This window comes from Colius striatus, chromosome 1 (assembly GCF_028858725.1).
Source record: "Colius striatus isolate bColStr4 chromosome 1, bColStr4.1.hap1, whole genome shotgun sequence".
NCBI classification, from domain to species: Eukaryota; Metazoa; Chordata; class Aves; order Coliiformes; family Coliidae; genus Colius; species Colius striatus.
In genome coordinates, this window is record NC_084759.1 from 22,196,011 (window position 1) to 22,340,189 (window position 144,179).

The 144,179-nt window shown below is 40.5% G+C and overlaps 2 protein-coding genes across 4 annotated transcripts in view; one reads left to right on the forward strand and one right to left on the reverse strand.

Annotated features, from left to right (window-relative positions):
* Positions 1–8,634, reverse strand: part of HSPH1 (heat shock protein family H (Hsp110) member 1) — a 21,924-nt gene extending 13,290 nt beyond the window's left edge. For 2 of the 3 annotated variants that reach the window (XM_061993468.1, XM_061993461.1), the window contains exons 1-5: positions 8,386–8,633; positions 7,547–7,604; positions 4,631–4,771; positions 2,490–2,612; positions 1,206–1,305 (exon numbers count right to left, since the gene is read on the reverse strand). In XM_061993468.1, the coding sequence (XP_061849452.1) occupies positions 1,206–1,305; positions 2,490–2,612; positions 4,631–4,771; positions 7,547–7,604; positions 8,386–8,492 (529 nt within the window). In that variant the 5' untranslated portion in view covers positions 8,493–8,633. Of the gene's footprint in view, positions 1–1,205; positions 1,306–2,489; positions 2,613–4,630; positions 4,772–7,546; positions 7,605–8,385 lie in introns of all 3 variants that reach the window. The other variant, XM_061993454.1, reaches the window with a different exon arrangement.
* A 23,951-nt stretch (positions 8,635–32,585) lies between these two features.
* Positions 32,586–97,171, forward strand: B3GLCT (beta 3-glucosyltransferase). The gene is made up of 15 exons (XM_062020435.1): positions 32,586–32,790; positions 41,275–41,336; positions 43,690–43,729; positions 50,782–50,891; positions 64,973–65,049; positions 70,632–70,743; positions 75,817–75,953; positions 77,225–77,288; positions 80,243–80,374; positions 81,303–81,372; positions 86,304–86,417; positions 87,629–87,728; positions 88,584–88,703; positions 91,634–91,778; positions 95,498–97,171. Exons 1-15 carry the CDS (start codon positions 32,703–32,705, stop codon positions 95,663–95,665), a joined length of 1,539 nt encoding a protein of 512 aa, XP_061876419.1. The 5' UTR covers positions 32,586–32,702; the 3' UTR covers positions 95,666–97,171.
* Positions 97,172–144,179: the final 47,008 nt, after the last annotated feature.

The window sequence follows — 144,179 nt, forward strand, 5'->3', positions numbered from 1 at the left end:
TCTTACATTTAAAATATTAGGAAGAACTTAACTAGTACTCATTAGCTTACAAGGTAAAGAAAGAAAGAGAAATGTTATGTGCTACACAGTAAAGAAACTCTGTTGTGCTGCTAAGGGGACGAAAGAGCTATCTGTTTTTCTGGTTACTGTTCATCCCAATGGCAAAGCTTCCAAAGATCCTTGCTAAGGATCCTGAAAAGATCAAGGTTCTTGCTTGGCCAAAGACTGAAGTAATGTTTTCTGCCAGACAAACAAAAAGGATGTGACAATGCCTTTTCTGACAAAGCCTTTAGTGTACTTCTGTCACACCATCAGGAGAGATTATCTCTGAATCAGATATGAAGGATTACTTTTGCTTCAAATACAGAAAAGCGTTGCAAAGGTACTCTTTTGATTGCTAAGGTCAGAAAACACCTTTTTTGGTAGTTTTAAACTTTTTTTTTTATTTTTGGATACAAAATCTCTTCATAAACATTTTGAAGATGTAACACAAAAGTTAAAAACAGAGAGTTGGCTATTTGTATTTCCTCCTTCTCTCTCCACAGTCACCCTAGATATGTACAAGCCCTGTAACTCAGAAAGATCCAGATGTATGAGACAAAGCATACCTATTGAGGGGGCCACACTTACCCAGCTCAAGAATTAACACTAGCACCAGTTCTCTGTAGCACTCTTGACTATATAAACAAAGAATTAAGCTAAAGCAACACGACAGAAAAATGCACTTACAGTTTTTGCAATGATACTGTCAGATTTGCTCTTCATAGGTGCAAATACATAATGTTCAATGTAAAGTTCATATTATCAATGAGTGTGTTTCTTAAAACCACAAACAGACTGAGAAAAGTATTGGAAATTATGAAGTGCTGATACTTAATCAAGGAACTTCCTTTAAGGATGTCTAAATCCTGCAACTGTGCATGTTTCTTACACAAAATCTAGACAGTAAACTAAATGGACAAGTAGTCCAGGCACACGTCGTGACTTCTAAGAACTCAGCGAGACAACTATCACTAAAAACTTCATCTCTTCTACTTTTTCCACACAGAAGACATTAAAGGACTGTAAATTAAGACAAAAACAAGTTTTTATAATATATCTCATGTCTGATTTTTCAAGTCTGACTTGTTGCTTTTTTAGCATAAACTAAATGTACATTGTACCACACATTACAGTTACAGAAACTGCAGTTTTATCCTACTTACCTGCTGTCATATCATTCATTAATCTAAGACAATTCAAACCAACAATCTGAGCTGCATCCAGAAGGGATCTCCTTTCAGCATCTGTGAAAAATGATGGAACCTGAAGAAAACAGGTGACAATGGCAAGTTATTCCCAGAAAATGAGACATCATACTGATTATTTATAGGTATTCATTAAAAAAAAAAAAATCTATCTATTCTTCCTCTTCAAGGAATACAGTTGCTCACTGCAAGTCTTTTAACATGCAACTACTGTACTGAACCAAGACTTTAATTATTCTATTCCATCAAGCTGAGAAGGCATTAAACGAGCATCAGCTAGTTTACATGAGCACACACTAGCAAGAAACAAATTAGTTATTTGTATACAAATGCTAAATTACTGGTGCAAAACACAAAACTGGGTATCATGGAGACAGAGATATGGAATAACCTTAACCAGAATTATCACATATACTCCTGTACAAGAAAGTAAAGAAGGAGAAGTAAAGTACAGCAACACAGAGGTGAGAGATGCAAATTCGTAAGGAATATATATAGATACAAATAAAGATAATCTCTATTAGTCAAAATTACTTTGGGCAAGAAGCAGATAGAGATTCTGACAGAATGCTGTTGAATATTTGCTACACATCTCTAGCACTAGTGTTGGACAGTGACCACTGGTGCTCTCAGGGACAGAAACTACACCATTAGAAGACACTAACTTTCCAAGTATCTACTGGAGAACAAACTCTTCTAATAATAACAGAACTAAATATTCCTAGAAGCAACGTGAGACAGATTTGTTCAAAGAGTCATTAAGAACAGAGACAGATGTTACTCTACACTCAGGTTTTGCAATGGAATCACTGTTCTTTATCTGAGGCTATTTTCTGTGCAGTCATAAATGGAGAAAAAAAAAAAATCAACTTACTGTGAAGATGAACATAAGCAGGACAGAAACTATGGCTTTCAGCTGCCAGAGGGCCAACTTTGACAAAGGTGTCTTTACCAAGTAGTTAGTGTGCTTAGTGAGTAGAAGGGTATATATCTGGATCCCAGAAGTGTTCTGGGACTGAGTTAAGACACCTACACGGGACTGAGTTCATGAAGTGGGTCAGGGTCTAGAATATGGAAGTGGCACTGGGATTTCTACAAGTCAAAAGCCCTAAAGTAAGCCAGGATTAATCCCCTTCTAAGTGCTTACGCACTGTTCTTATTCACTCTACACGAATAGAAACAAAATGCCCTCAATAGCTGAAGTTAGAAGACATAATGTTCTTGTGCACTACAATTACTTACAGAAATAACACAGTCTGTTACTGGCTTTTTCAGGTTACTCTCTGCAGTCTCCTTTAATTTAGTCAATAACATAGCTGAAATCTGTTCCACACTGAAGATATGCTCCTCATCCATGTACATGACCTGGATAGTAGACAGGTAAAAGAATTCCATTATTTCAACTGCAGGAAAAATTACTTACATTTAACGTTTTTTGATACATTGCTGACTTCATTACCTCATTATAGAAATTTACAATTTAATTTCCCAGTTGGCTGTCTACAGAAGCAGTAATTCCATTTTCACAGACTTAAAACATCAAGAACCATATCAAGTCTATGAATAAGTGGCTAGGAAGTGATTTAAAATGCAACACAAGTCTCAAGTGTGATTAAAACTAGACATGGTCACATAGTATTATCCCAAAAAAGTAAAAATAGACATCAGTTATCAAACTGCTGCCAACTGAAAAAAGTCCAAGTCCCTTCCAACCCTCAAGATTCTGTGATTTTGTAATTACACGCTGCCTATTTTCCTCACCATTTTTATGCTTCTGCTCAAATACATGAAGTCTCCAAAAGGAAGAACTGCGCAACAACAGTTCGTTTATGCACATGAGACAAGAAAAAGCTTAAAATTAATCTCAGAAACTAGTTTATCTGTTGCTCCTTATCAAGATATTATTCTTGAATCACCATTTTTCTGTATAATAGAATAAATGGCAATGATGAAGTGAAGGAATACAAAAATTACTTGTTGCAAACAGCACTTGTCTTTTATTCACATCAGTCCAATTTGGAGAAAAATTAAGCATTTCTGTTGTAATAGAAAAATCGTTCTCTAAACATCCCAGCCTTACAGAATGCTACTTACTGAATCAATTCTTAAATAGAAAACACTAATTTATTCTCCAAACAGCCTGAAAACAACAAAGAAACACCAAGTAGCACTGTTCTTCTAACACTAGATTCTCATAAAGTAAAAGACTCATATACATGCTGTAATTTGAGGAAAACTGTGATTTCTGTTTGAATTTATCCATTAACCTCGGATGTCACAAACAGTGACTCCTCTTTTGTAAAGCTTGAGTGCTCATTCAGTCAGAATTCTTTATAACGTACAATCTCCTCTGTAATCTGTTAATTATCTAGGCCTGATATTTACTGAAGTTTTGACATACCACTTTAAGGTAAGGAAAAAAGCAGCCAACTAAATTCACAGGTCTAAGCTAGGGTCTAGAAGCAGCCTCATCTGTTACAGAATCACAGAATAGCTGGGGTTTGAAGGGACCTCTAGAGATCATCCAGTACAGCCTCTGCTAGACCAGGTTCACTTTGATTAGGTTGCAGAAGAACACATCCAAGCAGGTTTGTAAGTCTCCAGTGGAGGCTCCACATCCTCCTTGAGAAGCCTGCCCAGGGCTCCATCACTCTCACAAACAAGATGTTTTTCCTCATACTCAAGTGGAACTTCCCGTGTCCCAGCTTGTTCCTGTTACCCCTTGTCCTGTCACTGGGCACTACAGAAAAAAGACTAGTACCTTATTATACCAGCAAGTTTTTATGATCAATATTTTAATATATTTCTGCAACACAATGTTATTAACTGCACCTATTCTAGGAAAAGTTGGTGTTCTATCAGCAAACTCCTTGAAATGTAAGCAAGTGGCACAAACCAGTTTTGAACATCTGTTGCAAGTAACTTATATGAGGCAGTCCACTAAAGTCAGACATATTGCTCATTTCTAGCAACTATTCTAAAGAAGAGTTCCTACCATTTCATAAGGAATTTGTAACCACATATTTAGACTGTTGCAATCCATTCCACACAGGAGTGGCGGACAGGTTAATATTTTGAAGTCAAACCATATGACCTCATAATTACCTTAGCAGTTTTTCTGACAGGAGGTTTGAGCTGGATGTGCAATTTGCCAACAGGGAAGCTCATATTTTAGCAATTACTCACAAATGAACATTAATTTAATAGTCAACATCCACTATTTAAAGATAATGCTGTCTATTCATAAAAGAGCTCTTCTTTAACAAAAAAGTTAAAAAACAATCTTTGGGGTAATTAAATAAAACCCATATTTTCATGACTGGGTACTAAAATGTAATGTTTTAAATTTAGGTATAAAAAAAATAAATACACTGCAAAATTACCTTTACTCCAACTCCACCATTCTTCATAGGAACCAAATCATAACTCAAATTTTCTTTTTCCTTCTGAACAAAAGGATCGTTAAATGCACGGCCATGAAACCTCTTGAAGTTAGATACTGTGTTGTGAGCATGAGTGATTTGCTGTAAAAAACAAAGGATATTCAGAAATGTGCAATGCTCAGTGCTATTTTGTATGCCTCCAAGCATCAGTCAAGATTTCATACAACCTGTTTCTGTAACACTTGTAATTACTCTCTGATACTTTCTATCAGCTTTTTACTACAGAAAATTATATGAGTCAGAGACATAGATACTTACAGGCCTATAAAATATATTAGGTATTATAGTGATTATACAAGCATCTCTAAAACTTGGAAGCAATCAGGAGAGTGATAGCACAATCTATAGCACCTACTACTCTAGTCACCTTTAGACAGAATTCAAACAGTTGAAGTCAGAAGCCAGCTTCACAAGTACCTGTAATGTTTGGAAACTGGCACTCCAATCCCAGCCACCTCACCTCCAGCTGTCCATTCTAAATTCCATTCCATTTCATTAAGTGCAAACAACTTTTTTTCACAGTGAAGTTTCAGGCTGGCTAAGTCTCCTCATATATTGTAATACTTCACCAGACCAACAAGATACAGTGCATAGACAATACCAAGAAACATGCAGCCCTTTTTTGCTAACAATGTCAGGTTAAACTACAGTACCAGGTCTCCACAGAACCAACTGACCTAGAGACGCACTCTTTATCAGGAATGCAATGCAGAACAGAAATTATACAAACAGACCAGCCTAAAAGGGATATTGCAAGTATCTCAGTAGAATTAATCCTATAAAAAAGAAACTACAGAAGTGCGCTGTTCTCTTCAGAACAGATAGCAACTCAAAGGATTAGCAACACTGAGGAAGACTTCAGGCATTCACTATCCTCCAAGCAACGTATCATTTTCTTACTGTATGCCACATTTTTCCATGATGAATTGAAGAATTTGAGCTACATCTTGTATTAAAAACTATGCAACTATGACGGGTGTCCAACACAAAAGCTTCCTGACAACACAGCAGGCAATAACAGTACCCATACTGTTATACAGCAGCTTTCAGAAAGCAGTGTGTGTAGAAAGATGTCACACATCTGAATTCCCTCCTGGGAAATCATCCTGAGTTTATTCTAACAAGCAAACAGTGCTCAGCAATTATTAGTAAGAGCACAAGTTAGCACAGGCCAAAAATCATGCCAGGAACTATTCTGGTACTTCAATGCAATAAAGTATTTAGGTTCCTGTGTCCAAGATCATTTCCCGGCATGGCTTCATTTATTTATATAGCCAAAACTTCAGAGTACTTGAACGCTATATAATTCACAGCTGTACTGATGAAGAACACAGTAACAGAAATTATGACCCTGCGGTGGGCAGAGAAGCACAAATGCTCTGTTAGCTTTTACAGCCTAATTTATTCTAAGAGAACAATCTTAAGATATTTTTGGAGTAATTGGATTCCATTAGCTCTGTAGCATGTTTTAATATCTTCCTGCTTAGTCACGATTAAGAAAGATGAGAACTATGGCCTGTTAACCAATATACTGTTCTTGTATCTCCAATGCTACCAAACTTAATTAAAGGAAACAGAAATTATCTGAAAATTTACTCCAACAGTAGTTCCTCAAGTATTAAAGAGAGTGCCTCCAAGCATTACGAGCTCTGTCACATGAAGTCACCAGTCAAAACCTGAAGTTTTTTCCTTTTGTTTTGTGAGGTTTGTTTTGTTTTCATTTTTGGTGGGGGATTTTTTGTTGAGTTTTTTTGGTAGGGTTTTTCTGGCTATTTCCTTGTTGTTTTTTTTTTTCCCTAAACTTTTTTCTAATTCACTTTCAACTTCTGTCACATTTTCAGCTCCATTGACTCTAACAATACTGAAACACACTCGGAAGTACGTAAGATGCAGATCACTTCCTGTTTAGAGCAACAACTCATTTCTGCACACTGACGAACCAGACTCATTTACTACTCACAATAGTGGAAGCAACCAAATAAAGAAAAGCAAGTGCTAAAATGAAATTTAAGGAAAAAACACAAATATATTTATTACTCCTAATGTCAACCTGTAACTGAAAAGGCATGTGTGCGTGTAAACATGTAACCCACTCCTAATGCCCTGGCTGTTTAAAATTAAGGGGGGAGCTATTATAGTGGGGGGAGGAAAGTCTGCTTTGTGTTCTCTCCATGGAAACCCATTGCAGTCCTTTTACTACAGGAGAGATCTGCACACACCAGCACAAGCTGCATGCTTGGGCTCCACTGGCAGCAGTTATGCAACAACTTACCATGTAATACCTAAGGATTTAGTCAACCATTACACTGAATTATGCTAAGATTTCTCAGACTTAAGTTCTCCTACTAAACTGAAAATAGCACTTCCATGAAAAAGAGCATTTAATCTTGCAGAGCACTTGAATCAGAAGAAAACCCACCCAAACTAAAGAATTACACCTTCAAAAACAATTAAAGGTAGTAAGCTATCTAAATAGCTTTAAGAATCTGAGACAAGACTCTCTCGTCATATCTAAGAAACTATATACAGCATGTAAAATGTTTAATTCAAGTGCAAGGAAAATCCTACATAAACTATAAGGAAAAGACACCAGATGAACTTAAATTGTCAGAAAAGGAACATGTTCAAATGGAAAGCAAAAGAGAGCAGTAACATTCTAGCAAAAACATCCTGCATGTCTCTGAAGGAAGAGGCATGGCAGCATAATGCAATTTTTCTGAAATAAAAGGCCTGACAAGAAAAATGAAGTTCTTTGGTTTTAAGTACAGCAAGCAAACTCTCTTTACACCCACTGGCATTTGGACAGTTTGCACTGGCCAATATACTGATATGCACAAACACCAGGAAACAACCTACCTGGTTTTTAGCTGAGACACCAATAGCTCTGTTTTTGGATCCAAATGAAACCACCGATCTGTAAAGAACAATAGGCTAATTAACTCAGTACTGGCAACAAATGCGACTAAGGACCATCACGCCTGTATTTCCTACGACTACAAATAAAACAACAAAGTACTTGCGCTGAAGTGCCACTCTCTCAGCTTACACTAAACTCCTACAATAAGACTCTTATCCATCTTGGCACGAATCCAGGACTTCTCAGAATGGTTTATCCAAACAGTTAAACAGGGCGGCCACTATTAACAGGTGACATCCAGACTACATCCTCTACCTCTGCGTTTAGGCGCTCGTAACTTCACAACCAACTCCTGCTTTGAGCCTAACCCTTTCTACCCCTGACCTCAGACCAAAGAAGAACTGCTCTGGAGCACTTCTAAGCTGCTGAGGCAGTTCTAAAAGTCCACCTGGCCGCAGACAGCTAGAGTTCGTGTCGTTCCCGCGCCTCGTTTAGAACAGGCTACCCCGACAGACGGGGATTCACCTGCCGCCGCCGGCTCTCCCCGCCTGCCACCCCACCAGCCGAGAAGCCTGCCTCTCGCGTGCCGCCCTCTTTCCGTGGCAGTGCCCGCCGTCCCCGCTCCGGCCGCGGCTCAGCACAGGGGCCCGCAGCGGAGCGCAGCGCCGCCCGGCCCCGCGCCTCCCCGCCGCCGTACCTCTACCCCGAGCGCGCCCCGGCAGCAACACAGCAGACATCACCCACCTACCCAGGCTGCCAGCCCCGTGCCGCTCCGACCCTCCGCCGGCCTTGGACCGGCTCCCCTCCCCCTTAAGGGACCCTGCCGCCCATCACTCACGGAGTGCACCGGTCGCTGAACTCATTGGCGACCGTCTCGATGCCGCCGGCCCGCGCCACAGCGATGTAGCAGCTCTGGAAACCCAGGTCAAAGCCCACCACGGCCATAGCTCCGCCGGCAGGGGGAGGGAGCCACCCTCGCCCTGCCCCGGCTAGCTCCGGGCGCCGGCCTCCGCTGCGTCCCGCTGCTGCAGGCGCCGGCGGCAGAGGAAAGGAAAAGTGCCGGCAGCGCCGCTTTAAATATGACAATGAGGCGAAGTTTCCAGAAACTGCGGCAGCCACTCACCGGCTCCACGTGCGGCTTCCGCTTCCGCCTTCCGCGGCGTTCTCGAACGATTGCTGCCAATAGGCGCCGCCGGGGCGCCATGACGTAGGCCGTTCTCATGGCGACCGCGGACGCCGCCGAGGCCGCGGGGGCGGGACGGAGTCGGGGCGGGGAGAAGGGCGGGGCCGGGGCCGGGCCGGGGCCGGGCGGGCAGCGGCGGGGTGGGGCCGGGCAAGGCAGGAAACGCGGTGTCTCGCGCCGGGCTGTTGGTGGCCGTTAGACGGTTCCCCCGCGCGCTCCTTTTCCCTCTTCAGTTTGGCCCTCTCGAGGGGCGATGGGGTTTCTCGGCCGCCCGGGAGCGGTTGTGGGGCTGGGCGGCGCGGGCTGCTGGGGACCCGGGCTAGTTGAGGAGTTCTGCTATTGCTCTCTGGCAAGAAGTGGGGGAGAGGGGCGTTCGTGTGGGAACTGAGGTTTCGATGGAGTGTTGGGAATGGCACGTGTTCTTTCCCAGCCGTGAACCTAGGGCGAGGCAGAGGCTATGAGAGGAAGCTGTAAGGAGGCAGGTGAAGTGCAGCAGTGCTTTTGCTGTTCGAGTGTGTTACTCGGCACAGCTGTTAATGAATATGCCTGTTACTGAGTCTGTATGTGTAGGGGAACAGGAGATAAGCAGCTACCTGTGGCAGTGTCCTCATTCCTCTTAATACCCTGGCAAACCTCTCTAGAGTCTACTACATTTTTAATAGGTATTTCCCCACTGTGCTGTTGGGGTGCTCTTAGCAAAAGGAAATATAACAGCTCAGGTTATGTTACATATCTCATACTTTCCTGAAGAGGAGCTTTTTTCTCTGTGTGCAGTGCCACGATCCATTATTAAGTTTACTGTTAGCTCCTCATTGTCTAGCTCTAGGTGTTTGTTCAGAGTCCCATCCCCTGCTAGAGGCAGGCCTTAACTTGGTAAATCATAGAATCATAGAATGGTAGGGTTGGAAGGGACCTTTAGAGATCATCTAGTCCAACCCCCCTGCAGAAGCAGGGTCACCTAGATCAGGTCGCATGGGAACATGTCCAGGTGGGTCTTGAAGACCTCCAAGGAAGGAGACTCCACAACCCCTCTGGGCAGCCTGTGCCAGGGCTCCCTCACCTGAACAGTGAAATAGTTTTTTCTTATATTGAAATGGAACTTTTTGTGTTCCAGCTTCATCCCATTACCCCTTGTCCTGTTGCTAGATACCATCGAAAAAAGGGATGTCCCAACCTCCTGACACCCACCCTTTAGATATTTATAAATGTTAATAAAATCTCCCCTCAATCTCCTCCAGACTAAACAGCCCCAGTTCCCGTAGCCTTTCATCATATGAAAGATGTTCCAGTCCCCTGATCATCTTGGTGACCCTGCGCTGGACTCTCTCCAGCACTTCCCTGTCCCTCTTGAGCTGAGGAGCCCAGAACTGGACACAGGACTCCAGATGAGGCCTCACCAGGGCCGAGTAGAGGGGGAAAAGAACCTCCCTTGACCTGCTGGCCACACTCTTCTTGATGCATCCCAGGATGCCACTGGCCTTTTTGGCCACGAGGGCAAATTGCTGGCTCATATTTAGCTTAGTATCAATCAGGACACACAGGTCTCTCTCTGCAGAGCTGCTCTTCAGCAGTTTGACCCCCAGCCTGTACTGGTGTGTGGGGTTGCTCCTTCCCAGATGCAGGACTCTGCACTTGTCCTTGTTGAACCTCATGACGTTCCTCTCTGCCCATTCTCAAGCTGGTCGAGATCCCACTGAATGGCAGCACAGCCTTCTGGGGAATCAGCCAGTCCTCCCAGTTTGGTGTCATCAGAGAACTTGCTGAGGGTACACTCTGTCCTCTCATCCAGGTTGTTGATGAAGATGTTGAACAAGACTGGCCCCAGAACTGATCCCTGTGGAACTCCACTGGCCAGAGACCTCCAACTCGATTCTGTGCCACTGATCACCACCCTCTGGGCTCTGTCATTCAGCCAGCTCTCGATCCACCTCACTGTCCACTCATCCAAGCCACACTGCTTGAGCTTTCTGATGGGGATGTTGTGGGAGACAATGTCTAAAGCCTTGCTGAAGTCAAGGTAGATGACATCCGCTGCTCTCCCCTCATCTAGCCAGCCGGTTATGCACTCATAGAAGGCTATCAGGTTGGTCAAACAGGATTTCCCCTTGGTGAAGCCATGTGGACTCCCCCTGATAACCATCTTACCCTTCATATGTTCAGTGATAACATTCAGGGTGAGTTGTTCCATCACTTTTCCAGGGATGGAGGTGAGGCTGACCGGCCTGTAGTTTCCTTCCTGCCCTTTTTGAAGACTGGCGTGACATTGGCCTTTCTCCAGTCCTCAGGCACCTCACCTGTCCTCCATGATTGTTCAAAAATGATGGAGAGAGGCTTAGCAATCACATCAGCCAGCTTCCTCAGCACTCTTGGATGCATCCCATCAGGACCCATTGACTTATGAGCCTTAAGCTTGGCCAACAAGTCTTTAACCTCTTCCTCTTCCACCCAGGGCAACTCCTCTGCTGTCCTGGCCATCATATTATCCTTGCTGGACTGGGCTTCCCGAGCATTTGCCTTGGCCTTAAAGACTGAAGCAAAGAAGGCATTCAGTACTTCAGCCTGCTCTGCATCCTCAGACACCAGGGCACCCTCAGCGTTTAGCAGTGGGCCCACATTCCCCCTGGCCATCCTTCTGCTGCTGATATACTTGAAAAATGCCTTATTACTGTCCTTAACATCCCTGGCTAAATTTAATTCTAGAAGGGCTGTAGCCTTCCTAGCTGTACCCCTGCATGCCCTGGCAATGTTCCTATACTCTTCCCAAGAAGCCAGCCCCTGTTTCCACCTCTCATGGATGGCTGCTTTCTGCCTGAGTTGTCCCAGCAGATCCTTGCTCATCCATGGAGGCCTCCTACCTCCTTTTCCTCCTTTCTAGCACGTTGGGACACACTGATCCTGGGTTTGGAGGAAGTGATCCTTGAAGATTGACCAATTCTCATTGGCACTTCTGTCTTCTAGAATCATATCCCATGAGATCTGTCCAAGTAGATCTTTGAAGAGGCCAAAGTCGGCTCACCTGAAATCCAGGGTCACAGTCCTGCTTTGTGTCCTGCCTCTTCCACACAGGATCTTGAACTCTACCATCTGATGGTCACTGCAGCCGAGGTTGCCTCCAACCTTCACATCCCCAACCAGGCCCTCCTTATTTGTCAGTACCAGGTCCAACAGCACACCCCTCCTCGTTGGTTTCTCAATCATCTGCGACAGGAATTTGTTGTCAGCAATCTGTAGGAACCTCCTGGACTGCGTGTGCTTGGCTGTGTGGCTATCCCAGCAAATATCAGGGTGGTTGAAGTCCCCCATGAGGACCAGGGACTGTGATTGTGAGGCAGCTCCCAGCTGTTTGTAGAAGGCCTCATCCACATCCTCCTCCTGATCAGGTGGCCTGTAGCAAACTCCTACAACAATATCACCTGCCTTGCCCTGCCCATTAATTTTTACCCATAAGCACTCTACTCTCTCCTCATTCCCACCCAGGCACAGTTCAGTACACATTAATTGCTCTCTCACATAGAGAGCAACTCCACCTCCACGCCTTGTCAGTCTGTCTTTCCTGAACAATACATAACCCTCCATGGCTTTGCTCCAGTCATGGCAGCTGTCCCACAATGTCTCTGTGACCGCAATGAGGTCGTAGCCCCACATCCACACCCACATCTCCAGTTCCTCCTGCTTATTCCCCAGGCTGCGTGCATTGGTGTAGAGGCAGTGCAGGGGCTTACTCAAACACACAGGTTTCCTTGGGCAGGTGCAGGAGATTCCTCCCCGGTTTGGCTCTTTCTCAGGGTGGTCAGCCTTCCGTATCTCAGCCCAGTGTACAGATGAAGGGCACTTACCATTGCATTCCCTGTCCTGCCCTGTTTCCCAGCTAGAGGGCACAGCTTGTTCTGTTTTGCTTCTCCCCCCACCCCCCAAGTCCCTTAGTTTAAAGACCTCTTTATTAAATTTGCTAGTCTACTCCCAAATAATCCAGTGCCTTTACACTTCATGCATTCTGTAGGAAGATATGACAGGTACCTAGATATTGTGGGTTTGATTTTCAGTGGTACATATATTAGATGCCGCCCTTCTGGTTCTGGCTCTTAGAAAGGGTGGGGAGAGATGGCAGGATTCAGAGTCCTTGACTGTCTCTCCCTGGAAGAGGCAAAACATCAGTAGCTTATGCCAGTTCCTTTCTTAGATGCTATATTGTAACAATCTATCTCTGCTAAAGCTTTGCTTAATAGCTGAAAAACATTCAGCTCTCTGTTGGATCTTGACCTCCTTCTGAGTACATGTGGGGAGGAATTGGTCCCCTAAAATGCTTGGCCTGTTTCAGAGGGGCCACAATGCTGAAAAATCAACTGGGGCCGTTGTGTGATGAACTGAGGATGCAACTTCTAACTTGAGAGTAAGCTGACAGATTGACCAAACACTAAGGAGTGTATGTATGTTTATGAGGTTTCCAGTCTCTGCTTAACACAGTAGATATTATAACACCAAACTGGGAGGACTGGCTGATTCCCCAGAAGGCCATGCTGCCATTCAGCGGGATCTCGACCGGCTTGAGAGTTGGGCAGAGAGAAACATCATGAGGTTCAACAAGGACAAGTGCAGAGTCCTGCATCTGGGAAGGGACAACCCCATGCACCAGTACAGGCTGGGGATTGACCTGCTGGAGAGCAGCTCTGCAGAGAGAGACCTGGGAGTCCTGGCTGAGTATAAACTAAATGTGAGTGACCAATGTGCACTTGTGGCCAAGAATGCCAATGGCATCCTGGGATGCATCAAGAAGAGTGTGGCCAGCAGGTCGAGAGATGTGCTTCTCCCTCTCTACTCTGCCCTGGTGAGGCCTCATGTGGAGTCCTGTTTCCAGTTCTGGGCTCCTCAGCTCAAGAGGGACAGGGAAGTGCTGGAGAGAGTCCAGCGCAGGGCCACCAAAATGATCAGGGGACTTGAGTGTCTCACAAAGAAAGGCTGCGAGAACTGGGGCTGTTCAGTGAATAGAAGAGAAGACTGAGGGAGGATCTCATTAATATTTAAGAATATCTAAATAGTGGGTGTCAGAAAGTTGGGGCATCCCTTTTTTCGATGGTATCTAGCAACAGGACAAGGGGTAATGGGGTGAAGCTGGAACACAAAAAGTTCCATTTCAATATAAGAAAAAACTATTTCACTGTTCAGGTGAGGGAGCCCTGGCACAGGCTGCCCAGAGGGGTTGTGGACTCTCCGTCCCTGGAGGTCTTCAAGAGCTGCCTGGACATATTCCTATGCGACCTGATCTAGGTGGACCTGCTTCTGCAGGGGGATTGGACTAGATGAATTCTAAAGGTCTCTTCCAACCCCTACCATTCTATGATTCTATTCGTGATAATGCATTTCCAGTTTCAAATGGGAATGTAAACTTCTTCAAAGTGTTTAGGTGTTTAAATACATTGATTTTTGTGGGTGACACAGAAGCACTTAAAATGCTTTCGCCACCTTTGTGAGTGTCCAAAGTCCTTGCATCCTGGATAATACTTCTATAGAGACTGAAGATGAAAATCTACTGTCTTTATTACCAGTTCATCTGTGTGTCAGCTGTTGCCCTATGACAAGAAGTTGGATGCCTGATGATTGTTTAGAAAATTCTGTGTGTCAAATAATGAACATACAGCATACCCACTAGTTTAAGTATCACTGTAGATTTATAATAAAAGTAAATACCAAACTTTCCTTTTGCCTTTTCTTCTTTGCTGTAAATTGTTTGTGCTTGAATAGAAATAAGAAAAACTTGACTGTTTGCCCAGATTTGCAGCTGATCTCTAAAGGGAGAAAAACGTGTTAATTTGGAAATGACTCTGCTGGCACCACATGTTTGATGGCACAATGCAGTGGTTGAGCTATGGCTTTGGTGAACTGGGATCCCAGTATAGGAATAAAGTTTTTCTTACTTGGCCTAGAGTGGAAGCATGTATTCACAGTGACTTGCTATGTGTGAGGTGAATCTCCACTGTGTAACTGTGTGGGGTGTTGAGAGTGAGAAAGGAGTAAAGGAGGGATAAGAACTGCAGAGGGTGGTAGTAGTGGAGGGAGAGATGCTTGCTTGAGATGATTCCTAAGGCTGGGCTTGGGGCAGCTGAAACAGTGTTGAGGGCCATTCTGAAAGAGTAGCCGCTGTTGCACGTTGCCAACATTCAGTAGGTTGGAAACCCTGTGTCTGTGGATGCCATCCATGCACCACTAGGAAGTGCTCTGTAGAGGAACAAATTTTACTATTACAATTTTAATAAGAGCTTCCTGTTTCTTATCAGTGAGGAAAGCTGGCAAATACAAGATCAAAGAGGCATCAAGAAGTAGTGCAACATTGATTAGCTAAGGTTAAGACTGGTGAGGCCTGACAGTGAGAAGATTTGCTGATGCTCTGGATAGAGACATGAGGATTGGAATCATTAAAATTGATTACCAACTACTGTAGAGATGAGGTGATAAACTTTATTTTTGAAGTCTAGAAGAAAACCCTTAAAACTCTTGGTACTTTCTTGCACTGATGTGGAGACTCTGATTGTCTCTCCTTCTTGAACTAGAGACAGGAAAGGTTACATAAGGACAGTAACCATCTTGGGCTGGGGGGAACCCTGTAATGAACTTCTGCTGAGATTTGTGTTGGAAAGGTTGTGAATTTAGGAACTAAGAATAACTGGTGTGCTGCCCTTCCATGTTGTGGTCACAGCAGCCTTTACTGCATGGCCGTGTGGATAAATATGCTAGACTGACATGAAATTTCTGTTAACATTCTTGGCGTCTGTCATGTAGTCTTGGATCTTAATGCCACTGGGAAGAGGAAGGTTTTGCTGTTCCTGCTTTCTTATTGTTCAGTGGGATATTGGATTCATACACATGGATGCTCTTATTTCAATCTTTGTGTTTCCGTACTGCACCAACCATTGCAGCTTGTAATAAGACTATAATCATTGACCCATGCTTTTCAAATTTTTAAGGTTACCTTGCAAAGTTAGGATGAGTGTTGCACAGTCTACCTCAGTATTCTCTCTACTTAGGTGTTAAGTTTATAATAAATGAGAGGGTTTGGTGACAAAAAGTATCTGTGAGGATTTGCCTTTATTCCTCAGCATGCGCAGAGAGTTCAGTTATGTAGGTACCCTCATTGTGTGTGATGGTTAAAGGTTTCTTTAAACATGCCCACATTCTGACTTGGAGAAAAGAGCAATCTGGCCTTCATCAGTGCAACCAGGCTTTTAAGGAATTCTATTCATATTTGTTACTAGGTACTCTATGTGGTCACCTCTATCAGAGCATTAATAAGGGTGTTTAGAAGCTGAATCTGATGTGGGAACAGGAGTTATCTCATCTGTTAAACCAGTCCTAATGTTGGTAAACTGTCATGGGGTGTGGTGGTAGAATGACATTGGTGTCTATACAGGGATCGTTACCGTTATAAAACATGACCTAAGCGAACTAAAAAGGGCTGGATGATGTCTCTGTGAAAGGCCAGGCATCACAGAACATAGCATAGGAATCTACTGAGTACTTAGGATTTCTGTTATGTTGCTAGGTGCCCAAACACATGTGCAGGAGCTCTGCTGGGACAGTAGAGGCAGTATCCTTTGCACATAACCCTTATATTTTATTTAAAACAGAAAACAGGAAAGCCCATCCTGGCATAGGTAGGCAATATCTAAACATTGTGTTACAGGTAAATAGGTCTCAGTATAATTTCTGTGGGGACTTTATTTATGTTCTGTCTTTCCATTTGTGAGGTGAGCTGCATTCCAGCCCATGCTATTGTTCTCATCTATTTGCAGGTTGTCTCTGCCAGCTTTATTGTAGCTAGCATTCTGCAGCTGTGAGAAGTTAGCTCTTATGATAGTGCATGATGGACACAATGGTCAATCTAAGCTTCTGCATCATTTCTGTCATCATCAGAGAAGTCCTTTCACACAAACCTAATGAGATTTGGGTTCTAGGCTGTTTTAAAGGTTAAAGAGCATTTGAGATCATTGCTTATTCCAAAGCAAGACTGGTGTTCCTATGAAGTCATGGTTCTCTGGAAATATGAATTAATTCACTAGATAACTCCAGTAGTCTTACCCTTGCTGTATGATGCTGTGTGGCTTTTTCCCCCACTGATTTTCATATCACCCTGTTTCTTCTGTATGATTTTTTTCACGTATATAAACATTTTGTAAATCAAGTGAAAAAGAGAATAGTAATAAGGAAAATAATATGAAATGCTAGATACCTGTTTAGTGATATGAAGCAATAGGTAACACATTATGCATGTAAAATATCTAAGTATTTTCATTTGGCCTTCTTTTGGTTTCTTCTATATAGAAAGTGTTAATGATAATGTTGTGCAGTATTGTCATTGTTAATACTTGGATCCACATAATTATCCAGGACAAAGAAACAAAGAATTAAGGACATATGTTGGTTGTGCAAGCAATCTGAAGCATAGTAACCAGTGGGCACTGCTTTCTAATGGCTTGAAATCTGAGCTGTACTGTTCAGAAAATCCCTACCACCATGGGGAATATGCACTTTAAACAAAATGCACAGCCTCTCAAGTAAGGCAAATGTAAAAGCCTCAGCACTTTGCAAATTCTATGACTCTTCACAGCTCTAGTGGCTCTGGCCATGAATCAGTGTGCTTTTAACACTCAGCATATCATGAGTTCAAATCCCGGAGTAACCAGGGGGAGTGATGCTTTATCTTCCAGACCCTCTGAACAAGATTCTTAACCCAAAAGTAACTTTTTCATCCAGATAGAAGAGTGTTCTTTTCCTCTTTACAATGATTAATAGATCTATGTTATTATAAAACATGAACTAAAATGGAGCAATCTTTGCCTTTTTTGACATTAATGTGAATTCTTCAAAAGCTGTAATTGTACATATTTGCTTTCATTGCTGGGAAACTACCATCACAACAAAACAAAAAAACCAGGTCTGAAACTAAATAATGCAAAGGTGGAAAAGGTAAGTGAAACATTATAGTGCCAAGGTTATTGTAAACGTCTTAGTTCCACTCACTTAAGTGAAAAGATGAAAACATTTGTACATCTTAGTAGATTGTCCTACTGGAAAAAGAACTCTTACACTTTATTTTATTATTAACTTAGTAGAGCAAGGTAAGTGTACCATAAATGCTTTGAGATGCACAATTATGGAGTTGAAGAACATTCAAATAATACTAAACCTTCAGTGTTCATGAATCTCAAATACATTAACTGGAGTGATTGTGTGTGTTTATAATAACATTTTTTTTTGCCCCTGTTGCTTAGACACAAGAAGTGTTTGAATAAGAAAATGAGACAATAGGATTGTGGTGCAAAGCAGATTTATGTCGGTGACCTGCTCTACATCAGTACTGAAGTACTGAAGAGTTGAACCATTTAAGTAAATATGGAATTAGATTGCATAAACTCTCTGATGCCTAAGTGCATCTGATAAAATAAATGCACTTGTAAAAGCAACAAAATTGCATATCAAGGAGGCAGTCTGGATATTAAAAAAAAGTGCTTTTGACTGATTTGTGTCTATAAAATCAAGGGAATGGAATGTTATTTTAAAGTTGAGAAATGGAAATGGATATAAATGAAAACTGAGGAGTGGGGGGAATGGAGAAAAATAAGTTAGGTTATTACTATTTCATCTGATAGCAAACCATCTGGAAATATGCTGCCAAATGATTATGTATCATCTGTATGACTCAGTGCTAATGAGATGTGCAGGGATTATGCAAACTCCTTGTGCTTTCAACATTGGTGGAATGTTTTAAAAATAACACTTGCTGTATTAGTAAGACATGTACTTGTTAAGAGTTTCTGACAGTAATCCAAGCCATTTTTTCACTAGAAAATATCCCAAGATATCCCACTTCAAAGACTGTGCAAATTTTTACTAACAAAAAAACCCACAAAACAAAGTCTGTCTCCAAACTAATATATCAGTACTTTCTGTACAGACACTAAGAAATTAATTAATTTCTCTTTTTCACTGACTTACTGAAAATATACTGACCAAGGAGCTAGGCCTAAACAGTATGAAAAGATAAAATAACTAGGTAGAGATATATATACTACAGGTTACAGTGAGTATGCTTTCAAAGAGTGTGTAATAAAACATCTTTTTAAAGTGTGTATGCATCATACTGTGCCTATGCATACACAAATCCATCACTTGCATATTTTTTTCTAAAAAGAAATGTAGATCTATTATTTCTCTGCTTGCATTGTCAGAAAATCAACAATTGCCAGAAATGGAGTACTATAAAAGTTTCCTTTGAGTGTTTATAGCCTCTCTATAGCTATACTTTGTCATATAACAGCTAATTTGTTCTTAAAAAGAAATCTGTTAATATTTTTGTATTATTTAGGATTTTTAGAATTTAAAACTTAAAACTATCTTCATATGAAAGCTACAAAAGTCTGTTGGATGGAATATCAAATATTAAAAGTGAAAAATCAACAGGCTGAGTAATTAACAGGTCAAATTACGCCCTTCTCAAGAAGTGTCTCAAAAGTGATACATACAAAATTGTAGAAATGATTCTTTTGAAGAAATAGTATGTTTGACTAAGAAATACTATGTGTTTTCTGGAAGTTAAGGGCCTATGAAGGGAACTTTTTATTTGTTAGGTGGTCATAAGATTTGGTTTTGAATATGGTAAAAATAAAGCAGCACAAACCCATAGTTGTATAATGGACTGGCAAGAGGAAAGAGTTGAAAAACTATCAGAACATTCTGCTATAAGGATACAGGTCTACACACAAGACCACTTTTTGTGATGTGGGTGCTTCTAAATTGCTGTGTCTAGTTTGTTGTATTTACATTTCCAGATGACTTGGAGGAGTTGAATATAGCTTAAAAATCTGGCAGCATTCTTTGTTGTGTAGAAAGCATGTTCTTCAGTGTTATACAACAATAATTAAGATTTAATTGGAGACTTAGAATACCTATCAGAGCTTTTTTTTTTTTTTTTAACTTTTTAGGCAGTCACATAGTGTTCCTCTAGTAGAAAGATGAAAGCAAAATTCAAACCAAAACCATGATGTGTGCATTTAACAGTGACTCCAATGATGATTTCCTGGTAAATGTTTCCAACGTGATTAACTTGTTTGTATTCTTTATAGTTAAGAATGGTTACCTTTCTAAACAGTTAATGCCCTTTGAACAGGGGCTACATTCAGTACTCCATGGATAAAAACTGGATTGTTGTGCAAGAGGTTTCATTTTAGTAGTGTTTTAGTAAAGTCCATGCACTGCTTGGAACATGCTGAAGACTCATATGAGAGGCCCCAACTAGGTGGGCCCAAAAAATAAGAAATTAAAATAATGAGGACCTTAGAAAAATGCTGATAAATGTGTTTTGCCAGCTTATCTGGATTTACCTGGGCTATGCTAATATTTTATAGAGAATAAAAGCTGAAACAAAAGAAATATTAAATGTCTGTTTTGAGATTCTCCACATCAGTTAATCTTATGTCTAGGCCAAGCCTTGGCATTGACATTGGCTTTGTGATTGCAAATAAGCATTATATATTAATTGTTTGGATCTGGTTTGGTTTTTTTTTTTTTTATTGCCCTTGGATCAATAAAGAAAAACAATCTTATGTTTAACTTCTGGACATTGGGTGGCACCATTGCCTCACTTAAATCACCATCTCGATGCCTTTAACTTTTTTGCGTTGGCTCAGCTCCCTTTATTTCTTTTAGCATAACTATATAAAGCAGGTAAAAATTCAGAACTAGTAGTATTCTTTCTTTTCTTATTTTAGCTTTATTTTAAGTAATCTTGTTTTAAATATTATTGGATTTTTGACTAAGAACAGATGTTGCTTAGTTTAAGGAACTGTGGTTTCATTTCAAGTGCTGGTCTGCAGATCTTTTGTGAAGTGCTTGATGAAATAGAGATACTGTCATGGTTTAACCCCAGCCAGAAACTGAACACCACACAGCCACTTGCTAAACTAAAGAAAGAACTAAAAAGCAAATGTAGTCATTATGACAATAATAATGTATATTAACACTGTAATGAAAAGAAATAAAGCCCAAGGGAGGAAAAAAAAAAACCCAAAATGCCCAATGCAAGTGCTCACCACCTGCTGACTGATGGCTGAGCAGCAATCCACCCCTCCCTGCCAACTACCCTCAGTTTATATAGAATCATTGAATCAGTTTGGTTGGAAAAGACCTTTAAGATCAAGTCTAACCACTAACAGACTGCCAAGCCTATCACTAAATCACGTTCCTAATGAGACATGATGTTCTATGGTATGTCACATATGTCCCATAATGGGACAGGGGGCTATCCCTCAGGTCAGTTGGGGTCAGCTGTCTTGCCTGCATCCCCTCCTAACTCCTTGTGCCCCTACAGCCTCCTTGCTGATGGGGTGGGGTGAGAGGCAGAAAAGGCCTTGATGTTGTGCAAGCACTTCTTGGCAATAACCAAAACATTCCTGTACTATCGACATTCTTCTCAGCATAAACTCAAAATGCAGCCCTGTACCAGCTACTTTGAAAAAAATTAACTTATTCCCAGCTGAAACCAGGACAGGAGCTCTTTACAGCCAGTCTGCTTTCCTGTGCCCGTGCCCCAGCCAGCCTGCAGTGAAGCTGCACAATAATGGAAAAAGCAGGAATAGCACCTCTGTGTTCTATTGTCTTTAATAAAACTTTGGTATAAAATGTAATTAAGAACAGATTTACGTTGGTTCCACAGGAAACACATCAGATATCATTATACGCTTCTGTAAGTGCAAGATCTCTTTTAAGTTTACTTTTAAGATGTATTTAAATGGATCTTGATCTCTTTGATGGCAGGTACAAAGTCCGTTCCAAATCAAGAGATAGTTCTATGCCACTTTCAAATCTAATGTATTACCAATATAAAAACATGAGGCAAGTACCTCTTTTCTCTATTGGTATAGATTTTTTTTTCCTGGCATTCATTAACTTTATTGTATAAAGCAAAATCTAAAAATAGTAGATAACTAATAGCATTTTGCCATCAAATTAGTAAAACTGTCTGAGACTGCATTTTGAAAATTGACTGATCAGTTACACAGTGTTTACCATGGAACTGAATGAGCCACTGAAAAGGAAGGCAGTATTTTGGTTAGTTTTGAGTTTATGGATGTATTTGAGGCAAAAGTGCAGAACTGAGTTTTGCAATTGTTTCAGAAAGTCACATAGGAGAGCAACGTCAGAGTTACATAGATCAGTGTTAGGACTGACTTACTTGAGGGAAAACATTCTGATGAAAGCTGGAAGAATAACAGTGGTTTTGGGGGCTTAATAAAAAATCCATTTACATGTGTGTTGTCCAACCTAAAGATGCTACAGTTTTAGCATAAATAAAATTCTGCATAAAAGTATTTCTTATTCTTTGAAAATGCTGCCATCGAACTGAGTTATCAGAAACAGTAACAAATCCTGTGTCAATACTATTTGCTATAAACGACTTAGGAACCTGTTGTCTGAAGAGGTTTGCTCTGTTAATCCTTGTGAAGAATGTATTTACTGGGATTAGAATCAGCTACAGATTTCAAGAACAGAGTATTAGAATAATTTTCTTGGCTTATCTGTTTGTAATGCATAATCTGACCAGCTCTATCCATAATGCTCTTGAACTGATTGCAGTGCAGCTTTTAAAGTTCAAAATATTTAATTCTTCACACATTTAGACCCTCAGAAGTAAACTTGAAGTAACAGATAATTCAGTTTCAGAGCTGAAAAATGGGACAGAGGCTTTAAATATACACTACAAGAACAAGTGAGGATCAGTGATTTAATGTTAAAAGAATCCTACTTTTTTATTCTTTTTAATGGAAGAAGAAATTTGAAAAGAAAAAGGATACTATTTCTCAAAGACCGAAAAAACTAAGTAGGGACTTTCCCTAGGCCCGTGAAGGATACAGTAAGAAATAATGTCCTAAAATTAAGGAAGACTTAAGTTGGATGTCAGAAACAAGCATTCTGATCATGAGAAGTAAATAGTAAGGGAGACTTGTTTAGAAATTTCTAATTATGGGGTTTTCAAACAACTGTCAAAATCATCTAGATCTAGTTCATTGTGTCTTCTGTTTGGAAATGGGAGGGAGGAGATAGAAGAGGACTACAGACTGTGGTGATGCACTGGATTGTACTTTTTTTTTCTGTAGGGCCCACTCAGCTGATGCTGTACCTTTGGCTCCCACAGCGTCGGGAGCTTGGTGTCAGCTGGGAACTGGGAGTCACTACCTTGCAGAACTGAAAGATGCTTTTGATTTGTCGTCTTTCCATGTTTTGAGAAGCAGCAGCAGTCCTCCTGTGAGCAGATATGAATGAAATGACCTCTTAAGGTTTCTTTGAAGCCCTATGCGATCCCACCCCATGATTTTGATATTGTACATTCTGTAGTAAATTAGTCTTCTGGAAACAATAACTTCTCTTTCAACCTTATTGTTCAGACCAAGATCCTGGATTGTTACAGTAAATTCACTGCCAAATAATGATGATTAAAATAATGTTAATGTTACTAATTTAGAGAAATCATTACCAACTGTTGTGGATTGACCCTTGCCAACAGCTGAGTGCCCACACAGCTGCTTGCTCAGCCCTCTCCCTTCCTCATTAGGGCAAAAAGCAAGAAAACTTCTGGGCTGAGATAAAGACAGCTTAATAAGGGAAGGAGAGGGGCAGAGACCCAAGGGATGCCAAGGCAATTGCTCACCACTTCTCAAAGCAGAGCAATGTCCAGCTAGTCTTTGAGCAGTGTTTTGCTGTTTTCCACACCATCTACAGAAAGCTTCAGTTAACGAGATTGACTGTGTATCTCATGGGCATTTTCTCAGGATTAGTGGTGGTTTCTGTAGAGCTATATAAAGATTTGTTACCACTGTTAAGCAACATAGCATACTGGGTAAGTCCATAAAGCAGTTTTTCTGGAGTCTTAACTGAGTGGTTGTGGCTTAAAGCTGTGTATTTTCTGGGGGTTTATTTTATGATTTTTCTTCATGATTTTTCCATGAATCTCCTAAACTTCCTTTGACTTTTGCTATTTCCTCTGTGTCATGTTCACTCGATGTTGCAGTATTTGAATGATGCTGTACCACATGTGACATTTTGATCTTGTTCTGTCTGATTTTCTGCATCAAAAGCAGAATGAAATAGTTCCAAGGAAGCAATTGCTTATGAACAAAATCTGAAACTGCTTTCAGGCTAATACAGGCCACAGGGAGTACAGTTGCTCTGAAGTGCTATAAGGCTGTAATGGCTCTTTAAGGCCATTCCATAACTGAAAATTTCTGGAATGAGGAGTGCTCTGGTTCCTACTGTTGGTTATGCTTGGTAAAAACTGACTTGTTGACGGTCCCAGTCCTTGTTTCCCCTTACCCCAGTCAGCAGGACAAGACAGATGCCCACCTTTGAGCAAAGTAGATGAGGATGCAGAAGTCCTTTTCAGACAAAATTAAAGCTATATTTATTGCACAAGGGATGGTTTTGTGGTTCTGCTCATGTCAAGAGGTGGTTGTTAGGTGACATTATTCATGAGCAAGGATGGTTAGCAAGCTCAGAATTGAATCATTTTATCTTTAATAATTACATGTTTTCTGCAAAATTATTTTAAACTGCTGTTTTGAGGAAGTGGAAGGACGTCAACAGGCAGCAAATACCAACTTCTATGCTTGGAGACAGTTTACAGACCCAAAGTTATGGATTGATTTTGTCAATAAGTGTATGCTACACAGGCATCAGGTAATTTTCTGTTCTCCCTACCATCTCAGAATAAGAGACTAATTTAGGCTGGGAAGATGAGTTCATCTGGTCCAACTCACAGCTCCAAGCAGGACTACTTCTGAAGTTGCTCAGGCTCCTGTCCAGTAAGTTTTGAAAGTCTCCAAGGATGGAGATTCTTCAGCCTCTCTGGGTAAACTTGTCTTAGTGTTTAATCTCTGCAACGTTTTGTTACATTCCTTTTGATTTTCCTTTACTGCAACTTGTGAATGTGTGTTTTCTTGCTGTGCACTTATTGAGAAGATCCTCTAGCATTCCCTCTCTAGGTAATTGCTGGCAGAAATTACATTGCCCTAGAGTCTTTTTTTTTATCTATCTTGAACAACCTGTTACCTTGGACTTGCCTGATATGCCACGTGTTCCAAGCCCTTAACCAACTTAGTAGCTGTGCAGTAGATTTCTTCCAGTTTGACAGTCTCTCTTGCACTAGTGGGCCCAGAATGGTACAGAATACTCCCAAGTGCTGCCTCCAAATAATAAGCAGAGTGTATTAATCACTTCTTTTGTCCTACCAACTGTGCTATTACTAATGCAGCCTGTTGTATAGTTAGCCTTCATTGTCACCCAGGTGCAGAATTTTACATTAATTTTTGTTGAACAACAAAAAGTTTCTACTAGCCCATTTTTAAAGCTTATGAAGAACAACCCTGTTCTTCAGGGTCTTAACTGTTTCCCAGTAGCTTCATGTAATCTGCAAACATGAAAGTGTGCTCCTCAGGAATTGTTCCGGATGGTGATAAAAAGGCCAGCAGCTGCCCGTATAGTCCAGAGTTGTCGGTGTGAAGGCAACTGCTATAATTTATCACTCTGCATTGCATAGATTCAGATATCAGGGCAGAATGTAACACAATGACATAATTGTCAGAGCTTTTAAATTTTGGTGGGGTTTTTCTATTGCCAAATTATTATAACAATGTTTGAGCTGGTTCCTGAACTGTCATGATTTACAGTGGAGCTGTAATGAGGTAAAATCTGTGGAAGCCATTTGTAGGATGTAGGACATCTTGAGGCAGTAATCCCAACAGCTGATGCAGGTTAGTCAATGCTTGACTGATCATGTTCTCACAGTTCATCAAAACAGCCAAAAAGGTAAAGATAAATTCAGAGAACATTATTTGACCATCCAATCCAGTGTTCCTTGAGCAGTTCACCTTGGGTTTTTTTTTTACCTGCCACTATGGCTTAATATACAGTGGAGAAGGGTAGATGATTCTTTATTACAGTTTCTTTTCTTGTAGGAGTAGAAGCAAGGGAAATAATTTAATATTGCCACTAAACTCTTTAACATATATGGAGCCATTCTCTTCCTATGTGGTTTTGTTCAATTAAATCCCTTGCTGTTCATCTACACTTGGACTCTCAGTTGACAAGTTCATCTTTTCATGTATCAGTAAAAAGACAATATCAGGTAGTTTAGGACTAATGTTTTGTATTTTCAAATAGCTGCACTTCAGCAGGAAAAATGTAAAGAGCTCAGATACACTTGGTAGAGGTAATTCTGTCTCAGATGGGAGCAGCAGAAGACAAATCAGGAAATAGTATTAAGTCTGACAGTTCCTTTAGGCAAACTGTACATTTGACCAAAGGACTGAACAACATGCCCTTGGCTTTTAATTGAGACTGAAAAGCTTCAGTCCTCTACATCTACCTGTAGAAGTATTACCCTTGTTTCACCTTGACTGTGTCCAATACAAAGATAGGACCATAAATTGTGGTGGTGAATGAAGTTAGGTCCAGTTGTCAGCTGATCACCAGTGGTGTTCCCCAGGGCTAAGTGCTGAGGCCTGTTCTCTTTAATTTATTTATCAATGATCTGGATGAGGGGACTGAGTGCATCCTCAGTAACTTTGCAGATGACATAAAGCTGGGCAGGATCGTAGATCTGCTTGAGGGCAGGAAGGCTCTTCAGAGGGACCTGGACAGGCTGGAGCAATGCGCCAAGACCAACTGTATGAGGTTCAACATGGCCAAGTGCCAGGTACTGCATTTGGGCCACAACAATCTTATGCAATGCTACAGGTTGGAGAAGAGTGGTTGGAAAGCTGTCCAGTGGAAAAGGACCTGGGGATGTTGGCTAAGAGACAGCTGAACATGAGCCATCAGTGTGCTCAGGTGGCCAAGAAACTCAGTGTCATCCTGGCTGATATCAGAAATAGAGTGCCCAACAGGGCCAGGGAAGTGATTTTGCCCCTGTACATGTCAGTGGTGAGGCTGCGCCTTGAATACTGTGTTCAGTTTTGGGCCCGTCATTACAAGAGGGACATTGAAGTGCTGGATCACATTCATAGACAGGCAACAAAGCTGGTGAAGGGTCTGGAGAACAACTTTTATGAGAAGCAGCTGAGGGAACTGGAGAAGTTTAGTCTGGAGAAGAGGAGGCTGAGGGTCATTCTCTACATCTACCTGAAAGGATATTGTAGAGGTGTGGGTAGGTTTCCTCTCCCAAGTAACAAGCAATAGGACAAGAGGAAACAGCCTCAAGTTGCCCTGGGGGTAGGTTTAGCTTGAATATTAGAACTTTTTCACCAAGAGGATTGTTAGACCCTGGCATGGTGCCCAGGGAGGTGGTGGAATCACCATCCCTGGAGATAAGATGGTTTTTGACAGATTAGATATACTGTAGTTAGAACAAAGCCAAGGAGAAGGTAAAAGTTTAGTAATGCAGAGTTAGTGAATCCATTGGTAACTTTGTGGAGAGAATAAAGAGCTGTAGAGAACATTTGAGGATGTTCTAAGTGCTTGTTAGTGAAATTAATGGCTGAAGCAATATGGCAAAAAAGAAGAATCAGATTCTGCAGCTAAACTACAATTGTGTGAGAAGGAGGAATAGCTGAGTTTTCGAATGAAGTGAAGGAAACAAAGTGGGAAAGGTTTCAGGCAGTGTGGAGGGGGAGGAAATTTATTTCCTAGGTTCACCATCAAAAGTATGACGGATTCTAACCTTCTGTCTCTCCCATAGACCTGTTTATTTGCTGCAACTATATGTTTTAAACCACAAATGTAAGAAATACAAATGTGACAAAGCTGCAGATAATATTATTTATGCTACTGGAATAATAAGCATAACCATTTTAGATTTCTTTCATGTTGTTTCTTTGAGATTATGTATTTTGGAAGGTAAACTGCACACGGAATTTGGAAGTCTAGAGGCAACACATTTTCATTGATGGCTACAAGAGTATCTAGTCTGAAATTCTAAGCCTTAAAACAGCTTATTATAAAGCACTGACATCGAAGTGGCTGTTTTAAGGCACTCTGAGTATATGTGTGTGACAAGTACCACAGTTTGATAGATACCCTGTTTCTTATCTGTGGCTTGGTCTGTAGTGGTCTAAAGGTGTTGAAATACCTGTGTCCCCTCCTCCCTCCCCAAATGTATATACTCTGCTTCTTGGACAATCCTATCACGAGCTCTAGAAAATATGCTACATATCTTTTCAGTGGTTTCATGCCAGGTGATAGAGAGGAGCTGTCTTTATTTACAGGCAGGCATTATTTACCTCATAGAAAAAGAGTCGTTTCTGATCCATTGTTATGATCTTCTAAGAATCTGTGACTGATTACTTCATGCCCAGTTTTTTTCCAGATCCCTTCTAAAGAGTGTGTAGTAACAGCAGTCTCTATCATGCAAAATTGCTTGGTTGAACTCTGTCCCTGGGACTCTTCACTGCAGCCCCAGGCCAGTTCTTTATAAATGCCTTAAGACTTACCTCAAGACAGAGTCCTCAAATTTTAATTACGAGCAAGTTGTTCCCATATTAACTCAGGAAGGAGAGGGATTACACTCAGACTACACTGTGGGCTACCTCAGGGGCTGACCGGAACACTGATCTCCCTCAGTGGTTTGGTTAGCCGACTTACAACATGTGTATGCTCGTTTACTGAAACTTTATCAATTCTTCTGAACAAGATGGGGCAAGTCCTAGGCCCCGTGTCACTCACTGAGTCATGTCTACAGTGTTTAGGAACACTACTACAGATTTCTCCTGGGGAGAACTCTTTAGAGTGATCCAAATGGGACAAGGGAGTGTAGTTAAGAGTGGAGCAATGCAGAGCTCCTATGCTCATGCTCACTACCTAGCTTTTGAAAAAAGTAAATGTGCTCCCTGGGTTATTTGCTGAACTTTGCGGTATTAATGGGATGGAACTATCATTGAATTACTATCTTGAGTAGCTGAAAGCTGAAAAACTGTTTCCAGATGCATGTTGTGATTCAAAAGGTAATTGTGTGATTCTGAACTCATTTGGATTGGTTTTGCTGATTTCCACAAGATTAATCATAGCTTAAAGTTATGCCCCTGCTTATGTAATTTGCTGAGTAGGACAGAGAGGTCAATCTGCAGCAGCCTGGGGAAGAGCTGCAACAGAAGTGAACTCATGTTGTGATTAACAGACCAGTCTCTGACAAAAAGGTCTTTCCACCTCATCCATTACAAGGAGCCATGAGTACACTGTCATTTCTGGATTAGTTAAATATTTTTCAAATGGCTAATGTAACAAAGTAGTTCAGTCAAGTTCTCTAACTCAGTAATTGCCGTTGGCCCTAGTTCATAATTTATCTCTTCTCCTGTACTATAGTCCTCCTATAGGAACAGATGACAGAGCCATCAGAGTATCCTGAATCTGAGTTGTCTGTGCACAAGGTAAACCACCCTTGAACCACATGCCATGGCACGTGACATGGCAATCTGAGCATTTCGTTCTGAGATTGCCACTTGACGTATGCAAAGGGATGGGTGAATAACACATTAGCACAAGTGGCACAGTTGGAATACAAGCAGGGCTTGTATATATGGTGGAAGATGATGCTTGGTTAAGTATAAACACTTGCCATAAGTTCAAGCTTACTTTTCCATTGGGACTCCAGATTCTTTGATTTCTTGTATCCATTTGATTCATAAAAAAGGTTAAAATAATGACACTGGGTCTATGAAAAAGTGCTAGGACTTCAATTTACTATGGGAATGGTCTTGTTGATGTCTTAACTGTTTATGCATGTAAAGTGTTTTCAGGACCAAAATCCTAGGTGAAAAGTTGTCCCCATTCCTACCACTGGCAACTTCTAGTTGATGAAAAGTTGCTTTATCTCTTGCATGAAATTGTCAAGCTGAAGTAAATCAACAAAGCTTTCACAAATCCATAAGAAAAAAACAACCTCAGAAATTCTGCAGGCCTCATAATCCCACAACTTATGATGGAATGCTAAATGTTATTAACTACAATGTAGTAACTTGAATACCAAATTGATGTAGCATACATGCTATTATAAATATTCCAAAGGATATAGCAATATATATTATTGTTTTAATTACTCTTTTCCTTGAAAGTCCAGGTTTACTTTTCATCCTGGAGAAAATTTTGGTTTTTTGCTTTTTTTTTTTCTTCTAAAAACTTCATCTATGATGAAGAATTAATTCAAAATGTTTAACTGTATTTAATATCTGTAAAATATATGCTACTAGGACAAAATAAATCTGACATGCATAACTTCATGTATATACCTCTGACAGGATTTCTTTATATTCTGAGAGGTGGGACAGCAACGGTGTCACATTTTTATTATTTATAAAAGGAACATGTAATATTATAACGAAAGAAAGATTGGTAATGTTTTGAACCTCTGTTCCTTACCAGAAAGTTCATTGTTTTCATCTTTTCTGAGATGGAAATTCTCAGTTAGGGTAGTTAGAACAACAAACAAATACAATCTGAGTTAGTATGTAGAGTAGAATTCAAGAAAAAGATTTACTTCCTCCTTCCTCCCCCCAGCCCCAGATATACCATATAAAACACTGAAGTGTTGGAGAACATTATGTTTCATGTTGGAGGTTTTCAAGACCTGCCCGGACATGTTCCTATGTGACCTGATCTAGGTGAACCTGCTTCTGCAGGAGGGTTGAATTAGATGATCTCTAAAGGTCCCTTCCAACCCCTACCATTGTATGATTCTATGTTAGAGCTCCATAGTTGTAGGGAGACTGTTACAGCAAAATGCCTCTTATATTTGTGAGAAACTAAAACATTGATTACATCTTATCAAAAGTCTGGGGTTTTAAATTTCCTTACTGACTTGCTGCATGGAGAAACATTTGGACATGAGTATATCTTAAATATTTTGAAAGTGGAAAGTGTTTTGTTTGTCTTAGCTTTGTGGACATGATTTCTGTGAGGTGAGTGCAGGAAACACTAGTGAAACTGATTAAGAAAAGCAAGGAAATGAAGAGATATATGTGTTAAGCAGAAGGATTCACACCTTTTTACATTATTATAGGTATAAAAATGGAAGGATAACTTCTTTTTTTCCTGATAATGCGCATGTACATAGAATCAGAGAGAAAAATTCATATGGAAGTTTCTATTAAATTTACATCAAAATTATTCCTGAGGCCAGTAGTTATTTAGTGAATCAGAATGTCAACAACAAGCAGTTGTTCTGTAAGACAAATATCAAGCTGTGGTTGCTCACACTTGTGTCCCAATTTCCCCTTCTCGAATCCCTGCAATATCAGTGGTGATATCAAATACATAAAGCAGGTTTAATATCTCAAGGCGATCTGGCTAGTATATACCTATTGAGATTGTTTTAAAGGAAAGTGTGAAGTCTACTACCAAGTTACAGTGATGTAGATGTACTTGCCTAAACTTGCAGTGAGCGAGTGTGTTTGTCACCTTTAAAAGATTGTCATTCATCTTAAAAATCCCATCTGGCATACTTAGGGTACCCCATTGTAACCACTCGATCTGTCAGGAAAAGAATCTAAAAGCTGCAGGGTTTTGAGGAAAAATCCAAGTTGGGTCCCATTCTGTTGGCCTTAGTGGATTAAAGATATGGGAAGTTTATGGCTGACCTGGATAGTGCACTATTTGTCTCCAGTGAGATCAATGCATAATGAATTGCTGGGTAAGAAGGGTCTGAATGAAAAGTATTTGATGGGAAAATGTGTACGTATAGACCTGGCTGGTATTCACAGCTACACGTACCCAGTGTGGAGGGAATCATTAACTTGGGGCACCAGGTGTTACTCTTAAAATCACATTTAAGGGCAAAGAGGAAGCACGCTGTATTGGTAAGAAAAGCCAAGAATTTCTTGTCTTGGGTTTCTGTGCCTTTGTGTGTCTCTCCTTGGCCTGAAGATTGGCAGTTTCATTCTGGAGTGTATGCAGGGCTGTCACAGCAAGTTGTTTGCAAGTGGAGTGCTTCACCAGGACAAATCTGACCTGTGTGTATGGTGTCTTCATCCTTGCTCCAGGATATACATGAGGTCATCTTTTGTTTGCTAACAAAGATTTACACTCTTGATCTTTCTTTGTTGGTCTGCAGCTCTTTAACATTTATGCATGTGAAATACTACTTTGTTTCTGAGAGTTATCCTCAAAACGGTTTTGTGCAGCTCCAGGTCTGCATTTTCTTTAAGTAGTGATGGGCAAGTTGTTTGTAACCGTGGAGACTCCAATGCCAAGGCTGTGCCCTACTCGTGTTGTGTTCCTGGACTCTCTGCTGCACCACACGTCTCCATTCCTCATTACACAGCTAGTTATTAAATGGCTGTCTGGAGCTGTAATCTGCTCTTTTGAGATAATGTTTTGTGAGGATTGTTTTAGAGATGAACTAGGTTACTTGTGAAAAAAGTTTCTGTATGAATGGGTGTCATTTGACTAAGAAAAGGTTGTTTTCCAGAGGAGAAGGATGAAGCTAATAACCAAATCAGCCCTCTTTTTTGTCTAAACTGAACAGCCCCAAAACCTTGTTGGAGGACTTGCCATGGAGTTGATAATTTAGCATTAAGACTTATAGACATCATTAGTTTTGGTAACATCCCGGATGATCAATAATGGCCACGGAGAGCTATGTTTACTAGGATTATTTGGGGTTGGATATTTAGTCGCTAACCAGTCGGCCGTAGCAGCCTCAGCTGCCCCCGGGACGCTGCGCCGGCCCGCGGAGTGGCTGCCCGCCGCGGCTGCCGGCCGCCGCCTCTGCCGCCCGCCAGAGGGCGCCGCGTCCCCCTCGGCGCCTCCCCCTCCTCCCGGCGCTGGCGCCCGGTCCTGCCGGGCCCTGGCGGGGGGCGGGGAGGGGAGGAGGGCGGGCTGGCGGCGGCACCGCCACCAGCCGGAGGCCGCTCGCCCGCGTTCCTGCGGCAGAGGCGGGCGGGCTGGCGCGCCGTGTCCCGCTCCTCCTCCTCCCGCCGTGCGGCTCGGCGGCCCTTGCCAAGATGTCTCGGGAGCTCGGCTGCAACCGCTGGCTCCTTTTCGCTGCGTTCGCCCACCTCTTCTTCCTTCTCCCGCTGCTCCGCACTCGGGGTGAGTGGCCGGGGGCCGGGCCGGGCCGGGCGGCCATGGCGCGGTGAGAGGAGGAGACCCGGGACGCTCGGCCGTTCCGCGGAGGTGATGAGGGGTAGGAGGGCACGGGACGGAGCGGGAGAGCTTGGTGGGGAGCGCCGGAGCGCCGCCGCTTCCTCATCCCTCTGTCCCGCCCCGTGAGGGGAAGCGGGCGGGGAGACGAGAGGTGCCCCTTCCCCTGAAGTTTGTTGGTGAGCTGCGCGGGAGCGCGTACGGAGCAGCGCCGGTTCCTCGCAGCGGCCCCGGCTCTGAGGTGCCACTGCCGGTCGGCGCCGGGACCGCTTCCCACCCTCGGGGCCGCGCGGCGGTATGAGGACGAGGGGACGGCCCTCGGCCGGTGCGGGGCAGGGACAAGCCCTCGCCAAGGAGACCGGCACTCGGCCGCTCAGGTCGATAAAATCGTTAAACATCTGGCCACAACCCACTGTGAAGCCACTCGTACTGAGTTTGAAATAGCACCTTACTGACCGGGTGTTGCTGAGGGGAGGAGGAAAGGTAATACCATCCAGTTAAAATGTCAATACAGAGTGAAAAAACTCACTCCAGCATCTTAGAGATGTTTTTAATGTGTCTAGGCAGGTAGGAGAAGATTAAAAGGGTTAGTAGAATGTGAGCAGTTGGATCGCTACAGGCTCCTGGGAGTTAGAAGCTGTTGCCGTGAGTGTAAGAGACAGAAGTAAATGTTTACATCTGGTCTGTTTCTCATTGTTTCTGTCCCCTGAATGTTTCCATCTCTGTCAGCATAGTGTTGTCAGATTGTTCTGAGCCTTTGGATTTGATTAATTTCCACTGCTGTGGCTTGTGGATCAAAATCCTGCAGGTGAAACCCGATACAAATAAATCCTGTTTCCAGCAAAGGAAAACTGTGATATTTTCATCTTTCTCTTTTAAAATGTTTTTCCTTTCACCTACACAGCTTAGTTTTTGGAGGAGTCCTAACACTCTACTGTTATTCCTAAAGATTTATTTTATTCTTCTCAGGATTTGTAGTTTTGGTCCAGTAACGTACTATAGCACTTGTAACCCCAAACACATTGTGGTCACAGAATGTGGTCACAGAATATTCTCTGCTATTCAGAGAATAACAGCTTCAGTTTTCCCCATTTGTGTACGTATATTTGTTGTACATACATATGTACTTGCAAGTAGAAGGTAGAAATAGAAAAACTTGGATTCCAGGTTGTGCAATTAGCTCTTGTTTAGTAGGTCTCACTTAATGCTCTTGTAGCATTTGTTCATCTGAAGCATGTTGCAGTATCATGGCTGTCTTGTAGTTTTTTAAATGCCGTTTTAAAGTCCTTTAATTTGTAAATAGCCCATGATTTTGAGGTGGCCAGGATAGTCACTTTGCAAAACAGTCAGCCTTGCTCTTGGAAAACAGCAATAATTTGGACTGCATTTCACAGAAGAAAACAGGTTGTTTGCTGATAGTTAAGTAATTTCATGAATTCCAACTTGCAGGTGGCAGCTTCCAGAATGGGAAAATGTAATCAGGTTATTTTTTTTGGTCTAACTTCTAAACAATCAAAAGGGATAATAACGATCCTTTTTCTTCTACTGTTTTTCTTTGCTTGCCTTTTATAAAGATCCTGGTGTATACAGCACTCATTTAGACATTTCAGTGGTTCACAGTGGTGATTTCAGCTGCCTTCCTCCCATATGTGTCATTAGCTTAAAGACATTTAGTAAAGATATAAAATTAGTTGCTTTTATTTTATGGAAAGCTTCAGATGCTGTAAATTTGCTTGCATCACTCTCTTCCTCTTCCTCCTCCCTTTCCTCTCTCTCCATTTTGGGTTGATACGTCTATAAGACTTCATTCATAGCCAGCTAGACCAGATTTTTTGATTCTGATAGGATAGCAAGAACGAAGAAATATTATAAAATCTTCAATATAAATACATGAAACTAATTTATTTTCCTTGCCATCTCTCCCAGGCTGTCTCATTATGGAAAATCCTGTCTCTTTGACTGACAGTGTCAGTGCAGATTTTCTCTGGAATCCTGTCAATCCATAGATTTCTATGTTCTTTGGAAACATAAGGGGGAGGAAACCCAACCAACCTCAACCAGAACAAAAATAGGCCTTTTGTAAATTAGAAATATAAGGAAATTATATATTAAATATTTTATCTACTGTGTGTGACATGTTCAATGGCTTTTATTATTTGAAGTAGTTATTATTAGTCATGGTTTTGTCATATGTAACTCATAGAATTAGAACTTTTTTATAGCTCATTTCAAGTGACCTACAGCCTGGTGAGGTGATTGAAATGACTGGGGTCAGTCAGCCTTGAATCATAAAAGAGGAAGATAACAGAAGTGTTGCCTTTCTGCCTCAAATGGATTTTGTCTATGAAGGAATTAACACTTTGCACTTAAGGGAACATTTGGAACTTGATTACATTCAAAAAGGTGGTACTGAAGAAAGGATTACTTCTGTGTTTATAATGTGGTATTATATAATTTTATATATTTATACAGTATATTGTCTTTTAATACTGCAGTATTTACATCCATTTTCCTAATACTTTGTTGGCACATATTCCTGCTGCTGAACCGTGAAAAGAAATGATTGAGTTTTACTTTCTAGCATTACAAGCAAGTCTATTTACTCACCAAAATGTTAATGGAAATAGTGGAACGCTTGAGAAAAAGAAATAGGAATTGAAGCTGCTTATATGACATCCTCTGATTAAATTTCCAGGTGTTCAATGTTGTGTAGCGTTTTCAGTGCATTTTAGTTTTACTTTCAGAAGAAATCAAGATAATATTGATGAAAATAAAAAGCTTTAAAGTCTTTCTAAAAATTCTTTCCTTTTCTCACTTATCCTCGGAGCCCCAGCATTTAGCAAAAGGAAAGGAGATCTAGCATCTGACACATTCAGCTTTTGTTTGCTTCTGCCAAATCATGTGAATAACTAAGTGTGTTAACAAACTTCAAAGTACACAGTGCATTAAATAATGAAGTGACAAATGCAAACATATCTGTTATATTTAAGACAATGCCTTGCTGATTTTTTTTTTCTGCTTTAAATAGCTTTGCTTGAGAGAGATAATAGGAGTAATCACCCAGCCTTTTTGCTCACTGTGGTGCCTATGCAATTTGAACTTCTGTCAGCTAGTCTAATTGGTTTCTTCTGACAATGTATATTCAGGTGGTCCACATGAGGTATGCTTGCCCGAGTGAAAAACCTTAAAGGGACTAGAGGAAATTCTGGATTCTCTCTTCAGAGACTGATGTGTCTCTTAAGGAGTGCTATTCTGAAAGAAATTTGTTGCAGTTGTCTGAACTAATAATGATGTTTGGACATTAAATGTTACTGTTTTGTTATAGCAGCATCTGATAGGTCCTAGACACAGGTAATCCTATTTTGTGCATATACAATAAAAAGATATCTTTGCCACAGAGAGTTTGCAGCTTTTACCTGTGTTGAACAACTAATCTGGTTGTGAGCTGAGTCTTTTTATCTGTGGTCCATTCTTGGGTGCACCTTTCAGAAACCTCTTGGGAGTGAATTTTGGGAGAATGAATTAACCTTGGAGGTGTTCATTTGTGCCCAGGTATTGTATTTCCTACCTACCCTGTGACCCCTTTGGCAGTAAGTTGTATGCCAGTTAGCATTTACCACATTCTTCTGATGCCACCATTTACCCAGTAAGTCATTAGAAGAGGATATTTACTATCAGATTGCTTAACCAGAACAGTCTGGGCCATATGTTAGCAAGTCTTGAATTTACCCCAGTTTGCTTCTGAAGACTGCTTTACTTGTATCAAATTATGTGTGTTTAACAGATTTGCTAATAAGGTAGTAGAAGGGCCATGGCATATTTGTTGCTAAAATGAAGTCTGCCAGAGTGAAAAGTTTAGTTTCTGTTGGGTGAAGACTCATGAGGCTTTTTTCTGTGGTGTGTTCAGGGATCTGCTAGTCTGTTTAGCACATGGTTTTTCAGTAATTTAAAAACAGTCTGAAATTCTTGGCTTATCATTAAAATGTATTAGCTGGAAAACATCTTCCTGAGGTATTTAATGTAAAAGATACCAAGTAATTTGAATATGTTTATTTGTTGGAAAAGATGGGGAGACTGTATTTCTGAAATCACTGGGAAAAAGAATAATGCTAGATAGAGAGACTTCAGGGTTCATCCAAGATTGTGGTTTGTTTAATAAACGATATGTGGGAGTGTTGAAGTTGTGCTCTATGTTAGGGCAACTACAACAAAAGACATTTTTAACTGAGCATGTTCAGTCTACCGCTCTTGTCCAACAATACAGAAAGGTTGATATGGGAGATGGTCCAGGAGAGCTGGTTGGTTTTCAAGGTTAACCTCCTACAAGCTTAAGAATGCTCCATCCCCATATGCAGGAAGGCAAGCAAAGATGACAGCAGGCCCACATGCAAGGAGTTCCTGACAAAACTCAGACATAAAAAGGAAGATACACACACGAGATGAAACGGGATCAGGTCACTCCAAGAGTAATATAGAGACACTGTTTTAGAGTGCAGGTATGCTGTTAGGAAAACCAGATGCTATCTGGACTTGAATCTGGTGAGAGATTCAACTTGTGAAAGGCAAGAAAATGGGCTTTTACAGGTTTATCAGCAGCAAAGGGAGACTAGGGAAAATGTGAGCCTGCTTCTGAATGCGAGGGAGGGACTTGGTGTGTGGAAGAGAGTGAGGAACCTCAAAACCTTCTTTACCTTGATCTATACTGCTAAGATGCACCTTCAGCAACCCCAGGCCCCTGAAACTCATGGGAAAGTCTGGAGCAAGGAATGGTTAGTCTCACTGAGGCAGCATCACTTTAGGGAACATTTAAACAAAATGGACTTGGAGAAGTCTGCAGGACCTGATGGGAGGCAGTCACAAGTGCTGATGGAGCTTGATGATGTCAATGCAAGACCACTCTTGATAATCTTTGAAAGGTCATGGTGACTGGGGAAGATTCCTGAAGAGTAGAAGACAGCAAACATCATCCCTGTCTTCACAAAGGGCAAGGAAGAGAATCTGAGGAAACTATAGGTTTACCAGCATTACCTCAATCCCTGGGAAGGCAGTGGCACAAATAATCCTGGATACCATTGCCAAACAAAGAGGGACAGTCCAGTGACAGTGAGAAGTCTGCATGTTTTTATGAAGGAGCAATCGGACATGACCAACCCAAAAGACTTCTGCGGTGAGATGATTGCCTTAGAGAATGTGAGGAAAGCTGTAGATGTTTGTCTGATCTTTAGCAAGGAGTTCAGTACTGTCTACTATAATGTCATATGCAAACTGATGAAGTATGGACTAGATATGTGAACAGTGAGGTGGGTAGAAAACTGTCTGATTTATTGGGCCCCGATCAGTCGCATAGTGCACTCTAGGGTTGATAATGGCTGCAGTAGTGTTTAGTGACCCGGACAATGGGGCAAAGTGCATGCCTCTGCAAGTTTGCAGAGAATACAGGAAGGGCAGGAGAGACTAATGCACTAGCTGGTTGTGCTGCCATGCAGAAGGATCTCAGTGGACTGGAGAGATGGGCAAATGGGAAACTGGGAAAACCAAGTTTAAAGAAGGGAAATGCCAGGAGTCACCCCACATACCAGTGTACACTGGGGCACATTGTCTGGAAGACAGCTTTGCAGAGAAGAACTTGAGAGTCCTGATGGACAACGAATTGACCATAAACCAGCAGTGTGCTATTGTGGCAAAGATGGTCAGCGGCCTCCTGGGCTGCATGAGGAAGAGTGTTTCCAGGAGGTCAAGGGATGTGATCTTTCCTCTCTGCTCAATACTGGTGAGACACACCTGGGGTGCTGTGTCCAGGTTTGGGCTCCCCAGTACAAGACATGGACATACTAGATGGAACCTGGCAAAGACCATGAAGGTAATTAAGCGACTGGAGCACCTGACATGAGGAGAGGCTGATGGAGTTGGGGCTGTTCAGCCTGGAGAAGGTTCAGGGAAGATCTTACCAACATGTTTAAATACCCGACGGGGGGCAGTAAAGACAGAGCTGGATACTGTGGTGCTTAACAGGATGTGAAGTAGTTCGTCCAAACTGAAATACAGGAAGTTTAAATGAAACATAATAAATTAATTAGTTTAACTCTGAAGAGTGACTGAACACTGTAAGAGGTTCCTCAGAGAGTTTGTGGAGTCTTTGTCCTAGGAAATGCTCAAAACCTGACTAGATGTGGTCGTGAGCATCCTGCTCTGTGGGAAGTGGACTAGGCGATCTTCAGGAAAAGTTTGCAACCTCAGCAATTCTCTGGTTCCGTCATGTGAAAGTGAAGTAGGTTTTAAAAATAATTCCCTAAATTGCTTCATGCTTTCAAAGACATAGTATGAAACAGTGGGTTTGGTTTTTTTCCAGGTTATCTGAGTAATGTTTAATTTGTTTCAAGGGTCATGTGCATTAATATTTTATAAATCTTAAAGCAGCGTGGCATGAGTTATCGAATGTTATGGTGAAAGGCAGCATCTCTTGTCAATCACAGTTGTTTCAGGTCTCATGTGTGCCATTCCTCATTTTCATATCATTTGAAAGTCATGAAAATTCTGCTTGCATCCAGTTTGCAAATAAGATGAAAATATGAGATGATACTTCTTCAGGTTAATACTGTGTAATTAATACATTTCCCAGAATAAGAGTGTTTTGTGTTGATCTCGTAATTGGGATCATGTAAAGTAGAAGATATGGGTCTGGTTTGTGTAGGGGAAGATATTCCTTAGCTGGAACGCTAAGTACTGTGGTGTTGAAAGAGGAGGAGGAAAATGATCGGAACATGCTGTCAGCAAGGGATATTATAGGCAGATTGAGGTATGCTCTGTGCACTTTTGAAGTGCAAAACATGTACTTCAGGGCAACGCTGTGGGGGCCACTCCTACTTAAACTCCATTTTTTTCCTTCCTGGCTTAATGCCTTATTGAAATGTGGCTGTGCTCAGCTGTGTTAGAATGTGTTTGGGATGTCTGCATTCTAGTGGTGTGATTTGAGATTCAAGTTAGTCAGGACCTGAGATGTCATTGTGAAACTCAACTCCTAGATGATGAAATTTGGTCTCCCATTCAAACAGTAGACGGATATAGATCCTTGGAAATGGAGCACAGCAGGTTTTGGACAGCCTTGTCTTGCTTTCCTACATCCCAGGTTTCTAGGGTGTCAAATGAATTGCTGTCTGCTAGCAATTCACATTGGAATCAATTCCAAGCAAAAAATAATTTAAACTTACTATGAGACACTCCAGTGGAATACGTTGATTTGTTTTTTGCACCCCAGTTTTTAAGAAGACCATCTATTTGACCTCGATGAGTAGTATCTTGTATTCCTTCCAAATTATAGCAATTTACTTTCATTTGCATCTCTTTAATACCTTTAAGAAAAAGGCTCCTTACTAAGAATCTTAGCAAACCTTTCTTATGTTAAAAGAAACTACTTTCACAAATGAGCAAGTTGAGAGAATAAATTGCTACATCAACTAGAAAAAAACAGCCCTGAAACATTTTTTTCAATGATTGTTTTTCTACAGTAAACAAGAAGTTTATGCATGGGGTGGTGCCATGACAAAAGGTTTAAGGTAATGCCAGGTCTGTTCAAATTAGTTCTTTGGGGTCTCTGTTCTTTTCGTAAAAGTTTATTCAAGTCTCTTGTACGTTCACTAGTCTGACTGTTGTTCAGAGATGGCAGTTAAAGCATACAAGAGCCATCTTCAATTTTCATAGATATGAAATTATGCTATTGTCAAGTGAACTGCTGGACTGAACAGATTTTGTTTTGTTCTGTTTTTTTTTTTTTTAATGGGATTTATTTGTCTTGAAGCCAAGATAAACTGGCTTCACATCAAAGAGTGATCTTTTCAGCGATGTACAGGAATAGAATTGTCAGGCAGCAAATATATGGAAAGGCTGCGGGAACTGGGGCTGTTTAGTCTGGAGGAAACTGAGGGGAGATCTTATTAACATTTACAAATATCTAAAGGGTGGGTGTCAGGAGGTTGGGACATCCCTTTTTTCTATAGCAGCTAGCAACAGGACAAGGGGTAATGGGATGAAGCTGGAACACAAAAAGTTCCACTTGAATGTAAGAAAAAATGATTTAACTGTTCAGGTGAGGGAGCCCTAGCACAGGCTGCCCAGAGGGGTTGTGGACTCTTCTTCCTTGGAGGTCTTCAAGACCCGCCTGGACACTTTCTTATGTGACCTGATCTAGGTGAACCTGCTTCTGCAGGGAGGTTGGACTAGATGATCTCTAAAGGTCCTTTCCAACCCTACCATTCTATGATTCTATGATATGAATTCTGTAAGAATGAATTGTCTTCTGTTAAAAAATATTATTACCAATATAGTATCATTTAATGTGAAAGTCTACCTAAATGTTTTTTTTCTTTTGCTTCAGAACTTTATCAAGTGTGAAAATGAACTCCTATAATATGAAAAAAATTCTGCTTTTTCTTCCAGCTTTTGCTGTAAATGTAGTTCCTGAAGGTGCAGAAGATGAGACTGAACTACCAGTGCTGCAGGTAATAAATTTTAATTGCCAAGGCAGGAACATTTTACAGACATTATAAAATCATCTAGAAGAGACCAGAGCAGAAAGCAGAACATCTGTGACATTGATTATTTTGATCATTGACTTCAATGGTACTAAATGTCATATGGTTCTATGTGGCATATAAGAGACCTTTAATGAGACACAAGTTATGTGTAGCAACACTCTTCTGCTATTACTAGGATCTTAATTTTTCCTATGGATTCTTAGAATTATTAGAATAAATTTATACTTAGAACTTTTGATCTTACGCTGGATTTTCTGACTTACGTTGACATTTGTATTGAGAGAATTAGGTTTTGGGGTTTTGTTTTAGAACAAAATTGTAATTTAGAGAACAATTTATTTTTGTTTTTTTTCCAGGATCAGCTGAAGAGTGCATTAGAAACAGTAAAAAAACTTGATTTTGCATGGCTTCTACAAGTTGCTAGTGTTACTGCTGTTAAGAGTAATTTTTGAGTATGTAACCTTTACTTCAGAAACAGGTTTTCCTGTCTTCTTGGTTTTGTGAAATATATAACACATTGAGAGGGAAATGGCTGCCTCTGCTCAATTAGCATTATATCATATTGCTACCCAAGTCACAGCTCAAGTAAAGCTTGTGTCTACAATTTTGAATTAACTAATGGTCAAAGCTAGCTCTGCTGTTAAACAGCACAGCAGGAGTTAGGTGTGGATGTGTGAATGACCTTTTTCAGCTGTCTACCAGTTTTTTATGTATATATATTTGTAACAGATATTTGTATATGTATAAAAGAGATTTAAGGGAAGAAAGTCAAATAAAAGTACTGAAATTAATCTAGAATTAGAACCTATAACCACCATTTTGTCTAGTGATTTCAGATCATATGCAATAGAAGTATGGTCACAGATAATGTCTTTCTATATAAGTTTTGGTTTTGATGATGGTTGCTATATCTATAGGAATTATCATAAATGAAAAAGATCTCTATTGCATACTGCTGATCTACTGCACTGTATCAGGGAGACTAGGTAATGCCATTCTATTTTTATTACTTACAAGTTGCTGTTTGTTAAATTCCATTACTGTTTCAATCCATACTGGATACAATTTATGAAGGTTTTCCTACTTTATCAGAGTTTCAAACCTTCCTTCAACTGAAGTCAGAGGTGCTTCCTAGAATTCTTCAATACAAAATCCTTATTTTTAGATTAACAGAAGTGTAACAGACAACATTTGTTTTGTTTTAATGAAGGCAGTTACAAAATATGGCTTATCAACACTGTGTACCATAAAGCATACACTTCTTTGGGAAAAAAAAAGATATTTTCCTATATTGTTGATAGATTAATTTGGAATGTGGTATAGAATGGTAGGGGTTGGAAGGGACCTCTAAAAATCATGTAGTCTAACCCTCTTGCTCAAGCGGGTCCACTTAGATCAGATCAATCAGGAACACGTCCCGGTGGGTTTTGGAAAAACTCCAGAGAAGGAGACTCCGCACTCTCCCTGGGCAGCCTGTGCCAGGGCTCCCTCACCCTCACGGGAAAGAAATCTTTCATTATGTTTAAGTGGAAGTCTTTGTGTTCCAGCTTTTGTCCATTACCTATGAGTGGACACTACAGAAGAAAGTGTTGCCCCATCCCCTTGACATACATCTTTCACATACTTTTTCAGTATTAATGAGGTCACTCCTCAGTCTCCTCTTTTCCAGGCTAAACGGTCCCAGATCTCACAGCCTTTCTTCCTAAGAAAGAAAGAATTGCTCCAGTCCCCTGATCATCTTGGTGGCCCTGCACTGGACTCTCTGCAGAAGTTCTCTATTGCTCTTGAGTTGGGGAGCCCAGAACTGGCAGATGAGGCCTCACCAGGGCAGAGTAGAGGGGGAGAAGAACCTCCCATGACCTACTGGCCACACTCTTCTTTATGTATCCCAGGATGCCTCGTGCCTTCTTGGCCACGAGGGCATATTAGTGGCTCGTGGTTAATTTATTGTCAACCAGCACTCCCAGGTCTCTGCCTGCAGAGCTGCTCTACAGCAGGTCAGTCTCCAGCCTGTACTGGTGCAAGGGGTTGTTTCTCCCCTGATGCAGGACTCTGCACTTGTCCTTGTTGAACCTCCTGACATTCGTCTCTGCCCATTTTATGCTGTAAGATGGCAGTACTGTGTACAGTCATCAAAACCCCTTTGTCTTATTTTCAGTTCTCGATGAAAAACTTTAGATTTTTTTATTAGATATTGAGTTAAAACTTCCATGTAACCATACACAATCTCATGACTCCTTTGACTCCCTGTGTGTCTCTATAGAAAGATGTGAGGATCTGTGTTACTCCTTATTTTGCTTTTTCTCCTTTCTTCTAGAAATCTGAAAAAGGTGAAACAAATAGTAAAATGAGCAGAGGTAAGTATAGTCTTTGTTTGTTTTCAGTTGTCTGCCTTTTTAGTGTAAATAAAATACCATAATTCTTTAAAAAATGACTCTGTGAACAGTGCCTGAATGCTTAATAGCATTGTCAGATAATTGCCAATTCCACAGTACTTTTTTCCTTTGCTCACGTAGTCGCATCAAACAGAAGCTTCTCCATCTTTGTATTTGCAATTCTTGTTGTTAAGCGTTTCTCTGAAAGCGTGTGCTTGCACTGTGAAACTGGTGTATTGCTTTTTGTAGTACACAACAATTTAAAATCCAATTTCATGATACTTAATAGCTGTTCATGTAAAAATTTAACGTGAAACTGAATTTTACCATTATGGTATTTGTAATATCTAGGTTTATTACAAATTGCATGTAGCAACTTGTAATAACCTTGTAATATCTAGAAACAAGTATCTAAGAATCATGTTAAACATTAATAGGATACTAAGTGGTAAAATCATTTTTTACTGGACATGCAAGATAAGTTATGAGAATAAAAATTCTGCAAGCTTCTGCCTTTTCTGAAAACAAGCCTGATATCCTTCCAGCAAAAAGTTTGCAGACTTGAGATAAAGACTTGCAATCTCTGCACTGTAACCTCGTGCTGCCTCTGCTATACTGTAGCAGTTCAAATCTTCAAGCAACTTGCACTGATACAGTACTTCTCAGTCCCTGAGCACTTGGGTCTGCATATTGTAAAAAGCACTAGCTTAACCATGTCTCTGTTGTAGCAGTTTCTGAGTAGTTGTGACTTGGTTCTGACAGCAAAGCTGAACACTGGCAAGACTTCTCATGCACATGTGTGTTCCATATAGTAGAGTTGCTGACGGAACTCTGAACAGTGCTTAGAAGATCTGGGGTTTGTTTGTTTGTTGGCTTCTTTTGGGAATCAGTTGCAAGCTCTGTCCCTAACACAGATTTTTTTGGGGGTAAAATATTTAAGGCTCTTGTCACTTTTATCTCCCATCCTGCCATTGAAAGGTCAAGACCTGTCTATAGGAGCTTTATTACTCTGTTCCTCTTTTCACTCGTCCTTATCCGGTGTCCAGCAAGGTCCATTTGCTCTTTGTATGCTTTCATCTCTGTTGTGGAATCTCACAGCACAGCTAGATGCTGGTTGCTGCTTTTACTACTCCCAGCAGACCTGTTGTGTTGACTTCATAAAGAACTCAGGGAAGCAGAGATAGACTTTTTTTTGACTTTTGACAGTGCTTAGTTTTCCCAAGTTTCAATGTGATCTCATTACTTAGAAAAGTTATATTTAGGAATGTTGCAACAGTACATTAGTGATGTAACTACCACCTGTCATCTATTGTTTGTTTCAGTAGGAGACAAAAGTGCTTTATGCAAATTTAGAAACTTGCTGCCACAGGAGATTGTAGAAACAGACCACACCAGCAGCTGGTTTGGTTTTTTTTTTTTTAAAGTTACTTTTAACCCATTTCTGTGGGTAAAATAAAGGAAGGATTTGAAACAGAGAATGAAGTCCTTGATGGTTCTTAGTTTCTGTGATTTTTCATTCTTGTTTTTCAAACTGTTATATAAGAAAATTCTTTCTCCATTATGTATAAGCTATACCTTTGTACCAATGAAGTCAAGTTGCTATCTGTAGTTTTCCTGACAGTTTTAAGAGTTCTTTTAAAATTTCCTCAGTCAAGCCTTTGAAGACAAGTGTCCACATCCTGATATCCTAGTTACTGAGAAGACAAGTGTAGTAGAAGGCCAGACTTTATGTTCCTGTGGTTGTTCTATCTACCCAGAATATAAGATACCTTTCTGGATTTCCTGGTGTGCAAAGTGTTTCATGCAGGGGTCCAGCCAAAAGATAAGTGATAGAACTTAACAATGTTGGGTCATCATTACCATACCATAGTAAAAAGTCTTGTCCTTTAGGTGTACATATATGTACTCTATTGCTGGCCGTGCTGGTAGGCCATCGTGCCAACTAACAATATTTTAGCTTTTGGAATATCTGAATAACAAAAGCAAATATCTTCTTGAAGTGAGACTCTGGCTATTTCAGGATAGTGTGCAATGATTTTGCTGTGTTTGGAAACTCAAAGGAACATTAAGCTTGGGAGCATGAGTTCTCTAAATTCCTTTTGCAGTCTGTGCAGAGAGAGAGGGCTACTTCCAAAGGACGACTGAGGTCTAAGGTGGGTTCAGCCGTTCATTCACCACAAGAGTATCTGCTAGCTTTTGCCTGTGAGGTCAGGGGGTATTTGTTTTGGGTTTTTATTTTTTTAACATGTATTTTATATAAGAGAAGAATGAAGTAATCTTGATGCTTTTTTATTCCTTTGATTTGATTCTTGCAAATAGGGTGTTGTACTTCCTCTACTCAGTAAACATCTGCAATATTCTGAAAGGAGCAAAAGTAATTTTTGCAGTTATATCCTTTCAATATCCTGCCTGGCCTAGATCTGCATCTTATGTAGGTTCTCTAGTAACTGGTGAGGGAAGTTTGAGTGGAATGGTTGAGAGCAACATGCAAAGTTTAAATAAGGGTTTTTTTTTTCCTATCAGAACAAATGTGTAGGTGATGAACTTGTTTTGTTGTTGTTGTTAAGTCAGTGTCAAGACACACCATGAGTATTACAAAACTATGAAAGAATGTGCAGTTTGTGGAACAACTGGATACTATTATTTCTAATTTCAAGATGTAAACAAGTATGCTAAAATGTGATGCATTTGCAATTGATTCTAAAGGTATGTTTTGGATGTTAGTAAGGCAAGAAGTTTGGTAAAATTCAGGCAATAGAAATATTGGAAATACTCAAACTGTATCAAGAGGGAATGTTTGAAATTAGGATGGCTTTCAGTTCATAGAATCATAGAATGGCAGGGGTTGGAAGGGACCTTTAGAGATCATCTAGCCCAACCCCCCTGCAGAAGCAGGTTCACCTAGACCAGATTGTATAGGAACATGTCCAGGTGGGTCTTGAAGACCTCCAAGGAAGGAGACTCCACAACCCCTCTGGGCAGCCTGTGCCAGGGCTCCCTCACCTGAACAGTGAAACAGTTTTTTCTTATGTTTAAGTGGAACTTTTTGTGTTCCAGCTTCATCCCATTACCCCTTGTCCTGTTGCTAGATACTATAGAAAAAAGTCTCATGCTGCAGGCCATAAACAGAAATACCAGTCATTACAGCACTTGTGGCATAGATGATAAATAAGCAGACATGCAGAGGTGAGATTGTGTGCTGTATTTGCATACACTGCCTTTAATCTGGAAAGATCCCTATAACTGTATAAACACGTTTACAAATTATTGTTGTTGGCATGAAGAAAGACTTGTCTCTTCCTTTAACTGTGGAAGCTTTATACTAGGCTGCAGTAACCTGCTCAAAATATAGGAACTAAAAGTTCTTGATTTGGTTTCAGTTGTTTTTAGACTTGACATAAAAGGAGGGGAAGGCCTACAGGGTACGCAAGTAGCCTGTTTTTTTTTAAACTCAGATTGGAAGCTGAATTTTTTGACCTGCACAGTAGAGTCTCTTCTTTGTGAGTTAAAGCTTGAATGCTTCTGCAGTTTATTTCTTGTGTGAGTAAAGAATGAAACATTTTGTACTCTCCCTGTTTTTTTGTTGTACGCATATTCCATTTAGTTTTAACCAAATACATTTTGTTTCCATCATTTGTTAATAAAAACCCAAAGAAAAGAGATAGATTTAAGTACTATTGACTGAGCTGCAAAGGTGTCAGTGACATTCTTTTGCTTGGTAGAGACCAGGATCCTAGTTGTTTTAAAGTCATAGTTGTAACCATGGATTTCACCATGTCACACATACTCCAGGGAAGTACATAAATCATCATGGAGTTCTGTCTTTTCTGTTGATGCCTGTTATACCTTTTTAATGCTATAATGATAAGCATTCAGCGAGTCAGAGATGTGGTTCTAGATGCCCACTGTTTAGGAGGAGTTGGGTAAGTGGGAAGCTCAGGAGTAATTTTTACTTTTCTACATTCCTAGAACTATGGAAGGAAATGGGGAAAACCCACCTCAGAATATACTTGCAGCCTGGAAATCAAGAGATTGACTTGATACTCCAGAGACCTACATTCAGATGATATGTTTCTTTCTTCTTAGGTGAACGCTTTAGCTTCTGGGGAGGAGAGAAAGCTGGGAGACAACATCGTCATATGCTTTTTAACGTTTGTTTTAAATTTCTCAGTAGTTTTGAGTTAACTGTAACAGCCCTTTGTTGTAAATAAACTTTGAAAAAGCAATTAAAAATCATACAGGTAGTTTATTTGTGCTGGTCATTGATTCTTATCTTCCAAATAGCAATGTTTCCCTGTTGCCATCTTTTGAAGTGATTTAGCCATAATTCCTGAGAAGGAGTGTTTTGCATAGTCATTGTATACTTGCTAAAACACATATTGCTGTTAATGGCTTGTTAAAAGTTGATTAAGGTTCTGTTCTGTTTAGCAATGAGCCATGGTTGTGGTAAGACTCAGGAAATTTCAGCACTCCTATTTCCCCTTTTTTTTAAAAATAAATTTTAATGTGAACTTGCCGTTTCTTTCCAATCAGTGAGCATTTGAGATTGCTGAAGATATTTTCTGGATATTTAAATGTCTTAGGGAAAGAAAAGAAAATAGAAAACAAGATAAATAAACTATCCGTGTATCAGTAGCTCTTTTGGATATTAATCTTCCAGAAGACTCCATTCCTTATCTTGTTTGGTTGACTGTTTCCTGACTTGAGAAACAATTCATGTGTTTAAAATTACACCTATTTTCTGTGGAAATTTTGATAAAATGGATATTGCTTTTTATGAACTATTTTAAAGTGCTTATAGCAGAGGAAGCTATTTTCATTGGATTAAAACAGTGACACCAAGGTAGATGTTAGATTACTCCTAGAAAGTATTTTATTGGAGGATGTCACAGCTTTTGCTAAATTGTAATTCAGATGCTTAATAAATTGAGGAAATAGAGTATTGGGGGAAACATTTAACTGCAGCTTTGAGCTATCATACATGTAACAAGTGACTGTTCAGAGGAACAAAGGAATGTAATTAATACTCAACTCTTGGACATGGTAATCTTCTCATAATCTTAGCAAAGACATTTGGGTTGAATTCTCTTTCTGTTGCGACTCTTTTTCTTATGATCTTTCTTCATGTGCCTGGTCTTACTATTTTTCCATGAGACTGCTTCTTTCCTTCTTTGGACATTGATTCTCCATCTTCGTTCCCCTGTTTTTCTCTCTTCGTTCCCCTGTTTTTGCTCTGTTTGCCAAGGTAGTATCTTTAACCTAGATGTCAAGATCTTGATGTGACACAGATGTTTGAGGTTGACTTGATCTATGATGCAAGAATATACACTTGAAAAAAGAAAGATTGCATGATATAAGAGTTGAATTTTTACTGCAGTGAAACACTAAAAGTGTTGCAATACTCTGCTGCTGGACAGGAAGCTTCACATGCTTCCTTTGAAGTGCTCTGTCCTTGGGATGCTTATCTTCACAGACACTGCTTATAGTAGTCTGGCAGCTTTCAGTCAGCTGTGACTCTAGTTCTTTACTGAACTTTTGTCCTGAACTGTCCTTGATTTGCCGTCTTCTGTATCTCTTTGAAAACTTGGTTTCAGTGGAATACCAGAAAGTGACTATCTCCTAGGGGTTTCATGTCTTCTCTCTGTCAGCTTTCATAATGTTACTAAGGATGGAGGTTTTCAAGTTCTGCTTTTCTGAAGTTTGACTCCAATGTCTTTTTTGTTACATTTTTGTTTTTCTGCTGTGCACTCTGAGCTCTGCATTTTTTTTTTTACTTTCTATACAGATCCCATGGGATTTTATCTTCTTTTGGCACTGTCTTATCTTGGAGTGATGACATCTGTAAAATTAATTCAGCAGCCTTTTCTGTGCTGTCTTCTCTGGATTTGGCTTTCACCTCTTCTCAATCCCTCTCATCCCAACAAGTCCTCTACTTCTCTCCATAAACACCAGACCAGCATTATTAGCTTTTCTTTTGTTCCTTATGCAATGGTTGGTCAGCGATTGACTTGCACCTCTGTCCCAATTTCAACTGGAATAGTTGATTTTCTTCCTCATAGCCGGTAGACTCGTACCACTGAAGCAATTGTATTCTGAGTGTCCTTGTCTGCACACTTTCTGCATAGTATCTGTAAAGGTCAGCTTTTATTTGGCCAGCAAACACACATATACATGTTCAGTCCTCATTGCTCTCTAATTTGATTGCTGCTTAGGTATGATCTTGGATGAGGTATACAGCATAGGCCAAATTTGTTAAGAATTTTGGAAAAGCTATCTGTTGTCTCCTCTTTCACTTTCTTGTCCTCTGTTGTCCTCTGCTGTGTTGTGCTTCTGAATAGGATGCTTGTTCTTTTTAGCTTTCATCGAGAACACTTGGCTATCTACTTCATCACCTACTTGTGTTTCTTTAATGAACACTTTTTTCTATATATAACTGTTTGCAAAGCTGCATCATTATTTTCTTTTAATTTTCTCACAATCTCCTCTTCCATTGAAAGTCCATAGCTATGATGCTTTTAAACACTGTGAAGACATATCTGAGATGTTGATGCTGTCCTGTTAGATAAAAGGGTATTTCCACATTGTTCTCATGTGCATGTCTCTCCATCTCGTGTTTATTTCTGGGTTCTTTACTGAGGAAGCAGGTTTCTTTGTTTCATATTCTTGCACTGCCTAGAGAGGGGAGATGCTGGTCTGTGACTGACACCTTTTAACTCTGGTAATAAAGCATGCTGGTGTACAGGAGAAAAAACAACTTCATGAATGTGGCTACTGTTAACTGTGCAGAAATTTCTTTGTTGCTGCAGATCTCCTAGTCATGTTGTGCTGTTTATATGTAATTGTTTAAAAAGACTGCTGGATTTTTTTGTGTGTTTAATCATGTCTTTACTATTTCATGAAATGTTTGTATGATTAAAGAGATGGCTTGCTATGTAATAGATTCCCTCCTCCTCCACCTGGTTTCTCATTATCTTTGAAACAAAACTGAAAATAACTTCCTTTGTCTTTAAATCTTTTTATTTTCTGGTTCACAGAATTAAAAGAAATTGTATTTATCATCCAGAGTCAAAGTAATTCTTTTCATTCCAAGAGAGCAGAAGATCTAAAAAGAGATATTTTAAAACAGGCTGCAGATCTTGGAAAGGTATGTTTAAATAATATAGATTGCACATAATTATGTATGCTTTTACTGCATTTCACTAAAAAGACTGTTTTCTATTGTGCTTTTATTAAAAACTATTACTTTGTTATTATAAGAAAACTTAGTGGATATTTACTTGATTGTATATGGTGATTTATCATGAATTTTGATTTAAACTGTCTATGTATTTTTTTTGTCTGGATGGCCTTTGCAAAAGTGATAACAAGAAAGACTTTGAAGAATATTGTTTTCCAATATGCCATTTCCAATATGTTTTGGTTGTTAATTTTTGTTTTATTTTTTAAAAAAAGATGCATTCTTTGCGAAGTGAAAAATAGAATAATTTAAGTAATAGTTAGGATAATTTTAGGTATTTTATTATAGCCAGAGAATATGGTGTAGATTTTTAAGACTTTCATTGCACAACTGCAGCATTGTGGCAGTAAAGCAGCAATGTGTGGGGACATTAAAATCCTAACTCAGGATTCCCTGCTTTGCACAGCAATAATCCACACTTCTCTTGCCCACATTTGTGTTATCTCCCTCCGTGGTGCTGTAACTACTCCTTCTTCCTCTGCCACCCCGTTGCAGACTGAGCCCTCTACTCTCACCTGCTGATGGGCTGTGCTGGCCTGGGAGCTGTGTGTAATACATATTTGGTATTGACTTCACACTCAAAAATGACATTTTACTTGTAAAACTTTAGACTAGAAAGAAGTGTTTTTTTAAGAGACTGACATTGAAAGTTAAGTGTATGTAAACAATGCTTGATTTTCTCTGCCTTCAATAAAAGTAAGCAAAAAGTAAGAGGAACATATATCTCCTGTTATGAAATAGCTTCCTGTGAGATTATTTGACTTGTTTTTCAATTCAAGGTTCTTTGTTGTAGAGGAAAGCCAAGTCTGATTTAAATTGTCTTGTGTATCTTGGCTTTGGAGTTCCTGAATCACATTCCTGGACATTTTAGCCTTGATTTATCCATGCTTATCAAACCTATTGTAATGAAATCCATTCTAAATGCAATTTTTAATCCCTTAATTAAATCAGTCATGCAAACAGTCTTTGTTCTGTGAAGTTCTGCTCTTTCAGAGACCTCTTTGGGATTTAGACAAGTGTTCAGATGCTACGTGTGCACACAGGATTATGGCTTCAGTTGTTAATAAAAGGATTTTAGCTGAGTTCTGTAATTGATGTTGCAGAAAATGAGTGATAAAAGATCATTCAGTGGAAGTATAAACAGTTTCAGATGGACAGGAATTATAGCCATGTTTGATGGGGGAGAGGATTTGTTTTCTTTTTTTGTTTTGTAATCAGAGTTGTACCTGTGAGTATTTCTGCCTCAAGCAGACTGAACTGGCTTTTAAAAAAGTTTATTGTATAATTCAGGAGATTTTCTTTTGTGGGAATGTTGAAAGGATGCTACTTCTCTAGTATGAAGAGGTACCTGTTAAACAGCATTCATGGCTATACATGGAAGTACATCATACCAAATTCTCATACCTGAAAACTGGGAAAAGGGAAAGGGCATCTATATACAGGAAAAAAAACCCAACTGTATAGCTAAAATGTACTTAGTGTATCTTGTCAACTTGCAGTTCCACTGTAGGTCACTGAGAGACATGACCCAATCATAGTAATTGTGGATAAGGGACAGAAGGTCTATGAAATCTTACACATCAACATTTGAAGTTCACATTTTCCATGATAAAGAATACGTATGAAAAATTATTATTTTCAGGCAAAGGAAGTTAAATCGTTGTGTTTTAAAGGACATATGCTTTATAGAAACAAGGAACTGGATTAACTGAATCATCAGGTTCATTTGCCTATTGTCAGAAGACCAAACCATAGATATTTATCATAGAATCATAGAATGGTAGGGGTTGGAGGGGACCTTTAGAGATCATCTAGTCCAACCCCCCTGCAGAAGCAGGGTCACCTAGATCAGGTCGCATGGGAACATGTCCAGGTGGGTCTTGAAGACCTCCAAGGAAGGAGACTCCACAACCCCTCTGGGCAGCCTGTGCCAGGGCTCCCTCACCCTTACAGTGAAATAGTTTTTTCTTATATTGAAATGGAACTTTTTGTGTTCCAGCTTCGTCCCATTACCCCTTGTCCTGTTACTACTATCTACTGTAGAAAACAGGGATGTCCCAACCTCGTGACACCCACCCTTGAGATATTTATAAATGTTAATAAGATCTCCCCTCAGTCTCCTCTTCTCCAGACTAAACAGCCCCAGTTCCTGCAGCCTTTCCTCATATGAAAGATGTTCAGTCCCCTGATCATCTTGATATCTCTGCACTGGACTCTCTCCAGAAGTTCTCTGTCCCTCTTGAGCTGAGGAGCCCAGAACTGGACACAGGATTCCAGATGAGGCCTCATCAGGGCAGAGTAGAGAGGGAACAGAACCTCCCTTGACCTGCTGCCCACACTCTTCTTGATGCATCCCAGGATGCCATTGGCCTCCTTGGCCACAAGGGCACATGGGTCACTCGTATTTAGTTTATAGTCAGCCAGGACTCACAGGTCTCTTTCTGCAGTCCATAAGTCCATAATGAGAAGACTCATTATCTTCTGCTGTTCTAAAATGAGAAAGGGAAGCCAGCTGCTGGATTAGTGTTGCATAATGAAGCTAGTGTATCTGCATTGCTTTAAATGTGTTCATATTTACATTCATCTTTACAAGTAATTTGTCCTTTTTGTTTTCTGTGTAATTCAAACATTTGTTTTGTTTGAAACCGAGATATAATTCTGGTCACCAGTAGACATCAGTATTGTGTTCATGCTTAAAAGCATATTCCGTAGGGATTTAACATAGAAATGAAGAAAAATCTTTAAGATTTTTACCTATTTTCTTAAATTTCTGGGATTGCTGAGCAATTAAGAAACTCTGTAAACTAGGCCTTCGCAAGAAACACCAGATAAGAATAAGGAAGCTGTCAAAGTATGAAATGGTATTTGGAACTGTTTCTTTCCATCTGAAAAAAACCATGAAACCCAAGATTATTTTTTATGGTATTTCATTAAAACTAGTAAATAGATAAAATACAGTTTTTAAAAAAATGATTGCTTTTTTTTCTGAAATACTGTTTCATATGTAGTTACTGCTATTTCATTGCCTGGAACTGTGATATTGCTTTGAAGATGAAAGTTTAGGAAAGGCTGCGGGAACTGGGGCTTATTAACAGTTATAAATATCTAAAGGGTGGGTGTCAGGAGGTTGGGACATCCCTTTTTTCTATAGTAGCTAGCAACAGGACAAGGGCTAATGGGATGAAGCGGGAACACAAAAAGTTCCACTTAAACATAAGAAAAACCTATTTCACTATTCAGGTGAGGGAGCCCTGGCACAGGCTGCCCAGAGGGGTTGTGGAGTCTCCTTCCTTGGAGGTCTTCAAGACCTGCCTGGACATGTTTCTATATGATCTGATCTAGGTGAACTTGCATCTGCAGGGGGGTTGGACTAGATGATCTCTAAAGGTCCCTTCCAACCCCTACCATTCTATGATTCTATTTTGTGTACTTCTTTATGAAAACCGTTCTAGTAGAGTAAATGTATTTGGCTTTGGTGTTTTTTTCTCCTTGAAGGTTCGTATATTGAACACTTTAGGCCAATCTACTATGTTCAGAAAACTTATATTTTCCATGAAAAGCTTAGAAATGAATGGTATTTAATGTAATCAAACAACAATTACTGTAGTGATTATTAGCATTTTAAAAGAAACAAGTACAATCAAAAGTATGGAACTGTACCTAGAAAGCCTCCATTATATGTTGCTTGGGTAAACACTTACTTTAACATATTCATTACGTTTTCATAATATTGTTTCTTTGTCAGTCTCCTGATTTCCAGTTTGGCTAATGTAAAAATAGGTGACAAATGTTTGGAGCGTCTGGTAGTTGAGTTCTTGCTTATTAAAAAAAAGATGTTTGAAGGGCATCCCTTTTTTCTGTGGTGTCTAGCAGCAGGACAAGGGGTAATGGGATGAAGCTGGAACACAAAAAATTCCGTTTAAACATAAGAAATGACTGTTTCATTGTTCAGGTGAGGGAGCCCTGGCACAGGCTGCCCAGGGAGGGTGTGGTGGTCTTCAAGACCCACCTGGACATGTTCCTGTGTGACCTGATCTAGGCGGACCTGCTTCTGCAGGTAGGTTGGACTAGATGATCTCTAAAGGTTGGAAGGGTCCAACCCCTACCATTCTGTGATTTTATGATAAAAACAATTTTACAAAATCCTATTCCCTAAATTCCAGCAGGAACAAAAATGGTCAGAAACCTATCTGGCCTGTTCCAGTGGTCTGTCCCTCAGAAGCTTAGTCTCCTTGGATCTTACGGGATCACGCCTACAGAAGGTTCAATTTCTTCAATTCCACCACAAATTGGCTGTGACTCAGTGTCCTAGCTGCTGTGTTTATAAGGTTAAAAAGCCTCCTAGTGCCTATTTTAGCCTTACTTTATTATGTCATTAGATTCATGGCCACAGTATCTATTGCTAATTGTCACTGAGCATGCCATATGTGCTTTAAAAATTCGTTATTTGTAATTGTCTAGGATGTACTGATGGCAGCATGGCATTATTTCAATAATATGGAAGATTTTTTTGTTGAAATGTTGGAGAGGGAAAAAGAAGTATAATTAGTTTTCTTGAATTTTAATGTATATATGTTAAGCCATCACCATATTCCTATCTGAAATTATCTCTTTCCAGATTGTTCCTGCTCATGTTTTTGGCCATCTGTGAGAGACTACTTTCAGGGAATTGGTAGACAGCAATTTTTTTTTTTTCTTAATTTGCCAACATTCCTTTTCTGGGTGAATTAATGTTACCTGCAATTCATCCTAGCACTATTTCCACATCTGATTTCAGATGCCAGCATGAAGCAAGCTGAAGTTCAGTTGTCCAGAAGCCTCTTTAGATATTCCGTTGTCATTTGTTCCCATGATGAATTGTGGCATCCATATCTATTGTTTGATACTGTTCCCACAATGAATTGTGACATCCATATATCACCCAAAAGAGATTTTCAAATACTATCAGGCTATGATGGAAACAACACTGAAAAAAATCTGTTTTTCTTGTTTTGATTTGGTTTATGGTTTGTTGTTTTCTTTCTCTTGTGCGCTGCGGTAGTTCTTCCCTTGTTTTATTCCTTGTTAGATCTATTCTGCAAATGAACAGGCATACATTCTACTTCCTGACCTACAACAAGCTCTATGGATAAAATTTCCCAATGGTTTTTGAAGTAGATCTGTTCCTTTACTGTAAAGCTCTCATAGATGTTAATAATGTAGTGGAACAGTTACTGAGTTGCTTTTAAAGTGATCTGTGTATTTAGACAAATTATTAATAGACCTAATTTAGTTGAAACCTTTCAAAATGAATACCATTAATGCAGTGAAATCCTCAACATACTCATAATGTATCTGTTCCTTCAGCTTTCAGTTTACTTGCTCAAATTCTAGATTCTAGTCTGAAACTCCTGTTTAATCCTCTCCCTCCTATAATGGCTTTCTAGCTGGGCTGATCAGATAATTAATTTTTGAATCTTGCAGTTTTAACAAGGTTTAACTGATTCTATTTAAGTGAGGTATTGGGCTACATTCTGTCCTGCCCTTCCATCTCTGTATTTACAACAGTCTCTTTTTATGGCCAAGTTTTCCACGATACCAAGAGCAACTCTGTTTTTTAAATTAGAACAGGTATATTCTATGCCCAGCTTTAAATTATTTTACTTTCCAATGTTATTAAGTCTAGTGTCTTTTCTTCTTTTTGTTGTAAATGTTAGTGTGCAATCTGTTTACTTCCTAGCAACAGCCTTATTTTCTTCTGCAATGATTTAGTCTCATGAAGTAAATCCTGTAGCCTCGTGAAATGTGTTAATCACCTTGATTCTCTAAATGCTTGTTCCTTAAGATGTAGGAGTTTACCTTGCCAGGCAGCAGACAGTTTTTGTTGACTTGATTAGTGAAAAGCAAGGCTCTTTGACTTACCTTCTCCATCAGCTCTCCATTGTTTTTTTACCTTTATAGAACAAAGATTGCTTGCTGCTTTATACAAGAGCTGTTGGGGAAGCTAGTCAAGTCATCTGTGATGTTCATCTTGCATACTGCTCTACTTAGCCCACACCTTGCTAATCTTTGAGTGATCAGTAGGACTCTTTCCTTAGCAAAATGACGAATGTGGCACATGACTGGCAATAGACTATGTGAACATGTCTTGCTGAGATGACAAGGCATTTCTCTGCACAGATGCAGATGGGGTACCTGGAGCAGCAGGTGCTTTTACTTTTTCAAAAAATTAAGGCCCTGCAGGGGATCCTTCAGGGACTTAAGAAAGCAGAGTAATTAAGGAACATGGTACAGTGGTGGAAAGGGAGGAAGAAGTTCTAACCATTACCAGTGGTTTTCTGAAACCACAGAAAATCCTTGTCTGAAAGTGTTGAGTATCATAGTACCTGGTATGTGTTGCTCTTGTGATGCTTTTTTCTGTTTGTATTGCTTGAGTCAGAGGATAGTACCAGTAACTACCAAAAGCCCTGTATTGTCTCTGATTTATGAATAGAAAATTCTGGAAACAAAATTTCTTTGCCTCTTTCTTCCTCCTGTGCCCCCACTTTAAACAATGTTTTGCACTTAGAGAATGGACACCTAAGTATTGCCATTCTAATTGAACTTCCTCCTGAACTTGCATATTCATACCTTGCATAATTGATTTTTCTTGTTTAAAATTTAGTATTTCAGATTTGCCCTCATTTTCATATTCCTCTAGAGAGCTTAGTTGGCCCTTCATTTTATCCAGCCTTACTTCTTTCCCTCTTGCTTTTTTGTTTTGCTTGACTCCTATTTGAAAATTCATCCCCAATTTTTGTATTTATAGTTATGTTCCAAATCTGTCCATAGAACTTCACTTCTGTTTTGTAGGTAGAGCTTGCAGTATAAAAACTTTGTCTCTCTGTGTACATTGACCACTTAAATGCACACAATGTTTGTTTCCCCTTCCTTATACATACTGATATCTGCTTTTATTTGTTTTCTGGTGTGTTACTTACTTTGCTTACATGGTCTGATACAAGCACTTTCTTTCCTGTTAAGTTCATAGTTTGTCTTCATAATGCTTAATTTCTTTTAGGATTTGCATTTTAAAATGCATATGCTCATTTTTGGAGCCTTAATGTTTCAGTGCTCAACCTCTGAAACACTTCTTGACTTGGATCTGTTGAAGGGGGAAGTGCCTCTATGTTCTGAAAATCTAACTTTTTGAAAGCATTTCAGGAAAAGTGTACAAAATGACTATTTAGTTTTGGAAATGTATCTCAGAATTGTCTTGAATTGTCTTCTCTTCAAGGTCATCTTACAGGACTTTAGAGGTTTGTCGGACTTCTGATTTGTCTTTTCGTTCTTCCAACTGTTCTCTTGGCTTTTTGTTTTAATTGTTTGATCTCTGACTTTGATACGCCCCTGCTTTTCATTCTGCAAAAGTATCAGAATGCTTTTGGCAATTACTAGGCTTTATAACTGGCTAAATTGATGTCTAACCCATTAACTTTTAAAACTGTAAAAGTTACCTCCACTGTAGTGCTAGAAAGTGAATGTGATTATCTTTTCATAAAAGATAGTCAGTAGATTTAAATGAATTTGTAGAAGGTGGATAATTCTGCAATATTGAGATCTTTTAAATGTTTTAGTAGTGAGAAATGAACTCCTCAGCCCTGCTTTACATATCATACACAGTTTTTATATAGCTGCTTTTCCCAGTCAAATATGTAGTAGCAGCATTGACTTTTTTATGCAGAAAATAAGACTTGTCACCTCACATAGATGACTTCTCACATCAGGGCAAAATACATACATGAAATTGAGAAGCTTAAAGTGCTTTCTTCAGGCCAAGTTGCCCCTTTCAACCTCTTCTGAAGCAATCACTGCATGCATCATACAATATGAACAAAATTTCACTAAGGTATATATTTGTTAGTAAAGAATAAGAGATAGATCTAAAGTTCCCTCTTCTGCTGTGGCTGCTGTCTGTTATTTTATAATTGCTCAATCATCTTTGAGTAGTGTCATATTCACTGCTCTCAAGTACTCTTGAGACTCGAATTAGTAAACCATCAGATTTAAACCCTTAAAAATCAGTGCCTGTTGCCAGTTTTCTTCTTGTAGTTCTCCTAAGCCACTGTACTAGTACTTGAAGTACCTTTACCAAATTTCTTGCCTTTTGGTAACTTCTTTCTGCTCTGTCATGCTGGTTTATTCTCTTCTTTCTTAGTTAGGAAACGTATTTTAGGTTTACTTGGTAAGAGCTGTTGAGGGGACGGGACCCACATTAGCTAGGGAGATGACCACCTCAAACTCCCTGCCAGTTGTAAGATGCTCCAAACTTATTTGTCTATGAATATAAAAATCTACTAAGAAATGGAAACTTAAAGCTTTCTGTGAGGCTACGAATTTCTGTAGCTGTTGCAATAAAAGGTTGAAGATTAATGAGCTTATATTGTTTCCATAGACTAAAGGGACAGAAGAGCAGAAGACCAAAGTAAAGCATCACCCATTTGTGTGTGTGACACAGAATTTGCAAAGCATCCAATGTTAGAATGGATGTCCTAGATTTTGAAAGGACAATTTGCTAATAATAAACAAATCATCGTAACCCCATATATAGCTTAATGTCATTGTTTGAAATGTTTTTATGTGTGTGTTCTGATGAAGGAAGATTTTGCTTTTAAGTAGAAACTCACTTTACACGCTAATATCATCCACAATTCTAAAATCCTACCTTAAACACATTCCAAATACTGAATCTCGCTCAGATCAGTTGGCAGCAGAATTATGGTTCAGCATTACTACTTCCTTTCATGATTAATAGCTGTGTACCGTGGACCACAGGTCTTCTTTACAATTGCTTTTATTTAGAAATCTTGTGAACTGTGAACTGTGAGGACAGTATTTCTTGCTGCTTTTTGTCTACACAAGTGATACACAAACAGATAGCACTTGACTGCGATATATTGTTGTCATTCTAGGCTACTGTCTCATTATGATTATTTCCAGTTGTTGTTACAGTAAGCACTCAAGATATTTCCCGATTCTTCTGCATTTCTTTGGTCATACTAAAAAATAAGATTGCTTTGAGGCGTTGGTGATCACAAACTCTCAAAAGAACAGAATAGGGAAGATAAGGGATTCTAGGAGAGGAAAAAGAAAATATTAGTGAGAACTTTTATATCTATCAGTTTTATTCCTCTAAGGCTCTGCTTTTGAATTAGCAAGTCTTAGTTTTCAAAATTGAGACTGTTCCAAAACAATGTTAGACAGACTTTAAAGCCATGTAATTATTTTAATAAATCACAGTTAACTGAAAGTACAGCAGATGTGCCATACTGCTTATTAGGACTATTCCTACATTAACAAGTAGTGTGGTACAATAGGAAGAAACATGTAGGGTAATGCAGTTGTTGCTGAGGAGCTAGCACTCATTTAACATGATGTTTCAAAAGGTTTCACTTTGGATTAGTTCTGATTTGATTCTTTAAACAGGAGATCCATTAGTAATTGCAGCACATCCTTTGGTTTAGTTTCATCCCAAAGGAATACAGTTTGTACACTCTGATGCAATACAGTGCAGCAAGTAGGAAAAAATGCACAGAAGTGAACTAACCTAGACTGAATAGGTGAGGCAGTGTTAGGAAGCAGTAGGAGCTGCTTTTGGTGTAGATCTCAATCTTGCAATTAGGTTTGAAATCTTTTTTTCTAGGCATTAAGATTATGATCAGCATTTTGAAATGATTTTTCACATCTTGGTAACTGCAAGAATTAAATTAGATTTTTTTTTTTTTGTGGTATTGAGTTTTAAAAGTCAGGAAATGACAATTCTATCAGCAACCATAAATCAAAGACTTCATTCTGGTCTTTGAAATGTGTAGCCCAGTCTAGATTAAAGCAGATCAAATTGGAACTGGTGGATGGTTTTTTGACTAATTGGGAAGCCAGAGAGTGATTTATTTGCTTGTTGAATGTATCTTTCAGAATTTTATTTGTTGACTTATAGTTAGTAGTTTCTTGAGTTTTCTTTTGTACTAGTCATCTGAATGATGATCTGTTCAGGTTTTCATCTACAAGGTTGAAAGTGACTGTGTTGATGTCAGCACATAGTGTTGATAGTGTTCACGTCAGAAAAAAGAGGCACATTTATAAATTCTTTGTATGACTGTTTTTCACTTTGCTGCAGGACACTGTTTTATACCAGTAGTTGGGGAAAATCTTAGTGTCACATCAATGTAATGCAAATGAAATTAACGCTGATTACTACTGACCACAGGTGAATTACTTCTGGATCACAAAAACATTACTGGACATTTTACTCATTTTCTAATTGGGAGAACTCTAGGCAGGGTGTACCAGTTGACAACATTGTAATATACATGCTGAAATTTACTTCCACAATTGTTCATAAAAGAACAATCTAATACAATAAAGAAATTACTGACTACCTGCATCTTTCTCACATAGCAGTTACGTCAGTGATATATTTCTGTCTCACCTAGAACTATTGAAGTAGAAATTTTTGTTCTTAATGCTTAAGTCATTGCGTAAGGATTTATATTCCAGCTAACTGCCTAATAAGTCCCTTCAGATGCAAATACTTATTAGAGTTTTCCCAGGAAATGAGTTGTTGGATCTACTGTGGAAGCATCAAAGAGTGAGTGCTTTGTTTATGCATTCAGGTATATTTTCTGGCAGCTAAATGGTAGTCTGAAGATTTCAATATGATGTACAGAAAAAGGAATAAAATTATTTCATTATAGTTTTTCCTTTTTTTTTTGACTTTTTTCTGAAGTTATAATCAGGAACATTTCAAATCACCTTCTTAAGTTGCAGTTATTACTACCATACGATTGGTAAATGCTTCCATCTTTAATGTAAATTCATTCAACAACAGGCTTAGATATAGGATCTTGCTCTTGATTTATGAAAGCAGAGTACTGTTATGGCCATTCTCCAAACTCTCTGAAACTGCACATTATATTACGACAAGCAGTTCTTTTTTAAGATGACAACCAGACATCTGAGAGTAGAACAGAAGAAGAGATTCTCTCTATGGAAAAATAGTAGATTATGTCTCCTGAGGAGTAAAAGACTACAAAATATCTGTTTATTACATATTATTTTTTGCTAGCAGCATGGGTGTTTTTCTTAAGACAGCTTAAAAGGAGAAACAGAGTAAAGGTTAAAAAGGTCGTCACTGTCTTGAAGAAGCTTTAGTATAACTGACGTATTAAGTAGAAGCAAATATTTATGTTACAGTTTTATTTAAAAATAGTACTTAAGTCATTTGTTGGTTTTATTTGAAGGGATATATTGAAATAATGTTTTGCCCTGGATTCTTGGACTCTGATAAATATTGATTCTTAGGTCTTCAAAATATGAGAAACGTGTATTATAGTTTTCACTGTTTAAGCAAATTGTTAAAATGTGGAGAACGTAGTGTACATTGTAGTACTTGATGGTGGCAATTCCCAGCAAATTAACTGACTCACTGGGTTTGAATTTGGAGATTTGCGCATAATTTCTGTCATTTTATAAATCCCTTAGGCTGTCTACATGGCATGTTTTATGGAAAATAAAGCTGTAGGGAGACTTCAGTGTGTATCTCACAGCTCTACTTTGTCCAAGTACTCAGAACAGATCACAGAATCATAGAACGGTAGGGGTTGGAAAGGACCTTTAAAGAACATCTAGTCCAGATGACTGGAAGAGCTTGGCTTATTTCATATCCCAAGGGAGGGCTGAGAAGAAGGTGGACAGGTGAGCTCTGATGATCAGATCTGTGAAAATGTTAAGTGCTGGTAGAGTAAAAACTAGGAAAATATTGCTAAAGCTTGAATTTTTGAGAAATAAAACAGAATCTTAAAATACCTCCTTCTCCCTCTTCCCAAGACTCTCGTTCCTTCCCCCCCAAAGACGCAGGGGATGAGGGTTGTGGTCAGTCCAGAGTGAGCTTCCCATGGAGTCACAGCCTCCTTCAGGCATCCACCCGCTCTGGTGTGGGCTCCTCCACAGGCTGCGAGTGGATCTCTGCTCCCCAGTGGCCTCCATGGAGTGCAGGGGCACAGCTGCCTCACCATGGTCCTTACCACAGGTCACAGAAGAATGTTTCTTCCAGGGCCTAAGCAACATCCTCCTGCTCCTTCTCCACTGACATTAGTGTCTGTGGATATGTTTTCACATTCTCCCTCCCTGTTGCTGCTGCAGTTTAGCAACTGTGCAGCATCTTCTGCCCCATCTCCAATACGTTATTCACAGAGGCGTTACCTCAGTCAGTAGTTGGCCAGGCCTTGGTTGGCTGTGGGTCTATCTTAGAATTTAGTGGCACTGGCCCTGTCAGCTACAGGGGAAGCTTCAGATAGCTCTTTGTTTAAGGAAACTGCCCCTGTAGCCCCCCTGCTACCAAAACCTGGCCCAGGCAAAACCACTACTAGATCTTAGCCGTTTTCTTTGGTTTTACACGACACTGTTTGGATGTCTATAAATTGTGCATTTCTTATATTGGTTTTGGTAGATTAATATGAAGTTGCATTCCCTGAAGATTTTCCCTATGTTAATGAAGGAGACTTTTAATGTTTTAATCCAAGAATCAGTGATTTTAGTTCTGTTGGATGATTTACTGTGAAATTTAGTATGTTGCTAGCATCTTTGTACTAAACAGGTTGGATGGGGCCTTGAGCAAACTGGTTGAGTGGAAGGTGTCCTTGCCCAGGTCAGAGGGGGATGGAGAGTGAAACAAGATCATCTTCAAGGTCCCTTCAAACCTAGACCATTCTATGGTGATGAGCCTTTAATAATGTTAACAGTTTCTATAGTGGAAAGGTTGGGACCATTTGTTTGCTAGTGTTAAGTCTAGCAGCGCCTTGTTAGGTTAATAGTAGTGGGATGTATGTAAATGGTGAAGAAGTCTAGATAAACTGGGAGGTTAAGCTTTTCTGGTAGGAAGATCTTTGCTTCAATACTAGTAGAATTACTAGGCCTAATTACCTAACTCAAAGGATTTACATATTTATAAGGTGACAGTAACATGCTGCTTGTTGTATTTCTGAGTTACTTCATCACAGTAATTAGCAAACTTAAAACATGTTTTAGAAAAATAAAGTAGTGAATAGGAATCTACTTTGACTCAGTCCACCATACTGGTATCTTCAGGTGCTTTGCATATATCCCTGTACATTGTAAGTTTATTAAACTGCCTCATGTAACCCAGAACTGGGGGTCAGGAAAGGGGATCCCAAAACCATAGACACTAGTAGATTCTAATGATGCTGCAGTAGGGAACTGTACATGTAAACAGTAGTAAAGCAGTGGAGTAAGATACTGCCTGTGTATTATGGCATATATCTCTCTCACTTTTTACATGTATGAATTAGTGAATGAATTATGCAGTTTGGTTTCTCAGAGGGCAATGTTTAAAGGGTATTCTCTCGGGAACTATGCCAGAATGATAGCTTGTCTGCAAGATACCAGGATCTGCCACACTGAAGAGGTTTAAAGTAACAAAAAAGCAAAGAAATGCATGAAAATATTTTCCTTTGTAGGAAGCCTCTTTGATTTTTCAGGAAGAAAAACTGCAAAGTTCTCATTTTGATTTCTTGCATGAAGCCATGGATTTTTGTCATGATGTTAGTGTGACAGGTCAAAGCTGAACTCAGCAAAGTGAAGACTGTTAGAACTCTCAGATAAGCTCTGTGTAACGTGATTGTCCAATGGAAGCCTTTGTAGAATACTCTGTGTTATTTAAAAGTTTTCCTTTACGGTGAAGAAATTGGTATAATGTATCTTTTAATGGATTACATGGGACGTATACAAAACATTCAACTTGAAGTGAGTTTGAAGAAGCGCTTCGCCTAAATTGCAGGTCACTTTGGTCTATACTATCCTAAGTCATCTATTCTGCAGGGCTCCTTGCTGGCGAATGTCAATGAAGAATTATTTGCTCATTCTAGAGCAATTTTTTTAAGATTAGTTGGTGTTTAGGGAAAAAAAGTGCATATAATTTGAGTTTAATGGGAATTTTAAAATTTTTCTTAAAGGAATTACCTACAGTTCTGCTTATTCATCAGATGGACAGGCATGAAGGTGCATGGACAATATTACCATTAATGAGAGAGTAAGTATCACGAATGCCAGTTATTTTATGTATCTAACCAAGAACATAAATATTAATTACTCAGCCTTCTATTTTCAAAAGCAAAGTTTCTGAACTAGAGCTGCAGTCTTATCTTTTCACTTGCTTATTCTACTCTTTTTTTTCCTAGAGCAATTTTCTGTTACATTGTGTTTAATCAGAGAAATTTTATTTTAAATAAAAGAACAATCATAATATAGTATAACTGAGTAACTACCTTCTTAAACCATTGTGGGGTTTTAATTATTAGGGAAATAAACTAGTCAAAAGAAATACCATTTTTAAATGTGTATTTTCCTATTTGGAAATAGGAAGGATGTGAGATATTTCAGAACCTTTGACCTTTCAGATTACTTTGCTGAATGAAGTGGATGAATAATTTTTTAAAAATAGATCATAATACCTGTTTGGGATTTCTAATTTTTGTTGCTTGCAGTAGTTTTCAATATATTTTTAGAAGCTCATATATCCAGTTTTCATCTTAGTATGGTCACAGAAGACAGATAATCTCAAATATCTTCTTCTTATCTTATGCAAATAGGTCCAAGGAAGACGTGCTGGGTTTACGTGGTAGTGTGTTTCAAACTGTCAGGAATCTTGTCTCTAAAGCTTCGTGATGCTGAAGATTGTCCTAAAACTTGCATCTGAAATTGATGACAGAGGCTCTGCATCCTCTTTAAATTTGATTTGGTTAATATAATTTATTTGAGTTACTGAGGGATGTTTTTGTTTTGAGGTTTTCACATCAGAGCTGTTGCAGGACAGAATGCTTTCCTTTTACTTACTGTGTGTATAGAAACACGAAAATAGTGCTTGCATGGTAGCTATCTCTGAGATATATGTAAACTGTGAAAAAGAGCAAAAGGGGAATTAAAGAAAAATGAAAAACTGAAAGATTATGTACCAGCTATCAATCATCTTTAGTTTTCCTTCTTAGCTCCTGTTTCAATGACTTAGTGGTTTGTCTTCTGAATTATTTGTCTTGGTGACAGAGTTTACAGGTACAGCTCTTGCTAGATTGCAGAACTCAGAAGCAAAAATACAAATGCTTATTTGGGTGATAAAGCAGAGGAAAATACTTCAGAAATCAAAAGAAGAATCTTAAGTAGAGGATTTCCATCTTAAGAATTCTGGTTTATGAATTTCCTGCAGAGAAAGACCTGGGAGACCTGATTTGATAATAAACTAATCATGAGCCAGCAATGTGCCCTCGTGGCCAAGAAGGCCAAGGGCATCCTGGGATGCATCAAGAAGAATGTGGGCAGCAGGTCAAGGGAGGTTCTTCGCCCCCTCTACTCTGCCCTGGTGAGGCCTCATCTGGAGTCCTGTGTCCAGTTCTGGGCTCCTCAGCTCAAGAGGGACAGAGAACTTCTGGAGAGAGTCCAGCGCAGAGATACCAAGATGATCAGGGGACTGAACATCTTTCATACAAGGGAAAGCTGGAGGAACTGGGGCTGTTTAGTCTGGAGAAGAGGAGACTGAGGGGAGATCTTATTAATATTTACAAATATCTCAATGGTGGATGTCAGGATGTTGGGACATCCCTTTTTCTATTGTAGCTAGTGACAGGACAAGGGGTAATGGAATGAATCTGGAACACAAAAAGTTCCATTTAAATATAAGAAAAAACTATTTCACTGTTCAGGTGAAGGAGCCCTGGCACAGGCTGCCCAGAGGTGTTGTGGAGTCTCCTTCCTTGGAGGTCTTCAAGACCCACCTGGACATGTTCGTAGGCGACCTGATCTAGGTGACCCTGCTTCTGCAGGGGGGTTGGACTAGATGATCTCTAAAGGTCCCTTCCAACCCCTACCATTCTATGATTCTACGATTCTACTGCTTCAGTTACCACTTTTAACAGAATGAAGGCATGGAGTAGTTTAGAAGTGGGTTGATACTGAGAGGCTCATACTGTTTTGTTTTCCCGCTGGAAAGAAGAGAGGGAACGGAGATCCATCCTTTCCACAGCAGCTGTTGGTGCTCACAGTTGTGATACAAGATGCATCCTTATCTGAAAATTGTTTTCAGGAGAATGGCTTTCCTCAGTTCTTTAGTTGTCACTATTTTTAAGGAGACCTCTAAACAGTTAGGACTGTTATTAATTTTTAGTTCTTGGGCACAGGTTAATGTGCACAAAATACTTAATTTTAGAAGATGTAATTGTAAGACATCAGTGGATGCCTTAAGATGCAGTACCCTTACAGTCTTCAGAAAGCATACTACATTTCTTCTCAGTAACCATGTTCACCCTGAAACTGGATCTTATCTGAGTATCTCCAGTGGCTCCTTGCAATCTGAACTCTAAATTAGTGTGCTCTGAGCTTTGCATAAGACTCTCTATAAGGCTTAAATACTTAGCCTTGAAAATTATCTTGTTTGTCCATCAATAGCTAGATGAACATACTCTTTTTTTGTGAACTTGTATGTTCTGTATCCACAAGATGCAGTAATTATTTTTGGAGGAGTCACTCTAGTGTTTTCTCCTTGCCCTTCACCCACCTGTTTTTTTTGTGTGAATCCAGATATTTCTCTCCTAAAGTTCTATCAGGGCACTAAAGTGTGAGGCAAATGCCCTCAGTCTTCACAAGTTATTGAATACTGTAAATGTTAAAACCATCAGAGTATTTGATACCCTTTCTGTACTTGTTTGGCAGGTTTTAAAAGGAACAGCTAGGATACAATCGCAGCTGATTGTATCTTGTTTGCTTGCCTGAATGGTGAAGAGTTGCCCAGATTTTAGTATTGAGTAGGCAATGCTTCTGTGAACTAAAAAGAGAAACAGACGATGATTTCTTCTGGCTGCTATAGGTTAGAAGTTTAGGTATCATAAGCAGAAAACTCTGAATAATCAAATACCGTTGAAAGACACAGAGGAAGGTGGCTTTATAGGAAGATGAAAGTTATAGTTTAACCCTGACCGGCAACTAAGCCCCACACACTCCCTTCCTGCACAGTGAGATGGAAGAGAGAATCAGGAGGGTGAAAGAGAAAAACTACAGGCTGAGAGAAAGACAGGTTAACAGGTAAAGCAAAAGCTTCTCATGCAAGCAAAGCAAACCAAGGGATTAATTCCCCACTTCACATGGGCAGGCAGATGTTCAGCCATCCGCAGGACAACAGGGTTCCATCTTGCCTAACAGTTACTGAGGAAGGCAAGTGCCATCACTCCAAATGTCCCCCATTCCTCCTTCTCCCAGTGTTATCTGCTGAGCATGACACTTATGGTATGGGGTATCCCATGGGTCAGTTAAGGTCAGCTGTCCTAGCTGTGTCCTTTCCCAGCTTCTTCTGCCCCCTCGCAGCCTCCTCACTAGTGTGGTGGGATGAGAGGCAAAAAAGGCTTTATCTCTGTGTAAGCACTGCTCAGCAGTAGCTAAAACATCCCTGTATTATTCAACACTCTTTTCAGTACAAATGCAAAATATAGCCCCGTAACCAGCTATTGTGAAAGAAATCAACTTTATCCCAGCCCAAACCAGTCAGTTTGGTTTAAGACTGAACTAGTTGAGCAACTGGCAAACATCTTATGATTCTAGCATGTGATTGGAAGACCTGCTGAGGCAGATATCACATGTTCAAGATAAGTATTTCTCAGCTAGTGGGTTTAGTTTTTTGGTTGAGTGGTTGTTTTTTTTAAGCAAAATGTAAATGAGCCTATCGCTCTTTTTGACTTATTTTTACTTACATTTCTGCTATTTATTTTCTTTGCTGATTTTACAAGTAGACAATGCCATAGGGGAAGAAATATGTGATATTTATAGGCGTTAATTTTCTTATCTGTATTTCTGGATAATTTGTTTAATTAAATCAGTGTAAAAGCGATGCACAGGAAACTGGACACATAAATATTGTGGGGTTTTTTCCATTAGGATGTCATGAACTAATAAGGCTTTCTTTTTCTAAGTATGGGAAGACTTAAGGTAGGAGAAGTAGAGAAATAAGGAATAAGAATTTTCTGACAGAGTCGGGTATCCTGCATTGAGATTAGTGCTAGCTTTGAGGAAGGTAGGGGGGTCCCTTCAACCTGCGGTTTCACTGTACTGAAAAAGTTAATGAAGTCCTTAGGTTGATGTCATGGTTTTGTATGGAGCTGCTTCTGGTAATGGGGAAGGAACTGTAAAGATAGCTCCTACAAGAGGTTGCTCAAAATTTTCCCTAGCTCCGAGTCAGACCCACTTCCAGGACTGAACCAATTGCATGTCTCTACGATCACATTTTAAGAAGCAGCAGCCGTAAGAGGAGGGTTCTTCCTCTTTTTTTTTTTTTATTCTGGGTGGTGGCAGAAGCAGTCAGGTGAGAGAGAAGTGGCCATGCAGACCCCAAGGTGAGTGAGGGAAAGAGGAGGAGATGTGCTGGATCCAAGACTCCCTTGCATGCCTTAGTAAGGTGGCAGCACACCCTGCACTCTGTAGAGAGGAGTGGTGAAGCAGGGGCAGTTTGTAGAGGACCACATTCCAGGGTAGTGACTATGTCTAATGAATTTGTGGGAGGGCAGTGTTGCAGCAGAGGGTGCCCAGAATGCTGCTGCTGCAGAGGAATCCCATGCTGGTGGAGTTTTTGAGCAGAAGCCATAGTTGTGGGAAGAATTCACACCGGAGAAGTTCATTAAGGACTGTATCCCCTGGGAGGGACCCCGTGGAAAAACAGGTGAAGAATGCAAGGAGTTGTCCTCTGAGAAGAGAGAAGCAGTAGAGACCATCTGTGAGAGACTGACCACATCCCTCATTCCCTACCCCCTTGAGCCGTTGATAAGGGAGGAGGTAGAGATATTGGGGGCAGTGAGCTGGGCCTGGGAAGAAAGGAGGAATGAGGGAGGAAGATCTTAAAGTACTGGTTGTAATTTTTCTTAATCATCCTGCTCCCTTTTCACTTTGTTCTGTTCTGTTTCTTGTAGGTAGTAGAATAAACTTTCCTTACTTCCCTCTCTTAGTCAAGTACTGGAGTCTGTTTTGCCCAGAACCATAATTGACAGTGAGACCTCCCTGCCCTTGTCTAATTCCACAAAGTCATTGGTTGTCTTTTTTCCTCCCCTCTTTCTGTTATCCTAAGGAAGGTTGGGATGGATGGGGAGAGTGAGCAAGAGACTGTTGTGCCGTTTCATTGCTGTGTGAGCATGATGGGGATGATCAGTGTTGAACAGCTGTGAGAAAACCTGTCATTAGACATTTTCATGATTATTGTAATGGTATTAGATGACCAACAGTAGTCTCCTTGGAAGAAAGTTAAGATACAGAAGAGAAAGTAACTTAAACTGCTATCTATAAACTATTGAATTCATAGGTGGCTATTAGACCTATAGTACCTCTACATTTGTGAGTGGACATTATTTATCTCTGTTTCTTCCTTCTGGAGTAACTGGTGCTATATGAATAGGCAGCAGCAGAGACAATCTCTTTATCCATTCACTGTAGTACTCTGATGTGTAATTCTAAGTAGTAAAAATTTTTGTTTCTGTGTAAAAAAAAAAATATTTGATTGCAAAGTATTTGTATTTGGGAAATATGAGTTGAATCTATCATTCCATTCATAAGCAAGTTTATTAGTAAAATCTTTATTTCTCTTGTTAGCTTCTCTATTGCCTATGGTAGGAACTCCTCCTGGATTTTCTTCTGTGAAGAAGATACAAGAATACAAGTTGTAAAGCTGCTCGAAACACTTGGAAGATTTGATGGGTCTAAGGTGAAATAAAAATTTAGATATTTAACTTTTTTTGAATGTTCTTCAATGGATTTTTAGATGAAATGTGTGGAAAATAAGGGGATAGATTTCTGTTCCTGAGACTGAAAGTAAACAAAGTGTTTAACATGAAGCAATATGAGTGCCTGTCTAGCTGTTATAGAATCATAAAGTCACAAAATGGTAGGAGTTGGAAGGGACCTTTAGAGATCATCTAGTCCAACCCCTCTGCTAAAGCAGGTCAGCCTAGATCAGGTCACTCAGGAATGCATCCAGGTGGGTTTTGAAACCTCCAGAGAAGGAGACTCCACACCCTCCCTGGGCAGCCTGTGCCAGGACTCCCTCACCCTCACAGTGAAGTAGTTTCTCCTTATGCTTAAATGGAACATTTTGTGTTTCAGCTTTTGTCCATTACCCCTGTACTGTCACTGGATACAACAGCAAGAAGTGCTGCCCTAACCTCCTGACATCCACTATATTGATATTTGTAATTATTAATGAGATGCCCCCTTAGTCTCCTCCAGGCTCAACAACCCCAATTCCTGCAGCCTTTCCTCATGAGGAAGATGCTCCAGTCCCCTGATCATCTTGGTGGCCCTGCACTGGACTCTCTCCAGAAGTTCTCTGTCCCTCTTGAACTAGGAAGCCCAGAACTGGACACAGGACTCCAGATGAGGCCTCACCAGGGCAGAGCAGAGAGGGAGGAGAACCTTCCTCACCTTGGTGGCTGTTAGAATTGAAGAAGAGATTCCTTCTGTAGATAGTCTTAAAATGATGTAGTGACAGTAAAAAGATGACTATAGTCTGCTGTGTAGTCCCTTTTCCCCATTTTCCTGCCTGTCATCAGTTCTGATTAGCATCAGACAGAATGACTGATGTTGGTTTGACTGTCTCTGATCTAATATGGTAGGGTATTTTATTTTTATTCTCTTTCTGAACTGTCTTAGTGATAAGACAGTTTGTTTTTACCTGCTGGAAAAGAAACAACACCAGAAGACTTGCAGAACAAAAGAAAAATGCAGTCACCAAGGAACAAAGTAAATTTGGCAATGCAACTGACACAAATGCTGTTAATGTTTAGAATTCTTCATGTGTCTGCCCTTTGCCTGGAATAAATGAAGCCAAAATCTCCTGTGAAAAATATGTTTGTCTTTATTTGTTACCTTGACTGAGTATTCAGCTCTGCTTCAGGTCTCACTTTAGCTTATTTACTTCTTTTGCAGACATATGACCGTGTTGTGTTTTCTCACAATTCTTTTCTGAAATGTTAATAATTCAAAGAGCTTACATTTTTAAACACTCTGGCTTCAAAATGGTGACTGAATATATTCAAGCATTTGGAATATCCTTTTATTTCTGTTTCAGAAACACCTACTCCTAATTGATGGTCTCAGAATAGAAACAGCTTCTTTTTGTTCTAGATGCTGCCCTTAATGCCTGTTTTAATCTCTCCTTTGCATTACATGTAAATTCTATTACAATAACAAGTCATGTTCCAACTTGCATTAAAAGGAAAATAAGATGTTTTGCTTTTGTACATAGTAATCTTCATCTTAGTATAACGATTCATATGTGATCCTTTATATACAGTAGTAGTCTGTCCGTTGCAAAATTTAAGAGGAGTTAGACCAGAATGAGCTCATTCATTGATTTTAAAATGGCACTACAAAAAGCTGGTACATCTTAATCACAATAAAAGGCCTACAAGAGACACGTGAAGAGTTGCTAAATCTGCAGCTTTTCAGTCTGGTTATCTAAAGATTAGTAACAGAGTAATTGAGACTATTGATATGAACACAATACTGAGTGAAAACAGATGTGTGAAACCATCATAAGAGACTGTGGAGGAATGTTAAGTGAATGACCTGTATTGATAATGAAGGACATTGACTACAACAAAACTGAGGAACAGTGAGGAACATTTGACTGACAGATCTCAAGGCAAGCTCTCAGATAGTGCATTATATCTGAACATCAGGAAATACTTTTTTTGCTGTGAGGATGACCAAGCATTAGCACAAGTTGCCCATGAGGTTGTGGAGTCTCCATCCTTGGAGATAATTCCCAAGCCATCTGCAGCAGATTGGTTCATCTTGTGCTTTCATAATGGAAGATGGCAGCAAGGTTAAACTGAATTGTATGTGGCACTCCATTTCATCCTAACAGAATGATAGACTACAGCCCCAAAGATGTGCAGAATGCGTAAACCAAGCTGATGGGAAGCAATGACTTAGTAGCTGTTGATACCCAAACAGTATAAAAGATCTGTCTAAAGAACAGTTTGTCTTTGAGAAGCATAAGAATTCTTAAGATGTTATTGTGAGACACAGAATGTGAGAGCTGCAGTCTATCCTCTGTGTCAGATACAAGTCATTGAACAGATGAATTTGTTTTACTTGTCTTGGTATTTATTTATGAGTAAGTAAGTACAAAAGTGTAGAATCAACTTGATTAGCCAGTTAGGTGAAGTCACCCCTGCCTCCTCCAATGTCTGGTATTGTGGTGGTTTAGCCTGGTGTCCACCAAGTCATAAAATCACTCCCCCTCCTAAACTAGACAGGAGAGGCAGAGAGAGAAATATAACAAATGGCTTGTGAGTTGAGATAAGGACGGAGAGATCACTTGGCAATTAGTGTCACAGGCAAAACAGACTCAGGGAGAAAAAGGTCTGGTTTATTAAAGGAAAAATGAGAGCAGGGTGATGAGAAATAACATGGTCTTAAAAACACCTCTCTCCACCCCTCCTTCCCCCCCAGCAGCACAGGGGATGGCAGTTGCAGTCAGTTCATTACACATGGACTTTGCCGCCGCTGCTGCTTCTCAGGGGGAGGCTTTCTCACACTTCCCACTGCTACATGGTGGGGTCCCTCCCATGGGAGAAAGTCCCTCACAAATTTCTCCAGCGTGGGTCCTTCCCATGAGCTGCAGCTCCTCATGAACTGCTCCAGCATGGTGCCTCCCATGGGGGGAGCTCCTCACACCCTGCCCCAACGTGGGTCACCCACCAGCAGAACAGGGACTGACTGCTCCGACCTGAATCTCTCACAGGGTCACAAGTCCAGACAGCAAACCTGCTCTGGTGGGGGCTCCTCTCTCCCCACAGACTCCCGGGTCTTGCCAGGAACTTGCTCCAGGGTGGACTTTTCACAGAGTCCCAGCCTCGTTCAGGCATCCACTGGTTCCAGCATGGAGTCCTCCACAAGCTGCGAGTTGGTCTCTACTTCCTAGTGGCCTCTGTGGACTGCAGGGGGACAACCTGCTTCACCATAGTCCTCACAACATATCACAGGGGAATCTTTCTTTCAGGGCCTAAGCACCCTCCTCCCCCTCCTTCTCCACTGACCTTGGTGTCTGTGGAGATGTTTTCACATTCTTCTTGTTGCTGCAGTTTTGAACCTGCGCAACAACTTCTTTTCCTTCTCAAATCTGTTACTCACAGAGGCATTACCTCTATCACTAATTGGCCAGGCCTGGGTCAGGTGCAGGGTCCAGCATAGGATTGACTGGCCCTAACCCTATGAGCTACAGGGGAAGCTTCAGGCACCCCTGTAGCCCCTGTGCTACCAAAAAACCTGGCCTAGGTAAAACCACTATAGGTATTCAGTTTTGCTGTATCATATTCCTTTGGATGTTATTGCAATGACTTTGGAGTGCTCTTAGTAAAGGTAGGAGATTTTTGCCATTTTTAAGTACAATATATTAACTCATCCAGTGGTCAGTAGTTACCTGTGATGCAATACATCATATTCTTTTTTTTGTCCCCATTTTTTCCAGCATTCCTTAAGTTACTTTATAAGTTCCTTTACATATAACTTAATCTTATGAAGGCAGTCTGCACAGACTGACTTGTCCTACACATCAATGTAGTTAATAGACAATATTATAACCAAATAAGCTTGGGGAGTATTGGCTGTAACCTGGAATGCCTTCACTCTGATTTGTGGCTTAATATTGGCAGAAATAATACTGTGTGAAAGCCCAAGGACGGTATATGTATGAGTTTAATTTTCTGTGTTCTATAGAGTGAGGAAAGTAGGGTTTGTTTTTATTTTTTTAAATACATGGATTGTTTTGGTGTAAAAATTAGTGAGCAAAATTAGGTTAAGTAAAGATTTTTTTTCAGTCTATAGCATAACAAAGTGGAGATCCAAAAAAAATACTGCAGATGGTAATGTTGTATTAAAATAAGCTGGAACAGAACAGGTTCCAAAGAAACACAAGGGAAAACTTCTTCACTGTGAGGATGATGGAGCACTGTAATGGGCTGCCCAGATGGGTTGTCGAGTCTCCTTCTTTGAAGACATTCCAAACCTACCTGTACAAGTTTATGTGTGACCTACTCTAGGTGATCCTGCTCTGGCAGGGGGGTTGGACTGGATGATCTTTCGAGGTCCCTTCCAACCCTTAAGATTCTGTGATAGTAATGTTAAGAAGATTTAAGTCTGTTCACGATTTTCAAATACAGCAGAGTCAGTAGTAAATTATTACACACTGTTATTTAAAACTCCTTAATTTTTTGCTTAATAAATGCATACTTGGGACCTTCTTCATCTATCCGTCTTGAAGATCAAGGGATTTAAAATGTACTTGCTTTTTAAGTTTCCAAGTGTAATGGAGACTAGACAGATGAAAATTCAAAATGGGTATATATAAAGTTCCTGAATGAACATCTTGTGTGGGTAGTCAAACACTGAAACGATGAGAACTGTGAAGTGTATTAAAGACATGATAGGACAGAGTCCTGGGCAACCTGCTCTGTTATTCTGTTTGAGCAGGAAGACTGGACTAGAAAATCTCAAGAAGCCCCTTCGAACCTCAGCCCTTCTATGATTCTAGGATTCAGTGCTCTTTGAACAGGTGGAATCCAGGGCATATGCTGGAGTTTGAAAATATAGTGTATTGTTGAATTCAGAGAACTGCCTTTAGTTTCATACCAACTACAATTTTGGGATTATTGTGAACAATATGCCTCACTGAGTTTTTTTCAGCTTTGCTTTATTCAGCATGAATGCAGTCATCCTCTTCACTGAATGGATGCTGTAGATGAATAAAATTGTTTCCTATATTCCTTTACAGGAGTGGTTTTTAGGTAAAGCATTATATGATGAAGAATCTACAATAATTCACCATTATGCCTTTGCTGAAAATCCCAGAGTCTTTAAATTTCCAGATTTTGCTGCTGGTTGGGCACTTAGCATTCCACTTGTTAACAAGTAAGGATTGAATTTTTAATAACTTCTTGTTTATTTATAGTAATTAAGAATGTTTAATTTATACAATTTTTCTATATGCTAATAAATACTAGTTTAATAAGTTATTTCATATTGATTAGTATTTTCTATAAAAGATAAAGATGTTCCTGCAGTAGAGTTGAAGGAAGGGCTGGGTGCTGCACTTAGGCCACAACAACTCTACTGCAGGCAACACTACAGGCTTGGGACATAGTGACTGGAAAGCTGCCCAGAAGAAAAGGATCTGGGGGTGTTAATCAACAGCCATCTGAATATGAGCCGTCAGTAGGCCATTGGCATCCTGGCTTATATCAGTAATAGTGTGACCAGCAGGACCAGGGAAGTGTTTGTTCCTCTGTACTTGGTGCTGGTAAGGCCACACCTCAGAAACTGTGGAGGACTTGGAGTGTGTCCAGAGACAGGCAATGAAACTGCTGAAGGGTCTAGAAAACAAGTTTGAGGAGTGGCTGAGGGAGTTGGGGATGTTTAGCCTAGAGAAGAAGAGGCTGAGAGGAGACATGGTCACTCTCTACAATTACTTGAAGGTGAATTGTAGTGAGGTGGGGATTCATCTCTCTAGTAATGAGTGACAGAACACAAAGAAATGGGTTCAAGTTGTGGCAGGGGAGTTTTAGATTGGAACAGGCTGCCCAGGAAGGTGGTGGAGTCACCATCCCTGGAGATAACAAAAGATGCAGAGATGAGGTGCTGAGGGGTATGGTTGGTTTAGTGTGAGGTTAATGGTTGGACTCTAAAGGTCTTTTCCAACAGTAATAGCTCTGTGTTTCTGTGAATGAATACATCTTGCTGTAGCAGGGACTGATGTTTTCATAAATTGGAGTTACCTAAATACTGTGCTTGGGAATACACAAAAAGGGAGCATTGTCTGAAGTTGGAGGTTATTATCAATATTGGTCTTGAAACACAGTGCTGCTTTCAGTCTGTTGAAAATGTTATGCCTGACTCTTCATCTACTCCAGATGAGAACTTTCTTCCTGCACAGGAAGAAATATATCAAAATGTGTGTGCTGAAAACTAATATTAACATCATCACACTGTGCTCAGATTAAAAAAAGGAATGATATGAAAGAGAGATTTAAATTGCTTCTTGGGGCAATAAGTACAGAAGTGCGATGTATTTCTTTTTCCTCTTACACACTAGTCAGTAGTGCCTGCCACGCTTTACTGCATACAATAGTGATTGGGGGTTTTAAAATATTTTTCTTGTAGTAAATTTATTCATTCTTGTATAGGCTTGCCAAGAAGTTGAAAAGTGAACCACTCAAGTCAGACTTTACAATAGATTTAAAGCATGAGGTAAGCAGTGGTGTGATGAAAGAGAAAAGTTGTTTAAAATCCATATATTTGATTGGTGGTAAATGTTAACAGAAAGAAAGGATTTATGTTGCTAAAAGGTTTGATTGCAGTGATCATGATTAATTTCTTTCCCTTCCTTTAGAATATTGTAATACTCTAAAACTATATTTCCAGCATAGAAGAATTAATGAATAAATATGCATTAATATATTAATACATACATGGTTGTATACAGTAAGATATCTTCTAAGGCTTGCTCTGTAAATGAGAGACTTCCAGTTCGTGAAGCATAAGCTGACAGGAATACTATCTCAGACACTAGCCAGCCTTACTTTCTACATCAGTCTTTAAGAGGTAAACATGATGGCATTTGGATTAAATAGTCTGAGAAACCTGACTGTTGTGTAAACAGTCAACTGCAACTTTAGCGTGGAAGTCTGGAATTTGTCTTTTTGTCCCTGGTTTGCAACAGCTTTAAAAGGCAGCCACTAGTCCTTTCAGAGAATAAGTTGACTGAGAGGAACATGAGAAGAAAGAAATGAGGGCATCTGGAAGTGTCTTCTGAAACTTTCTTAGTTTTGCTGACTTCAGAATGTTTGTGCAGCCCAGGATTTTGTACTGTCATCATAGTCAACTCCTGAAGCAGAGTGGAAAAGGAGGATGAATCTGGAATAAGCTTGCTGATTTGGGCCTGAAATTATGGGTGGCAGTTAATTTGTTTTAATTTTTTTAAAGCTCCTGGCAGCTATAAGTTGTGGTTCCAACCCATAGAAAAACCTATGTTAGTTAAAACCACTGCTGCTGTTGCAAATATTTATTCTGTAATGGTTATAAACCTCCTCATTTCCAACATAAATCTACAGTGTATTTATAAATTGGTAGTATATTTAAATTAATTTAGTTTTGTGCCAACACTATTCTTTCACATAGTTTCCTCTCCTTGGTTGATGCATTTCTCAAGAGCAATTAGACCCCTTTCAGCTTTCATTTTGCTGTGTGAAACAAGACAACAAGCTATTTCTTACCTCTCCTTAATTTTCCTAAATGCAAGACTTTGGGCTTCACACTATTAATCTTCTTTTTGTAAGTTACCTCAAAGTCATTCAAATATTTCCAATATTCCAGTCTACCTCAGTGCTGACGAAACCTTGAATCAGTGTCATAAAAAAATAAATCATTAACAGACATTTCTTTTATGTGCCACAGATTGCTTAATGAAAAACAATTGATCACTCAACTGGCAAAGTGACTTCTATCCACTTATTCTGGTAGCAGTTCTTTGCATATGTTTCATTTCAAATTTATTGCACTGATAACCTACTTCAGCCCTGTAGTTATTCTTTCTGCACAGCCTCATGTCTCCCTAGAGACAGTTCCATTCCCTCTCATTTATTTTATAAATTACCAGCTTCTCCTTCTTAAATATTTTTTATCTCTGCGTCCTTCTTCTGTGAATCAAGACTGATGGCAAATCAAAGGATATAATCTGAGATCTTAAATGACTGTGTGCAATTTTTATATTTAAGAATGATATTTAAGAAATGTTTTAGTTTGACAGAATCCTGATAACATGTGCCTCTAGTCTTTGCTATTTTATTGTGCTCTGAATCAGGTTTACTTTGCCCTACTACTTTCCAAGCCTCTGTTTCTTAGAGACACAACATTTGTATCATTTTCCATCTGGAAAGCCTTTCTTGCAAATATGGGAAAGGGTTTTTTGTTGTGCTGCTGCTCATTTGTAGATTGTTTTTTAGACTTTTTGTAACTGCACAGTATATAGCATTTTCCATGATGCTTGTTCAAAATTGAAAGTGAATTAAAGGGTTTTTTTGTATAGCTAACATTATAATTAGGACTAAGACTATTTCTGCCTGTTTATTGTAAAGTCATTTCCTTTGTTTTAGGAGCATTCTGTCATCCTGATCCGTAACCCTAAATGGCACTCAAACCTCACTTCTGAAATATGATAGCTTCACACCATTCTGGGATTTTCTGTTGAAGATTTCATTATTCAGTAGGAAATCTTAGCACATTATGAACTTTAAGAAATAATTCATGTTAAGTTAAATTGTTAAATATTCTTTGTTCTGCAAGAGCATTGCCTCTTTGTTGGTTCCTGTGATAGGGAGTAATTCTGAATAGCTGAATCATCCCTTGCTGTCATGTAGTCTTCCAGTTACAGGGCAGGGTCAAGAAGTACATCCCATATGTGAATGTGGTGACAGGACAAAAAGGTAAACTTGGAGCTGTATGTGTGTTTATTGGCTGCTCCTTAGCACAAGTGTGTTTGTGTTAAATGTCACTTCCATACTTCTCTACTCCAAGTACTATCAACTGTGTTTGTGTTCTACAGTGTAACTGTACCCTGTGGAAAATCTTTCAAATCTGGAAGATTAAGTTTCAAAACTGTGGTTGTATTCTCAAGTCTACCCCTAGTCCTAACAAAGCCTATAACAGACTGGCACTTGTATTTTAATCCAAGTTCCAAAAATGGCTGTGTGCAGGTAGCTTGGATTTTCTGAGGATGTTGAGACTTAAATGACATGGGCAGGAAAATACTCATCTATAAATTAGAAGTCTGTAACTGGTTGGGTGACACAATAAGGATTTCTGTTTACTTTCAAAGAAGGTGTAAATATTCACTCTACCATTTCTTACAAAAATTTAAGATGAGTTGTTTTGGCATGCAAAAATTTAAAACTAATTGTAATTTTATTAAATGAATTTTAAAACTTGTCCATGGAGTTTCTTTTATAGCAAAAAAATACATATTGACTCCAGGAACGTGAGCAAGAAGTAAGGTATCCAGCTAGTTAATCAACTAATCAGTCTTCTGCAGCATCCCATAATTTTCAGTTTTCCTGTAAAGTTTGTCCTGTAATATGATTTCTTTGTGTGCCCTGAAAATTTTTGTCCAGCTTCTTTACTGAAATAAATGTTTTCTGTTTTCATAGATTGCCCTGTACATTTGGCAGAAAGGAGAAGGGCCACATCTCACTCCAGTGCCTGAATTCTGTACAGATGATGTGAACTCGTATAAGGCTGATAATTGTGCAACAACATTCAGTAATTTTCTGCCACTTTGTGTAAGTATCATATTTTAAATACCATTTGCATAATACTTGAAAAAATGCAAACCTTAAGAAATTATTTTTTCAGTAAGTTAAAAAAAACAACCCAAACCCAAGTTTTTGTGGCACACATCTATTTCTGGATGTGCTTTCAGCCTTCCATGGCACGGGATATTTCCTGGCAAACAAATATTATATATGCCTTTTAATGAGTCTTGCTACCACGGTGTTTGATCAGCACATGATCTACAGGTTATTTCTCCTTATATTTGTGTGAGATGCTGAAATACAGTATTTTTTCAAAGATGGGAATCTAAAACTTACGGAAGTTAAAAATCAAATGTGACGTAGTTATTTGGTGCATTAGATTACAACTCATATCTTCCACCTCTAGAATACATTTATGGTATTATGGGTTAGATGTTCCTACAAGCCGAAGTCTTCCTGTGGTTTCAGGAGAGTAAGATTCTAAGTGCCAAAAAGCAAAACAAGTAAAAGCACTGAAATGCTTTTATTGCATGTGAGGAAATGTAAAGATTCCTAGTGTGTAGCATTAAAGCTTCTTTTTCCAAGGATGACACAGTTCAACATGTTCTCATAGTGATGACTTTCAAAGGAATTAAGAAAACATTCTTTTTTCAGATGAATCATTCTTAGTTCAGTAAGTTCTACTACTCATTCTCTTTTCCTAGTGATAGTTGTTTTAGTTCATGTTAGAATAATATATCAGAGGAAAAACTATTTCAATAATGTTATTTCAGGAATTTTAAACAACTAGTGATCTTTTTTTCAAGGCACAAAAATATACTTTCTAATAGTACACTTCTAGTACACTTCTGCTTTGAAAAGATATTTTCTGTTTTATTGTACATATGGACATACATATCTGATAAAATGTTACAAGCAGAACCTTCAATTAAAAATGTAATTTCTGTTTGTATAGGGAGAGCCAGTGAAAAAAGAAGATGTTTTTGTTGCTGTAAAAACATGTCAGAAATTCCATGGTGACAGAAGTAAGTTGTTGATTGGTCAAGGTAGTAGTTCTGCAATATAGTTTATGAAACTAATATTTAAAAAGCAAGCTGATGTATGTCTCTGTAGCTCTTGGGACTAAATGTTTGCAAAATCCGCTGGGAAGCATGAAAGCTTCAGAATTGTAAATGGCTTATTATTTAGGTAGAATTTCTTTCAGTATTCAGAATTCTTCAACAGAGCTGTGAAAAATTTAAGATGAAAAGTTGTGGTCATTTGACATAGCATCATTGGTTGGCAAAAATCTTGAATATCTAAGTTAAAAATATGCGTAAGTTAGCTTATACTGTTGTAAATTTGAGCTTTTGCAATATTAATTAATGTGGCAGCTATTAATATCCTTCAATGTGTTTCTCCCAGCTAACTGGTTCACTTCTATGCTAGCAGTGATAATTGTGCAGCTGTGTGGTGGCTGATTTACAGCTTCTGTGTGGCAATATTTATTAGAATGCACTAAGCAAAAGAAGTTTCTGATGTATATGGTCTGCATGAAATATTTCGTTCTACTAGATTTCATCAAAATCAAATCTCAGCAAGTACCACTGACAATCCCCAAAGGAATGCAATCACTCTGGTTAGTTTAGTAATTGGTCAGCTAGGTTTAGAGGTTTTAATTGAATTTATCAAGGAGAAATTGATTTATCAAAATTGATTTATCAAGGATAAATTCAATTTATCCTTATTTAATTTATTATGGAAGAGATATTTGACTTTCCACTTGAAGATGCTATTTGTCAATTTTTATCATGGGGTCTTCCAGACTCGCCTGGACATGTTCCTATGTGACCTGATCAAGGTCCTGCTTCTGCACGGGGGTTGGACTAGGTGATCTCTAAAGGTCCCTTCCAACCCCTACCATTCTATGATTTAGAAATTTGAACAAGCCACAGAGTCTCTCCTCCTTCCTTTTATCCCACTCTCCCCTCCAGTAAAGGATTGAGCACTTTATGCCGTCATATTGCTTCTGTCTGGATGTGCACACATGTTTCGTAAGGCTTGGAATGGGAAATTTGATCTCTGAGAGAGAGATTTCTACAAGAGACAAAGTTTCCCATTACCATATCCATGGTAAAAACAAACAAAAAAACCCCTAGCACATCCCAAGATACAGCCAGTGAATATTAACTTCCTTCTTAACTTATGCAAGGCAGGGAAAATAAAGACATAGAGAGACACTCAGCTTCAGCAAATACATAGTAAAGCTAAGCTAATTTGAGGTAGATCCAGTGTCTACAAAACTTGGAAGGAAAACTTCCAAACACACTGATTTAACAGAAGACTCTAGCTACTCGATGCCACCGTACCAGTCCATTCTAGTTTACTTCTAAGCATTTTGTTAGTCAAGAAATTCAGGAATGCATTCATTTAGGAATTTACTTGAATTTTGTGTGCCCAGGTACTTAATATTGTTGCTGTAGGCTCAATTTGTCCATAAGCATAATTATAAGTGATTATTATTGGCAAAAATGTGAAAAATTAAATAATGGCTTGCAGTACCAAATTTGGGGGTGGTTTTGCCACACCTGTTGTGAGAGGATGGAATGAAGATTAACTGATGCATCTGAAATTGTAGGTTTTATCACTTCTAAATTTTAGACTCTTTGCCAGTTGCTGGGTTTTTTTTCTTCAAAATGAGATTTGTGGAATTTTTTTCTTAAAGTTACTGCACTTGATGAAGGCACATTTCTAGTACTTTAATCACCTAATCATCAGGCTATTTTTAAAGTAGCTTTTGACAAAGCAAAATTGACTGTCCTGTAATTGGAGTTCACTGAAGAGTTCTCCTTTCTGGATCCATGTTTGTTTTCTTACATCAAAATTAAAACAAAAAAAAAAGCCCCAAACCTAGAAAGTCAGAACATAAGGCTTCAAAAACTCATGGTGAACATCCCTCAAGAAACACCTGTTGAAGACTGAGGAAAATTCTTGAACTTTCCTCACAGCTTCCAGTGTTATGCAATAGAGGATAATCTTACTCAAGATTTTGAAAGATTAATGGATGCCAGCTTCAGAGAGCTCTTTTTACCTGGTAAGTCATTCTTTATTGTATGCCAAAAACTACATTAGTGTGACATTAAGGCTTGGAATTCGATGTGCAAAAGCAGCTGAATTTTACTTCAGAATTTAGTTCCGATAGAGCTCTCCTGCATACCATATATGGTTATATAAGAAAAGACTGCAAACATACATCAAGGTTCAAGAAACAGCACAAATAAGATATGATTAAGAGCTTAGAGATGACCTTCTATAATGTCTCTGTAGTGTGGTATTAAAACTTCTGTTTGATCTCAAGTGTTAATACATATTGATAAATGTTTGCGTCAACAGCTAATCTGAAACTTCATATAATTGCTCTTTCTTTGGAATATACAAATCGTTATAAATTGCACAGCACTGTGGGATTCAATTTACAATAGACACTAGTCCCGAGGGTGCCACTTCTGTCAAAAGAAGCAAGGAAAAGTAGAAGACACTTTAGCTAGTAGGCCTTTTAACTGAGATGAGACTTGGGTCTTTGCTCCGGTGAGCCTTTCATCATTTATACAAACAAGAAGACTCCACTGAAGAAATTGAAAGGCTCAGTCTGTAATAGCAAATGGTTCTGTATGTTAGAGCACCCTACTGAGGTTGAGATCCTCAGTGGTAAAACAGCCTTTCCAAGTACATCTCTTCTGCCAGGTGAAGGTTGGAGACGTTTAGTATATCTGTGGTGTGTCTGTGTTGCTGCCTTGTTTTCTGAAAGCTTTCTGATTTTGTTCTTCTGAGGAACAATTTTATTCCACAAAATAAGAAAATAATTTCTTGCCTACTTGTTTTCTCATTCTAGTTGAAAAGAAAATCTTTACATGATATTGTCTGCCAATTAATGTCTTATTATGCAATATTATATGATGTAATGTGATTTCTTTATTACATAGGAGGTAGAGTTAATGCACTGTGAAATTCCTTTCAGATTTTTTATGCAAAATTGAGAGCAGTTTTATGTTTCTTCAAAAACTTTTAAAAGCAGTATTAGTTATTGCACCATGCTACTGAAGTGAAATGATACTTTTTCCAAATATTATTTCTTCCCATTAATGCATTGAGTTCTTACTACTCTGTCTTAACAGTTACCTTTCAATTCAGCTTAGTGTTATCGAACTGGTCCATCCTGAATAAATTCTTGCATGATCAGAGCAGAGGAAAGTAAGCAAGTGGGTAGGCAGCAAATGTCAAACTGGATGATGTTGGATTCCAGCAAGGGGATAAAATGAGTTGTTCACAAGTACAGAGTTAAATAGCAGCAAAGGGAAATTATATAAATATTTCCTCCATTTAAAGAACTGACTGGATGATCCTGGCTGGATGCTAGGTGCCCACCAAAGCTGCTCTGTCAGTCCCTTCCTCAGCTGGAAGAGGGGAGGGAAAATACAATAAAAGGCTCATGGGTTGAGATAGGGAGAGAGAGAGATCACTCAGCAATTACTGACAAAACAGACTTAACTGGAAGGAAAAATTATTACTAATCAAATTAGAACAGGATAATGAGAAACAAAACCAAATCTTAAAACACCTTCCTCCTACTCCTCCCTTCTTCTTGGGCTCAGTTTTACTGCTGACTTTGCCTGTCTCCTCCCCACCTGTGTCATGAGGGGACAGGGAATGCGAGTTGTGGTGAGGTCACCACAGATTGTTTCTGCTGCTCCTTCATTGTCAGGGAAAGGCTCTATCAGACATAGAGGAAGCTTCTAGCAGCTTCGCACAGAAGTCACCCCTATAGCCTTCCCACTGAAAAAACCTTGCCATACAACCCAACACAGCAGCAGACATCAGAGTAGATGATGGCCGATTCCAGCCAGTGGCTACAATGAATTTTCCACAAGCATCAGAGTTGTATAGCACTAAGGGAAACTTATATAGATGTTTCCTTCATCTAAAATATTAGCTCTTACCAGTGAGACCTACTGGATGGTGTCAAAGAACATAAAGCTGACAGTGACAGCAGAATACAGAGTGTTTTAGAGCAGTAGCTCATGAAGTCCTGATCATTTAATTTTTAAAATGGAAAAAGGTAATCATTTTAATCTGCTAGTTCTCTTTCAAACACTCTCCAGGCATACGCTTTTTTTTGTAACCCATAATTTATTCACTTCTGAGTATGATTTAAACATTCATAGTATCATTATTAGAATTTTGTGTTATCAGTTTTAAATGTTTATGTGAAGTGGTAAACTAATAAGAAAAGGACTGTTTTTGTAGAGAAGCATAAAGCAATCCTCCTTTGAATAGAATCCCTATGGGATCAAAATTGATTGTTTATAAATGTTTACAACATGCATAAGCATCCTTCTGTGAGTGTGTCTCCAAAGACAGGTGCTTTTGAGCATGAATATGATGCTGCTGCCAGATATGATGTATATTATACAAGAGTAATGCTTCAAAAAGTGCATTTGGTCTGTTTCTGATTCAGAGTATTTTATGCACTCTACATTTGGATGTGCTGTTTTTAAAATGTGACAGTTTGGATACTGGAAGAATGAGTGAACTCTGATAGTATTCATGCTGATGTGTGCTATGAAATCTAGCAAAGCAAGTGTAAAAGTAATGAATTCCATCCTTTGGTTAGCATAAATGTGAACAGGACAGTTTTCAGTGTAGTACAGGTGAAACAATAGCAATATTTTAAAAGCAATATTATTATTATATAAATAAAACTACCCTGTCTGGCTTTCATTATAAAATAAAATTGTTTCTCTGTAAACATTGCAGGAAATTTAAATGAATTCATATTTAGAACCTCGATGCTGTGTTTGAAACGGCATTTTCATTACCATGTGAAGGAATATGTTTCTTAACAAGGCACATAAATGTTTGATCAAGTACTTATTTTAATCAAGTTACTTGTGTTTCAGTGTCAACACTTGTTTTACAGTACCGGTTGTAAAGCAGACCTGGGAAAGAGAAGCTGCCCTTATTGAATACTACAGTGATTATGCAGACATCTCCATTCCTACTATAGATTTAGGAGTACCTAACACTGACAGAGGTGAGCTAGTGACCGGTGTCGGTTTTGCATAAATAACTGTCTATAGATGGTAAGATTTTTGGATAGTATGTGTGTTTCATGTATAGTACATAATTTAGAAATCCTGTATTTCTGTAGGACATTTTGTGCAGCCTAAACTAAAAGAATGCTTTTTCCACACAGGAAGTGGTTAGAGGGTACAATTCACCTGTGTAGGTAGAAAGTTCTTTTTAGTAGAAGCTTAATACTGTGAGTATAAAAGCATGGTGCACTGATCTCCTCAAAGAGACAAAAATTGGTGTAACTACTTGGGGTAGAAGTAATCGCTCTTGATTTATTGGCTTATAACATTGACTTATTGATTGTTGCCTCAAGTTGTACCAGGGGAGGTTTAGATTGCACATCTGGAAGAACTTTTTCACTGAGAGATTTGTTAGACGGTGGTTCAGGCTGTCCAGGGAGGTGGTGGAGTCCCCATCCTGAAGTTATTCAAATCCGTATAGATGAGGTGCTGAGGGACATGGTTTAGTGGTGGGCTTGGCGATGTGAGATTAGTAGTTAGATTTGATTTTACAGGTCTTTTCCAACCAATATGATTCTATGATCTTGAGTAAGATCAACAGTAGTAGCAGAAACCATAGATTTATTTCAAAAGACTTCAGACAGTGTCAACTGGTTACAGAGCATAAGCTACCTGGCATGTGGTATTCAAATATTGTATGCTTATGCCTTGTATGTTTTGATTTAAGCACAGACTTGATGACGATTTGTACAGTAGATTAGTGTAGACTTCATATTTATATAAGAACTGTGGACTTGCCTGATACATCATGAAATACTATGAAAATATCTTTGAGTATTTTGCAGAACGTATTTCCATCATAGTCTCCTCATTTTATGGTTTTTGAAATTAAAAGTAGCAGTTTACCCAGTATTGTCCAGCAGCTTGGCAGGATAGCTGGAATAAAGCCTGCTTTTCAAGTTTCCATAGTTCCAAAGAGTTTCCATACTTTAACATCCTTCAAAAGTGCTTTTCCTGCATGGAAATCAATGGTTATGTTAGAACAACTTGTACAAATACCACTCAGCAACATGAAAGATGTAATTTAAACTTGTATCTCAAATATTTTGCCAGTTACTTCTAAAATGTTTTACATACTGCAGTAGAATAATTGTTTATTACAAAATCTCATTTTATTTAAATGTATATTCTCTTATTTCTCTTCCTTTAGGTCACTGTGGGAAAACTTTTGCCATTTTGGAAAGGTTTTTGAATCATAGCTCTCCCAGAATTCCTTGGTTAGTCGTAGTGGATGATGACACACTGATAAGGTATCCACTGCAGTATTTCAGGAATTGCCACTGTTTTTAGCAACATTCATCTCTTCTTCTGTATTTAAGAGATTCATCTGTTTTATTAGTTAATGTAGCTTTATATTCCTTTAAGGAAAAAGATCTGTCACTTTTCTTCAGCATTTAACTCGATAAAAACAATGTATAGTAATGCAATTGTGCAACCATATAGTCTGAATATGTACATTGTAATTCTCAAGTGTGTGTCTGAACTGATTAGTTTTAGTCATTTGCAGAGTTTCCATAAGCTAGGGTTCGTGGTCAGAGACACCCAGAATCGTGTCCAGAGACTTGCATTTGTGAGAAAATTAGATCCCATTTTTGTGAAGTTTGCCACTTCACTATATGCAAAATAAGGCACAGTGATCAACCAGTGTGCATGACATGGTCATGAACATGAGAATAAGTGGTTCAGGACAATATTTTATGTTAAATTGTGTGACAGAAGAATTTGGAATAGGCTGTAACTGTAGATAAAGCAATATTTGTGTAACTAAATCTGCCTTTTTGGTTTTCCGTCCCGAGGAGAAAAGATGATTTGCAAAGATCTTACTGTTAGGAAAAAAATCATTTTGTGTTTTCTCTGAGTTAAAACTCAGCTTTGCTGAGAAACACCTGCTTCAGGAAATTCTGTTAAAATCTTTGATTCATCATTTGACCAAACTCAGCAGTCATAGTAAATAGCTCATCATAAATTTTTGCGTTTTGTAGAATTCCTCCCATCATTTTTGTGTTGTTTGCTAGAATGCCATTTAGGCTGGCAATGTCTGTGTTTTAAAAGGAAAGGGTACATGATTTCTCATTTATTTTTTCTTTTAAATGTTCATATTCTAGTATCTCCAGACTCCGAAAACTGCTCAGCTGCTACGACCCAAAGGAACCAGTGTTTCTCGGGGAGCGTTACGGTTACGGCTTGGGAACAGGAGGCTATAGTTACATCACTGGTGGAGGAGGGTAATTGATTTAAACTCCTACTGAGATCTGCATCATCTGCTTTGCTTGAACTTTTTTTGAATGTTTTCAATTGTGACACAAATAACTTTCAACAGAAACTGTGTTATTTCCTAGTACAATTAAAATGTAATGAAATGAAAATAACTCCCCAGTAAACAGTTTCTGATAGGCTTATGTTAAAAAGGCTGTAATTTACTTAGGAATCCAGATGCCCTGTTCCTCTTAGAATTATAGAATCATTATGGTTGGAAAAGACCTTTAAGATTATCAAGTCCAACCACTAACCTCACACTTCCAAGCCCATCACTAAAGTAAACCACATCCCTATTCCCCATCCCATAACCATATCTCCCATCTTGAGGATGTTTAATTCACATGACTGTGTTTGATAAGGAGGAGCCAGTTTCTCTATAAATAAAGTAGTAGGTTTTGGCTTTTTTATTATCTTTATACCATCAACAAAGCAGCAAAAATAAAGATGAAGGTAGACAAAAACCATGTTGCTCCCTTATTTCATTAGATAGAAATCATCCTGCATACTCTGAGAACATCGTACCATGTGATTCCAAGTGTAATAAGCAGAGACAACTGGGATTGTTGCTTCAAAAACATACTTTCATGATCTGAACTGTTGTTGAGTTTGCAGGAGAGCCTGAAGCAGCACACCTGGGGATACAAATTGTAGCAATGAAAATATTCATTCCTGTTCTCTTTCTTTGACCAAACATGGAGAAAAATGAGCGTGATTCTCCTTCTGTTTTTGAACTTCATGTATGGAGAAGTGACTGAGCAACATCACTGTGGTGTGATCTCGTGCATGAGGCACATGGGTGTCTCATGCAAAATTCAGTTTATATTAACATGTATATCAACTTTCAGGTTGGCTCATATTGCAGTAAGAACAATTTTAAGACTGATGTATCTTATGTGTCAAACCGAAGTAGTGTGAATGTATAAATGTCCTCAGTGTCTTTTTCTGTGAAAAGTAATAGCTACAATAACTTTCTGGATTCTTATCCATCCATGAGTAACTAAAAATCAATTGACTGGCCCTCTCATTGTTTTGTATAGTTGCATGAGCACTTAGTTATGTCGGGTTTATGCTTGAGTTAAGAAACAAACCACCTATTTGTGCTGGTGTGCTTGTTGGTTGCCAGTCCTATACTTCTGTTGTTGATCTCTTAGTTTCTGTTGGCATGTAGGTGTTGAAATTTGGGGATTGTTTTCATTCTCACGTTTAAGCAGATGGAGGTACAGATCATCCATCTTGCTTCATAACCCTAATTTTGAGGAGGTTCATTGTAAGTGAAGAATTCTGTATAACTGAAGGTACACAGTCCAGATAACCAACTAGCCAAGTATATTCCCCAAACATGTGCAATTTACATAACACCTTCTGTGTAGCAACACAGACTGACTGGAAGTCCCAGCCTTTTTTTCCTCTTTTTTCTTTTTTTTTTCCTCTTCCCAAGGCTGTAACTTACTATTCTTTCTCTGTTTGAGACCACATCTGGAATATTGTGTCCAGTTCTGGGCCCCTCAGTTCAAGGACAGGGAGCTGCTGGAGAAGGTTCAGCTCAGGGCCACCAAGATGATAAAGGGAGTGGAGCATCTCCCTTATGATGAAAGGCTGAGGGTGCTGGGGCTCTTCAGCTTGGAGAAAAGGAGACTGAGGGGTGACCTCAGTAATATTTACAAATATGTAAAGGGCGGGTGTCAGGAGGATGGAGCCAGGCTCTTCTCAATGATGTCCAATGATCGGACAAGGAGCAATGGGTATAAGCTGGAACACAAGAGGTTCCAAAGAAACATAAGGAAAAACTTCTTCGCTGTAAGGGTGACAGAGCACTGGAACAGGCTGCCCAGATGGGCTGTGGTCTCCTTTGGAGACATTCAAAACCCACCTGGACAAGTTCCTGTGTGACATACTCAAGGTGGCCCTGCTCTGGCAGAGGAGTTGGACTAGATGACCTCTCGAGGTCCCTTACAGCTCTTAAGATTCTGCGATTCTGTGATCTGAGTACTGAGATGTGACTTCCTATTGTGCACTACATTATTTTTTTTCTTTTTATGATACATGCAGTTTTCAATGTTGCAATGACAGTGATGGAGACTTTTACAACTGTAGTCTGGCAATATTCTCAGGTCAGCGTGCAGTATCTATAGAAGTTTTGCCATGTCCCAATGTCAAGCGAAGGGCTGTCATATGCAGCGATTTCAGTGTGAATCTTTTTAGTGTAGCTTGTAAGCTGGAGGGAGTGCCCTGTGTTCTGTTCAGACTAGATGGATGATATAACTTGAGAAAAGGCAGCTATGGAACACTAAATGAGTATATTCCCTCAGCTCCTGCATTTGAGACAACATCATGCTTCTGGACTATTAAAGGCTTATTTTAGTGGTAATGATCTTACAGCTCCAGGCTCTGGTTAATATTTACATGAACAACAAAGTCAGGATGAACAGAATTGCAATGACTTCAAGCAACATTTTTCAGTTACAGAGAGAACTCTGTGTAACAGGATTAAAGGAATGACAGTTCATGTTTAGAGTTCTTTTCATCTAATTGCTACATGATAACTAATTTGAGTGAGAGAGAGGAGAATATCCCCTTAAAGTCCTGGCCAAATTTAGGAGGAATTGTCAACTGCTGTGAAAATAGCGACGAGCTAAGTAATTCTTGGAATAACAGCAACGGGTATAATTGGTATAATTAATTTTCATGATGTAAAGTAATTCTATCTCAGAAAACGCCTCTTGCAGTACTTGTCAATACTGACTTCTCACATTCTGAAATTTCAGATACCTTGTCCCAGAGGGCTGCATTTTGTCTTGCAATTTTATATCGTTCAGCATAATATTTTTTAATTTCAGTCATTAGGCTTACACATTTGTTGTTGTCTCACACATTTCATTTGCTTTTTTTAATTCAGGATGGTTTTCAGCAGAATAGCTGTTCAGAAACTACTTGGTAGTAAATGCCGGTGTTACAGCATGGACGCACCTGATGATATGGTCCTTGGGATGTGTTTCAGTGGCTTAGGAATCCCTATAACACACAGTCCACTCTTCCATCAGGTAAGAAAGTTACTTTACTACTATTTAAATATATATTTAATTCTTTTAAGTATAAACATAAAACAACACTCATAAATACTGCATGCTCATAAATATTGCAAACTCGATCAATGTGTAATAACGATGGCCAAGATGGTGCTGCTGTACCTTATTTCTCTCCAGAACAAGTCTGATCAAATAGGATTATTCTCAAAGCATGAATTACTACAATCACAGAATCATAGAATGGTAGGGGTTGGAAGGGACCTTCAGAGATCACCTAGTCCAACCCCCCTGCGGAAGCAGGTTCGTCTAGATCAGGTCGCATAGGAACATGTCCAGGTGGGTCTTGAAGACTTCCAAGGAAGGAGCCTCCACAACCCCTCTGGGCAGCCTGTGCCAGGGCTCCCTCACCTGAACAGTTAAATAGTTTTTTCTTATATTTAAGTGGAACTTTTTGTGTTCCAGCTTCATCCCATTATCCCTTGTCCTGTTGCTAGCTACTATAGAAAAAAAGGATGTCCCAACCTTCTGACACCCATCCTTTAGATATTTATAAATGTTAAAAAGATCACCCCTCAGTCTCCTCTTCTCCAATGCTTTAGTAGTTAATATTTCAGTTACCCTATGACTGCATTTTATCAAAAATTGCATAATTTTTGATAAAAATTATCAAAAGTCAGAGGTGGGAACTTTGAAAAATCAAATAGAATTAGGAGCCACATGCTTTGAATACTTGTGACGTGTCCTCTGAGAAAAGGGAAAAAAACCCAACACAACACAGTACTTTTTTCTTTAGGTAATGAAGAATGTAAAATTTTTCAGTAAGGTTGTCTTCTCTACTTGTCCAGTTTTTCTGTTGATTCAGTCTTTACTATTCCAAAATATCTCATTAGTGAATAAATAAAATGTTCCCAGAAATGTTGCTTTGTGGTAGATTCTGAAGAATGGTGTAATGCCATATGCTAGCATGAGGGAGAACGAGGTCACAGAACAATATTTTCTTGTGAATATATTCTCTGGTTTGGGAGAAGTAGGTTGGAATAGATTTGAATCTTGTTTCTGTCTTCCAGAATATTTAATGGTGTCGTGATTGGTAGTGTAGTGTTACAGTGGAAAACACAGTGCATTGATTCACAGAGTTTCGCTTCCTCCAAAACCAATTAAATACTTTACTTTCCTCCCGTGGCATTAAAAAGAAGCAGCACTTAGGATTTTTCCCAAACAACACACAACATTTTGAAAATGAACATTGTAATCAGTGTAGTATTTCATGTTTGTCAGGTTATAATCTAAAAAAGAGAAAATCTGGGAAGATTCCTGGGAATCTGCAATTAAGATAACAAGCTACTTGAAAATTAGGAAATTGCCATGTAATGCAAATCAACTGTCAGCGGGGGGAAAAGTTTGCAATCTGAATCATCAGTTTCTCCTGTGTTGATTCTCTTTCTGATTACATTTAATATTCAGAGGAACAGGAAGACTGAGAACAAGCTATTCAATATTTTAATTCCTTGTCTGTACAAAAGCCATCATGTTTGTTTACTTTCTTGTTTTATCATCACTTATTCCTTTAAGTTCAGAAGGCAAGCAAGAAACGCAGCTGATAAATCAACAGTTATTGAAGCATTTGTGCTTGTACAGTTTTTTTTTTTTAAAATCCAATTTACCTAATTAAAGGAGGGTTGGAAAGAACAGAACTCAATTTATAGATTTGTAGGAACAGCCCTTATACAACAAAACAAAGCACTTCCTTGTAATCCTTAGTAGCGTGTGTTTCATACTGAATCACTTTGAAAGTGGAATCAGAGCAGTTTGATTTTTCCACATAGAAAATTACACTTGAATTGTAATTAACTTTCCTGTTGCTTATAACAAATTCTAATGGGACATACTTTTAACAAAAATTAACCCTGGGGGGGACGACTGCTGAATAAAAATTGGGTGTGCTTGTTCTACAAATTCCACTTCTAGGCAACAAGTATTTTTAAAATGAGAAAACCAAACTTAGATTTTCTGTCAAGCAGAAAAGTAGTTTTTAAAAACTTGACTGAAATTATGTACAATGTTCCTTGAAGTACATGAACCCAAAATTGTACTGAATATAGTTATGAAACAGAAGTAAAGATACCTTCATCCTTGGAGCCTCTATGATGTAACAACATTTACTCACCCTTCCTAGTTTCCTGTTTGCTGCATGCTGAGGTAGATATGTGTTCTGCAGCCTGTCCAGATGCTTTTGACACGATGAGACTTTCAAAACAGAAACCCATCCCATATTGAGTAACAGCCAGGATTGTTCTCTTAAATAATAAAATCAGGGCAAGAGCAATGTATTTGGCTTTTGTAGAATACCAGATACAAATTCTAGCACAAAAAGAAAGGTGCAAAGATTACAGTAATTGACTCCACAAAATGTAAGGAAGGAGAAATTCAGGGAATTTCTATCTTAAGCTCAACCACCTGTAAGGCACTATGATTCTTAGAGAGCAATGTAATAAAAATTATATTTATTAGAACAGATCTCATTCTTTCAGAATTATCAAAACACCTGAATATTGTCTAGAGCTCAATAATAAGTTGACTGATTTTCAAACAGCAAAAATTTTTGGTGTCAGATATCTGAAAACTGTCTCTACCCAAAGTAAATGCTTCAGATTTTTGAAACCTCAATGCTCATTAAAGCTTCTTTTTTCAGAAGTTGTTAGGGAAATAGACTCCCTCTTGATTTCTCTGGTGGAATTCTTAAAAATAAGCACTCTTTGGTTTAAATATCAAATTAAAAAACCCCAACAAAAGCACATATTCAGATTTCTAGATGTCAAATTCTGTTGCTGGATTTTATGACTGGAGTGGCTGTGGAGCTGCATTGAGGAGCACAGCACGTAGAGTTCATTAGCAAGTAGGTGAAGCATGCAGTGTTCAGTCAGTTACTAGCTTAGGCTTCAGAGCCATGATTCTATAACCAAATCACTCAATTTTCTTCTTGTGTTTTACCTCTAGAAAAAGATAGATGTGTGCCTTTCATGTATTTCTTATTAGAAAAACTATTTACAATGGCAAAACCTACTTCTGGAAGGAACTGCTACAGGTGGGGCTTTTTTAGGTAACGATGCACTTGGGTGCCATCAAACTGTCAGGGAAGTGAAACATGCTTTGTGCATTAAGAAGTCAGCTACATCATCTAGCTGTGTTGTAATTCTGCCTCTTTTCATATAACCTGATAAAGAATAACAGTGCAGTTTTCTGGCACCACAGTATTTCCTGCCTTTGGTAACCTTTGGCCATAATAAAATTCATATATTTAGGCTGCTCTTGGCCTTATTAGGATGCCATAATCATACTGGCAGTACTGGCAACTCTTCTTGAGAGGAGAGAGTATTAAAATTGAGTTGTCATTATTGAACCAAAACTATATTTTAAAAGCTGCAATACAGGCTACACTGTTCATCGCTTGATTTCCTAGGCAGTGACCATTTCATCCTGAGAAATAGGGCATATTTAATATCGGTGTACTTCACCACATGGTGACTGCAGCATGGGGTTGGAGACTAAAGTAATGCCCCTCAGTTGATTTGATAGAAGGATGTAACCCCTTGTTTGTTACCATCTGGTAGATTGTCATTATCCATTATGTGTTACATTGTTTTGTTATGATACAGAGGCTATTGAATTGTGGTACTAAGGTTATTCTTCATTGCTGAGTACTAGTGCTTTTTTGGTTTCTTCTTCCACTGTAGGCGAGGCCAATGGACTACCCAAAAGACTACCTTTCTCACCAGATTCCAGTATCGTTTCATAAGCATTGGAATATTGATCCTGTGAAGGTGTATTTCACATGGCTGGCACCAAACACAGAAGAGTCACTTAATGGAAAGAAAGTTGGATATAAAAGAGAAGATTTATAAGCAGTAGAAGAGTGTAAGTGTTGGTTAATGTACTGCAGAGGAGAGACAGTCACTACTGTGATTTTTGTGGTGTTCTCACTTTGTTCATCTGCTGATGACATAAAAGACAAATGTTTTGTTCCTGTTTGTTACATTCCTTCAGAGCAATGGAAGAAAGCACCTAATGGACTTTTGGATTCCTTTGTTACACTTGGTTTCTTTTTAGAATGTTTCTGAGCTTTGTATACCAATGAACTCGACGTGCATTTAAAATAGCTCCATCAACTTTATCTGTGTTCTGGTTTGGACTTGGAGTCAGGCAGCATCAATTTACATTTCCTTCCGTTGTTCTCTCAAAAACTAAAGTTAGGTATTTGAGAGCCTAACACTGAACATGTGTTGGACTAGATGATCTCTAAAGGTCCCTTCCAACCCTACCATTCTATGATTCTATGATCTGTTGAATATTGTCTTTCATTGACCTACTGTTCTGGAACAGGTTCTTGATAAATCACAGGAGTCATGACTTTGTTTCTGTGACCAGGAGATAGATTGTGTGAAGGTTGTGCCCTTTAGAAATAGTGTGGTTTCCTGGGATAGATGGACCAAGCATGAACCACTGTTGGACCTTGTAAGTTTATTAGCGTTTGTGAGGAATGGCATGTTCCAGATCGAGGGGAAAAAAAGGTTCAGGACAGGATTTATGAAGTGGCCACGGGAGGGCACTGTGGCTCCTTCAGAAACCTAAGTCTCTGTGTATCTATTTGGCAAGTATAAATGTGACTCTTAAGGATTTTTGCAGAACTAACACTTCAGTGTTTCTGATATGTGCATTTCAATAGTGTGTGGATGCCAGCTTTAAAAAGTCTGTAGTGTTCCTAATTTATATCATCAAGATGAGTAATTTTATGCATACAACATGGAAGGAGTGATTTGTATTTAAAATGTTCTGGGTTGGTTTCTTTTCTTTAAGTAATTCAGTTTTGTAAAAACGTTTGTACAAAACCTGGCTTTAGTGTGCTCTAAACTAATTTTTCTATTGTAAAACTGCTCACGTTAAGAAGACAGTATATGACACTCGTGTGCTGTTATTTGACTTGGTTGGCGATATCATAACCAAATACGAGGTCCTAAAGCCATATTGCTGGAGTAATATGTGGTTTGCCTTCTTTTAGTAGGTTAAAACTCAATTCCCTTCCAAAGTAACACTCTTAAGTAACACTCCAACTAACTTTTAAGTGGAAGTAGGAGAGCCAGTGATTCCCGTGTCAGCGGTTACTGACGTTGTATAAACATGTGCTGATGAACGCGGCTTGTGGAATTGGAGGCATTTGGATGGCAAGCACATATTCATAACAGATTTCAAATTGGATTCAATAGGAGCGATCCACACTATATCTTCTTTTCTTTTTTCTTCCCACTATCAGTGCCTTAAACAGTAGACATTTTACTGATACCAGGGCTATGTTCTGTGGTACCATGTGTGAATTGTTAATGACGTTTACTGTTTAGAACTGTGAGAGTTGAAAGCCAAATAAAAGCATTCTTCTTTAACCTTCTGTGCCTTCTTTTTCTTTAACAACCAGCTACAGGGTGATTTAAAGCTGTCATAACTCTATCACTTGAGTAATAATCTGTGGTCAGTGGTACTAAAAGGCAGCTTAAACCTCTTTTTTTCCCCTGTTCTGTCCTGATATTCTTCCCCAGATATTAGGTTACATTTCAAATTCCCAGTTGTCAGCAAGTGAAAAAGGCTCTTGCAACAGACACTTCATGATTGGGAATCTTGGTGCTGTCACAAAATATATGTTGTTATCAGGTTCTCCAAAGATCTTGCAACGTAGTCCAAGCACTTCCAGCTTCAAACTGGTGACATTTCACATCTCCTTGGGCCCTGTGGAGAAAGGATATGTCAGGCAAAGGTAATTAGCTTTGGATCCATGCCGTGTTGCACTTGTAGGCATCTGTCTTATTTATAGATTGGTAGACATCGACTCAGTCACTGCTTACTTGCTCAAACTTCGGGTCTAACAAACGTAATAGTAGCTGCTTTAAACTATCTTTTGCTGATAGCTCTATGTTTTATTGCAAGAATTCTGGAGATATTAGTAAGCATTAGATTTCTGATTTGCCTGTTTGTATTTTTGACAGCAATGAAGCAGTAATTTACTCAAGCATTCATCTCCAAATCTCTGACTTTTGAGACATAGCTAATGACATACAGCCCTAGCAACAGCATGACAAAAGTGACCTTTTATTCCATGAAGTAAACAATTTCAGCAAGCAGAAGGTCCCAGAGAATTTCTGAAAACAAATTACGAAGCCTTCTGTATTAAAATTAGTTTTAGAAGACTCAGCAAGGCTGTAACTGTCTGAAACCTAAAGACAAAACTGTGTGTTAATGAGCCCAAACATCACTAACATTTCTAAGGAAAATCAAGGGGTTTATAAATGATGTAATGTTAAAGTAAAGCAAGAGGAGGAGAATTTCCAACTTTTGATAAAGGCAGATGAAAAGGGCACTGCAAAGTTGATTGCTTCAAGTTCCTTTTTCTGGGACATTCCAGAATAATGGTATGAAAAAGAAAACCTGGGAGTCATAATTGACTATTTGCTTTTAATGTTTGTAATGTAGAAAATTACAATGTGTTAAGATATTTCTTTCATGGAATTCTCATGGTAATTTGGTTGGCTGGTCAATCTCCTTTCAGGAGCCAAAACAATCTTGAAATACTGATGGCTTCAATATAACAGGATAGTATTTTTCTTTCCCTGTCTGTGCAGGTGGCCCAGGCACGAAGAGACCCAAAAGGAACTGACTTTTGTTTCCTTCTGAGAAGGAAAAGGGTCAAGAGACTGAGGCAGCTTGCCAGCTGTGTAACTTTCTTTTTGTGAGGGAAAACTTTGCCTTAAACACCAGCTCTAATGACTGCTGACGGGAAGAAGGACTCCAAGTGACTTTATTTTCAGCAATTTAACTTCCCATGGTTTAGAGCTTTTGTTACCATGGCTGGAACTAGCATATACCTCAGCCAGAGGCCCAAGAGTCCATTAGAATCCCAGAAGGTGCTGGGTAAAGACTACCATAACAGGCTACTGTGAAGTGCCTCCAAAGCCAGGAACGCCACTTAATTACCAAAAAATATGTAAAAGAGATGGAGGTTTGCTTTTTACTACACCATAAAACCCTGAAGGCTTTAATTCATTGGGACTTCCAACCCTTAAGGTTCTGTGATAAACAGTCTCTGCTGCTGCCACCTCATCATACATTTACCGAGGAAACAAAGAGCACTTGAATCTTCTGCCATTAACGCTGGCCGGTGCAGCTCTGGCTCTCATGTCCAAGGTCACAGCAGCGTGGTGGCTTCACCCTCCCTCCTGTTCAGCTGCACACACTTCCCTTGTCAGTACACAACAAATTCTCTCCCCCAAGTCACATGAAGGACAATATCCTTAAGTGATCATTCAGCAAGAAATAGATTCAGTATTGATTTGTAGGTAATCAGTTTTTCTGTTTCAATGATTTCCATGTTATATGCACACATAATGATTAGCTGTGTTAATACTGAGCCTTATAGTGGCAGCCAGCAGGGAACTAACTACTTGATGATTTAAATCCTATCCTGAGAAGAAAGTTCCTTGAGCTTTTCAAATCTCAGTCTGCGGTTTGCAAGAAGGGACCTGTGGGCTTGATGACCTGTGGGACTAGAGGGAGCAGGGAGAGGTGAACTGCCTGTTTTTGTTGGTTCCCTTATACTTGTCTATTTGCCCCATTAGTCAGGAAGCAGCAGTGTCTCCACTGAAATCAGCAGAAGGAATCCCATGAGAATAACTAGGACCTGCATTTGGATGGCAGGAGTGAAACAGCCTTGGTGGAGTGTCTGCTTACTGCTTGGTTCTGAACACTAGGGGAAAATACACAAAAGAAATAATTTAAACATCTGAAGATGAAAAGCTAAGTAGGCCTTATGCAAATGTATACAGGGGCCAAAAAGATTCAAAGAAAGGAAGAACAGGTTTGGAAAGCAGGCTGTGGAGAGGAATGACAGGAAGTTGCATCAGTGGAGTATCATGAAATATTCCTGATGGAAAATACATGGGCATGCTGCTTTTGCAAGCTTGAAAAAAATGCTAAGCTATTCCTGGGAGAAATAAATATTTAAAGCAATGTTTCAGTAAGTCTGGAGGCTTTAGAGTCTAGCTCTTACAGAGAACAACTCCAAGACTAAAAAGCAGCAGGCTGTTAATATTACACAGACTTGACTTAGAAAAGCAAAATCTAGAGTGTAAGCAGTTTGTTAACTTTCATATTATAAAGAACATCTTCCACTGGGAAAATTATTGTACATCACGGACTAGTTTGTGCCCACTTCTCTCGTGTGTATTTCAAACAACTGTGACTTTGTAGGAACATCTGTTGCTCATTTGAGGGCATGGCAAAGTGTTAACGTGCCTCATGTGAAAGCAGTAATGAAGTGTCTGGTATGTACAGTGTGTAGGCAGATCTAACTCAAAAGCACTTAAATAATGGAAAGAAAAGGTGCTGAAAGAAGAAATCTACATGAACCATAGCCAGTGCTGCAGCTCAAGTTCTCTGCCATCGGCCATTTGCTCTGGGAATTCCTTTTACCATGTTGGTGCAGTGGGCCATGGTCAGAGACAAAGGGATGGGCCATGGGAGCTTCAGACAAGCTTCAGGCATTTCCCTGGATTCTGGCTGGGACAGCACCCAGGTGAAAGCCTGACCCAACTGTTTATACTGAAGTCCATCACAGTCCTTGTAGCAGTAACTCACATGTTAGCCCTAGTGCTGCCAGCTGGGCAAGCCCTGCACCACATCTTCACAGGGGTGCTCCCTGACACTATCTGGTTCCTGCTCCCCAAAAGCCTGGGAGGGTGATGAGAAATCCAGTGTGTACCCCTTGGGAAGGAGGGAAGCGTTGCACCACTGAAGGCCTAGTGAGTTCCTTGGTTGTGTGAAGGGGAGCTCTCACTGCACCTGCTCCAAGTAAGTTAACTGTTCCCTGGCTGGAAAGGTAGCAGAGGACACAGAGTATAATGCTAAGTACACATGGGCAATAATAGCCTGTCAGATCACTCTCAGTTATAACCAGGAGGCCTTAGGAGCTCTATGCTTATTAAGGACAGTCAATCACAAGTGCTTGTCCTGGTTTTATCCGAGCTGGAGTCTATTTTCTGCCTAGCAGCTGCTACAGGGCTGTGTTTTGGATTTAGTGTGAGAATAATGATAATGCGCCGAGGGATTTTTTGGCTGTTGTGAAGTAGCAGTTGAGTTAAGGGTTGTTCAGTTTCTTGTGCTGTGTCAGAGAGAAGGTGCATAAGAAGCTGGAAGGGAGCACAGCCAGGACAGCTGACCCCAAACCATTCCATACCACAGGACATAAACTGTGGGGAGTTGGTGGAGGGGGGCAGATTGCTGCTCAGGCATCAGTCACAGGTGGTGAGCATCATTCATCTTTTCTTGGGCTTTTTTCCCTCTCTCTTTTTGTTATGTGTCTTTTCATTGCAACCATTATTATATTTCTGTTTTAGTTATTACACTGTTCTTATCTCAACCCACAAGTTTTGTTTTGTTTCCTTTCCCCATCCTAGAGGAGTCAAGGCGGGTGAGCGCCTGTGCGGTGCTCAGCTGTTGACTGGGGTTAAACCATGACAGTGCTGGTGTGTGACAGTGGCCAATTCACCAGCCTTTTTTTTACCAAAGACTTGTTAAGACTGCTGCTCTCACTAATGTTGTCTTTGCAAGCTGCCTTCACTTGTATATGGAAACATGTATGGCTCTGTTCACTGGGGATGTTTCCTTGAGGGTAGCCCTTCACATGGAGCAGACCAGAAGCTCTGCCGCAGGCACGGTGCTTTGATTCAGGCTGTGCTGTGGTCCCATGGCCTCATTCTACCCATTCTAGAGCTCTGCCACGAAGTTCTCAGTCTATCTCTTGTCCCAACAAACCAAGCTCATGATTTGCTCCTTCTCTTTCCATTATTGTTTGTTCAGGCTAGAATTTTCCTGTCAATGGATTTTGTGTGTTAACAAAAAGGCTTCTTTTCTTACAAACACTAGCTCTGGAATGACTTTACACTTAATTAACAGTGAAATACGTTTTTTAACAACATAGAATATGTATAATCATCCCATAATTACCAGGTTATTCTTCTTGAGAAGAACTCTGTCAAGTGCAGTTTGAATGTCTGAAAAAGATTTAAAGTCATGTTAGAGGAGGACATGATTTTGTGTTACAAGAGCTGGCTTACCTCTATTGTGGCTTGCCACTTGTTCACCTAAGCAGTATAATTAACACTTTGACAAAAGCTCTCTTCAGAAGCCTGTCATTGTCCTGCCAGTCTTTCAAAACCGGATAAAATAGTTGCTGCCCTTCTAGCATTGTGGTAGGCACTGCTTATAATGGATGTTTTCATTACCTTTGTTAGCAATTCAGACACTTGATTCTTAAAATCTTTCTGATTTCTTGAATGATTACCCTGGGAGGTTGGATGGGTTACAGAGAAGAGGGCAGAGACACCAGAAATGCAGAAAGGAAAGGAGAGACATGCTGAAGGTAAGCTACAAAAATGTACTGAAGTCTGTGCAGCTTTTATATCCTCACATCAGTGCACACAGCCATATGCTCATAGGTTAAATATCCTGATCTCCATGTTGGAGTCAGTCTTAGCAAACCTCTCTGTAAAGTTTCTACTGTACCCCTTTTCACTGCTGGGATGAAGGATTGTGGATTTACCTCAACGATGGACAAGCTTATGCTGCAATTCATTGCTTTGGTTCTTTGTGTGTAAATTTGCAGTTGATCTCCAGCCCCAGCAGAACTGGGGCTCCGAGTGGGTGGGCTGACTCCCACTTTCACATCCACCTGCTCAGGCAAGATCTCAAAACAGCTGAAATTACAGTCAGTTTATTAACAACACAGCTAATGCGGCTTATGGCTCTGTGGGCAAACATAACACAAGCGCTGCTCTTCTGTGAAAGCTCTATTCAAGCTCCACAACTCCTCATGTGCTGAAAAAGGCAAGATTGGACTGCAGTAGGGGCCAGCTGTGGAACTGAATAGATCCCAAGAAGCAATAGCAGCTCCTTGCAGTTGTCATTCCCTGTATCACGTGTGCAGAGATGCTGAACAGAAGCATGAAGTGCTGTGAGATGAGTCAGATTCTCCCCGTCCCTGGAGCTGTTTGCTTGTCAACACTCATTTAAGTAGGAAATACTTTCCTTTCAGATTAAAAAGTGACATATTCCAGAACTTTGTTGGTTTTGTTTCTAAAGGAAGTGAGAAACAATATAAAGGGTGATAAGGATACGAGGAAATACGAGGAAAGGCTGCGGGAACTGGGGCTGTTTTGTCTGGAGAAGAGGAGATTGGGAGGTGATCTTATTAACGTTTACAAATATCTAAAGGGTGGGTGTCAGGAGGCTGGGACATCCCTTTTTTCTACAGTAGATAGTAATAGGACAAGGAGTAATGGGATGAAGCTCGGACACAAAAAGTTCCACTTAAGTATAAGAAAAAACTATTTCACTGTTCAGGTGAGGGAGCCCTGGCACAGGCTGCCCAGAGGGGTTGTGGAATCTCCTTCCTTGGAGGTCTTCAAGACCCACCTGGACATGTTCCTATGCGACCTGACCTAGGTGACCCTGCTTCTGCAGGGGGGTTGGACTAGATGATCTCTAAAGGTCCCCTCCAACCCTTACCATTCTACGAAACTAAGATTTACCAGTTTGTTGAACACCTTTATGCAAACAGCAACCTCAGCACAGCTCTGGCAAATACAGCATGGGGGAGTACCTGTGTACCTACTACAGATAACGCATAACTCCAGGACTGGAGAGCACTTGGGCCCATAAGACCTTAATTTGCATGTAAATTATCATTCAGACTGCTCCAATAATTAGGAAATGGTATTTTCCCTCCAGGGCTTTTGGTGTCTTCTGGTAGACTGCAATTCCTGCTGCCACGTGGCTCTAAAGTTAGTAATTTATTGCTAAAATCACAGCAAACTGGCAGAGAGGTAAAGGAAGGAGCTGTGTGGAAACAGCCTTGAGCCAGCGCTGTGCCACCATCATCCAAACACTCCTCTCAGGGGCTTGCTGCTTGAAAGGTGAAGCTCCGAGCAGGGAAGTTCTTTGGTCGTGTCTGTAAGTCTAGCTTGTGCTTGGCAAAAACCGTGCATCCTGCAAAGTCCCTTTAACAGTGGATCTGTGAACAGAGACATGCCATTTCTTCTGGCTGGAGAAGAAGAAGACAGAGCCCAGCTCTGGCTGGGCTGAAATGCTTAACTCCAGGTGAGTATTTCATGGGCTCATGTCAGTACTAATCATGCTCAGTCCCAGAGAAGACTGGAGCCGATGCTGTACTACTTTTTTCTGGGTGAGCAGGCCTCTCTTAATTTAGTCCCCTGGAGAGTGACCGTCAGAGCTGTTTTCTCAAGAGAACAGCAAGCCCTGGCACCCCTGGAGGTCAGCTGGTCCCCTTGCAGCTCGGCAGGGCCAGCAGGAGGTGGGACTGTGTGCAGATGGCTTTTCAGTTATCTCCCATGATGGAGATCCCACGGCCTCTTTAGGCAACCTAGGCCAGTGTTTCACCATCCTTGCAGTGTGAAAGTGTTTTCTCACATTTAACTGGACTTCCCTGTCTTTCAGTTTGTGCCCATTGCCTCTTGACCTGTCACTGGGCACCACTGAGAAGATTTTGGCTCCGTCTAATCTGCACCCTCCCATCAGATAGTTACTGACAAGATCCTTCCTGAGCCTCTGTCTCTGGCAAGTCTCTGAAGCTGCCTAACACAAGCTAAGAACCAATTTATTGTACTTATTTGACAGGTTCTCTTTAGTCTAGCAAAGTGACTCCAGGCACTTTCCTCCAGAGCCTGTTTACAGGTTTTTTAATAGCAATCACAGTGCCAGGCATTTGCTGCACGGTGAGAAGCTGCTGAGAATAATTAGCACCGAAGGGGAAATGTCAAAGTAATTCAAATGTAACATTTATACAAAATGCTATCACCTTTTAAAGTCCCTGTCAGCGGCAGCACAAAAGCCTTGCGAGTCCCTGGCCCCTGGGATTCATCCCACCTCCACAGCCATGCAGAGCAAGTCCCCCACCCAGAGACCCATTGCTCTTCCCTGCCAGGCTGGTGCTGGCAGTTCAAGTAGCTTGATAGTCACGTGAACAACCTGATGCCCTGGCGTTGCGCACCTGGCACCTTCCACAGAACAGGCTGTCCACAGCCCCCACGGGAAGCTGCTGAGGCTGTCTGCATCACTTACCTTACACCACTACTCAGCCTGCCTCTCCTCTCACCTCCCTTTCCTGCTTGGTTTTGCCTCCAGCCCCGCGTCGCTGTACCAGCTCTCCAGATCTGCGCATCGGTCCCCCAGCACCAACGATGAGTTATGCAGCACGTTCCCCCTGCTGCTTGCCCTTCTGGAAATTAATTGGGCAGTTACTGCTGTGATCGGCAGGTTTTAAATCTTTTGCTTGTGAAGGAGAGTCTGTTTTCAATTAACATTTTGCCCCTTGCAGAGCTCATTACCAGTGTCTAGCATAAGGGTTTTATTGCAGGCCTCCTTGAGACTGGATTGCTTAAGTGGTGGAGGTATAGCACTGGAGGCACCAGGGATGGGATGGGTGATTTCCTCTGATGCGCTGCTGGCTCTCAGGCTTCCCTGACACCCTGGTGTTCTCAATGGCTCTGAGGCTTCCCTGACACGCTGGTGTGCAGTGCCCTCTTCCCACCAGCACACAAGCCATCTGCTTGGAAAAGTGCTCACTTCGTTGTGCCACTTATTTGCAAATCAGACTGAGGCTTTTTCATGGCAGAATCTCTCTACCAGTGCAAAGAATGGAAGGAAAGTGTTTGCTGCTGAGGCTGAGCAGGGGGTTCCCAGCATCTAAGGGATTGGTTCACAACAGTCCACGGTGAGAAAAAAAATAATTACAAAATAATTTCTTCAGTCATGTCCCAATAGGACTGAAGAACCAGTTTATATCTTCGCAGCACTTCAAGAGCAGCTAATGAGCTCAACCACAGCCCAGCCACTAAGTGCAGAGCACATCAGGATCAGCAGATGAGCTCCCTATCACTGCCCTTTTGCAAGGAGATGCTTGCTGCGGTTAGCTTCCCACGACTCTGTGGCAGCCTTCAAAGCAATTGCTGATCACTGGGTGCCAGGGCTGGGCTGAGCTCAGCAATGCTTTGCACTGGAATCATCTAACGGTTTTTAGTCAGCTCTCAAGGATCTGACCTGTGAGTAATAACTTGGAGCAGACAACCATAAGCTGTTTAAATATGTAACACATTGTTTTCTGTAATGTCTCTGGCCCTCCAAGAAGTGTTCTTTTCTCCCTTAAGGCCTCCTTGAAAAAATAGTTATGAATTACAGGTTTCTGGATAACCATGATATATTCTCTTCACACACTCACAAATAACTCCCCCTCAACCCCAAATTTCAGTAGCAATCTCTATCAAGAATGTGCTCAAGGAGAATTTATAGATCTCTGTTCTTCTAGATTACAGATGTACAACAAAGACCCGTGACACTGTCAAAACTCAGTGTTAATAGCTGTGAGGAACCAATTTTACACAGTCACTGCCATTTAGTTCCTATATTTATATCTGAGGGAGAAGCACACAGTTAGTGATTTATACTGTCCTGTGTCGTTTTCTCCGATGTTCGTAATGCCTCTGTTGGCCAAACCTTGTTCTGAAGTGCTCACTTTACCTGTGCTGAAATACCTCAGAGGGATCCAAGCACTAAAGCTTCAGACTTCACAACTGCAACTGTTTCTGTCTAAATTATTCAGATACTCAAATACCTGTTACTGTGAACAGCCAGAACATCCTCAGACACGATGCTGTGACAATGTGAAGTCTTTTATCCCTCCACTGGGGCTTACAGACAAGATGTTTCTGTACTTACTAGTGGTGATAGGATATGTTCATCTCACCCATAACAGAAAGCTGTGCATTACCCAAGCACATGGTGGTGACAACATTACCTACAAGATGGGAAGTCATCTGAGGCGAAGCCTAAATGCCCTTCTTTAGGCTTTAAGCAGAAACCCTCTGTGCTACCTGGACTACACGGAGCAGCCATGGTGGACAGGTTGCTGTTGAAGACTTTCCATTTTGAGTAGAGTTCTTATACACCCAGAGAGGCATGATGTAGATCCCAGGTCTCCCTCTCTACTGGCCAAGTATCTGCTGGATCAGTTGAGATAAGGAGAGGCTTGAGGCTCACACACAGGCAACGAGGCTGCCATTGCCTGTCTTCGATACAGAGAAATACTTAGCAAAGTTCTGTATCTCTGTGGACAAGGAGCATCTCTCTGCAGCAGAGGGTCATTCACATCTCCTGTCACAGTAACTGAGACACCAAAGTAAAGAAATAGATGCAGTATTTGTTAGTGGATATTGGGCTTTTCTGTCTCAGGCACTGTGAGTAATGTTGCAAGACCATCTTAGTTCTATCTGTTTAGAATTTGTTTTCCAGTGCACTCTTTGTAATATATCTCATGGAATAACTATTGCACAAACAGAAATAGCCTGCATTAGACAAATACAAATCACATTTGAGCTGGCTGAGTCATCCCCTTCAAGGTACAATTAATTATTCAAGAAGTACAGATCCAAATGTTGCATAAGAGCTCTCTTCCTACTGAAGTTATCAAACAGGTTGAAAAATTATTAAGGACGAAACAAATAGCTTGCAATACCTTTGTGAACTTCTAGTTATTTTCAAAATAGGTTCAAAGACAGTGTGAAACATCCATGAGTAGCTCAGCATACTGCTACAAGCTATGTGCTCACAGGCGTGTCCACTCCAGGTAAAATCATACCATAATCCACGAAACCTTTATTATTCAACACTACATCACTGCTCCCCTACAGCAACCAGTCACCAAATGTTGTTGACTGCTCCACGAGCAGAACTGCCCCTGAGATCACAGACTGTCTTAGCAAGACATCTTGAGTGCCTGGTACCCTCTGCCTGCAGAACCCCTTTCCAGGGCAATCCTCATGCCACAGACCTCCTCTTACCATCTGTTTCCAAGCAGCAGCAGCATCTTTCCTGGGCAGCACTGCTCTGCAGCTGATCTAAACCTGTGGTCTGATTTCAAACCAAACTGGGGTGAAGCCTAAGTTTAAATCACTTACTAGAAGAGGTTATTGCATAGAAAACTCTGACAATTTAGTTTTCCTAGGAGCAGGAAGCAGGAATTTTAAACAATAAGCTGTTGAAAAACATCCATCATAATCTTCGCTGAGCAAGCGTCTCAAATGATTTTCTTTATGATTACAGGAGACAAAAGAAGTTTTACTCACAGACTGAAGAGGATCACTCTTTTTTTATTTCTCCAATTGTTTGTCAAGGGCTGTAAACCAGCCCTGTCAGACAGGCACAGGGAAATGCTCTGTAAAAACAACAGAGGTGGATTAACCTGGTGAGGCCTCTTCAGAGCCCTGCTGCAAAGCTCTGGACATTTCATCAGTCCTGCAGGGATAATTGCAAATCTGCTGATTCCTTTTAAAACAGTGTAAACTTTCACACACCTGGACTCTCAAAACCAGTGTCCCCTAACAAATCCCATGGCATACCATACTCTTAGAAATGCTTTCTATGCAGTCTTAAATTTGACTTTCCTGCTCTTCTACGTTTTTTCCTTTCCTTCTCAATGCTTTTCTTCCCTTCACAGTGTGTGTTATTTTGCCTAATGAACTTACTATTCAAACAGAGATTTAGCAGGGAGGCTGGAGTCATCCTCCATCCCAACTTGGCTGCTGTGCCCTTGACCTCAGCACAGCTGTCATTTAAACTGAGGCTACCTGTGAGGTAGAAAATGCCAAGTAACACCTCAGATTTAGTCTCCTGCTCCTTCTCCTTGCCATTTTTGCCACTCTTCTCAGTGCAGTCACATACCAGCATATTTTACTACATTTTGCTCTCACAAAGGAGACAGTTGTGCCACTCCCAGTTGACAGGGACAATGCCAAGAAGCACCCCAGGTCTGTGGAATGTCAATGCTTGCACTGGTCAATGATGCAAAGAATACTCTGAGAAACCAAAATGTGGCATTTTCTTGCTTAACAATGCTCAACCATCTTGGGCACTTGGTAGCATCTTTGCAAATCTGTCTGCTATATTTTAATAGCCAGTCACTTACCTGGTGTTAAGGTCCCCATGTGTAAATGCTGAATGCATTTAGGGTTTGGCCTGAGTGTTACTGTGAAGGAAGAATTATAAGCACCCAATGAACGTGCTCAAACTTGAAGAGCTTTATAGGAGCAGCTCAGTGCTATAAAAACCCAATGAAAAGGGTGATCTTTGCAGCCTGTTAAAACCAATGTACAATTACTATTTTGTCTTTATTGAATTCTTTTGCACCGAGTACCTGTGAATAATGTGAGAAAAAAATCTCTGTAGCCACTGGGATTCCTTTTAACACCCCTTTTTTCCCAAGAAATTGGGATGTTTTGCTTTCTGCTGTGACTAAAAGCTTCCAGCTAAATGCACTTAATGTCTGTCTCAATTCAGGAGTGCCCAAAGGACTGGGCAACCCCATTGTCGTTCTGCTCAGACTTGAGCTCACAAAAATCTGGCTTTATCTGATGTCAATGGCAATAGCTTTGGGGCAGAGCGATGACAAAGCTGGGGCTCACTCCAGCTTGCCCTTCATCCTCTAACCTTCCCTACAGGGGCAGAGCAGCTGCTGACAGCCTCCTATAGTACCTGCAATTGCAGTGGCATAGGCTGGGCAGAGGAGCTCTCCCTGTCTTGCCAGGGTCTGATACATATCCAGGGCTCTGTATGCCCATACAGCACTCAGCTGCAAGATCACTATATTCTCCCTTTCCCCACAGAGATGGCTCTGGGACAATATTCATTTTTTACCCATTCCATCTTCTGTGCCCAGAGTGACAGCATTGCCCATAATTTCCTTCAGTATATGAGGTGTTGCCATTCCTTACTGGATATTTCAGTATTCCTTACTGGATACTCGCTTTCAGCTCTGTCCTTTTGCTTCATGCCCCAAGCAGCACTGAGGAGATTTCAGGCAGCCTTCACTGATTGTTTTCACTCAATCACGTAATTTCTAAAAGTACCACCCGGCATTATGCTTTGCATGCTCCTCTCAGCTGCAGTGGTTAAACCCCCATGGCCTTCAGTAGGTGTCTCACAGGTTAGCAAAGAGCTGGAGGTGGCCATTAACATGTCTGTGAGCTCTTAAGAGGACTTCACAATGGGAATCTCAAACTGTGTTTAGTAAGAGGCAGTATTATCCCAAGGCAGTAATCAAACAGCTTCAAAGAGCTCCCTAACTATGTTCACAGCTAGAAAAGCTTTCTGATTGTTGGTTCTTTTCATCCCCAGAAACTGCTTCCAAACAACACCCCAGCAGCTGGTGCCAGTGCTGAGATGAATGACAACCAGGGAGTGGTCCTGCACTCAACTGTTGGGCTTCCTAAAGGTAAAATGAAATGATTCATTACTCACAAAAAACCTACTGAACCTCACGCCCTGCTTGTGAGGGCAGGCCTGACTAACTGAAGCATAGTATCATGTTGGGTCTGCACACCTTCAGCCCAGCAAGTGATGCCAGAGCAACCTCAGACTCCCAGCAGAGAGAGGGCTCATTTCCCTGGATGTGGAAAGCCTCTTTCTCCACATTAAAAGGAAGAAAAAGACATTTCATTATTGTTCTTGAATGTAAAATTTCAATAGCCCCTTTCCAGAAACGTTCTCTTTCCTGAATCAAGTTTTCTTTCAAGCTCTGTGTATTTTTACTTCCAAATTTAACAGGAACCTACAGTTCCTCTGCTGGGAGGTTCACGTTCTGGACATGGGAGGAATTTCATTTCCATGATTTCATTTGCTTCTCTTTATTTAAACGAGAAAGGTATAAAAGTAATGCTGCAGAATTGCCAGGAACATGTACCCATCGTAAACTAGTACGTTTGGGACCTTCTCACCACCACTAGAGCAGGTCTCCTGAGAAGTAACAGGAACTGAAAGGTACCTGAAATGACAGGGTTCAATACTCTTCTCACTATGGATGTCACTGCCATAGCTTTAAGGTTGGAAGGGATTAGTTACTGTCTAGTCCAATGTGCAGTACAAAAGCCGTATTGGAGGGTGGGTGCACAATTTGGGGGAAGACTGAGGTCGACATGATGGGACCTTGCTGGAGGAAGGCATGGCAGTGTCTCTGGGGACTGGGCAACAGTGCTCAAGGGGGCTGAGTGGCCACAGAAAGCAGGGAACAGAAGGGATACGTGCAGCAGGGCTGAGAGGAGTTTTAAGACTTGCAGAGAAAACCAAAGGAGACACAGGCAAACAGTGTGAGACCAGCTGCTTTGTTGTTATAGTAAGACCTCTTTAAGGGCTAACAAGAAAAAAAAATACAGCACTGAAGAGACCAATGTATTTCATTCTTTAAAAAGTAAAACCAATTCTCTGCATGTTTTGGAGTGCATGGCTTTCATTGACATAAACCAAACTATTGCTGTACACATAAATATGTGTCTTTACTCCACATCATGCTTGAATGTTAGAAAAAAATGACAAACTGAAGTATTCAAAGACTGATCACATCTCAGTTATACTTCATCATGTCAGTTGCTGCTGAAAATCTTTTTTTTTGTGACGATTTAGTTATGAATCTGAGCAAAATTTAATTCAAAACCAGTCCCCACTAATGGTTTGTCTTTGGTCAAGGTTTTAAAATAGTGATCAGCCATGAAAGTGTTTTTTTTCTCCCTCTGGATTTCCAGAACATCTCTATCTCCTTGTACACTTTGAGTCATCTCATAAAATGCCTTCCCAGATGGTTTTCAAGAACTATGGCAATGTTTCCTGCATGTATCTATTGCTCAGGGGTATTTCACCTCTCCCTTCCAGAATGGTGCTCTGTGCTGCAGCCCTGTTAAACGTGATGAAACTTCACAAAGACAGAGAAAACCCCTCCAAGGGCCACTATGGGGGACAATTTCTGTGTGGAGCCTCTATGAGACTGAGAGAAAAGTCACCTACCTCTCCCAGCTCCTGGGACATTCCTACACAGAGAGCAACATCAGTGGGTTACATGAAGAGGAAGCTGAAGCAGCGATGCTGCAGAAGCTGCAGAGGTCAACAACGGGTGGAGGGCAAATACTGGTTGAAGTGGGCAGGACAGAATGGGAAAAATAATTTCTAGGGTCTTTTTGCAAAAGGCCTCATGACCTCAGGCAAGTTGCTTTGTGCCTGGTGAGATGTGACCGCTTCAGATGTCAACCAGCATCACAGTCTCACGGCTGTTATAGGTAAGCCCATGGAAATCTGTGGGTTGCATTACATCTGAAGTAGAGCCATGGACACCTAAAGCTAGACACCTGAAACAAAAACACATGTAGTGAAACGTAGGACTCCATTTTACCTGCCCACTGGAAAAATCTGATCTGAATGCTCAGTACTCATTTGGTACATGTCTATGTTTCTGTACATGCACATGAGCAGGGTAATTGCACGACTCCTGCAGACAAAGCTTTTCAACAGGGCTTTCTTTTTTCTTTCTATGAAACCCACAGAGAGGCACTTTATATCAGATATTCATTTTGGCTGACAAATATATTTGAAATACTGCTCCTTATATCAGCTCTGCCAGCTCTTCTTGGCTAATACCTTTGAAATTTGGGAACTGAGACAAATAGAATGTATAGGTGAAAACCTATATGATATAAACAGTGTCATTCACCGAGTCATAAGACTTAATGTATTGAAACCCATTAGTGGTAGTTCCATCTATATCTGGCTGTTGGAAAGGAATAGATGAAAATATTTTAAAAAGCTAAGAAAAGACAAATATTTATAGCCATTTAAATTGAAAGTTCAAATCTGATTTGAACTGTTTGCCTTCAGAGAGGAAAGGAAGATGGATGGAAGCCGCAGCGTGGGCTGGGTGGAAGGCAGGGCCGCCCAGCAGTCTCCTCTCACATGATGAGGGTAAGGTGGTTTACCATGGTGAGCATTCAAACCACCTCCTGGCTGATGGCAACCAAAAGCAGTCTCAGAGGCTGGCTTGGCTTTGAGGAGGTCGTGGGTAGGGTTCCACCACAGATATAACGAGCTCAAGCTCATCTCTGGGGCTTGTGTTTGTGATTATAGAGAGAAGTGGTCTACTGGGTTCTTCTCTTAAAGGCTGTTGGATTATGAAGCCTGGGATAGTTTTTCATGGGAATGAAGTAGATCTCAAAACAGTTTCTGGGGTTTTCTGCTTCTTTCAATACATTCGAACAAGAGCTAGGGATTTTTGCTGATATTCTGTCATCAGAAACATCTCCCTACCTCATGTAAAAGTCCACGTGGGTAAGTCTGTAAAGATGTCTTAACTAAACTTCTCACTGTATGTTTTAAATTCAAAAGTAGAGTTGACCAGAAAACTTTTATTAGAAATGTACTTAAGGGAAGTTTCTTTTTTAACCTGCTACCTCTCCCCTGCCCAATATCTTCCTAAAGAGAATGTCTTATTTTTTTGTGCAGGTTTGAAGTGATTCACAGTGTTCTGTGAGCTGTTGTGAGTTGGCTTGAGTCTGCAGGGTTTGAGGAGTCCTGGCTTCTTTTGTCTTTCCTTTCCTCTCATGGGACAGAGTTTGTAGAGAACAATATATCCCATAGGACCACACACTCTTCTTTCTGGACATGTTACACAGTGTGCTGTGGAGGGCACACCACCCTGAGCTTGCTCTGGACTCTTGCTCACAGGGATCAACTGGGTAACCATCAACCCCGAGCAGAAATTCTCATGAAACAATGGAAAATGTCAAACGACGTTAGTGACAAGATCAGTTCAGCATGTCAGAACAAAGTACTCTGATTCTGCACATGCTCAAGTGATTTATTCTGATATCCCTCAAAGCGATACACCTCACCTTTTGCCCTGACATGGGATGAACAGCAAGGATTTAAGGCCAGTGTCTGCTGCAGTCTGAATCTTCTGGCTTGGGCACAACTCAACAGAGCAGCCGGTGGAGAATGTTGCCGCAGCACCTTCCCTCATCTTTGCAGTGCAGACTGGAGCAAATTCAAACCTTTAAATGGTGCAGAGATTTCCTCAGCACTCAGGTATCAAAGAACCTGTATTTTCTGTGGTTTCATAGTTAGAAGTGAACTAACATGAGCCAGCAATGTGCCCTCATGGCCAAGAAGGCCAATGGTGTCCTGGGGTACATCAAGAAGAGTGTGGCCAGCAGATCAGTGGAGGTTCTCCTCTCTCTCTACTGCACCCTGGTGAGGCCTCATCTGGAGTCCCGTGTCCAGTTCTGGGCTCCTCAGCTCAAGAGTGATAGAGACCTTCTGGAGAGAGTCCAGCACAGGGCCACCAAGATGATCAGGAGACTGGAGCATCTTCCTTACGAGGAAAGGCTGTGGGAACTGGGGCTGTTTAGTCTGGTGAAGAGGAGACTGAGAGGGGACCTAATCAGTGCTTTTAAATACCTAAAGTGTGGGTGTTAAGAGGTTGGGGTGAGTAGTTCCCAGTGACTGGAGAAGGGGTTTTCAGTGAGCAGTTACCCAAATTCCAGTGCCTTGGACATGGAAAGCATAATGGTTTTGAGCCTTTGCTTTTTTAAAACAGCACCCAAAAAACTCCCCTCTGGAGCTTTCATCAGGATCTTGTAAGTGATACTTCTAGAGCTTTGCCTAGTGCCTTTTTGGTATTTTCTGTTTATGGGTGGTGTGTATCTGCTGTGTATTTTGCTCTGATACACCACTGAGCCATTCAGCTTGCTGCCTCTGCATTGTCATTACATCCACAGTGGGAAACCCTGTGACTGAATGAATCGATATCACCAAATCCCAGGGAGGAAGATTTAATTAGTACAAGCCACCACTGACACTGTGTTTTTCTATTGTTAGGCCAAATATATACAAAATTGTCATTGTCTGTTGACTGGGACTCCATGTACACATTAACAGTTTTCTCAAGCACCCAGAAAATTGAGCTGATCCAACTATTACAGGCCAATCTGGCTCTCAGTGGCAAAAGTCCCAGGGCTAGACCAAACAGATGGAAGTAAGGGGAAAAACTTGAGCTTTGGACTGCAAAATGGTTAAAGCCATTGGTCTGTGTCAGCATGATGCTTAAGCTGTACTTGGTCCCATTAGGCTAATTACATTCCAACAAACTGCTTTGGAGGACATGGTGCTTAGGATTTGTTGCTGTTATTCTTTGCACATAGTCATTATGGAAACAGCTGCTTTTTAAATAATGCATGTTTGTTTGCATGTTTTATGGATTTCTTTTGAAAACGTGGATCTCTATGTAAGCAGTTTATAAAGGTATGCAGAACAGAGTTTGACTCTGTTTCCCTCTAAGGAAAATCAAGGAAAAGACCTTAAAAAGCTCTGTGAGACCTGCAAAGCCAGTGTTTGCTCCTTCAAGGTGAATTGAGAACAGCAAGGGAACACCAGGCAGAGGCAATCCTGATGCAGAAGGCATGTGGTCCTCCATCCAGATTGCAGCAATACTGCGCACTGCCCTGAGCTTGCTGATGTCGTCACGTTCCTGGTGTCAGCACCATTGGCACACGTGTGCATTCTGAAAAATCTCTCCTTGGAAACATTGCCTAAAAGAGGATTGTTTTAGTGTGTTAATGTCATCTTACTACAGTATTATGGCTTCATATCATAAAGGAATAAATGGGTAGGACCTGTTAAACTCTATGTTTGCTCTAGTTTCTTTCCACTAATTAATCTTTCTTTTAATTCCTCTTATTTGGTTTGATTCCTGGTTCACTCCTTGGCACTTGCGTGAAACAGCTGGTTAAATGAACAAGGTGCCAGTCCTGCTATTGCCTCAAGGCTGGGTAAAGCTTCAGGGTAGTCCACTCTAGACTCAGTTTCCTCCTGGCGTCTCAGGAAGGATCCCTGTGAGGCAGGAGGTGACCTTCAGGGCAGACAGATCAGAGTCAGGGGGGCAATGAAAGGATAGAAATGTGTCTTCAGTTGCAGCTGCCCATAAGTGGCACAGAGCAGCTTGGTCTTGTGCCCCAGGCACTTTGGGCATGCAGACAGCAGACACAGCCTGCCCACAGCCCTGGGAAGCCCTGTCCCTCCCCAGCCCTCAGCAAAGCAGGCCAATCTGACAGGGGAAGTTATCAAGAAAGCAGAAGAGGATCTTTCAGGAGTGAGAAGTCTAGTGTGCAAGGCTGGCACTGACTACTGTATGTCCCTTCAGAGGGGCACCCAGGGACAAGGGTTGCTCACCACATCTGAGGCTTGAAAAGTGTCAGGTGCTATTGTCAAAGACTCCTCCAAACCGTGCTATGCAGCCCCCAGTACAAGGCTGTTGGTGCACGTAAGCATCATGGGTAGTATGGCACAGAAAACCCAAGGCAATACAGGCTGTACACCTGGGAGAAGTGGTCAGGACAAAATCCAGGTACAGAGGTCTCATTTAAGAGGCAGATCACCATGACATGGTCCTGGTGCAAACTCAAACCTGATTTGGAAAGGACCCTGCCTGGAGTTCATACATCAACGAGCTTCTGTGTCCAGCTGTGACACCTCTCTGTCCGTGCTCCGTGTACCCCTTTGACAGAGGAGCAGTGAAATACTTGCAGTGAAATTAGTTGGAAGAGTCTCACTAGAGTTCACATGCAGGGATTTCACTAGCGAGCAGTTCTAGCATTACGTAAAGAATTCTCACTAAGGGATATAAATCAACCCAAGCAACTTCCATGTCCAGGGAACTAGGTGGCAGTGTTCATTGCCTGCAACAAGCTATGCTCTAGCTCTTTCCTCCTGATGTATAGGGCAAACAACCCACCCAAAAGGCACAGCATGATTGAAGGAAAAAAGAAGGTAGGACAGCAATTAAATCAAACCCTTTTATTCAGTAACTGAGCAGCAAAAGGAGGAAAATCTGGTTTGTGAATCGTGTTAAAACATTAAGAAGCCTTGGGTCTTCTTAACATGTAAAGCAGGAATAGCCTCTAGAATTTGTTTTTGTCTTTTAGAGAAGTCTAAAATTGGCTGTTAATTGAATCTCAGCTGTGCTGGCTAGAAAAAAAAGGTCCACAAATTACTCACACTTGACTGTAATTTGAATAAGTGTACTATCACTGGCATGGTTGCTAATTATCCTCGTGCTCAGTTACTCAAATCAGGATCCTATGACTTGATTAAAGTGGATAAGCTGTTTGAGTGAAAAGATATTTATTTGCCTAAACCTGTGGTTTTACTCACACACAAAAAACAACATACAGCAGGATTTTGACCTTTGATGGAGTGAGTCTTACCATGCCACTGTTTCGGATCAATTACCACCTAATTTCCTACTATGACCATGTTAAGTCCTGCCAACTCCAACGGTTCTATGTCAAAAGGTCCCTTGCATCTGTCAGAACATCAGAGGGAGCTGTGCATGCTTAGCATCTTCAAAGATAGAGTCTTTAACAATATCAGATCAAAATGTTCCTACCAGTCTATGTAATTTGTTCTTCACTGAGTTTTTCTTTAGTTTCTCCATTTAAGCTGCCATAAATGAGAACCTGTCCTAGGGTTCTTCAACTAGAGTTCAAATAAAGAATGCTTGATATGAAGTAGGACGAAAATCAGCTTTCCCAAAATAGCTTGCCTATGCACTATCAAAATAATTAACACTCACTGCTAACTAGGGAAAGGAGAAATGTCACTGAATGTGTCACGAAGCACATATCCTTTTAAAGCATTCTCATTTAAAACACTTCCAAAAGCTATGCTATAAAGGCATGGTATCAGGTAAACCAGATCCAAGAGATATAAAAAGTATCCTATGGATCCAAACGTTACAAGTCGCATCCTCTTCTGGAGAAGTTTCCATCATCTGCATTTCACTCTGTTTTGCTAAAATTACTGCAAAGAATTATTTTACTTCAAATGAAGAATGTGTGGGCAAACTGCTACAATGGTTTGGGTTTGTTCACCAATGATTTCTGTGTTTGCATAACCAAGCAATTTCATCTAACCTTTCAAAATGTCTGGTGTAAATTGTGTGAAAATTATACTAACAGTTGGGGCCAACTGAATCCAACAGAATCATAAGGCTGAGGGAACTGGGGGCTTTAGTCTGGAGGAGGCTGAGGAGAGGCCTTGCTCTCTACAACTAGCTGAAAGGAAGTTGTAGCTAGGTGGGGATTGTTCTCTTCTCCCAGGTAATGAAGGATAGGACAAGACAAAATGGACTCAAATTGTACTAGGGGAGGTTTAGATTGGACATTAGGAATAACTTTTTCACAGAGAAATTTGTTAGACACTGGCACAGGCTGCCCAGGTGGGTGGTGGAGTCACCATCCCTGGAGATATTCTAAAGCCATGTAGCTGAGGTGCTGAGGGACATGGTTTAGTGATGGGCTTGGCAGTGTGAGGATAGTGGTTGGATTTGATGATCTTAAAGGTCTTTTCCAACTAAAACGATTCTATGAGGTCAAATGCACCTTTTCCTCTGTCCCCGTTGCAGACTGTCTCTTGTCTACTTTGGTGCTGTGGAAGATGCACACAGTCACGGTGCTCCTCCCTGGACTCTCAGTGTCTGTACTTGCAGCCTAATCTTTGCCTTTCATGCTTTGCTGCTCCTAGCTGGCTTTGTTAGACACAAACATGCACAGTACATTTATCTCCTTCGTTTTCTTTTCTTTCTTTCCCTCCCATTAGCAGTCTTGAGGCAAAGGTTCAGCTCATACAGGATTTCCCTTCTGTTAAGAGCTGTTCTGCATCTGTCTTCAGGAAGCACACACCTTTTATCCCAAAGCAGGGCAACTGAGCACTCAGAAAAAAACAACACTCAACACACCTTCCAGTAGGTATATGTCACAGCTTTAACTGAATTTCTTGCCATTTCAAGAGGGTCTTTCAACAGCTTTGTGGACTCAGCTGATGAAAACTTGAGCTGGAAAAAGGGCTTAGTGTGGCTGTTGTCCAGGACTGATCTCGCTCGGGATACATGCCATGTCCTTGTGCTAGACAGGATTAATTGGAGCAGCGGCACCCCGTTTGTACCAGTGTGGCTAAAAATCCACATGACTTCATCCAAATGCAAACTTGTGTTTGTATCTCATATAATTCTGAGTCACAGAGCAAAGCCCTGCTTATTTGAGTGGGGTAAAGCTAACACCACATTTGTATTAGCCCAGCAGGTGAAACTCCAGAAGCCAAACAAGTTTTCAGGTACACTAGTTCCTGAAATCAGGAAGGGACAGGAAGAGATACTTCAGAAGCTAAATCGGGGTTTCTGTGCACAAAATCTTCTTAGTCTTAATTTGACCAGCTGGTCTCCTAAAAGACAGTTATCTTTCCTACAAAAATTTGACTCCCTTATACTCCTAGATAGTGAGATGTACAGCTGTACTGGGTATTACTGAGTCATTCATTCCTCACCTGATGTGCACTCCATAGTGGTTTTGTCTAGACTGCCTGCTGCAGTAGGGTCCCCTCAAAAGACTGAAAGCTTTTAATCTCAAAAAAAGTCAGGTATCACTTCAATTAAAAATTGGATCTTTTAATATAAAAATTAGTGGCTAGGCCAGATAGACTGAAATAACATTCTTTTTTTCTTGTTATGCATGTGTGTATATGTACAAAATATGTAACTTCTCCATATGTATCCTTGAAGTGTAAGTTCTTGTTTCCAGCTAACTCCATGTCTCAAAGGCAATATAGTCTGCCTGATCTCCTCTGGTCCCTAGACAAGTTCTCTTTCCCTGGGAAGCCTGTCTTTACCTCATCCTTAGCACAAACTTTTGGCCTCTTTGCACATGCCTGACATCTTCAGCTTCATTCTGCAAACCTCTCTCACTTAACCTTTTGATCTTTGAAGCCCAGTCTCCAGGAGCAGGAGGGACATGGCTCTAAGAAGAGGCACCACCTCACTCAGCCTGAAGCAGATGCCTCCCCAGCGAGCCATCCCACAAGAACATGGGTCAATGAATTGTCCCTCAAACTTGCTTCATAGCAGCTTAAAAAGGTTATTGATCCAAATAAAGTTGAAACAAAACCCATCGACGTTTTAATTTTTTGCTGGAACACAGTTTCTGAGATTAAATACACTTAGTACTGTAGTTGTGCAACAGACATCTGTAACAGCTCTGAAGCTGGAAGAGCCTGTTTCACAGAGCAGCTGCTTTGGCTTGCTTGAGAGTCCAAGTGGGACTGGACACCTCCTTGGCTTCGAGACAGTCCAGGATTTCTCATAAACCTTGCTTCACTTCAGAACAGCCCACATTTTTTTTCTTTCATTTACCTGATAAAAAACCCTCTCACTTTTAAACTTAAATCTCAACTGCAAGGTCTGATTTAACTAATTTTTTTAAATATTTTTTCCTTTATGCTGATACTTTCTGAATTCCAAGGTGCACTTCTTGATCTTCACGGGCTTACTTCATATTCTATTCTTTTTGAGGTGAATATTCACCTGATTCTGTAATATTCACCTGCAGTCAACAACTGCAGCTCTGTTCTTACAAGCATTTATCCCTCTCTTGAAGTGCATGTTCCAAATGCTATTTGTACTTTTGACCTGAAAAAAACCATCAAGTTCTCTCTATATTTAAGACTTTGAGCCGATGGGCACACTTGGATGAACTAAGCAGGTTCTTTCATTTCTCAGGACATGGTCTGCAGGCCCACTCTTGAAGAATGAAAGGCCTTTACAACATGTCAGGTTACTGAACTGCAGAGATGAAAGAGCTCAGTTTCTGTCTGTCTCTGAATGAGTGCTCGTCTTGAAACTGTGGTTTTCCCACTGCTTGTAATGCTCCTCTATCATTCTCTTGGTCTGCTTGTTGCCTCCTAGGGTGTCTCTTTGGACATCCAGCCTTTGTTGAAGGTTAGTGGCCCTTTCTGTTAACGTGCCCATTCTAAAGACCCCATTAGAAACACAGCTTCAATGACCATTTCTGTAATTACTTGCAGAGTTAAATATACTTTCCAGGTGCCTGCTGAAAATAAAGCTCTAGTCCTCCTTCTTAGCACTACTCACAGAGATTCTGTGCTCAGCTCAGACACTTCTCCCACCTCCACTCTCAGCTACTTCAGGTGCCTTTGCTTGGGTTGAAACTGAGTATGCATCTCCAATACTGTCTTGCAGCACTCTTGCTCAGGCTGGACAAATTAGTTTTGCCATTTTCATAGTCACAAAGAGTTCTGTTGCTAAAATAATTTCTAAGCATGGCATTTCAACCATGCCAAGTCTTCATCAACATCTGCCTACTAGATTATCTTTGGCTATTACATCCAGCCTCTTCTGTATTTACCTCTCCAGACATTGTAATGTTTACTGACAGTCACCTGTGTAAGCCTTCTTTTATTTTGTATAATCTAATTAAAAAATGGCAATTATAATCTAGTTAAACATAATTTAGCAGATAGTAAGACAAATGCCAACAAACTTAAGCTCTCCTTTTAGAGAAAGCTTTTATATTGCCTTAAATAAATTTGACATTTTCTGGGCAAGATCAATTGCTTTTTTTCTTATTGCAGCTTTCATATATCACTTATTCTCAAGATAGCAGCTATGATAAACCAAAGGAAATCAGAAGGCTGAGGAGACTTTGGCTTTTATTGGTGAGTATGGAAAGAATATTTTTCACACAGTTTCCTTCAGGTGAGTAGATGTATTAGCCAAAAAGTTTCTTCATAGACACCTCTACCACGTGCACAGCCTGTTGCTAGACTTGCGTACAGGGTGCAGTAAAGGACTGCAAAGGAGGAGAGACATCCAGCCAGCCGAGAGGCACAGTGAAGCCTCTGGCACATACATGAACGCTGCTGCCCCACAATACACCACTAATGAGAGATCTTGTGGAGATGCCTCGTCTAAGCTAGGAATTACTTGAGTGATAGTGTGGGCTCTTGTTTTCCTCCATCCCTGAGGAATACTCTGTCGCTTTAGCTATATGCCAAACTAGCAAGTACTAACAGAAGGTGCAGTCAGATTGGCAAACAGGTGAAAATACTCTAAAATAGCTGCCTGCTCAGGCTGTTTATATGTGCTTAAAGAAGAAAATAAATTCAAGTTCAAATAAGTCAGACTTCTTATAACTCAATGAACCAATAACTGTTGAAAATGTGGAGGCACACCTGCAAAACTTCTCTAGCATTAATAATTGCTGAAGTACCGCTTTTCTTCCAAAGTGGTGCAGAACACAGTAATCCCAGAAAGTGACAAAATAAACTATGCAGAAGAATTTTCTCTCCATAAGGCCCTCTCAGGATGTGATGCTCAATGTCCCCAAAATAATTTATGCAAAATCTATTTCCCTCCCAAGCTGGTGACTGCCCATCCCTGGAGGGGAGAGGAAGGACTTTGTGAGGAGACTTCTAGCTGCAGCTCAATGAAACAGTTGCTTAACCATTGAATTGAGTAAAACTGCCCCAAACCTCTTGTGCAGAGAGAAAAAAGGACACTTTGTATTTATAAAGATACCTAAAGATGAAAAATGTTACTGTGAAAATTGATAACTGAAGACACAGCAATGTTGAGATATATTGTATTTATCAGAATAAGGCAAGGAAGCCCCCTGCTACCACTGTGCAAATGAGAACTTTTGCATTTCTTATTTGGTGTTACATCCTTGTTCAACATCTATTATTTCTTGATTGTCAGCAATTTGGGATGAATCTAGAATGCTGGGATGAAGCTGGAACACAAAAAGTTCCATTTAAACATAAGAAAAAACTATTTCACTGTTGAGGTGATGGAGCCCTGGCACAGGCTGCCCAGAGGGGCTGTGGAGTCTCCTTCCTTGGAGGTCTTCAAGACCTGCCTGGACACATTCCTATGTGACCTGATCTAGGTGAACCTGCTTCTGCAGGGGGGTTGGACTAGATAATCTCTAAAGGTCCCTTCCAACCCCTACCATTCCATGATTCCATGAATTTGTTGGCATTCTATAAATTTTTTTTCTTTCCTGAGGTTGAAATGGAAAATAGCTATTACCTCAGTCTAGTGATGTTTGTTTTGCTTTCTTATGGTGTATATGTAGATAAGCACCTGAATAAATAACATTAAACCCTTGGTTTAGGTTATCTTATAATTAGTACATTATAGGCTGCAGAAATACAGACTAGCACTGTTGTAAATGTAAAATTGAAACGTGATATTTACTACAGATAGGACTGTTGTGAATATGAAATTGAAACATAAGTGATAATGATTACCTCATGAAAGTAAAATACTCATGCAGTGAAGGAATATCATCACCTTTCCCACCTTCAGTAATACAGTCTTATCTAATGTAGGAAAATACCTAGTGGAAACTGGCAAGCATCTTAGGGCTCTGAGAATTTCTGAATGAAGACAGACTCATCAAGTGAGGTGGTGCCTCACTTTATATCTTCAAATTTGACAAAACAAGATACCTTACTAGTCTGAAACTCTTTGGGCAGATGAGAAGAAGAGGCTGTCATTGCATGCAGAACACTCCAGAAGAAGTGATCTATATAGAACCTTCTGTTACTGTACCATGGGTGGCAGTTATCTATAGCAAATGCTCACTTTCACTTTGCTTCAGCTGGTACATGACACCAAAGTTAATAGCCTTAATTTATTTGTTTGGCATCTTCACAAATGTCTACCAAGCAATGGACAGTTCCCTCTTCAGTTTTGTAGTACAAAAAAGCATCACCAAAGCTTTGATGTTTCTGCATTTGAAGCATTGCTGCCTTTGACGATAAAAAAACTCTTGTCAACAGTCTTCCTTTTTCTGTGTTGAAAGATCAGCTTATTTATTGTACTGAATCTATCTTCACAAGGAAAAAAAAGCTTTGTATGTTTTACCTATGGCTGGGGAAAGACAGGGCTATTTCATTTTCTGCAATAATTGTGTGAATTATCATGGCTCATTCTTTGCCATGTTACTTGGCTTCTGCAGCAGCCACTTTGTCACTGTGCATGCAGACTCCTAGGGAAAAAGGGCTAGTAGATGCAAGAACTGCAACGCTTTTGTGATGTTTGTTTTCAGTGTTTTCCTACACCTGCGAGTCAACCAGAAGCAAGTCAAAAATTCTTTTCCAAATAAATGACAGTAAGTCTCAGGGCAATCATCATCCTTATAAAGCCAAATCCACGCTCCTTTAAAATCCAATTGCTTCTCTTTTGGGTTATTTTTTTTCTTGATCATGTAGCCATTGACATAATCCATGTGAGAATCATTGCATCATTCAGGCTCGGAAGGGATTTCAGAAGGTCTTGACTTCAAAGCAGGAGCTCAGATTAGGGCCAAATCTGTTAGCCTTCAGCCCTGCTGAGACATACTGGCGGCTCATGTTTGGCTCACTGCCCACCAAGGCCCTCAGGCCTTTCTCAGCAGAGGTACTCCTCAACTAGTTCAGTCCCCAGCCTACAACAGTGTTAGGGGTCAGTTCTCCAGTGCTTTGCATATGTCCTTACTGAATTTGATGAGGTTCCTGTTGACTTGTTCCTTCAATCTGTCTGTGGATAACAGCCCTGACCTCCAGCATATAGACTGGTCCCACCAATTTTACATCATCCGCTGTTGTAATGAATGGGCATTCTGTCTCCTCCAGGTCACCCATAAAGGCATTAAACAAGATATCTCAGGAGAGACCTCTGGGAAACCGTAACCATCCATCAGGTAGAATGTGACAATCCATTAATTATTACTTCTATTTTTCATTTATCTACTTGTCCACTGGTCTAGAGTGTAGCGTCTCACTGGATACAGGGATACTGCAGGAGATGGCACTGAAGGCCTTGCTAAGGCCAGCATAAATGACATCCACTGCTCTCATCCACAAGTCTAATCTTTTCAGCACAGAAGGCAAACAGGTGCATCAGGCATGATTTATCCATAGCAAATCTACGCCTGTTGTTACCAGATCCTCCCTCTTCATATGTCCAGCAACAGCTTTCCAGGGGACATAGTCTATGATTCGCCCAGGAAATGGATGAGGCTATTTTAGTATATAGTTACTAAAATACACCTGTACTTGAAGACTTAGGAGCTTTAGTAAATTCTAATCAGTAACATCTGTCAGCTCAGATTAATTGTCTGTCTTCATTTAGTAGACTCGAGAGCAGTTTCTTTCAACAAGACCACGATGGACACACTACTTAGGCCTCTGACTGCAGGAACGTGAGGATGGAAGTTATGGGTCTGTCACGCTGAGGAAAAGACTTCTGCTCAGTTAATGGAAGAGCCTGTGAGCACCAAGTGCTCCAGCAGAACGAGGACCATCCACAGCCACAGCCAGTGCCCGTAAGCTCCTGGTAGGTTGTTTCCTCAGCACATGCTCACAGATGTGCTCTCTGTCCTGATCCCTGTTTAAATGCATGGGAAACATATCCATCTCATTCGAAGTATGCATCAAAAAATACCTTGCAGAGCTACAGGTATGGGTGAGCAACTTCTATTTCCATCATAGTAAGAATACCTTTGGAAAGGAGTGAGGGAAGACCAGGAGGTGGCCCCAGGATCAATTGTCTGTGCGTAATGCTGGGAGGCCAGGGGAGAGCAGCCATGTCTCCTTTATTCTTTCCATGTCTGCTTTATTCTTTCCAAGGAAACTGAGAATGAAGGTTTATTTACAGCTTCTAGATTGTTCTCTGGAGTAGTGTCTGGCATGCCTCATATACCTCAACAGGGAATTGTATCCCATCTTGCTACAATATGACGTACTGAAAGCTCATAGCTATAAATATACAGATGTTTTCCCAAGTAGGGATTTTTCTCCCATGGAGAAAGGCAGCATCTGGCACATTCTACTCCTTCAGTGTGTCCTCCAGGGTTGGGTGGGTAATGCAGTTTTATGGTGATTCACAACCCAGGGAGTAATAATGCAACGAGAACGCCGCAAGCATAAGACTTCTTGTCTGAAGAAGCACTGAAAAGAAACACAGACGTGATGTCTATTGGTTGGGAGAATATTCTCTTAAGGGAGCAGATATTTTTCTAGCTGTAGCTGACAGAGATGTTCTTTATTACATGAACATGCCCAAAAATTTACTATCACTGTTCGACAGCTGTCACAGTGTTCAGATTTTGGATATGACAGCGTAGCATGAGTTTTATTTTCATCATGCAAAATGGTTGGGTAAAATTCTTCAGCAGTACAGCACATAAATAAATCATCTGCTCAGAGAGTTTTATACATAAAAATAGAAATTCTTTAGCTTCACCTTTTGATTTGAAGACAAGCTATCTGCATTTAAAACTCTTGGCTCTAATTTAATATATACTTTCTCCTTGTGTCTCTCTTTCATCAATGACAAATATGGGATTTTTCCTTCAAGTGATATTGTTTTTGTATTGATATTTATAAAAGCTTTTTTTTTTAAATTAAATCTCAGAATATGTCCTTTTCTCTTTTTTATTGCTGCAATGTCCCCCAGCAATCACTGTATCATATCTGAGGAAGAAAAATAATTCTGTAGTGATGCAGAAATGCAGATTATAAGTATTTACCAAGGTCACAACACACTTTGAGTTCTAATTTTCTTTGCTTAGGTTCTTAGACTCTTAAATAGTGTGCACTTCATTCTGATAAAGTACTGCTTCCCATCTATTGTTGCAGGGTGCCAGTCTGATGGTATTCCTCTTTGATTTACCAAGTCATTAAATGCTGCAAGATGTTAGCTGGTGTTAACAATCATGCTCACTTAGCTCTACCAAAAGTGGTTCAAATGGTTATTGTCACCTGGAGGCCATTTCCTCCAGTGCTGAAAACATCAAAACTAATTGTGTCAGCACTCCAGGCTGTTTCATAGCAAAGTAACCATAAATTAACTCAAATCATCTTTGGACTCGGAGGTCAGGAAGCATCAGATAAAATGAATACTGCCAAAAGGCTAACTAAATTATACCTTGCAATTACCTTACATTTTCTTTGTTACATTGAATAGAAAGCACTTCTTAAGTTATACAAATTAAAAGAAAAAAATAAAAGAAACAGGGTCACAAGCAAAGGGAGAGGTGGACAGCTTGAAAACATTCTAAGCGTGGTCCTGACTGTGCTTTTGGTGGGATAGTTTTGGAGAATGATGGCAAAGGCAGGGTGGATGGACTGAAGCAGGCTATGGAAAGAGGAAGGAATAAAAATCAACTTGATGAGAAGGGGAGTAATTCCGGCTCATGGAATGAACTGGCTTCAGAAATGGTGGGTCTGGTGCCAAGAATTTCAAATAGACCTCTTGAGCTCAGAGAGATGATTGAGAGAGTGAGCTGGGTATATATATGAAAGGCCAGCTTAACATTCAGGTTAGTTTTTAAGTGGTGCTGACATAATTTATTTGCAGGCTGCCAGTGTGTCCTGCCCAGCTGTGCTAAAGGCCACCAACTGTGAGCCTGCCTTTGCACAGGCCCAGCAAAAGGCTGCTGGGGGCATGGGGAACCCTGAGTGCACAAGGTCCCCTGGTGGTCCTGTTGCTGTCCCAAAAGACACAGTGACATGAGAAGTGGTAAGCCACGGAGCTTGTGGCAACTGTGGTGCCATAGAGCTGATTGAATTTGCCACTAGAGAAAAAAAAGCAATGAGGAGGGAATGAGGACAGCTGCTGAATCTACTTAATAGATTCAGCACAGAAAAATGTACCAAGAAATGCCTTTTATGCTGTTAATAATGTTCTACTCTACAAGCTTTTAAAATTCTCTTGCAAAAATATCAAATATCAATTTATTTTTACAATGCTCTCACTGAGGTACATCATATAGTTCCTGAGCAGTTGGCGGCTTATCATGCTGCAGTCTGCAAGCTCTCTTCATGCCAGCCCCTAACTGATGGTAAGGTATTCTGACTGTATCATCAGCCCAGAAAACTCCCTACACAGCTGCGTTTTCTTATTGACACTCATAAATTCAATCTGGTGCCTATCTGACAGACTCATAAATAGCTCAGAAAAAATACTATTACTGCATCAAATTGTGCCAGTTTTTCCCCCAGATGTGAGACACTCCTTCCTTCCTCCTCTTTCTTCTTTGTCAAATCTGGAAATTGGCATTGTCCATTGCAAAGGGAATTTTCTGGTTTGTACATCCTTGCCCTAAAAGTGAAAAAAAGATCTGTGTTCAGTTTGTGCTCTTGTAAGCGTGCCCATCTGTTCTCTTTGCATTACATGTATGTGCCCCTGCAAGCTCTTTTTAGCAATCTATAACTCAAGCAGAAATCTTCCTTGTCTCCTCAGACCCTACTTCAACCTATTTACTCTTGCTAATGGCAGAGCATTCCTATCCCCATCAAGGAACAGATGGTTGGAGTTTGTAACTACGTGATGAAAGCAACCACTGTTTACTACAACGTGTAATTTTGATTCCTAACTTAGGTTGTATTCTAATTACATTTTACATTTGCAGCTCTGTTTATTTCCACATTCAATTCTAAATTGGTTCAACCATCACTATTAAAACATCATCTCTACAGCTGCTCAGCTGGATTCAAGAATCCTACTTTTTGTGGTCATCATGGAGAATTCTGTGTTTTGAATTTATGGCCATATATTATATTACAAACAAACATTACACTAGTAATGTTTTATTTAACAATATTACCTGTAGGAAAATAAGATGTGCTAGTTTATCCCCAGCTGGGTGCCAGATGCCCACCAAATCATTCTATCACTCTCCCTCCTAAACTGGACAGGGGAGAGAGAAATATAATGAGAGGTTTGTAAGTCGAGGTAAGGACAGGGAGATCGCCCAGTAATTAGTGTCACGGGTAAAACAGACTCAACTTGGGGAGAAAAAGTTTGATTTTATTAATGAACAATTAAAACAGAGCAGAGAAATGAGAAAACTAAATCTTAAAATACTCTTACCCACCTCTCCTTTTCTCCGGGACTCTCCTTCCTTCCCCCTCAGCAGTGCAGGGGATGGAGGATGGGGGTTATGGTCGGTTCATTACAGATGGACCTTGCTGCTGCTTCTTCTCAGGGGGAGACCTCCTCACACTTCCCACTGCTACACTGTGAGGTCCCTCCAATGGGATATAGTCCCTCACAAACTTCTCCAACATTGGTCCTTCCCATGGGCTACAGTTCCTCATGAATTGCTCCAGCGTGGGGCCTCCCACGGTGGCAGCTCCTCACACCCTGCCCCAAAGTGGGTCATCCACCAGGAGAACAGTCCTTCAAGTGCTAACTGTTCCAGTCTGAGTCACTCACAGGATCACAAGTCCTGACAGCAAACCTGCTCTGCCTCCATGGACTGCACGGGGACAACTGCCTCACCATGGTCTTCACCACAGGTCACAGAGGAGTCTGTCTCCCACTGCCTGGGCACATCCTTCCCCTCCTTCGCCACTGACCTTGGTGTCTGTGGAGATGTTACTCCCACATTCTCACTCCCTTCTGTTGCCTCTGCCGTTTAGCAGCTGCCCAATAACTTCTTCACCTTCTCCAACATGCTATTCACAGAGGCGTTGCCTCAATCACTAATTGATTCAACCTTGGTCAGCTGTGAGTCCATCTTAGAGTTAGCTGGCACTGATCCTGTCAGCTACAGGGGAAGCTTCTGGCAGCTCTTTGTTTAAAGAAGCCTGTAGCCTCACTGCTACCAAAACCTGGCCCAGACATAACTGCCACATCGGCATAACAGTGAAATCTATTTAACCATAAAGAATTCATAACTAGAGCAAAACACAGACCACACAAACCACTCCTCATTTCCTTTCTCTCCCTTCTGCTCAGTTTTTCATGAGGAATGAGCATGCCTGCAGCCTAACTCCAGCTGCCATGGAACCTTTCACACTAGTCATAGGAGGAACTATTGATTTTAGGTTCACAGAAGATATGGATATGGTTTAGTGATGGGCTTGGCCATGTTAGGTTAGTGGTTGGACTCGATTATCTTAAAGGACTTTTCCCACCAAAACAATTCTGTGATTTCGTATAATTCTATGACTTTCATACTTGGGAGAAGAGACTGGCACCCACCTCACTACAATCTCCTTTCAGGACATCGTAAAGATCAAAAAGAACTTAGGATGAAGCCTTTCTTTGATGCCAAACAGAAATGTTAGGAAAACCACCAGAAATCTCTAGCAAGTGTCAGCAAAGGACCAGTGGTAGGAATGGAGCTGCAGAGCCAGCAGCTGCAGCTTGCGCCAAAGCCTCTTTGAAACACAGCTTCGTACAAGAAGCCTGGATTCAGGCTTCCCCTCTCCCAATCAACCAGGGTGCCTTCCTGAGAGCACAAGAGCTTCCTGAGAGACCTTTCCCGAGACTGGATAAGGGTCCCTGAGCAGAGCTCAATTAGAAGATGTGGGGAGAAGCTTGCACCTCAGCCAGCCCTGTTTGCTGCAGGAAAGCTGGGAGACAAACTCTTTTGCACATCCTACGAGAATGTGGTCTTTTCAACAGTTACTTGCACAGGACTCTCAGGCTGTTCCCTTTTCATGCTTTCCCCTTCTCCCTGTAGTAAAACTCTACCATTACAAAGCCTTTTGCATAAAGCCCTTCCTGTCATGTGGGGAAAGGTGACTGCTCCTAGTAAAAATCCTGCAGGCGTCCTTTTTAATTTTGTCATTTATGGGTGACTGGTAGATGTCAGGGTAAAGGTCTTAGAATAGGATATTGTGACATGGCCTCCAGGAATAGAAGGTCTCATATAAGGCTACAGAGCACAAACCACTACCCAGCACTGACCATTCCTTTAACTTCCAATTCTTGGGGTCATAGGCTCATGGGAAAATTCAGGCTGGAAGGCACCTCAGAAGGTCCAGCCTTCTGCTCCAAGCAAGGCCAACTGTGAGGTCAGACAAAGTTACTCAGGGCTCATATTCAATGTTGTCATTTTCTTCAGGCATCATTTGTTTCCAAGCTTCTTTATTTCCACCAGTTTCATAGGCTTGCCATGTTTATTGTTGCCAGGGCTGTCCATTCCTCTGGACTACTTCAGTGCTCATGTTGTCAAAGTGCCAGAACTGCAAACTGCTGTAACCTGGCCTCTGCTTAGAGACCTCTCTCAGAATCTTTCATCTACCTTCCATGTCAACCAGACTACTGAAATTCTGGACAACTTTTCTGTGCTCCCTTGCTGATATTTGCTCAAAGAAAAAGGTCACAGAAGTAATATTTATGTAGCAGGTGTTTAGTGGCAGCCCATAAAACCTTTTAATCTTGTGACATATGTTCTGATGAGACTGTCAGTGGAAAGTATGAGGTTTTTGTGGTAGCCCAGGAGATAAGCCAGCCCATTTTCTTGCTTTCCATTAGCCCTTCTTGGTGTGCCATATACTTCAGCATCATATGCCATGCACCAGTTTCCCCTACTCTGTTCCATCACAGCCAGATTTGGGCTGTGCCCATTCTCTCTCCCTGTGTATGTAGGTTGTTGTGGTTTAGCCCAGCCAGAAAAAAAGCACGACAGTCTTGCTCAGTGCCCCCAATCCACTCCCACCCTTGTTAGGATGGCAGAGGCCCCAGCAACAGGGAAGGAAAAAAGATAACCAAACATGATGTGGATTGAGACAAGGGCAGGGAGGGCTCACTGCCAATTATGGTTCTGAGCAAAACAGACTCCAATACTCAGAGAGGAAAGTAGGAAAGTTTATTCTTCTAGCTACAAGAAAGAGAACAGAACAAAAAGTGAAAAGGGAGCAGGATGATGAGAAAATGACATCCAACACTTTAAGATCTCCTCCCCCATTCCTCCTTTCTTCCCGGGCCCAGCTCACTGCTCCAGGTATCTCTACATCCACCCCCTTCAACGGCTCAGGGGGGCAGGGGAATGGGGGATGTGGTCAGTCTCTCACAGATGGGCTCTTCTTTCTTCTTAGAGAAAGACAACTCTCGTTCTTCCCCGGCTCCAACACAGGGTCCCTCCCACGGGACACAGACTCCTCTGGGCATAGTCATTACCCCTAGTGTGGGGTCTTTTATGAAGTGCAAACAAATCTCAGCTTCACCAGTCCAGGTGAGCCTCTGCTCCAGCACACCTCCTCCTCTCTTCCCTCACTGACTTTGAGGTCCACATGGTTGCTTCTCTCTTTTCCAACTCCTTGCACCACCACTAGCTGGAGAAGAAGAACATAACAAAAGGAACAGGAAGAACCCTCCTCTTCTGGCTTCTTCTTTAAAAGTGATTGTGGAGGCATCTAATTGGCTCAGCCCCAGAAGTGGGTCTGGCTCAGAGCTGGGGAGGGTTTCAAACAACTTCTTACAGCAGCCATCCTTACAGCCTCTTCCCCATTACCAGAAATGGCTTTATGTCAAACCATGACATTTCTGCGAAGGGGGAGATGGAAATAAGAATATGCAATTAATTGTTTCCTTAATGGCATGCATTGTACCTTTAGCAATATTTTTGTTTTGCTAAGTTGAAACTAGGTTTCTTTTTTTTTCCCCCCAACATTTGAGAGTATTATGCATGAGGCTTTCAACATTAATACACTATTGCAAAAATAAGCATCAAAGTTGTAGTAAAGTACTCCAACAAGCTTGCTCAAATGCAGAGAAAACCTTACTTTTGGGTGTCAAATCTGCTTTTGATAGGAACAAAATTAAGGGAGTTCACAAGCCTCAAAACATTTGCTTGCTCATTAGATGTGTTGAGGATCTACACAAGGAAATCAGCGATTTGCAGGCTTGTCTCCAGTACAATCTACTACAATCCTATTGCCAATACAATAAACACATCTACTTAAAAAGTTCTGATGGAAAAATGCACATCATAAAAATGTAGTTGTGATATAGTGAAAACATTTCTGCTGAAGTAAAAACATAAACAAAGGAAAAATGTCCAAATACAATGTTTTGAGTACCCTGCTTTGCTTCCAAATACAATAACAGGTTTTGTGCCATTAGTGTTAATTTATCTGTATATATAATGTTAATTTATCTGTATATATCACGTAATAACTTCATATATTATTTAAGTACACAGTGATTAATACTATACAAGCATGAGACTATGCTATTATGATCCAACTCTCTGAAAGTGTAATATTTCAGTGTTGTAAAAACAAATGCCAAGTCCAAATAAAAATGCAGACATTTCAGTTTGGCATCCAGATGAGGAAGAAAACCTGCTAAAAACAACCAAGAAGAAAACTGGAATTTTATGTGGAGCTGGATACCTGATTTCTGATTACTTCTAGTAAGCTTCTGCAAGACGATGGAGTCTGAAAAAGTCTGCATTTCTCAGCTATGTCACCAGCAGCACAGCTGCAAATATTGTCTTAACAGCAGTAATTGCCCTGGTCTTTCCCTTGCGGCTGCCACTTGTCATCCTTGAGGATTCTCTCCTCCCATCTTTGCTCTTGGTGACAGTAGTTTCCTATAACATAAACTCAATGTAGAGAAGAGAATTTCATGAGCAGCTCAGAAAACTACTTCTACAAAGAAGCTTTTCTTAGAGAGTCATGGGTATAATTCGACAAAGATAGCTACCATTTCCAAACGCATTTTCTCTGAGATTGGAAGTTGCTGTCTATACAAGAAAAAGGAATTGGTGTCAACTAAGATGAATAACATAAAATTTTGATCCCAGGTTCAAACAATACCAGTAAAACTGCTCTGAGCTCTATTTGCAGTGTTAATGCCATGACAATGAGTCCTTGATTTTTACAATAATGGAGTAATTTACGATGTTTCTTGCAAAACAAGATATGCTGCTGAAACGAACGCAGTTGGCTACACCCACTACTGGATTTGCCGTTCTTCAAAATTCTCTGGCTAGAGTATTGATGTGCCATTATTCATTCCATGTCAGACTTTTTCCTCTTAATTTTGGTGAAAAGAGTTCTGTTTTCCTAGGAGTGGAGTTCTTAGCTAGTTTGTTCCATCATTCCTTCGCTGAAGTTTTCTTATTTTTTTTTCTTAATTAAAGAAACATATTTATAAGTTACTATATGCAGACAGAAAACATCATGTATGAAAATTAGACTATGTAAGGCAGTCAACAGTATTTCTCTACTTTCACTGTATGATTTTTGTTTTCCTTTCACTGCTGTCAATGCAAACTTCCTGCTGGCTTTTGTTCAAGTAAAACTATTTTGGTGTTTACTCAGGTGAATGTTTAAAACCAGGGGTAAAAGCTTATGAACAGATGCTGACCTTTACTTGACTCTAGGAATGGGCTTAGTAGAAAGGAGCAGACGGTTTGCGTGTGTATAAAGCTTTGAGGAAACCAAGTCTAGGCACAGAATAGAGAAGACAAGGACTAGATCTTAGATGAGTTATAAAATTGTTACCTCTCAGGAGCTAGGAAGCTCTTCTGCATCTCTAAAGAGATTTTAGGCATAAAACTCAGAAACAAACCCAGACAAAGTACCTGACCAACTTATTACTGAATCTATTACTGAAATTACTTGCTGCACAAGCTTCCTGTATTCTTCCCTAGCCAGATAACTGCACTCTGTATTTATGCCACGTATTTTAAGAATTTCACTGTGGTATGAGGTCTAAAATTGGCATCAGGGGAGGCCAGGAACATGGGGGAGGCATCTTGGGAGGCAATTTATGCTACCTGTTGGCTTTTGGAGATGCCTACCATTGAATTTTTATTGAAAAAAGTCTTCCTTGACCCTTTGTGGTTTGTACTGAGGTCTTACAAACCTGTTACCTGCAACGTGCAGTACTAAAAAACTTATTATCAAAGTCTTTACTGTAAGATACTAGGACTTCTCAGTCAAAACCCACTCTGTAGCAGAGCAATGATTTCTTCTGCTGGTGCCCTCAATGACTGCTGTGAGGTACCAATTATGCCAGATTGGTTGCATCTCTCTAACATCATAGGTAGGTTTCCTGAGTAGTTGCAGTAGCTCCTGACAAACATACTGTTTTAGTCTGGATGTGTCAGGTCTGGAGATTTTCTTTCTCACTCATCAGAGAAATATTTTTCTCTAAAGGCTTTTCATGCTCACTGCAGTTATGTGTTTGATCCTCAATAGACAATTACTATGTCACCTGCTGTGTTTGCTTGGTGGCAAAGACAAATAGATGACTTTGCACCCTCTTAGAAGAGACTACTTCTGTTTTGTTGCAGAATTCGATCTGCATTGGTACACAGCAAAACCTGCAGTCTGGGAGCAAGACGAGTCACACCTCCCCACCTGTACAGAGCAATTGCAGCTGGTGTTGAACAGACATGGCTGAAGCAACTGTACAGTGGAGTTCAATTTTTCTTGGTATCAGTTGAGACTGGTGCTTGCCTACTTGATATGAAAGTCTGTTGCTTTAATATGAATATTATGTGTTGTGACAGCCATTTCCAGTGGCTTTCCACTGGCAGACGGGTATTTATGGGTGTATTCCATCCTGGCAAACTTACTAGCACTGGGATCTGTAGTCCAGATTTTATGTCATCATAGAATGGTAGGGGTTGAAAAGGACCTTTAGAGATCATCTAGTCCAACTCTCTGCCAAAGCAGGTCCACCTAGATCAGGTCACACAGGAACACGTCCAGGTGGGTTTTGAAGACCTCCAAGAAGGAGACTCCACACTCTCCCTGGGCAGCCTGTGCCAGGGCTCCCTCAAAGTGAAATATTTTTTTCTTATGTTTAAATGGAACTTTTTGTGTTCCAGCTTCATCCCATTACCCCTTGTCTTATCACTAGATACAATAGAAAAAAGGGATGTTCCAACCTCCTGACACCCACCATTTAGATATTTGTAAATGTTAATAATATGTCCCCTCAGTCTCCTCTTCTCCAGACTAAACAGCCCCAGTTCCTGCAGCCTTTCCTCGTATGAAAGATGTTCCAATCCCTTGATCATCTTCATGGCTTTCTGCTGGACTGTGAAGTCCCTCTTGAGCTGGGGAGCCCAGAACTGGACACAGGACTCCAGATGAGGCCTCAGCAGGGAAGAGTAGAGGGGGAACAGAACCTCCCTTGACCTGCTGGCCACACTATTCTTGATGCATCCCAGGATGCCATTGGCCTTCTTGGCCACGAGGGCCCATTGCTGGCTCATATTTAGTTTATTATCAACCAAGACTCCCAGTTCTCTCTCTGCAGAGCTGCTCTCCAGCAGGTCAGCCTCAGCCTGTACTGGTGCATGGGGTTGTTCCTCCCCAGGTGCAGGACTCTGCACTTGTACTTGTTGAACCACATGAGGTTCTTTTACTCTATATCAAGTATATCCCTAGTTTAATTGACTTCCATTTACTTTCTACACTATAGAAAAGGGTTAAAACGCATGTGAATTAAATGCATTACATCATAGAATCACAGAATGGTAGGGGTTGGAAGGGACCTTTAGAGATCATCTAGTCCAACCCCCCTGCTAAAGCACGGCCACCTAGATCAGGTCGCATAGGAACATGTCCAGGTGGGTCTTGAAGACCTCCAAGGAAGGAGACTCCACAACCCCTCTGGGCAGCCTGTGCCAGGGCTCCCTCACCTGAACAGTGAAATAGTTTTTTCTTATATTTAAATAGAACTTTTTGTGCTCCAGTTTCATCCCATTACCCCAGATCTATTACAATAGTGCATAGGTCTTTTGAATCTCTTTTAAGATATCTTCAGATCTTCATGTTCTTTTGGGATTAAAGTCCCTTCCATAGACCATCTGTTTTCTAGATGTTTTTTAATCCAACTCTTTTTGTTTGTTTTTCTTTGCTAAATTGAAAATAATTGAAGAGAGTAATAAAAGTTTTGGTCAATTAACAAAATTACTATCAAACCGCTCTCCATCAACTATCAGCAGTCCTGGCTCACTGGAGAGGTCCCAGTGGACTGGAGGATGGCAAATGTGATGCTCATCTACAAGAAGGGCCTCTCACTTAGATGAGGTGCTGAGGGACATGATTTAGTGATGGGCTTGGCAATGTGAGGTTAGTGGTTAGACTCAATGATCTTAAAGGCCTTTCCCAAATGTAATGATTCTATGATTCTATTATTCTACCATGCAGTGTCATAATCATTGAAGTGTGTTTCTGAGGAGATCGCTCCCAGCTTTCCTGACTCTACCAACAGTGACAACTACATCTTCCCTCACTGTGAACGTGACGTAGGCTCCTTGGTCATTTGTGAACCCACTGCAGACACATAGAATTCAATGGCTTAGACTACAGCTGACTTCCAGACCAACAAGTCTAGAGAAAGCCAAGAATATCCATGAGCTACCATGTTGGTCTAAGATTGGCAGCAAAAGTTGATAGAGTAAAAGAATGCTCTCGGGTTGTGGAAGCTGCAGGGTTTTTTTTGAGAATGAGTGACAAAAGTGAAACTTCATGCATACATATCTTGTCTAGCCTTAACTATACAACAGAGTGTTTTAAGGTATTCATTAGCGGTACCTCAACTCAAGTGGAGAGGGGAGAGAAAGCGATTAGCATCTCCAGAGAACCGCTAATCTTGTCACAGAAAAATCAGTGCTACAGTTATGGATTGAATTGATGGACTGTAGAGGGGACTTACTTAACAAGCTGTGAGCCCTACTGTCGTGGTTTAGGCCCATCAGGGAACAAAGACCACGATTAGCCTCAAGTACCGAAGAGGCTGAGAATTGCTCAAGGGCAGGGAGGGCTTAATTGCCGCTTAAGGTTCAGGACAAAACGGACCAGGATACTTGGTTTGGGGAAGAAAACAGAAAACCAGAAAATAATTTAATGCAACATCAACTAAAACATACCCACAAAAAACCCAAAACATAACCAAAACGAAACAACACAGAGGAATACGTCAATGAAGAGTCCAACCAGCCTTTTTAAGAACACCTTCCCGCCACACCTCCCCTCTTCCCGGGCTCAGAGCCCTGATCCCGGGGTTTTTACCTTGCCCCTCCCTGAACGGTTCAGGGGGGCAGGCAGTGGAGGTCTCAGTCAGTCTGCTCCCAACGGCTTCTGCCGTTCGTCCCTCCTCAGGACGGGCCAACTCCACACCAGTCCTCCCTGCGAGTCCGTGGGGTAGCTCACACACATGGCAGCCCTGCACGGGCTGCTCCGACGTGCACCCAGTCCAAAGGCTGCAGCTCCTCCCTGCTTCTCGTGTGGGGCTGCTCTGCGGCGTGCAGGCTCTCCAACACGGCCTGGGCCATGGCCGTCTCCCCACACAGTCCCTCGCCCGTCCGGGCTCACTCACATGGAGCTGCTGGTGGCTCTCAGTCCTGCCACGGATCTCCATAAGTTTCAGGGGCACAGCTTGCATTCTCGCCACGGCCTGCAGAAGGGTCTCCGGTCTACTGCTCCTCCTTCCTTCCTCCTTCTCTGGCCGAAGGGTCCGCGTGGTCGCCTCCATCTTGTATCCCTCTTACACCTCCCCTCTTGCATTTCAAATTCCCGTCCCCTAAATAGTGATCGCAGAGGCGCCAGATTGGCCCAGCCGGGCCGGAGGTGGGTGTGAACCCAGGAGCCGGGGGAGGGTCCGCAAACTCTTTACCGGGTCTTCACTGCAACCCGCTCCCCCTGTTACTAAGCCAAAAGCTGCTCCTTGCTAAACCAGAACACCTACCTAAATGGATGCTGGTTATTCCCACTGCATCTAGTAGACTGCATGGATTGACAGATCATTGTTACCTCTGGAGGCAGATGCTGGAGCAAACCATGGGAGCCTTTAGAATATAACAGGGATTACTGTCTAGCAGAAAGCTTTCTCGCTATGAAATTCTTCCATTGAAGAATTTTAAATGCATTAGAATCTCCAAAGACCTTGTAAAAATCTTGGGATAATTAAATTTGAGAAACAGGACATGAAGTGCACAGTTGAGGAGAACTGTATTTATTCTTTGCTAAAAAGACCAGGTTTAAAATAAATAGGTACAAATAGTTCCTGCACTGAATTTTGTTAGGTTTACCTGTCTCTTTTTCAGCATGCCATATATACATAGTATTTAATACTGGACAGAATCATTCCAGCATGTTATTTAAGGGCCATCGGCCTGCTTCCAATTTCAGCAGCCACTGCAAATGGAAGAATAATTTTAACAGTGGCACATTTTGCAATGAGGATGTGAGTCTTGGAGAGAAGTCTCAGAATTCTTCTCAGAATTTTTATTACAGAATATCTTCTTTTGCAGATTTTACTTCTAGGAGTTTCCCCTGAGGAAGACTAAACACCAAGTGTTGGGATGGACAGTGTACATATCTCACTAAGAACCCACTGTCCTTGTCCATAAAGTGACTTTAGCTATTCCAAAAATTAGAGATTGCTACTCGTGAACTAGATAAGGGAGGGAATGGTTGTTTAATCATCCTAACAGCCAGATAGCTCTGATATATGAGTGATCTTGTATAGAAAGTGACAAGCACAGGCATTAATCAAAAGTACCTGGAGTTGTGGGAAATCTCACAGAAGCAGAAATTACTGTTATTGCCACCTGCCACTTCCATTCCTTCAAATCAGGCTGGTGTAGAAACAGCTGTCAAACTAAGATTTAAGTACCTATGGCAAATCTCAATCTGATTGAGGTAAATAAAATAGCTACTTCTGTTTATTATTGAAATTGCCAGGTGGGAAATTGGCCATAATCATTTGGAAGTGCTACAAATTGGCTTCAAATTATGAGTGAAATGGGAGGTAACTGATCTGCCAGTTCAGTTGGAGGAAAAAGTCCATAAAATTACTTTAGCTATTCCAAAAATTAGAGACTGCTATACATGAACTAGATGAGGAAGGCAATAGTTATTCATCCTAGCACAACTGGTTCAATTTGTGCTAAGGTCATCCATGCATGGACTGGTCATCACAGGGGGATCTGGCTTATGTTTAGCTTCAGTGGAAGCCATCAGGATGGGTATTTCCTCATACCAGAAGCCTCAGCTGTCTTCTCATTTGGTGTCCATCTTCTGATAATAGCTCTACAATGTGTTTTTCCACTGGGATAAGTCTTGACCATGCTGATCTTCACCTTTTTTTACAGTAATATCTCTAAATAGGTATTTCCACTTTCACTCCTTTTTCATCATATAAAATGACTTTCTCTATTCAGAATATGTCTTTGGATGCTTGTCTGTATGTAGATTTGTATTTCAAGTGGCCAACTTTCCTCCCCTTACCCCAGCATGACTTAGACTTTCAGGGACTATCTAGCAACAGGACAAGGGGTAATGGGATGAAGCTGGAACACAAAAAGTTCCATTTAAATATAAGAAAAAACTATTTCACTGTTCAGGTGAGGGAGCCCTGGCACAGGCTGCCCAGGGAGGGTGTGGAGTCTCCTTCAATGAGGTCTTCAAGACCTGCCTGGACATGTTCCTATGTGACCTGATCTAGATGGACCTGCTTCTGCAGGGGGATTGGACTAGATCATCTCTAAAGATCCTTTCCAACCCCTACCATTCTATGATGACTTTATGGAGAATGGATGCCTGGTGGTGGCTGAATCTTGACAGCAGTAAGGACCAGATCCACATCTGGCAAATCCTGCTAGTGGACAACCTCCTCGGTGCCAGCAACCTAATCCTCATAGAGTCCCTGTGTTCAGCCTCTTTCCTTCCATCCCTGCTTTCTCCTGTGTCCAAGTCATCACCTTCTCCCCTTATACTGACCTCTCCATGCTTGCTGCTGCAGGTAGATGAGGGCAGGTGGCTCATTTAGCCATTTGGGTGGTAGCCAAATTTCACCCCCCAGTGAAGGCAAGTGGCTCAGCCAGTAGCATCTCCAAGTCTACCTGTTGGACCATGCTGCTTTAGATACATCAAGGCTTTCCTATCAAATTCAGCTCACTTTAATTAGACAGCTCTTGGGAGAGAGACTGACTCATCTTGGGCATTGCCTGGAACAACCACAAGAGATTTAAACAGCCATAGTGAATTCTAGCAATGAGGAGCACTGCCAACGGGGTCTGCAAATAGGGATTCAGAGGCTGCAGCAGCTCATGCAGATGGGCTTATGAGAAAAACGGTGCACCCTGCTTGTAGGCCCACAGCCTGGGGAAGTGATGTTGTCTCTGCCATAATGGTGGGTGCTCACCTGAGAGTTAAAACCAGCATTTCTATACAGAAAGCCCCCGAGATGTCTGATGCCTCCACCCAGATGGAGCTCATAAGTAAGGGGGCTTCAGTACAGGTCAAAACAAGTGCCCCTTCTCCTGGAGAAAAGGTAATTAACTCAAAAGACATGCAGGGGTTGATAATCTGTTACATCAGGTGGCTGAGTTGCAGGAAACAGCAAAAAGGCAGCACAGCATTAGAGCGACCAAGACAGAGAAGTGGTTTCAGAACCATGTTCCTGTGGCAGACACCACAGAGAATGTAGCATCTTGGACCCTGGTGAACCCCAAAAGCAGGACTCTGCTTCAGTCCCCACCCTCCAGCATTACAACCAAAACCAGATACGAATTTTTAATAGCTATAGACACTCATGAGCAAGATCTGCAAGGAAAAGCTGTACCAGCAGCACACTGGATATCAAAGAAAGAATTTCTGAGCAATCATGATGGGTGACTCTGTTAAGGGGCACTGAGGCACTCATGCTTTTCTGACATGAAGTCACAGGAGGCATGCTGCCTTCAAGGAGCTAAGGTCTAAGATGTTGCTGACAAGAGTGACACAACTTGTCAAGAGCACAGACTGACTATTGCTACTCTTCAATGCATTAATGACACTGCAAACAAGTTGTAGAGATCAAGGGATATCCAAGAAGACTGGAAGAAGGCTAATGTTGCCTCCATTGACAACAGGGGCTTAAAGGAGGATTCAAGAAACACTGGACACTTTTAAGATTCAGCTGAACAGAGTGTTGGGCCATCTTATCTAGACTGTCCTTTTGCCAAGAAAGGTTGGCACAGTTGATCCTTGAGGTGCTTCCCAACCTGGTATTCTATCATATACTCATAGACCATAGACTCATAGAACAATCCAGGCTGGAAGGGACCATGGAAGATCACCTGATCTTACATGTATTATTAATGCATGAAAATAAAACTGTGGAAAACAATCTAATTTTTAATGTTTTATGCTATTCACTTTACAGTTACTGAGGCTTCCTTCCATAAGTTGTTTTCCTTTCTTCCTCCTTTTGTGTAATAAATCAATACTATAATGATGTCAAATTACAGCATCTCTGGAAAGTATGTACCTCGGGAAGCAAAGTGGCAGACTTACTATTTCTTATGTTCTCCATTTGCAAGCTGAATTGAAATGCTGCAAATGTAAACGTGATGAAAATTTAGTACAAAAGATGGCTTCAACTGCATAATAAAAGTGGACTGAAATTAGTAATTGGGAAGAGAGAAGCAACTGTTGGCTTTTGCACAAAGGGTGAAAGGATGGCTATTGGGGAGAAGCACAGGGAGCTGTATGTGTGTGTTTGTATGTGTGTGTGTGTACACACGTTACCATTGTGAATCCCTGCTCAGAATCACTACTGCCCAGACCCAGAGCAGCAGAATCACAGCAAGTAGAGTCCATCAGCAGCCACAAAAAGCTCCTGGGTCCTGCAATCTCTAACAAAACTCAAAAGCCAGAATCTATGTGTATTTATTAATGTTTACTACACATCACATTTTTTTATCCATTTGATATTAAAGCAACAAATTCAGAAAGCCTCTGCAATCAAAGAGAAGGTTGGATGACATCTTGTTTCATTTGATACGTAGGTCTACAGCAGTTCATATGCTAAAACTACATTTATGAGTTTATAAAATGGCTGCTCTTCTCTGCCCTGATAATATACTGTTACTATCTCTATTTGCCAGGACATTTTTGCCGTTTTGAGACTAAACTTGCTATCCGTTTTCTGATAGATGTAAATATCTTCCTTTCACCATCTTGCCTCTAAGACTTCCAATACCTGAAGTTGTTTATAAAAGTATGTGGAAGATATTAATTGCTTCCTGCAACACATTACACTTTCAGACTGAATCTGAACTTTCCACTAATATGAGTGGAACAGCTATGCACATAACTCTGACTTGTTTGTAATTATCAAGAATGTGATTGCCTTAAAAGAAGTGTAACTTAGTATTTTCAGAAAGAGGTATTGTACCATTTCAGCCATTCCAAACATTTATTTTCTGCTATTTTGGGAAAAGGAGTTAAGGATTAGTCACAAGTTGGTATATCATAGAATCACAGAATGGTAGAGGTTGTAAGGGACCTCTAGAGATCATGTAGTCCAACCACATGACTATATGACCACCATATGACCACAGAAACATCCAGAAACTGATGGTAAACTACAGAAGTTAATTGGGTTTTTTCTTGGTCAGCTGTGTCTTGTGAGTCATTTCAGTTGTTTACAATACTGAAATGTATATCTAAGTCACTATCCTCCATAGTCAGTGATTTTGTCATAATTTATCTGCTGTACATGAGACGTTGTGGTATAAGCCCACCTGGGAACAAAGCACAATTCAGCTGCTCACTCTGTCCTCCCACCTGGCGATGAAAAAAAAAAGAAAAAAAGAAAAGCTAACCAAGGGCCTTGTAGGTCAAGACAAGGACAGGGAGAAATCACCAATTATAGTCCCAGGAAAAATAGATTTGACTTAGGGAAAAAAACAAATTTGTTTTAATCCATCATCAATCATAAACAAAACCAAATACAGTAGGATGTTGATAAATACAACCAGATTTTAAAAACAACCTTACTTCCACTCCTCTCTTCTTTCCAGGCTCAGCTCCCTGCTCCCTCTGTCTCTGCTTCCTCCTCAAGGCAGTGCAGGGGGACAAGGAATGGAGGTTGCAGTCAGCCCCTCAGAGATTCTCTCTGCTGCTCCTTCCTCCTCAGTGGGAGAGGACTCCTGATATGCTTCCTCTCCTCTAGGATGAAGTTTCTCCCACAGGAGATAATCCTCCATGAACTTCTCTGATGTGAGTCCTTCCCACAGGCTGCAGCACCTCACAAACTGCTCCAACATGGGTCCCTTCCAAGGGCTGCAGTCCTTCAGAAACAGACTGCTCCAGCACGGGCTTCCCACAGAGTCACAGCTACCTTCAGGCACAGCCATCTACTCCAGTGTGAAGTCTTCCAGATGCTGCAGGTGGTTCTCATCTCCATTAATCTCCATGAGTTGCACGGGGACGACTGCCATCTCACCATGGGATTCAGGCAGTATCTGATCCAACACACCTCTTCCCCTCCTTCCTCATTGACCTTGTCTGTATGGTCATTTCTCTCTCATCCCACTTCCTCTCAATCAGTTTCTCCTACTACTTCCTCTCTTGCCTTCTTAAATAGTGATCGCAGAAGCCTCATAAGAACAAGAAAAGCTGTGCACTGGATGTGTCTGTTTCTTTTCATGATTCCAGGGATGATCAGCTCCATCTCAGATATGCACATTTTGTGAGGTGAATTCCAACATAACTTTTCACATTCAGCCCATGGCATGACTTTAACACATTACATTAGTCACTCCCAAACAGAAGGACCCTGACACATCACAGTGCCTCTTGATCTTACTTCTGTCTTTGTCATGAACACACAATGATAACAGCAAAGTGTGTTATCATGTATAAGATAGCATCTAAGTATTCTACAGTCCATTTATTTGGGGAATGGTGCTAAACTCGTTTGGAAAATAGCCCAAAAAAATTTCCTCTTTACATTTCCCCAGCAACTTGCTACTTTCTTATTTGCATTGACATAAATCTATAGGAGGCCCTTTATAGAACAATACACAATAAGGATAATAGATATCTAAAATAGCACAGCAA

Excerpts from the sequence above, each read along its gene's own strand:
- B3GLCT (XM_062020435.1), top strand. The coding sequence starts at position 32,703 with ATGTCTCGGGAGCTCGGCTGCAACCGCTGGCTCCTTTTCGCTGCGTTC. Across the intron at positions 32,791-41,274 it reads CCCGCTGCTCCGCACTCGGG|CTTTTGCTGTAAATGTAGTT; the intron begins GTGAGTGGCCGG and ends TTTTTCTTCCAG. Across the intron at positions 86,418-87,628 it reads AGTACCTAACACTGACAGAG|GTCACTGTGGGAAAACTTTT; the intron begins GTGAGCTAGTGA and ends CTCTTCCTTTAG.